The sequence below is a fragment of the Carcharodon carcharias genome, chromosome 16 (genome assembly GCF_017639515.1).
Source record: "Carcharodon carcharias isolate sCarCar2 chromosome 16, sCarCar2.pri, whole genome shotgun sequence".
In the NCBI taxonomy this organism is placed as follows: domain Eukaryota; kingdom Metazoa; phylum Chordata; class Chondrichthyes; order Lamniformes; family Lamnidae; genus Carcharodon; species Carcharodon carcharias.
The window spans coordinates 15,383,350-15,527,528 of NC_054482.1; the positions used below are offsets into that span (position 1 = coordinate 15,383,350).

General features: G+C 42.6%; 2 protein-coding genes across 3 annotated transcripts; one reads left to right on the forward strand and one right to left on the reverse strand.

Annotated features, from left to right (window-relative positions):
• Nucleotides 1–8,518: 8,518 nt before the first annotated feature.
• Nucleotides 8,519–61,909, reverse strand: tada1 (transcriptional adaptor 1). 2 transcript variants are annotated; one of them, XR_005945451.1, is made up of 9 exons: nucleotides 61,715–61,909; nucleotides 54,607–54,698; nucleotides 47,811–47,876; nucleotides 46,138–46,235; nucleotides 43,117–43,326; nucleotides 40,420–40,571; nucleotides 36,435–36,597; nucleotides 33,345–33,508; nucleotides 8,519–9,452 (listed from the first exon to the last, which is right to left on the reverse strand). XR_005945451.1 is itself a non-coding variant. In XM_041207516.1 (8 exons), exons 1-8 carry the CDS (start codon nucleotides 61,786–61,788, stop codon nucleotides 9,303–9,305), a joined length of 1,005 nt encoding a protein of 334 aa, XP_041063450.1. In that variant the 5' UTR covers nucleotides 61,789–61,908; the 3' UTR covers nucleotides 8,519–9,302. The 2 variants fall into 2 exon arrangements, 1 of the variants encoding a protein (XP_041063450.1); XM_041207516.1 differs by lacking the exon at nucleotides 33,345–33,508 and having other exon boundaries at nucleotides 61,715–61,908.
• Nucleotides 61,910–81,215: 19,306 nt separating this feature from the next.
• prdx6 (peroxiredoxin 6) lies at nucleotides 81,216–97,375 on the forward strand. The gene is made up of 5 exons (XM_041208772.1): nucleotides 81,216–81,396; nucleotides 86,756–86,912; nucleotides 95,525–95,671; nucleotides 96,422–96,568; nucleotides 97,066–97,375. The coding sequence occupies exons 1-5, from the start codon at nucleotides 81,308–81,310 to the stop codon at nucleotides 97,192–97,194; spliced, it is 669 nt and encodes a 222-aa protein (XP_041064706.1). The 5' UTR covers nucleotides 81,216–81,307; the 3' UTR covers nucleotides 97,195–97,375.
• Nucleotides 97,376–144,179: the final 46,804 nt, after the last annotated feature.

The following is a 144,179-nucleotide window of genomic DNA, read 5'->3' on the forward strand; positions in this document are numbered from 1 at the left end:
ACCACCACCTGGAAGTTCCCTGCCAAGTCATTCACCATCCTGACTTGAAAATATATCGCCGTTCCTTCACTGTCGCTGAGTCAAAATCCTGGAACTCCCTTCCTAACAGCACTGTGGGTGTACCTACACCACATGGAGTGCAGCAGTTCAAGAAGGCAGCTCACCACCACCTTCTCAAGGGCAATTAGGGATGGGCAATAAATGTTGGCCTAGCCAGCGACGCCCATCCTGTGAATGGATAAAAAAAAATTACAGAAGTCAAAAGCATCTCAGCTCCCTGGACCTTTAAATAACACAAGTACTGGGTTCCCCACGCTGCTTAACACACGTCGAGCTAAGAATGCTTAGCACAGGCTTTCAGTGCAGGGGGACAGACCAAGTTAGTGAAATGTGTTTCAAATTATCAGTCAGAATGGCTGATTAATGTTACTATCAGGCTTCTTCTCACATTGGCAGCATTAGCACCTTGCATTAGCCCAGTATGGTTCCCGTGATGCTATGTAGCCCAAAACTGCAGCCACTAACTGTTGCTGGGCCAATCTTTAGCTCTCCCTCTCTCTCTCACTCCTGTGTATCAACACCTTGCTACAAACTCCATCCCTCTCCCTGGCAACCAATGCAGGCAGAACCAAACTGTTCATAACCTTGGTGATGTATCTGACCTGTGATAGCTTCCGACCACATATCTGTACCATCACTAAGGTCACCTGCTTCCACCTCTGCAACATTGTCCAACTCTGCCCTTGCCTTAGCTCATGGGCTGCTGAAATTGTCATCCATGCCATTTTTTACTTCTAGATTTGACTATACCAAAGTCCTCCTGGCTTAGCCACCCATCTTCAACCTTCCATAAACTTCAGCTCATACAAAACTCTTCTATCCATTTCTTAACTCACACCAATCCCATTCACCTGTCATCCCTGTGCTCACTGACCTAAATTAACTTATGGTCCAGAATGCCTCAATTTCAAAAATCTCATGCATGTTTTCAAATCCTTTCATGGCCACATCTCTCTCTCTCTCTCCATAACCTACTCCAGCCCTACAATCATTCAAGATCCCTTCAACCCTTGTGCATCCCTGATTTTAATCAGTCCATCACTGATAGGCATGCCATCAGCTACCGAGGCCCTGAGCTCTGGAATGCTTTCTCTAACTCTCTCCGATTCACTTTCCTCCTTTTGAGATACTCCTTAAAACCTCTTTCTTTGAGCAAGCTTTTGGTCATCTGACCTAATATTTCCTATGTGGCTCAGTATCAACATTTATTTGAAAATGCTCCTGCAAAGCACATGGGATGTTTTATTATGTTAAAAAAGCTAAATAAATACAAGTTGCTTTTCATACAGCATGTTTTTCACCACACGATAAGGCATGTACAGACTTAAAGAATAGTGATTTTTGTCTGTGTGCTTTTCTCCTGTGAATACAAACAGAAAAGTTAATTATACTTTTTCTTCAAATTATTCCTTTCAAACATGTATACAAGGAAATTAAGAAGTTTCCCTTTTAAACAGCTAACCACAGAGGACTCAGCCCACCCTCTCATCATTCATCCGCGTGATAACTGCATTATAACTCATTCAAAATAGTATTCTCTATATTTAATCATTAGGTTTCTCAAAATAATTTACAAAGCTGTGCAAAGCATTCAATTACCCTACTGTGGAAAAATGTGAACATTCTTTTTGAGTGAGCCATTCTCCCACTTAAGTGGGCAAGACTTTGAAGAACACACTTGACAGAAAATTGGATCAATACCTTGGGGGAAAAAATAAATCAGAATCATTTTGAACATTCATGCATTTCCCAGCTCCTCTCAACTTGCTTCTAAAACAATTTTTTCAATGTAAAGAAGGCAACATTGCTGCATGTGCAAAATTGTCAGAATAGGTTTTTGTCCGTCATTAAAACAATGTCATATTCATGGCATTTCTTTTGTTCAAAACTTTCAATATTAATATCTCTATGATTGCCTTGGGACCAAGGAAAAAGCATTATACAATTTTTTAAAAATGGGCAAGTTTTCCTGGTCTTCTATGGTTTCCTCTAATAGTCATACATTTACTTTCACTAATCCCTTATCTATTTACCAATAAAACAAGTCTACTCTCATATTTTCTTTCCACGTCAATTTTCTTGCTCCTCCTTACCTAAATTCTAAAGTGTTCCCAATCCCCAGGGTTTCTGCCCCTTTTCACAACATCTTCCTTTGCTCTAATACAATCTTTAACTGCTCATGTGAGCCATGGTTGAAACACTTTTTCTGTGGGGTTTTGGCACCATAAAGGAATGTATATTTGTTGTAACTTATGTATTAATTCTTCAAATGCTAGCCATTGTTTACTGTCTTATCTTTTAATGTAGCTTCCCAACCTGCTTAGCCAACTTGTCCCTCATACCTACATCGTTTGCTTTGTTTAGATTGAAGACCCTACTTAACTAAATCATCTTTAAACTCAATGAACTAAATCTGTGTTGCAGGGTGGGGATCAGAAGTCTGGACCATTTTTGGGTCCTGAGCCTTCCCCCGGGGGAAACAGAAATGCACCCAGAATTTCACAGGGGTGACTTAATTTCTATGGATACAGCTTTGGTGGCCAATTAATGGCTGCAGGGGGTGGGAAGAAAGGTGGGCCAACTGAAGTGCAGGCCTGATTTCAACACCAAGGCAGCCATTACTGTGGCTGCAATTTCACTGCTGTGACGGTACAGTAAAGAATCAGAGAAAACCTCATGTTCACACCTCAGGAGAGGCAGAGGCCTGAAACTCTAGATGGGGCAGCTCTTAGATTTTCAGACACAGACCCAGAGGTGATGCTAGAGGCCAAGAGGAAAACAAGGGAGATCCTCTTCCGAAGGTTGGCATGAAGAGACCCACCGAGGCCAACCAGGCCTGAACACTCATTGCTGCCATGGTCTGCAGCAAAAGGGTGGTGAGAAGTACCTGGATTCAGTGCAGGAAAAAGTTCAATGGCCTGGTACACTCTGGAAAGGTCAGTGCAACCCCAATCGTCAGGATCAGCCTCTGGATGTTCACCCTCCAATAAAAATAACAGCTGTGGAAAACTGAACACTCAGTGGGTCATTGGGGGTGTCTTTTTACTGTAACCTTTACTGTTTTTCTTTCTCAGCACAATGTACATAATAATACTTGAAGCAACACGTGTGAAACTTCATTTATTGATGGAAGGACAATAGGTGAAGATGATCAAGGGATCCTCAACGGTAACGGCAAAAGCTCTGGGCAGATGTGCTTCCTTTATTGGCAGTAAGAGTTCACATGTTTCAGGTTGCTTCTTCAATGGAAATGTTAGCACAGGTACTTTAGAATGCATCCTGGACCCCTACCTGAAAAATCTGACATCAATTCATTATTTATAAAAGTTCGTAAGCAATCACTGCTGATCTGACTTCAAATGGTGTAATTTGGAATGAGTATTGAAGCGCTCAAAAATGTGATCCTGCTCTACAGGATTCATTAAAAACACTCAAAAGCTATCACGGCATGGCAAGGTTGTGGAAGCGATTTGGGTTCAGAGGCGATCATTAGTAATTGGAGGCACTTGGCAATTCAATGGAATAATGCCTTCACCAACTTTGGGGAAAAAACAAGGGATGCTTCGCCATGGGTGGAGGAGGTAAAGAAATAGTCAACAATGTAAGTAACAAAGTAAATGTGGCACAGTTGAGAAGTAACAGTGCAATGGAATTAAATTTAAAAGTATATAACAAAATAAAAAAGCTAGCAACTCACCAAGGCTCCATGACAACATCTTCCAAACCCGGTACCTGTACCACCTAGAAGGACAACGGCAGCAGTTGCATGGAAACATCAACACTTGCAAGTTCCTCTCCAAGACACACACTATCCTAACACACCATTCCTTCACCGTCACGGAGTAAAAATCCTGGAACTCCTTTCCTACAGCCCCTGTCTACTTGGCTGCTATTCCTGAGTCCCTGATTGCCAAGATCCAGGAGCTGGCAGGCAAAGTGGCCTGAGACAAGAAGACAACCCACACCAGCCTCCACCACCTGCAACTTGCCATCAGTAATGACAAGGAGGTCAACAAGGTGTCAGGAGTCACCAAGCCCAGAACAGGGTCCCCCCTCCCCAACGTTCAGGCTGTGCCTGCCCAGGAAACCTGCATGCCCTAGCAAGGTTTATATCTGAAGGTGAAAGATCAGAAAAAGGTAAAAAAAATTAATGTGAATAAAAAAATTTTAAAGAAAACAATATACCAGCAACGCATGGCTAAACCAAGCCTGACCAACTCCCTGTTCAGCTGAAGCACCGTGATGTTCTGCATCCTTCCTGTTTAAAATTTTGATAATACTACTAATTTTCAGGCTTCTATGTTGGTCTGAAGTAACATCTATGGATTTTATTGTAACCACTTTTTAAACACTTGTTTCAATGTCTGCTCATGAGGTACTTTACAGTTAAGGGTGGGAACAGGATGGCATCTGTTTGCAAGGAACTGGTGTTAATGGATCTTATGACTTTAAAGATACTAAAGTCTGGGTTCAAGCAGTTGTACGTTGTCTTAATTCTAGCATGGGCAATTAAGAGTCTTATCAGCTTTGAAGAAATTACTTCAAAGGTAGCTTGAACTTAGGATGATACCCTATCTTTGAACAAAAGCATGTATTGGTTTAATTAATTATCCATGTCTGTAGGGCAGAACATCTATATTGGAGGAAAATCTTTCTTTCTTGACATTAAGGTGGGAAGTGTTCTTAACATTTGATTTTAATGGTTCTAATATCCCATGGGACTTGGGTTAAAATATGTTGATGTGAATGTTTAAGATTGATAAGAGATGCAACTTTGTTTGTAACTTCTCTGTATCTACAAGAACATCATTTGTTCACAATGGAAATTTGCCTTCAGTCTACATGACTCTATTACAGAGGATGAAACAGATGACCCACATCCTAAGCCAATGGAAGAGGTGAACTTGGCCTATTTCCAAATATGGGATTCCGGAATAATGAGAAGTAGGGATAAAAGTTGGAAAATCAAGTTCTCCGTTGGTACATTTTTACCATGGCTACTGTGATACGATTCTTCTCAGATACAGTAACCACACATCAGAGACAGAAGGCATTGCCTGTGCTGACAGCATTTGAGGAATCCCAGGACCTTAAATGACAAGAAACTTCCACGTTGTCTTCACTGTATTTTTGTTAAGTACATGTAAAATCTTTCTTAATAAATTCTACTTGATTCATAAATACTAGTTATTCATACCTTGTTAGGTTAGGCATGACTGAGGACCCCTTTGTTAGAAATTAAGAATTCAGAATTACAGATTTTAATTAAAAACGTTTTATACCTCAAAATCACAAAACCTTACACCTGCCACTTCTTTTCCATGTCCTACTCCTACTATTCCTTCTATGCATTATCACCTTCCAGAGCCTCAATTCTCTAAAAGGCAATGTTACGGAGAATGCAGCAGACCACCACAATGTGCGAGACCCGTACAAAAGTGTATTTCAGGCTCCACCTGACCTGACTGATACAGCTACAGGAACTGCATCTTCAGAAGTTCAATGGCCTGCTTGGTGGCGGTCCTGGTAACATGGCTTTGGTTCTATAATTTCTGTGCCTAAATCAGGGACTCTCTTAGAGGTGAATATCCACCTCTTCAAGGAATATCCCTGGTCTCCTAGAATCCATTAATGGAGTGAGGAACTGAAGCAGTCTGGACTGGCGGAGGATGAAGAAGATACCATCGTAGTGCCAGGAAAGAGAGTATACACAAGGAGAAAGCAGACCAGCTGAACATTGAGGGAGTTCAAGCTCTTCCTGTTGACGAATGAATGGATGGCCACATGGGTACAATCAATGTGCCCTGCACCTGGGAAAACCCAGCAAAGGCAGTGAAACTCATTGTCGTAAACTAAATGCACTGTCCAGCATGAAGAAAATAGACCATTAGTAACCTGTAAGATGCAGTGGTGTGCAGCCATTTGCGAGATGCCACCAAAGTTCATAGCTGATTCTTGGAAGGACCCAGAAACGAAGAGCTTCAAGGCCACAGTGGTTGACAGCTATTAATGGGGACCAATGCTGCAAGGTATTAGGTGTTCAGTGATGAGGACAGAGACCTCTGCAATCAGCTGTGTGGAGTGCCACAGTCTCCTGAAGGACTGGATGTCTGTCATCTCCCCCTTTGGCAATAGATCCTGTGCTATGGGTACAGCCCCTATATCCTTTCTGCTCCTTGTCCCTTAATGCTGGCCTACTGCTGCCTGAGACTCCACCATTCCTGCAGAAGGTAATGCCCCTCATTGTAAATGGGCTGAAAATCTGAGAGCTGTGTCCCCATTGTCAGCTGCTGCCTTTCTTCTACTCGGGTGGGGGGGGGGGGGGGGGGGGGGGGGGTGGGGGGAAACCCAATTGTCCTTGGTAGCCGTACCTCTTGCTCTTATACCCTCACACTGACCGAGTGCTTACTGACCACTCTTCCCACCTTCTGTGCTTGGTCAATGGCACGTGTCTACCAATTTTCCTGTGATCTTTCATAGGGCCCAGTTAATTCCCAGGGGCAGCCTTGACTGGCTCCTGCCTGTGTATCCACCTTCCTTCACCCGGCCTGCCCCAGACAGCAAGTCCATGTCCCTCATAAAAATCACAACATCCTCTTACTGAGCTTAACTAGCTTAATTGGCCTTTATCAGGGATCAGGCAGGGTCAATAGGCCACCTTTTCCCCACTCTGGTGAATATGGCCACGTCAGGAACTATGTCAAGAAACCTGGACCTCTGGCTTCCTCTGTTCCTGCCTCAGCAGAACCTGAAAATCCTGTGCAATAAAAAGTTCTCGTATATTATGGTCACTCTTCCCCAGAAGCCTGTTTACTACAAGGTTAATTAGCCCTCTCTTATTGTACAAAAGCTGATCTAAATAACCTGTCTGCCTAGGTAATTCCTCAACATACCAATCTAGGAAACTATCTTGTATACATTCCAGGAATAACTTCAAACTACTGCTGCAAATTTGATTTGCCCAGTCTACATGAAGATTAAAGTCACCCATGGTTACTCCCTGATTACGCAGGCCTCTAATCCATTGATTTATACCCTGCTCTTACCCAACAAGTTGTGTCAGGGAGGCCTATGAACCTCCCGCCAATTCTTTTCTGCCTTTTGCTGTTTCTTAGCTCCAACTAATCTGATTCTACTCAATTTTCTGAGCTAATATCCTTTCTCTTTACCGTTTTTATCTCATCCTTTATTATCAGGGCCACCCATCCTCTAAAAGAGAAGTCTCCATAATGGCCATTAAGTCAAACCTATTAATTTCTATCCGTGCTATTCATTCATCCAAGTTCTTGCGAATGCTTCGTGTAGATTTAGTGCCTTTAGCCCTGACTTATTTTCTATTTTTTCCTGATGTCCACTTCGTTGTTAATGTCCTATTACGTTGTTACTCTCATTGTCCAATCTGCTTATTTTTTTATCCAAAACGTTGCTCTGTTTCAAAGCCCATTTCCATTGGTGCTTTTGAATTTAACCTAGCCTGAATCCTCCCCACTTCACCTTTCTTAAAGCCCTATCAACAGCCCTGGTCTAAATGGAGCTGTCCCACTGCAATTGTTCACTCTTTACCCAGCACGGGTATCAGTAAACTATTAAGCAAAATTCCACTATAAGGTCATGGATAACAAAGGCCTTGCTTGTGAGTGAAAGAGCATTCCAGAGGGAAATGTGTGAGGATCATGGCTGTTGGTCCACTGGAAGAATCCAAGGTAATAGTGGGGGGGGGGGGGGGGGGGGTAAGTTGAAGGGGTCAGGAATGGTGTTAGCCTGGAGTAGGTACTGGACAAGGATCTGTTAGAGGATGGAGAATTTGGCATCGCTCTGCATGAGGCAGTATCAGTACCTCAGTAGGCTCTTTGGAGAAGGCAAAAAGGGTAACTGAAGGATCCAAGAAGGGGGAAAAGAAAAGGAATAGAAGCAATGAGATTGTGATAGATTAAAAATTGTCTTCTCGGTACCTTGACATGACAATAAAATATTACAATAACTAATTAACCAACTGTCAGCCCACAAGTTAATGCCATTCACTAAAGCACTTCCCAAATCATAGCCAACAATCCCAATATTTGTGCATCACCAAGATATACAGAACTCTAAAGGAGAAAGTTTAAGAAGGGCAAGCATATTATTTACGGACCATTAATGCTGTTGACCAATGATTCAAAAGAACAAGCCAACTTGAAGTTCTTACATTAGGAAGTGAATCAGCAGAGTGGAAAGGGGTACATTTTGAGAGGGGGTCTGGAAGCAATTATAAACCACAAGCTAATTTAAGGACTAACATCTTCATACTTAGGAGATTGCATTCAAAAACAAAATACAGTGGAAGGATACAGACTTTGAATACTATGTATCTTGGATTAGATTGTTAGGCAAACCAGTAAGGAATCACATGTTGTGGCTGTGCATTCCAGATTCTGAGATTAACCTTTGGAAGCTTTTCACCACCACCTAAATTTGTTTGTTTTTTGTACATTTACATTTTAATAAATCAATACTGCTGTTTTGCATGTAAACTACAAAATAAAATAAATACACAAAAAATGAAAAAAAGTACTTGTGTATACAAAAAAGACACCTACATTCTACTTGATCAATTGTTACAATTTCTTACTGTACAAAAATAAAATTATTTCATGGTGCTATTACATTGCATTGTTAATCTTGAACCTTTAAACATTTTGCACATTGATAAAGATATCTATATTCAGTTAAAATGTTTATTAAGCAAAGAGGGATCTGAAATGAACCAGCATAGTTTATCATTTGCCTCATCAGTAGATATGTATTAAACAAAATAGACAAACCATCAGGCCTTTAAGTTATGCTGTGGGATACTCAGTGCAAACCCTTGCTCAACCTGTTTTCTCTGAAATTCAGAGGAATTAACCAGTTTATTTTAGATATGTTGCAATAGTAGAACTTCAGGATGTTTGTACATGAATATCACACTAGGTAACTTCAATGTAGACATCTTAGAAATAGGTTTGTATCTTGCTCATTAAGAGATTCATGAGGAATATTTTATCCAAATTGTCAGGCTGAAGTTAAATTCTAATTTCCATTGTTTCAATTTACACCTGACATGACATACTGCCAATGATGCTCATCACTATAACAAACTCTACCCAGTGATGACAGACTGAGAATGAGGTTGAGATGGTGTCTGGTTTAATGCAGTGATCATTGAATTCACATGGAGTGGAGCCAAAGCATGCTCTGAACTCTAACAATTGGTCTAAAGTCAGTCAACAAACAAGTCCCTCCTTGACTGCCAGCCTCTGACGGTGGATCTTATCCTGCTCCAACTCCTCATGGCTAGGATGCCAGAGTCTAGCCAATATCCTTTCTATATTCAAGGCGTAGACTGTGTGGGCTGGTATCACTTCCCTGTGTACCTACAAAGGGAAACAAACAGTGAGTGCAAAAGGAAGTAGGGAAGGTAAATTAGAATACTTCAAACTTAGAACAAATTTGAGATAACTTGGAAATAAGCAGAGGTTGAATGTGTGTTCAAGGGTGGTCTTCAAAAATCTTTAAAATTTACACTGTTAAAAGCTGAAAAACCAAGATGCAACAATATGTTCTACTGTTAAGGAACCAGTAGTCACAGCACTTGTTTGCAATTATCTAGACCCACTCAATGTCATCTCCAGATTAGTTAAATTTACACACACATCTATTCCTCAACACACCATTCTCAAGAGTCAAAGAAAGGGATACCCATCTGCCCCATTTAGGATTTGGAAGAGTCTCCCATCACTGAGCTAGCTTTGTCCCCTGCTAGGTACATATATCCAAATGCTTAAGTCAATTATTTTAAGCAATTATTATGCTAAAAGTGGCAAATAACAGATCACGGTGATGGGAACAGGAGTAGGCATTCAGTCCTTGGGCCTGTTTTGCCATTTAGTTAGATGATGGCTGATCTGTACCTCAATTCTATTTACCTGCCTTTGAACCACATCCCTCAATGCCCATACCTAACAAAAATACATCCATTGAAGCTTTCAAGACTGAGATTGATGACCTCAGAGTAAATGCACCACTAGTTAGCAGCAACCACAATATGACTGAATTTTACATCCAGTTTGAAAGGGAGAAGAGTGGGTCTAAGACTAGTATTTTAAACTTAAATAGGGCAACTATGTGGGCATGAAAGCTGAGCTAGCTAATGTTAACTGGGATACTAGGCTAGGGGATAGGTCAATAGAGAAACAGTGGCAGACGCTTAAGGGTATATTTCAGAATACTCAGAATAAGTATATTCCTACTATGAAGAAATATTCTAAAAAGAGGGCCCACCATCTGTGGTTACCTAAGGAAGTTAGCTTAAAGAAAAAGCATTTAAGTGCACAAAGGTGAGTAGTAGGTCAGATGATTGGTCAGAATATAAAGAACAGAAGAGAATAACTAAAAAGGTTAATCAGGAGAAAGAAGTTAGAGTATAAGAGGAAGTTAGCTAAATAGGTAAAAATGGTAGCAAGAGTTTCTACAACTATTTAAAAAGGGAAAGTGTATGTAAAGTGAGTGTTGGTCCTCTAGAGAGTGACAATGAGGAGTTAATAGCAGATAATAAGGAAATGGCCAATGTCTTCACTATAGAGGATAGAAAAAACTTTTCAGTATTAGCTGTAAATCGGGAAGTGGAGGGGAGAGAGAAACTTGGTGAAATTACAATGACTAGGGAAGCAGTACTGAGCAAACTGATGGAGTTGCAGGCTGACAAGTCTATGAGTCCAGATGGGCTTCATCCTAGAGTCTTGAAAGAGGTGGCTGATGAGGTAATAGATGAGTTGATTTTCCAAAAGTCCCTAGATTCTGGAAAGATTTCATCAGATTGGAAAGTAGTAAAAATAGCCCCTCTATTCAAGAAGGAAGGGAGGCAGAAAAGAGGAAACTATAGGCCAGTTAGCTTGGCGTCTGTTGTGGAGAAGGTTTTAGAGTTGATCCTCAAAGAGGTTATAGCTGGGCACTTAGAAAAGGTAATAGGGAAGAGGGTCAGCATGGTTTAATGAAAGGGAAATCATGTTTAATCAAGTTATTAGAATTCTTTGAAGGAGTAACACGTGCGGTGGACAGAAGGGAGCCTGTAGACGTACTGTACTCGGATTTCCAGAAAGCATTTGATAAGGTGCCACCTCAAAGATTATTGCAGAAAATAAGAACTCAGTGTAGGGACAACATATTAGCCTGGATGAAAGATTGCCTGGCTGGCAGAAAACAGAGAGTATGCATAAATGGGTCTTTGTCTGATTGGCAGGATGTGACGAGTGAAGTCCCACTGGGGCCTCAAGCTTTTTACAATTTACATCAATGACTTAGATGAGGGGAGCGAAGGCACGGTCGCTGAACTTGCAGATGACACAAAGGTAGGTAGGAAAGTATGTTGTGAAGAAGACATAAGGAGTTTGCAGACCGATATAAATAAATAGAGTGATTAGGCAAAAATCTGGTAGAGTATAATGTAGGGAAATGTGAAGTTGTTCACTGTGGCAGGAACAATAAAAAAGCAGAATATTACTTAAATGGAAAGCAGCTGCAGAATTCTGAGGTGCAGAGGGATCTAGGTATTCTTGTACATGAGTCACAAAAAGTTAGTATGCAGGTACAGCGTATAATCAAGAAGGCTAATGGAATGCTATCCTTTACTATGGGAGGAATTGAACATAAAAGTAAGGAGGTTATGCTTCAGTTATACAGGGCATTGGTGAGACTGCATGTCAAATACTATGTGCAATTTTGGTCTCCTTAATTAAGGAAGCATTTAAATGCGTTGGAGGCAGTTCAGAGGAGGTTTACTAGATTGATACCTGGAATGAATGGGTTGCCTTACAAGAATAAGTTGGATAGGCTAGGCTTGTTTCCACTGGACTTTAGAAGAGTGAGGGGTGATATATATATATATATATATAAAAATCCTGAATGGTCTTGACAAGGTGGATGTAGAAAGGATGTTTCCTCTTGTGGGTGAGTCTAGAACTAGGGGGCACTGTTTTAAAATTAGGGGTTGCCCTTATAGGACTGAGATGGGGAGAATTTTTTTTCTCTCAGATGTGCGACTTTGGAATTCTCTGCCTCAGAAGGCAGTGGAGGCAGGGTCACTGAATATTTTTAAGGCAGAGGTAGGTAGATTCCTGTTGGGGAACGGAATCAAAGGCTATTTGGAGTAGATAGGAATGTGGAACTCAAAACACAAACAGATCAGAGTAGGGTTGAGGGGCTGTATGGCCTACTTCTGCTGCTATTTTGTATGTCCGTAATTGTTTCAGATGCACAGCCCTTTGGACAGAGTTCCATCCTTTTTCTGAAAAGATGCTTCTTGATTTTGCTCGTGTATGGCCTAATTTTAAGATCATCTCCTCTTGTTCTTAATTCCTTATAGTTTCTCCATATCTGCCCTATCAAATACTTTTGACATCTTTATGACCTCGATTAGATCTCTCTATTCTACTCAATGGAATACAAACTAAATTTGTGCAACTTCTCTTCATAAGTTAACACTCTAAGTTCCAGTATCATTCTGGTAAATGTTCACCACACCTCCTTCAAGACCAAAATAATAATTTCCTAGTATTCCCATCGAGGATGCCCTGCCTCCCCACTGACCCCGCCATTGGATTCCCCATACCTTCACAGGGCTCCTCACTTCCCCCCACTGCGGGCCCGAATCACACCCCATGACCCGACTGGACCCCCACCGACCCCCTCCCACCCAACAGGCCCAACTTACCCCCTGACACGACCTGAAGCCTCACTCCACACTTGAGCCGACCAACCCCCAACTAGAGGTTTGACCTCTTGCCCCTCCCTGAATGTCCGAAATCCCTCCTTCCCTCCCCCATCGAATGTCTGCCCCTCCACTCTCCTGATGTATGGCCCCACCCCCCCCAAATGTCCGACACCTCCAGCCCCCCAGAAGTCTAAGCGCCAGACCCCCGAAGTCCAACTCCTTCCTCCGATGCTCAACCTTCAGCCACCTCTATCCCCACCCCCAACTCCTGATGTCAGAGCTTCACCCACCTTCCCGCCCTGCCCCTCTCCTCACCCCTGCCACCGGTGTCTGACCAGAAAGCGTGTGTATGATTGAGGGGGGGCAGCGCTGAGGCACATGATGATACAAATCTATGGAACCACTTTTTGGCACTTGTGAAATCTGGCTTGCTATTTAGCCAGACAAACAATTCCTGCAAATGATGTAAATTGTTTCTCCCTCCACCCAAATACATGGGGGAGCGACTCTTCCTTTCCTATGCTTTGGGAAACAGTTCATTGCACTGCGGTTCAGCTCTGTTTAATGTATTGCCTTCAAATTATCTTGTTCTGTTTATCAGTACTCAGACTTGAATAAACCAGCGCTTTGTTATTTCAGATTTCTCAACTTGTCACCACAAAACATCTAACTGAATTTATGTTTACTGTTCCATACGGTCAGCAAAATTTTATGATTTCCAGCAATTTGCCATTTCAGGAAGTATCCAGCATAACAGTATCAGACCATGTACATAGCTCTCACAGTAACACAAACATTACTAACCCATACAGAAAAAAGAATATGGGTCCAATTAAAGAGTTTTGAGAGTTGATGTAATTGCATGACATGCCTGAGATTGACTCCCCCAGTATAGTTGCAATTCTTACAGCAAGTGTGTGGTCGAGGGGGCAGTGTTGGAGCACTGATGATCCAACTCTATGGAACCACTTTTTGGGTCAGAATCTATTTGGATACAGCTAAGGGACAAAAAAAGTGCAATTACATTGCTCGGTGTAGTCTACAGGCCACCAAACTGGTGGAAAGGATGCAGAGCGATAAATTTGCAAAGAAATTACAGAAGTGCAAAAGTTATAGCGTACTTATAATGGGAGACTTTAATTATCCAAACATAGACTGGGATAGTAGCGTAATGGGCAGAGGGGGGCAAGAGGTCCTAGAGTGCTTCTTCAGCAGTATGTTCCAGTCCAACAAGGATGGAGGCACTGTTAGGCCTGGCTCTTGGAAATGAGGTGGGCAAGTACATCAAGTATCAGTAGGAGAACATTTAGGGAACAGTGATCAGTGTGTCAAATGTTTTAGGCTGACTATGGAAAAGGACAAAGAACAGTGCAGAACAGAAAAAGTTAACTGGGGGAAAGCCAACTTCAATGGGGTAAGAATGGATCTGGACTGAATAGATCGGAGTCAAAGGTTGGCCGGGAAAACAGTAACTAAACAATGGGCTATCTTCAAAGAGATGATTATTTTAGGCACAGTCAAGGTATATTCCCTTGAAAGAGAAAAGTGGTACAAACAGATCCAGAGCTCCCTGGATGACAAAGGAGGTAGAAATTAAGATAAAGAAGAAAAGGTGTCCTTATGACCTGTGTCAGGTAGAAACCAAGCTGAATATAGAGGAGAGGTGAAGAAACAAATAAGAAAAGCAAAGAAGCAGTATGAAAAGAGACTGGCAGCTAACATAAAAGGGAATCCCAAAGTCTTTTTATAGGCATACAAATAGTAAGATGGTGGTAAAAGGAGGAGTAGGGCCTTTTAGGGACCAAAAAGGGGATTTACACATCAAAGCAGAGGGCATAGCTGAGGTACTAAATGAATACTTTGCACCTGTTTTTACCAGCTAAAAAGGTGCTACCCAGCCCGTGGTCAAAGATAAGGCAATTCTGAAAGTAGATAGTTCTGCACAAGAGTGCTGCTTTAGGTACACAGAGTACCGAATGGGAGTTTGGTAAGTGAGGGAGTTTTAAGGGCTAATTCCTATCCAAAGTCTATTTTTTCTTTAATTTAGCAATTAACTAAAAATAACTTAATTTAAGAGAAGTTGAGTTTTATTCCAGCCTTAGAATAGGGGTATAGAAGCTCTCTGAGATCAGCCGCAGCTAGTTAATTAGGTAGCCAGCTTAAACTGGTTTTCAGAAGCTTGAATCAGTTGTTTTTTCAGGGAGCATAAAAAGAGGCCTTCTCTCAGGGCTGCTTTGTCAGCATTGGAGTGCCGAGTGGGAGTTTGGCAAGTGGAGGAGTTATTAGGGGAAGGAGGTGCTCCTTTCTTTTTCTACCTTTTTTCAGCCTCCAGTAGCTCTTACTTCGGTACCGGGGAAGAAGCTGACTGATGAGTAATTAGTAATTTATTTCAATTGTAATAGTTTTTAAAGTTACAGTATGGCAAGGCAGCTCAGCTCAGTAGAAATTACATCCTGTGGAATGTGGGAAGTCATGGATGTACAATGTGTCCTGGACAAACACATCTGTAGGAAGTTTCACCGGCTACAGAAGCTTGAGATCTGGGTTTCGGAACTCAAGCAGTGACTGGAGTCACTGTGGTGCGTCCGCAAGGCTGAGAGCTATGTGGATAGCACATTTAGGGAGGTGGTCACACCACAGGTTAGAAGTGTACAGGCAGTGAGGGAATGGGTGACTGTCAGGAAGTCCAAGAGAACCAGGCAGGTCGTGCAGTAGTCCCTGAGTCCATCTTGCTTGTTACTTGGTTTTCCATTTTGTATACTGGTGGCGAGCAGCCAGAGCCAAGTCCATGGCACCATGGGTGGCTCACTTGCACAGGAGGGGAGGAAGAAGAGTGGAAGAACACTAGTGACAGAGGAGTTGATAGTCAGGGGATCAGACAGGTGTTTCTGTGGCAGCTATTGTGATTATAGGATGGTGTGTGGCCTCCTTGGTGCCAGGGTCAAGGATGTCACAGAGTGGCTGCATGATAGCCAGGGGTGAACAGCCAGAGGTGTGGTCCATATTGGTACCAGCAATATAGGTAGAAAAGGGATGAGGTCTTGCAGGTTGAGTTTAGGGAGCTAGCAAAGAGATTAGCGAGCAGGACCTCAAAGGTAGCTATCTCTGGATTACTTCCAAGGCCACGTGCTAATGAGTACAGAAATGAGAATACACCAGATGACTGCATGGGTGGAGAGATGTTGCACGACTGTGGTCTTCAGATCTCTGGGGCATTGAGACTAGTTCTGGGGAAGGTGTGATCTGTACAAAGCGGACGGTGTACATCTGAACAGAACCGGGAAAAATGAGCTTGCAGGGAGATTTGCTAGTGTTGTTGAGGAGGGTTTAAACTAGATTGGCAGAGGGGTTGGAAACCTGAGGGCAGATTCAGATAGGATAAATACAGAACACGGAGAGGGAGACAGAAAATTAGCAAGTGATTCTGAAAGGCAGAAGAAGTAAAGGTTAAAAAATGTACAGCACAGGAATTTGGCAGTGTTAAAAGGTATATATTTAAATGCAAGGAGTACAGCAAACAAAGCTGATGAGTTGAGGGCACAGATAGGCACATGGCAGCATGATATCATTGATATAGCGGAAACCTAGCTTAAAGAGGGGCAAAAATGGCAACTCAACATCCCTGGATATAGGTTTTCAGGATAGAACAGGGGCTAAGAAAGGTAGGGTGTAGCATTATTAGGTTAAGAATCAATTGCAGCTATGAGGAGGGATGATATACTAAATGAACCATCAAATAAGGCCATTTGGGTTTGAGCTCAAGTTAAAAAGAGGCAGCCACGCTACTAGTAGTGTACTATATACCTCCAAATAGTGAGAGGGAGATAGAAGAGCAAATACGTAGGCAAATTTCTGAGTGCAAAAACAATAGGGCAATAATAAATGGGGGCTTTAACTACCCTAAAATATCAACTAGGATACGAACAATATGAGGGGCATAGAAGGCACAAAAATTGTGAACTACATTCATGAGAATTTCTTTTGCCAGGATGTAACAAGTGCAATGAGAGAGTGCACAATCCTAGATAAGTCTTAGGAAATGAAGCTGGGCTTCATTTTGAAAATAGTGACCATTATACCGTTAAGATTTAGCATAATTATGGAAAAGGATAAAGATAGAACAGGAATAAGAGTTTTAAATTGGGGAAAGACAAATTTTACAAAGCTGAACGATGCTCTGGCGAAAGTGGATTAGTTACAACCACTTAAAGGGAAATCAGTGACAGTGAGAGACATTCAAAAGCGAGATTCTACAGGCACGGTGTAGACATGTCCCCACAAAGAAAAAGGGTGGTCCTGCCAAATCTAGGGTCCCCTGGTTATCTAGAAACATTCACAGTAACATAAAGCAGAAAAAGAATGCTTATGACAGTCACAAAAAAATTAATACATTAGAAAGCCTAGGGGAGTATAGAAAATACACGGGTGAAGTTAAGTTAACAAAAAATCAGGAAAGCAGCAAGGATATGAAAAAAATATTTGCAGGCAAAATCAAGGAAAACCCAAAGATATTTTATCAGTACATTAAGAGCAAGAGGATAACTAAGGGTATGGTTTATCAGGGATGTACAAGGTAACACGTACATTGACGCAGAAGGCCTAGGTAGGTTCTTAATGAGTACTTCATCGCTATCTTCACAAAGATGGATGATGCAGACTTTCTAGTTAATGAGGAGGAGTGTGAAATATTAGATACAACGAGCATAATGAGAGAGAAAGTACTTGAGGGACTGACATCCTTGAAAGTGGATAAATCAACAGGGCCAAATGGACTGTACCCCATATATAAAAACAAAAAAACTGCGGATGCTGGAAATCCAAAACAAAAACAAAAACAGAATTACCTGGAAAAACTCAGCAGGTCTGGCAGCATCGGCGGAGAAGAAAAGAGTCGACGTTTCGAGTCCTCATGACCCTTCGACAGAACTTGAGTTCGAGTCCAAGAAAGAGTTGAAATAAAAGCTGGTTTAAGGTGTGTGTGTGGGGGGCGGAGAGAGAGAGAGAGAGAGGTGGAGTGGGGGTGTGGTTGTAGGGACAAACAAGCAGTGATAGAAGCAGATCATCAAAAGATGTCAACAACAATAATACAAAAGAACACATAGGTGTTAAAATTAAAGTTGGTGATATTATCTAAACGAATGTGCTAATTAAGAATGGATGGTAGGGCACTCAAGGTATAGCTCTAGTGGGGGTGGGAAGAGCATAAAAGATGTAAAAAAAAAAATAAATAAATAATTTTTTTTTTCTTTTTCTCTTTTTATAATGGAAATAGGTGGGAAAAGAAAAATCTATATAATTTATTGGAAAGAAAAGGAAAGGGGAAACAGAAAGGGGGTGGGGATGGGGTAGGGAGCTCACGACCTAAAGTTGTTGAATTCAATATTCAGTCTGGATGGCTGTAAAGTGCCTAGTCGGAAGATGAGGTGTTGTTCCTCCAGTTTGCGTTGGGCTTCACTGGAACAATGCAACAAGCCAAGGTCAGACATGTGGGCAAGAGAGCAGGGTGGAGTGTTAAAATGGCAAGCAACAGGGAGGTTTGGGTCATTCTTGCGGACAGACCGCAGGTGTTCTGCAAAGCGGTCACCCAGTTTACGTTTGGTCTCTCCAATGTAGAGGAGACCACATTGGGACCAACGAATACAGTAGACTAAGTGGGGGAAATGCAAGTGAAATGCTGCTTCACTTGAAAGGAGTGCTTGGGTCCTTGGACGGTGAGGAGAGAGGAAGTGAAGGGGCAGGTATTGCATCTTTTGCGTGGGCATGGGGTGGTGCCATAGGAGGGGGTTGAGGAGTAGGGGGTGATGGAGGAGTGGACCAGGGTGTCCCGGAGGGAGCGATCCCTACGGAATGCCGATAGGGAGGGTGAAGGGAAGGTGTGTTTGGTGGTGGCATCATGCTGCAGTTGGCGGAAATGGCGGAGGATGATCCTTTGAATGCGGAGGCTGGTGGGGTGATAAGTGAGGACAAGGGGGACCCTATCATGTTTCTGGGAGGGAGGAGAAGGCGTGAGGGCGGATGCGCCGGAGATGGGCCGGACACGGTTGAGGGCCCTGTCAACGACCGTGGGTGGAAAACCTCGGTTAAGGAAGAAGGAGGACATGTCAGAGGAACTGTTTTTGAAGGTAGCATCATCGGAACAGATGCGACGGAGGCGAAGGAACTGAGAGAATGGGATGGAGTCCTTACAGGAAGCGGGGTGTGAGGAGCTGTAGTCGAGATAGCTGTGGGAGTTGGTGGGTTTGTAATGGATATTGGTGGGCAGTCTATCACCAGAGATTGAGACAGAGAGGTCAAGGAAGGGAAGGGAAATGTCAGAGATGGACCACGTGAAAATGATGGAGGGGTGGAGATTGGAAGCAAGATTAATAAATTTTTCCAAGTCCCGACGAGAGCATGAAGCGGCATCGAAGTAATCATCGATGTACCGGAGAAAGAGTTGTGGAAGGGGGCCGGAGTAGGACTGCAACAAGGAATGTTCCACATACCCCATAAAGAGACAGGCATAGCTGGGGCCCATGCGGGTACCCATAGCCACACCTTTTATTTGGAGGAAGTGAGAGGAGTTGAAGGAGAAATTGTTCAGCGTGAGAACAAGTTCAGTCAGACGGAGGAGAGTAGTGGTGGATGGGGATTGTTTGCGCCTCTGTTCAAGGAAGAAGCTAAGGGCCCTCAGACCATCCTGGTGGGGGATGGAGGTGTAGAGGGATTGGACGTCCATGGTGAAGAGGAAGCGGTTGGGGCCAGGGAACTGGAAATTGTTGATGTGACGTAAGGTGTCAGAGGAATCACGGATGTAGGTGGGAAGGGACTGGACAAGGGGAGAGAGAAGGGAGTCAAGATAACGAGAAATGAGTTCTGTGGGGCAGGAGCAAGCTGAGACGATCAGTCTACCGGGGCAGTTCTGTTTGTGGATTTTGGGTAGGAGATAGAAGCAGGCCGTCCGAGGTTGGGCGACTATCAGGTTGGAAGCTGTGGGAGGGAGATCCCCAGAGGAGATGAGGTCAGTGACAGTCCTGGAAACAATGGCTTGATGTTCAGTGGTGGGGTCATGGTCCAGGGAGAGGTAGGAGGAAGTGTCTGCGAGTTGACGCTCAGCCTCCGCGAGGTAAAGATCAGTGCGCCAGACAACAGCACCACCCTTGTCAGCGGGTTTGATGACAATGTCAGGGTTGGACCTGAGAGAATGGAGTGCAGTAAGTTCAGAGAGAGACAGCTTAGAATGGGTGAGAGGAGCAGAGAAATTGAGACGACTAATGTCGCGCCGACAGCTCTCAATGAAAAGATCAAGAGAAGGTAAGAATCCAGAGGGAGGGGTCCAGGTGGAGGGAGAATATTGGAGATGGGTAAAAGGATCCGTTGAACTGGGAGAGGACTTCTGCCCAAAGAAGTGAGCCCGGAGACGAAGACAGCGGAAGAAGAGTTCAGCATCATGCCGAGCCCGAAATTCATTGAGGTGAGGGCGTAAGGGTATGAAACTAAGTCCTTTGCTGAGCACTGAACGTTCAGCATCGGAGAGGGGAAGGTCAGGGGGTATAGTGAATACACGGCTGGGGTTGGGATTGGAAGATGGGGTGGGGACGGAGGGACAGGCAGGGGTGGAGGGTCCTAGATGAGTGTTGGTGTCGATGAGTTGTTGGAGCTTGCGTTCCTTAGCACTTGACAGAAAGAGAAAAAGTTTCTTGTTGAGGTGTCGGATGAGCCGAAGGATAAAATGAAACTGGGGGCACGCGCAGCTTTGAAAAAGGGTACTGCGGTGCTGCTGGAGGGAGAGGTCGAGTGTGTTCTTTCCCACCTATTTCCATTATAAAAAGGGAAAAAAAAATATTTATTTATTTATTTTTTACATCTTTTATGCTCTCCCCACCCCCACTAGAGCTATACCTTGAGTGCCCTACCATCCATTCTTAATTAGCACATTCGTTTAGATAATATCACCAACTTTAATTTTAACACCTATGTGTTCTTTTGTATTATTGTTGTTGACATCTTTTGATGATCTGCTTCTATCACTGCTTGTTTGTCCCTACAACTACACCCCCACTCCACCTCTCTCTCTCTCTCTCTCTCTCCGCCCTCTACACACACACCTTAAACCAGCTTATATTTCTTGGACTCGAACTCAAGTTCTGTCGAAGGGTCGTGAGGACTCGAAACGTTGACTCTTTTCTTCTCCGCCGATGCTGCCGGATGGACTGTACCCCAGGCTGTTAAAGGAAGCCAGGAAGAAATAGCAGATGCCCCGAGGATCATTTAGCAATCCTCATTAGATACAAACAAAGGATTGTACGTCTGCAAATGTTGTGCCATTGTTTAAAAAGGGCGTGAGGGATAGTCCAAATTATTATAGACCGGTCAGTCTGACTTCTGTGGTGGGCAAATTATTAGAATCAATTCCAAGAGCCAGGATAAACTGCACTTAAAAAGGCATAGATTAATCAGAGATAGTCAGCATGGCTTTGTTAAGGGAAAGGCCTGTCTTACTAGCTTATTTGAATTTTTTGAGGAAGTAACAAGGAGGACTGAGGGTAGTGAATTAGATGTGGTCTACATGGATTTTAGTAAGGCATTTGACAAGTTCCCACATGGCAGACTGGTCAGAAAAGTAAAAGCCCATAGGATATAGGAGCATTTGGTGAATTGGCTTAGTGACAGGAAACAAAGAGTAATGATCAACAGATGTTTTTGCAAATGGAAAATGGTTTCCAGTGGCATTCCAAAAGGCTCAGTGTTTGGTCCCTTGCTGCTTGTAGTATATATTAATGATTTGCATTTAAATGTGGGAGACGAAATTTGCAGATGACACAAATAGCCCCCGTGTGGTTGACAATGAAGAGGTTTAGCTGTGACATCCAGAATGACATCAATGGCTTGGTTGAGTGGATGGAAAAGTGGCAAATGGAATTCAAGCTGGAGAAGTGTGAGGTAATGCATTTTGGGAGGACAAACAAAGCAAGGGAATACAAAACAAACGGGAAGATATTGAGGGGTAGAGAAAGTGAGAGGCCTTGGAGTGCATGCCCACAGGTCTCTGAAGTTGGCAGGATAGGTAGATAAGGTGATAAAGAAGGTATATGGAATGCTTTCCTTTATTGGATGAGGTATAGAATATGAAAGCAGGGATGCAACACTGGGGCTGTATAAAACACTGGTTAAGCCACAGGTGGAGTTTTGCATACAGTGCTGGTCACTACACTACAGGAAGGATGTAATTGCCCTGGAGAGAGTACAGAGAGGATTTACAAGAATGTTGCCTGGGCTTGAAAATTGCAGCTATGAGGAAAGATTGGGTAGGCTGGGGTTGTGCATTAGAACAGAGGAGGCTGAAGAGTGACTTGATTGAGATATAAAATTGAGGGACCTAGATAGAATAGACAGGAAAGACTGCTTTCTCCTAGCGGAGAGGTCAATTAACAGGTGCCACAGATTTAAGGTGATTGGTAGAAGGATTAGAGGAGTTATTAAGAAAATCTTTTTCACTGAGTGTGTGGGGGTTTGGAATTCCCTGCCCGGATTGGTGGGTGAGGCAGAAACCCTCAACTTACTTAAAAGGTACTTGGATCAGCAACTGAAGTGCTGTAATCTGCAAGGCTACGGACCGGGTGCTTGAAGGTGGAATCAGAATGTGCGGCTAGTTTTTTCAACTGACGGAGGCACGATGGGCTGACTGGTCTCTTTCTGCCCCGTAACTTTTCTATGGTTATAAATTTGAAAAGGAGGTAGTATTGGAGAGGTTATCTGTCTTAAAGTTGATAAGGCATCGGGACAGGATGGGATGCATCCAAGGATACTGAGGGAAGTGAGAGTGGAAATTGCAGAGGCACTGCCCATAATTTTTCAGTCTTCCTTAGACTCGGGTGGTCCCGGAGGACTAGAGATCTTCAAACATTACAACCATGTTCAAAAAAGGGTGTGAAGAGAAGCCCAGCAACTGCAGTCCAGTCAGTTTAACTTTGGTGGTGGAAATAATAATTCAGGACAAAATTAATAGCCACACAGACAAATGCGGGTTAATTAAGCATGGCTTTCAGTGTTGGGACCCTTGCTTTTCTTGATATATATTAATGACCTAGGCCTTGATGTACACGGCACAATTTCAAAGTTTGCAGATAATACAAAACTTGGAAGGATTGTGAACAGTGAGGAGGTCAGTGCAGAATTTCAAAACGACAGAGGCAAATTGATGGAATGGATGGGCAGGTGGCAGATGAAATTCGATGTGAAGTGATTCATTTTGGTAGGAAAAACATAGAGAGACAATATAAAATAAAGGATACAACTCTAAAGGGGTGCAGAAGCAGAGGGACCTGGGTATATATGTACATAAATCGTTGAGAGCAGTTAATAAAACATACAGTATCCTAAGGCTTTGTTATAGGGGCATTGAGTTCAAAAGCAAAGAGGTTATGTTGAATTTGTATAAGTCACTAGGTCGGCCTCAGCTAGAGTATTACACCTAATTCTGAGCACCACATTTTAGGAAGAAAGTGAAGGCATTAGAGAGGGTGCAGAAAGTATTCATGAAAATGGTTCTAGGGAGAGGAACTTCAGTTATGAAGATAGATTGAAGATGTTAGGACTGTGTTCCTTAGAGAAAAGAAGGTTGATTGCTGATTTGATCGAGGTATTCAAAATCATGAGGGGTCTCAAAAGATGGGGATAAACTGTTCCCACTCATGAAAGGATCAGAGGCGACATAAAATAAGGGATACAATTATTAAGGGGGTGGAGGAGCAGTGGGACTTGGGTGTATATGTGCATAGATCACTGAAGATGGCAGGACAAGTGGAGAGAAGTTAATAAAGCATACAGTATCCTGGGCTTTATTAATAGGGGCATAGAGTACAAGAACAAGGAGGTTACGCTGAGCTTATATAAGATACCAGTTAGACCTAACTGGAGTACTGTGTACAGTTCTGGGCGCCATACAATAGGAAGGATGTGGATGCATTGGAGAGAGTGCAGAAGAAGTTTACAAGAATGGTTCCAAGGATGATAAACTTCAGTTATGAAGATAGATTGGAGAGGTTGGGACTGTTCTCCTTGAAGAGGAGAAGGCCAAGATGAGATTTGATAGGTGCTCAAGATCATGAGGGGGCTGGATAGAGTGGATATGGAGAAACTGTTCCTGCTCGTAAAAGGATCAAGAACAAGAGGGCAAAGAATTAAGGTGATTTGCAAAAGAAGTAAATGCGATGTGAGAAAAATATTTTTCACATAACGAGTGGCTCCAGTCTGGATGCACTGCCAGGAAGTGTGGTGGAGGCAGGTTCAATCGAGGCATTCAAGAGGGCTTTAGATGATTATTTGAATAGAAACAATGTGTAAGGGTACAAGGAAAAGGCAGGAGAATGGCACTAAGTCAAAATGCTCATTTGGAGAGCCGGTGCAGACATGATGGGCCAAAGGGCCTCCTTCTGTGCCATAGTAATTCTGTGGATCGAGAACAAGAAGAAACAGATTTAAAGTTTGGAATACTTGAGAGGCAGGTTGAATTGAAGCATTCAAATGGGAATTAGATGAATTTCTGAAAAGGAAGAATGCACAGGGTTACAGAAGGCAGGAGAATGGAACTAGGCGAGTAGCTCGTTCGGAGAGTCAGTGCAAACACGATGGATCAAATGGCCTCCTTCTGCGCCGTAACAATTCTGTGCATCTGTGATTTGAAAAAAAATTAGTTCATGGGATAATGGCAGCATTTATTGCCCACTCCTAATTGCCCTTGAAGATGATGGTGAACTACTGCAACCTGAACGGTGTAGCTATATCCACAGGTAAGGAGTTCCAGGATTTTGGCCCAGCAGAAAATACAGTGGTATATTTCTAAATCAGGATGGTATGCGATTTGGCAGAACTTGAAGGTGAAGGTGTTCCCTTGTGCCTTGCTGTTATCCTTCTTGGATGTAGTTCCCTGGATTGGAAGGTGCTATTAAAGGTGGCTTGGTGAGTTGCTGCAGAACATCTTATAAATGGCACACACTGCAGCCATGGTGCAACAGTGGTGGAGATAGTGAATATTTAAGGATGTGCCTATCATGATGTTGAGTTTCTTGAGTGTTGTTGGAACTGCACTCATCTGGGCAAGAAGGGTGTACTCCATTACACTCCAGACTTGTAGATGGTGAACAGGTGTTGGCGAGTCAGGCAGCAGTGCCACACAACACAATGGAAGATGTTCTCGGTGAGAAGAACTAGGCTGTCCACTCCTACCAATCCTGTCATGGATAGATACATCTGTGACAGATTGACGAGGACAAGAATTTTACCTTGTGTTAGTTTTCTCATCACCTGCCGTATGCCCAGTCTACAGCTATGTCCTTTGGAAATTGGCCAGCTCGGTTAATACTACTGAGACATTCTTGGTGATGGACATCAAAATCCCCTACCCAGATGAAATTCTGTGCCCTTGCTACCATCAGTGCTTCTTCCAAGTGGTGTTCAACATGAAGTACTGATTCATCAGCTAAGGGAGGATGTTGAATGGTAATCAGCAGAAAGTTTTGTTGCCCATGTATAACCTGATGCCATGAAACTTCATAGGGCACAGGGTCAATGCTAAAGATTCCCAGGGCCACTCCCTCCCACCTGTATTTATCACCGTAGCATCTGTTGTAGGTCTGTCCTGCCAGTGGGGCAGAACATAGCCAGAGATGATGCTGATGGAAGAACCTGCGATGTTGGCTAAAAAGGTATGATTCTGAGAGTATGATCGTGAGGCTGCTACTTGACTCATCTGTGACAGGTCTCCCAACTTTGGCTCAAGTCCCCAATGTTATTTTATCATGTCCAGTACCTAGGTCAATGCCAGGGGATTGGAAGGTTTTATTCTTATCAGTTCAGTTTCATAGTTTAATTCAACTGCATGTTTTACTAGGCTACTACAGAGGGCAGTTAAGAGTCAACCACTGCTGTGGATCTGGAGTCACAAAGGCCAGAATGGCAGAAGTCCTTCCCTGAAGGACATCAGCAAACAAGACGGGATTTTATAACAATCTGGTAGTTTCATGGACATCATTGCTGATTAGTTAATTAAATAAATCTGGAATATAAAACTAAATTTAAATTCTCCAGGTTTCTCCTGAACTCATGGCTCCTGATCATGAACCTAGGCCTCTGGATTAATAGTCCAGTAACATAATTAATATGCTACGATATCCCTTGACTTAAACAAAAAATGCTGGAAAAACTCAGCAGGTCTGACAGCATCTGTGGAGAGAAAGACAGTTAATGTTTCGAGTCTGTATAACTCTTCAGAGCACTGAAGAAGAGTCATACGGACTCAAACCGTTAACTCTGTCTTTCTCTCCACAGATACTGTCAGGCCTGCTGAGTTTTCCCAGCATTTTTTGTTTTTGTTTCAGATTTCCAGCATCTGCAGTATTTTCCCTCCCCACTTGACTTAAAGTTCATTTCAACACTTCTAGCATGCTCCAAAGTTTTTCACTTCACTCCTTTATCCTTCAGCTGTCATCATCTTGTCTTTCAGATTTCAGGCTGAAGCCACAATCTCTTCAGCTGCCGTTTCAAAACACTTTACAGCCAATAAAGTGTTTTTTAAGTATAACCAATGTTGCAATGTAGTAATGAACTTCAAATGGTTTAAGTCTACCTCTGTACTGCCAATTTCCAAGATCAAATCCACCCAAAAATGAGCCATAATTATCTCTTGGGACAATGAAGACATTTTTTGGCTGAGAGGCTTCCTGTCTGAAGAAATGGAGACACAATGGAATTATCACGGAGACAAAGATCTAATCTAAACCATACAAGCTGCAAAGGAGAAACCTTTCACACATATCTATTCCTTCAGGGGACATCTGTTACTCCCAGTGCTTTTCACTGTGTCTTAGCATCATTCCAGCCTCTGGTTTGCAAGGTCTTAAGAAAATGATAGATAAAGTTTTTCTAGACTGATTCTAAAAGAGCATTAGTCCAGATTCTCTGCCAAGGCAAAGGCTTGAAGAGAAAACACTGCTCCTTGGCAATAGCTGCCAGGGTATCTTTTAATGTCTTGAATTCCCCGATAAGAATTTGTTTATTTTTTGCTACTGGTCTATTAAGCGTGGTTTGGATTAGGTTTTCCTTGTCCGTGCCATAACTCCACTGTCTATTTCTTTGTACAGAAAGCCTCTCTGCCAAGAAATGTCTTTATTTTTCAAATCATTAATGCTAAGTCTCTTGTCCAGGAGTTTCAGCTATTGAGAAATATTAATTGGTTGCAGTGAACAACAGACATTTTGTGAGCCACCCACTCAGTAACACAATAACAACACTGTGCTAAATTAAAGCAACTGCTATGATGTGGAGAAGCACAGCAGCCAGCGTGTGCACAGAAAAATCTCAAACATAGAGTCATAGAGATCTACAGCACAGAAAAAGGTACTTCGGCCCATCGAATCTACGCCGGTCAAACAAGTAGCTAACTATTCTAATCCCATTTTCCAGCACTAGGCCCATATCCTTGTATGCCATGGCATCACAAGTGCACATTCAAATACTACTTAAATGTTATGAGGGTTTCTGCCTCTACCACCTTTCAGACAGTGAGTTCCAGATTCCCACCACCCTCTGGGTGAAAAAGATTTTCCTCACAACCCCTCTAAACCTCCTGCCCCTTACCTTAAATCTATGGCCCCTGTTATTGATCCCTCCATCAAGGGGAAAAGTTGACAACAACATTAAGAAAACTCAACTATCTATTTTAAGGATGTTGATTGAGGCCATGAGTATGCCATGACATACTTCTTTCTCTTCTTTGAAAATCTTAGCTCAATGGTAGCATTCTTGCCCCAAGTCAAGAGGTCACTGTTTCAAGCCCTGTTCTGGAAATGTGAATGCATAATTTAGGTCAATGCAACACCTGGGGTTGAAGAAAGGAGAGTGACAGAAAGCAGGAAACTACAGGCCATCTGTCATTGGGAAAATACTGAAATCCATTAAGGAAGTAGTAGCAAGACATTCAGAAAATAATGCCAAAACCATGTTGGCTGCTAGATTGTATGAAAGGGGAGTCATATTTCAGAGTTAGAGTCCTTGAGGACTTAACAAGCAGGGTGGATAAAAGGGTGCCCATAGATATTTGGATTTTCAAAAGGTATTCGATAAGGTGCTACATCAAAGGTTAGTGCACTAGGCAAGAGCTCATGGTGTTGTGGTTAATATATTAGCATGGATAGAGGATTGGCTAACTAACAGGAAAGTCAGGATAAATGGATCATTTTCAAGTTACCAAACTGATACAGGTGGACTGCCACAGGGATCAGTGCTGGGGCCTTAACTATTCACAATCATGACTTGGTTGAAGGGACTGAAAATAAATGTTGTCACATTTGCTGATGATACAAAGATAGGTAGGGAAGCAAGCTGTGAGTCCACAAAGGGATACAGATAGGTTAAGTGAGTGGGCAAAAATTTGGCTGTGTGAAAATGAGGTTGTCCACTTTGGCAGTAAGTAGAGAAAAGCTGGATATTATTTAAATGGAGAGACACTGCAGAATGCTGTGGTACAGAGGGAGGAAAGAAGAGCAGTAAACCCAGAAGAGAGAGCAAGAAGAGTACTGCTGGAAAAAGACATGTTGAAACTTTTCATCTTGCACTAATCAGGACACTACACAAGAATACCAATATAAAAGGAAAACAACAATTTATACCGTATGAGATGAGAGTGCTGATTGGCTGGCATATGGTGTCTGATTGATAGAAGCATTACCATGGAGAATGCACTAGTGATCATGACTGACAGTTTGAGCAAGAGGTGAAGCTAGCTGTTTCATGCTGCTACTATGTTGTCGATTGGACAACATTTGCTAGATAATCCTCAGTGTGCTAAGAATTACGGTGACAACCAATTTAAGATTGCCAGTCGAGCTTGCAGTGTGGCAAGTTTGCATGTACTGGAAGCTACATATGTTAATACACAGAGTCCTGTTATTTGCAGATAGACAAAACATGTATACACGTTGCACCTGTTTCAGCTAAACAAAATAAAAGTGACAGCCATTTGCTGGTTCATTCCTCAAAGTACTGCCTTGACCAATCAGGATCAAGCTGCCTGGTTTAAATTTTAAACAATGCTCGACAGTTAACTGTTAGTGCTGGGATTGAAGAGAGGGTCAGGAAAGAGGCTGGGAAGTTTAGCTGCTGGCAAGTATGCAAGGTGGGAGGACTGGGAAAGAATAGATTGGGGAAACTGAGGTTGCTGCTTTGGAAGCAGCAATGAGTACCTCGATGAGGTACTCAGAGGATGTCAAGAAAGGCACAGAGGCAAGTTGTAAGGTAATTTGAGAGCACAACCCTGGGAGTATGACAGCAGAGTAAGAAAGATGATGAGTACTGAAGAATAAGGGGGTTGTGAAGGTAGAGAGCCTGAAGTTAAAGAAAATAAATGATGTCAGATGTCAGGAAGAAAAAGAGAAAGGAAGAAGGAGGAAGAGAAAAGGTGAAATACAAGTGATAGGCTCAGGTCCAATGCAGCAACCAAAACGTACAACTGAATGGACACTTGGTAACTAGCCTACATAAGTACTGTTACAGTCAGTGAACAAGTTGATGTGTAGGTGCCTAGAGAGATAATATGGTGGCAGGTCATTGAGGTGTGAATTCCAATACATATTTCCTGAGACAATTTGAAAAAGCTGTTGCTGGTGTCTAAATGGACCTAAGTCAATCACTGGTGCATGTGGATCCTTTCGCCAGGAATCACAGCTGGGAAATATCAAGGTTGCAGAAGCAGTACTCCATTGTTTGCTCGGTCAAAGCAGCACTGGGAAGTTGCCATTAGAAATACCAGCTGTTGCTTTAACTGCTGGTAAAAAAAAGACTGCTGAGGTGGTTAGAGAAAAAACAGAAAGTAGTGTCCCTGACCAGTTTTAAATTGATTGGGATGCTGAAGCTGACCCTATGAGCACAAATTGATATTTTTACTTTTACTGAAATCCATGAAAGAAAGAATCAGGTCTTCTCCATTAACACAGTCAAATTCTGCTGCTGAAAATTATTTCTCCACACAAACAACTTTAAATAAGATATATATTATTCAATAGTCCTCTCTTTGAGCGGGATTAGTAATTAATTAATTTCCTCAGACCAGTGCCACACCAAAACCAGGCATTTAGAGATACTGAGGGAGTGCTACACTATCAGAGGTTCGTCTTATCAGCTGAGGTGTTAAACAGAGATTCTGCCTGAACTCAAATGATAAAAACAAGCAATTTGTTAGCCTCTCAAGGCAATCAGTAAATATCTCACACACATTAGGTTAGAATGCCTCTGGTCCCAATTAGCAGGCCTTTCCCTGCGGTTGTGAAGACAGGAAGTTAAAAACACTGATTGGATGGTGTAATCAAAAATGTCCTCAACGTAGTACTCTGGACATCTGACAGAGAGGAAGAAAGTCAGACATTTCATCTGTTTTCCCACTGAAGAAAATTTAACTTAGATTGACAACATCCTGCAGGTTATCGTGCCAAAAGAATTATTATTAATCAGAAGATATTTAGTTAACCATTAGACTGCAGAGCTTCAAAAGGGAACAGGAACAGCTCCAAAGCTGGCCTGGCCTGTCAGTCTGTTTTTTTGCCCCACTAAAACAAATAAGAGGATCAAGCCATTGAGCCCACACCAAGATCGTGACTGAACCTCGATCTCATCTCCACTTTCTTAGAACTAGGGGTCAATATTTTAAAATAAGGGGTCACATATTTAAGACAGATGAGAAGAATTTTCTCTCAAGAGGCAATGCAAGTAAAGTCTTTGAATGTTTTCAAGGCAGAGGTAGATAGATTCTTGATAAAACAAGGGGGTGAAAGATTATCGGGAATAGGCAGGAGGTTACAGTCAGGTCAGCCATAATTTTATTGAATGGTGGAGCAGACTCGAAGGGCCAAATGGCTTACTCCTACTCCTAATTCGTATGTGCATATGTATATTCCTGACTAATTCCCAAACCCCTCAATTTCTTTAAAGTCAAAATAAGCTATCAATCTCAACCTTGTATAAACTCAATAACTGAACGTCCACAGTCTTCTGGGTGAAGAAATTTCTCATCATCTTAGTCTGTAATGGTTAACTTATCTTGAGAACACTCTCCCCCCTTGTTCTAGACTCCCCAGCCAGGGGGTATACCTATTCTGTCAAGACCTCTCAGGATCTTGTTCTGTTTCATCGAGATTACCTCTCAAGAGTATAGGACCATTCTACAAACATTCAAAACAGAGTAGGCCATTCAGCCTTCAAGCCAGCTCCACCATTCAATAAGATCATGGCTGATCTGTTTGTGTTTCGAATTCCACATTCCCATCTACCCCCAATAACCTTTGATTCCCTTGCCTAATAAGAATCTATCTACATCCGCCTTAAAAATATTCAATGAACCCACCTCCACTGCCATCTGAGGCAGAATCCAAAGTCGCACAACCCTCAGAAAAAATTTCTTCTTGTCTCTGTCCTAAAAGGGTGACCCCTAATATTAAACAGTGGCCCCCTAGTTAACTTATCCTACAAGGACATCCAAATTCCTCTGAACACCAGCATTTAATGGTTTTTCACCCTTCAGCTTTCTTCTTCTTCCTACCAAAGTGAATAACCTCACATTTCCCCACATTATACTCCATCTTCTGTCTTCTTGCCTACTCATTTAACCTATTTATATCCCTTTGTGGACTCACTGCTTACTTTCCCACTTAGCTTTGTATCAACAAACTGGAGTATAATACACTTGGGCCCCCTTATCTAAGTCATCAACATAAATTGTAAATAGCTCAGGCCTCAGCAATGATCCTTGTAGAACCTCACCAGTAACAGCCCAACCACAAGAAAATGACTAGCTCATTCCTACCATTTTCAGTCCCTTGACTAATCCTCTATCCATGTTAATATATTACACCCAACTCCATGAACCCTCACCTTGTGCAACAACTATTTCATGGCACCTACAGTCATAGAGATCTACAGCATAGAAAAAGGTCCTTCGGCCCATCGAGTCTATGCCAGTCAAACAAGTAGCTAACTATTCTAATCCCATTTTCCAGCACTAGGCCCATATCCTTGTATGCCATGGCATCACAAGTGCACATTCAAATACTACTTAAATGTTATGAGGGTTTCTGCCTCTACCACCCTTTCAGGCAGTGAGTTCCAGATTCCCACCACCCTCTGGGTGAAAAAATTCTTCCTCACATCCCCTCTAAACCTCCTGCCCCTTACCTTAAATCTATGGCCCCTGGTTATTGATCCCTCCATCAAGGGGAAAAGTTTACAACAACATTAAGAAAACTCAGCTATCTATTTTAATGATGCTGATTGAGGTCATAAGTATGCCATGACAATGAGGGAATTTCCTTTCTCTTCTTTGAAAATCTTGGCTCAATTAGCACTCTAGCCCCAAGTCAAGAGGTCACTGTTATCAAATGCCTTTTGAAAATCCAAATACTACGTCCTCTGGTTTCTGCGAATTACACTTTTGAAAAATAAACTAAGATCCATAAAACACAATTTCACTTCCATAAAACCACTAGTGACTCTGCCTATTTTTTTTTAAATGTCCTCTTACCACTACCATAATAATGGATTCTAGTATTTTCCCTGCAATTGATGTCAGGCTAACCGACCTATAGTTCCCTGTTTTCTCGCTCTCTTGCTCATTTCTTGAATAGCAATGTTACATTTATTCCCTTCCAATTTACTGAGAACATTGAAATACATGGAACTTTGGAAGATCATAACCAGAGGATGCAGGCCCTCTAGCCAAAGGGATCCTTTTGGCTTTCAGCCTCGCTAATTTCTCTGGTACTTTCTGCTAAAATTCGCTCTCATTACACTGTAAGTTTCCCACTATTTCTGGTATGCTGTTTATATTTTCTACTGCAAAATGGGCACAAAATATTCATTTAATGTCTCTGCCATTTCTTTATTCCCCATTCCAACTTCTCCTGTTTCATCACTAGGGGACCAATGTTTACTTTTGCTACTGTTCCTTTTTACCTACTTACAACTGATTTTTATATTACTCTCATTCTATTTTCTCCCTCTCTCAATATTTTGTTCATCTTTTGCAGATATCTGAAGCTCTTCCAATCCTCATTACTACCATTTTTGGCATAAGACTTTTCTTTTAATACAATCCTTAATTGAGAATTAACTATTAACTGAGGATCCACATTAAGGATCCATTTTCCTGTAGAGCTAAATTATTATTTCAATTGGAGAACTTTATGACTTTAACATTTAACATATCTGCTACATTGTGGATTTTGTTTCCTCAATCTCTCCAAATATAGTTTTAATATTTTGCAGTGAAACGATGGCAAATCATTTAACTGCTAGAAATCAGAGGAAAAAGAGTTTTTTGATATTTAATGAGATTAATAAATCTTAATAAAATGAATTCAGCACATGGGACATCTTGAATAGGTAGAAAGGAATCTGGAAAGGACACGGGAGGAATTGTTACGCTCCATATTTCAGCCTCCAGCTAGTCAAATGTCTCCGACATTAATCATCTGTTTATGGCCACCCATCTTGCTGATGATGTTCCATTGTATACAGTAATTGCGCTGCTTACCTACTGTTTAAATTCACTGCTTAATTTCTCTGACTTTGATTCCTTCCATGCCTTTGATAGAGTTAAACAAAACACAGTTTTATGGCGTGCCTTCAGACCCAGTTGTTAAACCGATAAGTTCCCATCTCGTATGTTTGACGGGTCCATCTTTAGTTCTTCTTCATCTATCAATAGGTGAACAAGAGGTTATCTCCTCTAACTTCAGACTCCATATCTCTGTTGATTTGATGAGTTGAAAGGGGGTGGGGAGGAGAAAGAGGGGAGCAGCTCGTATGGAGGATAAACACTGGAGGCCGAATGACCTGTTCCTGTGTTGTAAAATTCTACATAATAAGTTGTGTTTCCTGCTTTATGCCAGACATCTGTTTTCTTTTCAACTACGCTAAATATTATTAATACCCAATTTCAAATCTTCATGGCTGCTTCAATATTCAGAAAAGCACTTGCTTTGCACTTCCTGACATGATACAAAAATAACACATCTAATTGGTCATATATCAATCATCTCCTGTCTCCAAACTCTGTTTTCTGCTTTTATCTTTCACTGCTATTAACCTCTCTCTCTCCTGCTCTGGAACCTGCCTGGCCTCAATTCTGCCTGCATTCATAATGTTTTTTCATCCCGCCTTTCTTCCCATCTCCTTTTTTATTCTTTCACAAGCTGTGGGTGTCACTGGCTAGGTCAGTATTTACCACCCATCATTATTTGCCCTCAGTAGTGGTGAGCCACCGCAGGCCATATGGAATAGGTACACCCACAGTGCTGTTAGGGAGTTCCAGGATTTTGATCCAGTGTTAGTGAAGGGACTGCGATGTAGCTGCAAGTCAGGATGGTATGTAGCTTGAAGGGGAACTTGCAGATGTGTTCCCATGCATCTGGTGTCCTTGTTTGGAAGGTGCAGTTGAAAAAGCCTTGGCAAGTTGCATCTTGTAGATGGTATACACTGCTGTCACGGTGTTGGTGGAGGGAGTAAGGTGGATGGGGTGCCAATCAAGCAGACTGCTTTGTTTACATTCGCTGCTCAGTTGGGAGGTGTCAAAGTAGTACAATGTTGCTCGGCCTCCATGGCAGGCCCTGCTATTGTGTCAGGGGATGGGAAGGAAGGAGCTTGAGCCAATTGTCAATGCTGCACGGCAGAATGGAGTGTACTAATGTGTCCAGTTCAGTCTGCCTTCCCTAATTTTGAGGAAGCGTCTGGTGTAGATTCTTAACTGCTCTGTATGGGGTCAGCAGGTGCATGTTTAGTATGTTTTAGTGTTCAGTGCAGAATCGCAAACAGGATAGCTCTTGTGGGAATTCAAGGTCTGATCAACAGGAGTAGAGTTTGCATATGGAGTGGATTAGAAGCAGAACTGTTGGTAAGGCATAGCGAAAGGATCTTCTTTTTTCTAAATGAGGACCTAAGGATTAAACCATTAATTATGGGAAATCACTGGCAGTAGAGAAAGGAGGGCAGGGATTTCATTGATAGCTGCAGTTCAGAAGTCCTCATTAGCAACAAAACAGCAATGGAGGCACTCATCACGATCCGACCCGACATTTTGTTCAATGTAGATGAGACACACTAAAGCAAATATTTATCAAAAGCAGGCACAAAGATCGCAATAGTGCAAAGGGAAAGGAGACTGACAGCGAGTTATGGCAGGTGCCTACTTCAGTGTGTGAAGCAGCCTAGTGGCACTTCAAACACTATTGCGAATATCTAGTTCAGGAATTTATGTGTTTTAGTATTTTTTTAGTTTTAGGAATCAAACTTTACCTGTAGAAAATGGGATAAATGCAATTAAAGCAAGATTGTAATCTATTACACTTAAAAGCTTGGAACCATGTTGCCTTAAGAAGTTAACAGCCAGAAAGGTAAGATAAATAAAAAGCTGGGATTTTGAGATTGCCAGAAAACCTAAAGAACTGGCAGCTCAAAAGGTGAACCATGTTTGTTTAATTAAGTCAGAAGCTATAAAACAGCAGGTGAGATTACTTAGCTAAACAGCTGAAGACGTGATGTCTGCAAAACTTGCAGGAATGGCAGTCCAGAGGGGTCCTTTTGTTTTGGGAGTTAGATCTATATTAGCATAAAAGTATTTAGTAAACTCTGAAAGATTATAAACCCATTTACTTCAACAGATCAAAAAAGAAATTGTAAATGAGGGATAATTAATCCAAAGGTCAATTAGAGGACAACCTGGAGCTGGCTACATCATCCAGACATTGGTGCATCCAGACATTGTAAACCTCTTATCATAGAATGACCTAGAGAAATAACTGGTGCTATAGGCAGAATAATGTACTTGCTCATAAGGACACATTTACCATGAAGTTTTAAATAAAACATTTACCCCACATAATAATTAGATGTACAACAGAAAAGGCTGTAAAGAGATCCCTCTATTTCACAAAAATGATTTTAAAATGTTGTAGTTCCTAAATTTTAGCAGCACAGACAGATGGATAAAAGCCAAAATACTACAAATGCTGAAAATTTGAAATAAAAACACAAACTGCTGCAAATAAGTCTGGCAGCATCTCTGGAGAGAGAAACAGAATTAATGTTGAGTTAAATATCACTCTTCTTCAGAACTGGGTGATGGATGGCTAGCTACCAGATTGTCTGCTTGATTGTAGACTGGAAAAGCGGTTCTTTCTGTGCCAATGAACATTTCCTCATATACTTAAATGCTAATGCTTACTGTGCTACCATCCACTATTCCCAATTTATGACCGTGACCCAATATGTGCCTGCAAAATCAAGAAAATGAAATGTTGCAGTGGCACCTTCAAGTTGTTCATGGAATAAACATTTTGTGGAAAACTATGAAACAGAGATTATGGGCCAGTCCTTTTGGAAATGGCAAAATTTTTAAACAGTGGCTGAATATCCAAATGTTGGAGGATGAATGGGTTTAGATTCAATTGTACGAGTGTAAGAGCTCAGGTAACAAACAGATGTAGCCCAAATACAAGGCATCAGAAAACAGTGTACGCACTTGTGCACTCCGTATAGTTTCTCATGGCTAGCTATTTATTTTTTTATGGGAGGGAAAAAAACCACATACATAAGACTAGAGAGAGGATTATTAAGTATAATTTACCTGGAGGGCTCCAAGAAGATCATACATGTTGACAGGTGGTAAGGAAGCTAACATATCTTCACCAGAACAGGCTAGGAGAAGAGCTGCCTGTTGCTCTACATCATCTGGTGAGAGGTGGGAACCTGGATTCGGTCCAACAGTTAATGGCATCCCTGTAGGAGGACTATGTCAAAGGAGACAAAAAATTAAAACCATATTCCTTGGCACAAAAATATTTCCATTACTAAGAGGATACAAGATGAGTTGTTAAACTACTAAACATTAAGAACTGAAATAATGATACTTGACATTGAACTTAAAACATGCACTGTGCCATATAAAAGAATGTTTCTTTGAGTTTCTTTTTTTTGGCAGAATGTTCAAGTGCAAATTATTCCAAATTAGTTTGCATCGTATAAAGTTAGAGCACAGGAGGCCCGGCCTCAGTAGTTCAGACAAAAATGTTTATAGGGAAAAATCACACAGCATAACGTTCGATTACTAGGAACATGGCACAGGATAAATCAAATAACTGAATCAATTTTTCACCAGAGATTAGCTGGGAATGGTTCAACAGTTGAAATTGCATCTTTATAATTAAATACAATCATAAACCTGGAAGTCACTTAGCTACTTCATCATTTGAGCTGTCACTTCAGCTCCCTCATATGGTCAAACTCAATAATGCTCTAGGTCATTTGAAGCAGCCAGCAATCAATAGCAACAAAATGCGTAACTTGCGTTTACATAGAACTTGAATGTAGAAACATGCCCCATAAGGCATAAAGAAAAGAAATGGACATCAAACCAAAGAGGAGGAATGACCAAAAGCTTGGTCAAGGAGGTGAATTTACAGTAGGGTCTTAAAGGACCAGGAGAGGAGGAAGCAAAGGAGTATTCCAGAACATACAGTCTAGGGGGCTGAAAATACAACCACCAATATAGAGCAAAGGGAAGGAGAGGAATGCATGAGACTGGTGAGAGGAATACAGAGTTGGGTGTTGTAGTGCTGCAGGAGGTTATGTTCAAATCCTTCCGCAGCTAAAGAGGGGAATTATAAATTTGAAACATTGGGAGACTGGGAGCCAATGCAGCTCTGAAGAGAGTCATACAGACTTGAAATGTTAACTCTGTTTCTCACTCCACAGATGCTGCTAGACCTGCTGAGTTTTCCAGCATTTTCTGTTTTTGCTTCAGCTCAGCAACTCAATGGATGAGTCGGATCTGATGAGGGGTAGAACGGAGATAGCAGAGTTTAGGATGAGCTGAATTTTATGGCAAGTGGAGGACGGTAGGTAGGCGAGGAGAGCCGTGAAGTAATTGAGTCAGTCAAAAATAAATTGCGAAAGAGCGAAATAGACTAACAAATGAGAACGCAACTGTTATTTTTCTACCTTTGTATTTGTTGAGCAGCTAAATGAGTCAACAAGGGGTAAATCCAGCTGTCAAAATGGAAAACTGATTGTAAGCTGCTTTGCAGAGAACCATCAAAAGACAAAGCCTGAGCACTTCTGCAAGACCTGACCTAGCTCACTTCCCATTACTGACCTACTTTGGCTCTCAGGCCAGATTGCCACTGCTGAAGAAATGTATCAAGTATAGCGGAATGTATAATGATTACAGAATCTAAATGTGCACTGCAGCCTCTAATTCTCTAAGTGCTGCATATTGAATCAAATCTGCGCAGAAACAGCTGAGGTACACCCCACTGTAGCCATCAGCCCTGTTTCAGAAAGCATTTTGGCATGATATGACAATAATACCAGGGGGGTGGTAGCAAGAGTGGTAATGTTACCAGACTAGTAATCCTTAGGATGCTCATGAATTTGATCTTGCAAACTTACTCCTGTAGAATTAATATGCCATTTTCCACTGTGATAACAGAATTTCTTCTTGCAAACAATTTGGATCTTACAGAAGGGAGAATTAGCCTCCTCAATTAGTTTTTTTGGTAATTTTCAAATACAGTTGATTTCTACCATTTAATTCGATACTTTGACCAGATTTACAAAGTTATTCAGGAAAATAAAACGAAACTGAGGCACTGCGAAAAACATGCCATAAAACCCAGGAGAACTGTCTTCACTGTGAAACGGTACTGGAAAAACTTGAAGCTTTAGCTCAAGCAAAAGATAAGATGAGTTTGCTCTGGAAGCAAGGAGACTGAATTCTAGCTGGCTTCTGGCTTGCTTGTAAGACATACCAATGTAAACTATCAAGTTCCAGTCCTACAGTCTAAATAGGATTTTTGTGGGATAAATATTCAACTTGCTGCCCAATTATAAACCTGGTGCTGCAGATCGGCATGTCCAACTTTCATTTCCACAACATCAGTTTTACATTCAGGTAGCAACTTGCAAATCTACTTCTATGCTCTATACGCTGGTATAGGTGTTCTTCACACAAAACTGTTTTAAGAAAAAGTCACTGTTGATTTGAGTACGAGGAGAGGCCTCTCCCTGCTCTGCCTCCAAAATGGCACTGCCTGGGTCGCACAAGTCCATGTAGGCCCCAGCGCAAAACAATGCTAAAGCGCAAGTCCTGATGCAAAGTGCTCCTATATCTGCAACATTAAAACTGGTTGAGGTGATTTCAAACAGGTACTTTACTGTACCCTGTCCAGGAGTTATCATTTAATTTTAACAAACTCTATTCCCACTTTTTGACTTTAAAATAAGGTATATAATTCAGCCCGATTCTGATCATTTTTTTTCTCTTTTGGATGAGATGCTAACCAAGTCCCCATCTGCCCTCTCAGAAAAGATCCAATGCACTTTTCAAAGAAGAGCAGCGGAAACCCTCTGGGATTCTGGCCAATAATTATTCCTCAATGTCACTAAAATAGTGAATTTAGTAGTTTATCTCAGTGCGTTTTGTAGGACCTTGCTGTGCACAAGTTGGCTGCAGCATCTCCTAAACGACAACAGTGACTACATTTCAAAGTACTTCATTGGATGTAAAGCCAAAGCATCAGCTTTGGAACATCCCAAGGTTATGAAAAAAGGTGTATAAATGCAGATCCTTCTGTATAACCCAGAAGAATGAAACTTAGAATCTGGAGGATCAGCAGTAGATTACTGCAATACTACTATGCTGCTGAGCTGAGGAACGAATTATGCTCACATTTTTAAGAAACACGTGGCAGAATTTTTACTTCAGTGTGCGGGTGCGCGCCCGACCCGCTCAAGCATAAAATAGTGCATGAGGACGTTGGGCACGGTCTTGTCATCCCATATATTTCAGTCGGCGGGCGCATACGAAAGTCGGAAGCATGCCTGCCAACAATTAAGAGGGCAATTAAGCCTGTTAAAGTTCCAATTGTCCCTGATTTTTTTGTGGGTCTGTCCAACCTTATGGTTGGCGGACGGGCGAATCTACCAGGTGGACTTTGCGTTTTTAATGAAATCTCAACCAAGGGCGGAATGAGGTTTCCGTTATTAAATTAAAAAAATTGTACGGACAGAATTTTCATCATGTATGTATACGTTCAGGTGACTGATTCTGATGCGTGGACATTTTTTTTCCTGATTTTAAAATCTTTATTTATTGATTTTAAATACTTCGGCTCCAAGGGAGCTCTCTGCCTTCAGGGAGCTTTCATTCCCCGATCCTCCGTGCTTACGTCAGCGCTTGCCCTCCCCCCGCCCCCCACCCCGGCTGCGTGGAGCATTTCAGTGCACATTTCGCACTGGCTGGTTGTTAATTTGCCAGCCAGTGTGAAATTGCAGTCAGGGGCCAATTGCAGGCGGTGTTCCGTTCCCCGGCCACTCCCGAGCCCGCCGATCATCCCCGCACTCTGACCTAAAAATTTTGGCCATGACAAGTTCAAATAATTGCAGAGATTAACGGAAATTATAAAGTCTTCCTATTTGTTATACTTCATGTCACTTTCAGGTTTTCTGGATTCCCCTTTTAACTTTATGCTCAAACCCCCTTGCTCTTCCTTATTTATCCTATTTTCTTAAAAGAATGAAAGTCTACAAACATTGTCTGAGATTGCACTTACCAGTCAATAATGTTGTTGTAGGCAATAATGCTGTTTTTTAAATATGGCTGGGGGTTAATGCTACTCCCAAAAGCATACTTAAAATGGCCATCACGTAAACGGTATGATCTCCTCCTGGATATCACAGCTGTCAGAATGTCCTTTAGATGATTCTATTGAAGAAGCACATGGTCATAATGTGAGAATTACTTTAAGGTGGAACTGTGTTTAACCTATCCAGTTCCTTCACGGACATAAGAGTTGTTTTAGTTTTGGGGTTCTTTCACCTCTTTTCTTCAAATTATTTTCGGCTTCTGTTTTAGTCTACTCCCAGATTTAAGTCAACAATGTTCCTGAGTATGTTTCTCACTTGCCTATATTCGTAGTATGCTTAGAGAACGGATAATCCTTTAGAAATTCAGCTATGGATTCTACTCTTCATCTACATTGGATTATTCTTGTGTTTACAAAGATTTTGTAGGTTTTATCTATCAAACAAACAGATTTTTTTTGTAACAGATATTAGCTTTTTACAGTATCAAACTTAGCTAGCTCCTTGTAGAGTGCAAAGTAACAAATAGTTTGCATCTGCTGTGCTATGCTACGATGCCAGTAATTTCTTTACAAAACTGTTCTTTTTATCTTCTCGGTTCAAGGAAGCTTTCTGACCTAACTCTCCAACAATTCCATAGACTCACTGATCTGAAAAAAATCAGGTGATAAATACAGCTTCAAAACAGCAAATTGAAATAATTACTACATTTAAAAGCAGCTATCAATTAATTATGTATTTGAACAAATCACACAAGATACTTGTCTTTGATCATTTGTGTTTAGCTCCTCTTTTTCGGCATGCCTTGTCTTGTTACACTAAGAAATCATGCAAAATCAGCACGAAACTCTGCCATCAATAAAGTTGGTTTATTGGAGCACGAACAACTAACACCATATTATGTGACTCATTGGTGAATGTACAAATGATGTGATGTCAGTTGCTCACTGGCACTTGCATTTTAACCACACAGTGTAATACACTTTATTGAACCCTAAGCTAGTGTCTAATAAAGTGTACTGCATGTGGCTCAAGCGTAAGTGCCTGAGTCACAAGATCGTGGATTCAAACTCCAGAGCCTTGATTTTGAAATCCAGATTAACACCTCAGTGCAGTACTGAGGGCGTGCTGCTCTATCTGAAGCACTACTTTTCAGATGAGACATTAAACTAAGACCCTGCCTGTCTTCTCAAGTGGACGCAAGAGATCCCATGGTACTATTTCAGTCAAGAGCAAGGTAGTTCTCCCCAGCATGCTGGTCAACGTTTATCACTCAAAGAACATCACAAAAGAAGATGACAGGTCATGATTCACCTTCTCATTCTTTACACAAATTGGCTGCTGGGTTTACTGCATTACAACAGTGGATAAGTTACAAATAAACTTCATTGCCTGAAAATTGTTTTGGAATGTCTCAAGATCATGAAAGACATTACATAAATCAGTCTTTTTTTTAAAAAGTGTATTTAAAATGAATATGCTAATGAGCAATTGATGCAACTAATGGACATATAAGCTGCATTATTTAAATACCAGCATTAACTCCAGTAAAGTCAAACAAATCCACAAATCTAAGCCACAGTCTTCACATTCCTTCAAACAACAGAGCAAGAGGAAAAACAACAGTGACTAGAGTAAACTAATCGAAGATAAACAGACCAGATTATAACAAAATCTATGTATTAGAAATATTACTAATAGTGCAATAGCATATTGGAGGTGTAATTTACCCTTCCACACAATGGACAATATAGGATCACCCCATAACCTCCCCACAGGTCGGTTCCCATTCTCACCTGGGTTGTCTCAGATGGACAACAACTCGCATTCAATAGCACCTTTAACATAGCAAAGCATCACAACTACTTCACAGGAGCATTATCAAACAAAATTTAACACTGACCACATGAGATATTTGGCCTGATGACCAGAAGCTTGGTCAAAGACACAGGTCTTGAGGAATGTCTTAAAAGAAAAGAAGGATAGGGAGGCGGAGAGGTTGAAAAATGGAATTCCAGAGGTTAGTGCCTTGGGAGCTGAAGACAAAACCTCTAATGGTGCACCAATTAAAATCATGTTGTGCAGAGGCTAGAATTGGAAGAATGCAGATATTGCAGAGGGTTATAGAGCTGAAGGAAGTTACAGAGATGGAGGAGTGAAGCCACACAGGATTTGAAAACTAAAGGGTGAAAATTTTAAAATCAAGGCTCAACCAGGAGCCAATATAGGTCAGAGGTCTTGGCTGAAGGGACTTGGTGCAAGTTAACACATAGACAGCAGAGGTTAAGTTTATGGAAGGTCAGGAACGTGTTGCAATAGTCAAGTCTAAAGGTAACATGGATGAGTATTTCACCAGCAGACGAGCTGAGCCAGGGGCATAGCCGGGCGAAATTACGGAGCAGAAGTAGGTAGTTTTCTGATTGTGCAGATCTGTGGTCGGGAAATTCATTTTGAAGTCAAATACCTCAGCGTCATAGAAGATGATGTGGATGCAGTGAGACCCACAACAGAGGGATATTAAAGTTTGGGGTAGAAGAGAAAATATATAAATAAATATAAATATTTGAATTAATCATCATTAAAAACCATTGTAATGATATTATCAACAAATGATGTAAACCTAATTTTATTTGTAACCAAACAAAAAGCCAATTTCATTACAGTACCTCCACTGCATGCACCACTGCTGTCACTGCATCTTCAGATACATTGTCCAGTCCACATTCATAAGCCGTTACTATCATCCGACCTTCTAGCTGGCCTCTCGTGGGAAGCACCATTGTATGAGTGCAAAATTTCACATCATCCTCTTCTTGGGGATCCTTTGCCACAAAGTGTTGTGCTCCCGATAAAGGATTCTGTGCTTGAAATCGATGCTGGGAGAAAATACATAACTTATTAATCTGAAATGCACAACGCCACTTAGAATTTAGAAAGCATACAAATATGCCAATTAAAAAGAATTTTTATACATACACATGCAAAAGATGAAAGGTTGATTTTTCTAACTACGGCAGTTGCAAAGGTCATTTTAAGTTCATTTTATTCATGGCCTTATTCTCGAAAAATGTCAATAACATTTTGAAAGTCTTTGCTACCCCTGCTCAGACAGAACCACTGACAAGAAATGGAGTCTGGATCTTCTACTGTTACGTTAATAATGGAGGGTATTTTAAAGAACGTATCTTCAAACAGTGCATTATCAAGTTCAATACAATTTTAAAACAGTTTTGCTTCTGAACTTTCAAAATCCATCATAAAATCACTTCAATCTGAGAAGGAAAAATGTAATTCAGTATAACAGATTTGTTAAAAGCTTGTGTTTGGGCTCTTGGACGGTGAGGAAGGAGAAGGTAAAGGGGCAGGCGCTGCACCTTCTGCGATTGCATGGAAAGGTGCCTTAGGAAGGGGATGAGGTGTTGGGAGTAATGGAGGAGTGGACCAGGGTGTCCCGGAGGGAATGGTCCCTACAGAATGCTGACGGGGGCAGAGGGGGTAAGGGGAAGATGTGTTTAGTGGCGGCATCATGTTAGAGTTGGCGGAAATGGCGGAGGGTGCTCCTTTGAATGCGGAGGCTGGTGGCGTGAAAAGTGGGACAAGGGGGACCCTATCTTGGTTCTGGGAGAGAGAGGAAGGTGTGGGGGCAGAGGCACGGGAGATGGGTTGGACACGGTTGAGGGTCCTGTCAACCATCGTGGGTGGAAAACATCTGTTAAGGGAGAAGGAAGAGATGTCAGAAGCACTGTTTTGGAACAGATGCAGCAGAGGCAATGGAACTGAGAGAATGGAACAGAGTCCTTACAGGAAGCAGGGTGTGAGGAGCTGTAGCCAAGGTAGCTGTGGGAGTCCGTGGGTTTGTAATGGATATTGGTGGACAGTACACCACCAGAAATGGAGACAGAGGTCAAGGGGGGGGAAGGGAAGTGTTGGAGATGGACCATGTGAAGGTGATAGAGAGACTGAAAGCAAAATTGATCAATTTTTTTCCAGGTCCAGGTGAGAGCATGAAGCGGCACTGAAACAGTTGTCGATGTACCAAAGAAAGAATTGTGGGAGGGGGCCTGAATAAGACTGGAAAAGGAATGTTCCACATACCCCATAAAGAGACAGGCATAACTGGGACCCATTCGGTTATCCGTAGCCACACTTTTTATTTGGAGGAAGTGAGACAAGTGAGTGGTGGTGGATGGGGATTGTTCAGGCCTCTGTTCAAGGAAGAAGTGGCGAGCCCTCAGACCATCCTGGTGGGGGATGGAGGTGTAGTGGGATTGGACGTCCATGGTGAAGAGGAGGCGGTTAGGGCCAGGAAAATGGAAGTTGTTGATATGGCATAAGGCATCAGAGGAATCGCGGGTGTAGGTGGGAAGAGACTGGACAAAGGGAGAGAGAATAGAGTCAAGATAGGGAGAAATGAGTCATGTGGGACAGGATGAGATGAAGAATAAAATGAAAATGGGTACAAGGACAGCTTTGAGATAGGATGAGTCGGTGCTGCTGAAGGAAGAGTTCAAGTGTTCCTGAGATCCACACTCAGTGCCATCCAATGCCTAAACAAGAAACATTTTCTCTTCCTTTCAGGTGTTAAGGAACGCAAGCTCCAACAACTTATTAATACCAACGCCCATCCAGGGCCCTCCACCCCTTCCTGTCCCTCTGACCCCATCCCTTCGGTCTGTCCTCAAGCATGACCCTGACCTTCCTGTCGTTTGCCATTTCAACACACCGCCCTGCTCTCATGCCCACATGTAAATCCTTGGTTTGCTGCAATGTTCTAGTGAAGCAAAACGCAAATTGGAGGGACAGCACCTCATCTTCTGTTTATAGCCTTTCGGACCTAACACTGAGTTCAACAACTTCAGACCATGAACTCTCTCCTCTATCTCCATTCCTTTTTAAATCCACTTTTTAAAAAATGTATTTATCCACTTATTTTCATTTTTATTCATTTATTCATTGTTTTATCCCTTTTTTCATCCTTTTTCCCCAACCACCACCCCCTCCCCACCCCCGAAAGGGCCATCTGTTACTTGTTCCATGTTGTTCTTTCAGAGAGTACTTACCCTTGTTCTGCTATTAACACATTCTGTTTTCTTACCTTTATGCCACTACCAGCACCTCCTTTAGTCCCTAACACTACCATTAACACTCCCTTTGTGTTTTCGTCCATGGCATCTTTGTCAATCTCTCCATAGCCCTCAGCTATCGCTGGCCTTCTTTTCAGCTTCACATGCTCCACCCCCTTAAACAATATACATTTAATCACATTTCTACTTCTCTTTAGCTCAAAAGAAGGGTCAGACAGACTCAAAATGTTAACTTTTTCTCTCTCCACAGATGCTGTCAGGCCTGCTGAGATTTTCCAGCATTTTCTGTTTTTATTTCAGATTTCCAGCATCCGCATTGTTTTGCTTTTATGACACAATGAAATACTGCAGCCAAGGCTTTATGTCCACCTATATCTTGTTGCCGTTTTCTCTTAGGCCCAGCTGTTGTATTCCACCCTGAATAAGCCATTGAATCGCCCACTCTAGCTCTTCTTCCAACAGATGAAGGAATAAGTAAATAAGATAAACTACACAAAATTAAAGTGTCTTCTACGAGGAACTATTCACCACAAGGTTTATGTCAAACGCCCAGCAGGCCAAAAGGAGGGTGAGGGATGGGAATTAAGGTTGAAAACAACTCACTTCAAATTTTGCTCGTAGAGATGGAAACTTTTTTTTGCTTTTAGGTTTACCAGATTTAGCAGCAGATGGACTGGTCCAAAGTAGCGAAGTACCACTTTCTGTAACAGGAACAGTACAAAAAAACTATAAATACATTTGCTTTTCAAGAAAGATAGCTGACAACATTGAATGTAAATGACTCAACTTGTCTTGCTAGTCTCCCAGGAAATTTAATACGAGTTAGTCAATCAGATCAGGGCAATTTAAAGAGGAAGAGTGTATGAAATGTGCATTTTCACAACATGATTTAATACATTGCATGGAAACCTCTGCTGCACCTTTTTTTCCTTCTTTGGAAAAACGTCTTGGGAAGGCAGATAAAGTTGCCCCAGTTGGGGACTTGTTTTGTGTTGCTAAGCATGCTTCCTAGTGGTGCAACAATGAGTGACTTCAAAAAGATTGAAAATTCTCCCCTGTAAATCATAACCCCATGAGCACAAGGACTGATCATGAATCAGAGCCGAAAAGGTTGGGAACGAATTTAGTCTCAGCTGCATAGCTAAAAGGAGAAAGTTTCCAGAGATCAGGGTTTCCTGGCGAAGTCCTGCACCTCTCCAGTTCAATGGTCCTTATGCCTCAAGCTGTCTTCAAGCGTGATAGGCATTCAGCACAATCTGCCAAGAATTCTATTTGGAAACGGAAAGGGGAGCAAAAGCAGAGACTTAAAATAAAACCACTGGCCATAAAGTTTACTTACAACATTCAATACTTTCAACAGCTTTGATTACCAGATTCATTTCTGATTCCACTATTGTATCTTCAATTACCTTCCTCCTAAACATGGGGCCAAACTCTCGAGTGGCAATCAAAGCAAAAGGGTACATCCTGATGCAAAGACTCCTTTTCAGGATGATTAATCTGGAATTAAAACTGTATTTTTCTACAGGCACATCTTTTCAGTGGTATATGCAACTTTCAGTTTCACCTTGATAACACACAGTCCCCTATCTAAACCCAGATATTTCTGACATCCCATGATGAGTAATTTAATTTCTCTTTAATCTGAAAATGTAGTTTGGATTGAGGATCAGCTTTGATTTTTCTGTTTCGAAGCCAGATAAAACATTCAAAGACGTTGAGAGTACACTCCAGCTTTCATAAGATCAAAGATGGAATTTTTATCATATTAATCTGCTATTCATCATCTACACTCCTTTGGTTTACACAAATACTAGAATAAACAATGTGCAGGCAGTATTTTTACTCATCTCAAAGTAAATAAGATAGTTTGGTAAAAAGACCAATTTGAACAAAAATTCTAAACTGTGAGCTATTGCAACTAGCTTCATGAAATTTTTGAAATACCCATAGTTATGCAACATACATAGTATAATTTACAAATCCACCTATAAAGTTTCTAAGCAACCTTGGTTTCTATGAATCAATCTATTTGGCTGGAGTTTAATGTTGAAACTATAGAATTTATGAAGTCCACAATAATTCAAATTGGCAAGGACACTCGAAATTCAAAGATGAAATGGAAAAGCAGAAATTAGCAACACTTCAAATATAATGGAACATAATCCAGTTGTGCACAAAATGAGGAAAAATCTTCAATGTACAAATAAAACAGAAAACAGAAATTAGGTCTCTTTAAATTCATATATCGCTCAAACCTGTCCATTCTCACGTACCTGGAGCAGTAACCATGATCTGACATCTGGTGAGGATGGCGAGCAAGAAGTCATTATGGGAATGCACTGGAAAACAAAACCATTTTTTCCTGTTGTATTACCAAATTAAATTGGCCAAGGCTAAATGCTAGGTTACCGAATAAAACGAAGTGGTTACAGGAGATTCATTATTTTCTAAATTCTATGCCGTTGAGCATGGGCTATCCAAGAGCTTGGAAGCAGTTTTTGATTTCTATTGTAGTTCCACCTCAGCTTAAAAGCAACAGCAGTTTATCTATTAAATGTGAAAGTTTACTGAAACACTGCATCACATGACTGCCTTGAAAAAAAGTATTCATTCATGTCCCACAGGTCTAATATATGTAAAACTATTTGCTTACCCTTTAACAAAACTATCTTTTATCCTCAAAACCTCAGTTCTTTACATTATATTGTACTTCTCACAGCAGTTTTTGATAGTTTCTCTATAAATCCTTCCTCCGCCTTCTCAGTTACTTCAATGATTCTGATCAATAATTTTTACCTCTTGTTAACTTCCCACATTGGATATTTCTGAAGCTGCCATGGCACAGGGCCTGGGAAGTTACTATTTAATGTTGAGTCTCTAATAAATGGCATCTGGTCATGAACCAAGGTCCTGGCCCAACTGTATACTGATTCAAGTCAGCCTCAAAATGCCTCAAATATTCAGCCCTTGTCCTATCATGTGCCAAATGCCGCTCAGTCGAAAAAACTATGGTTTGTTCAGAATTTGACGTTGACTAGAAAATGCTGCAAAAATTGAAATCACGAGTCAAATCCTGCTGGAAAAATAATGACATATCAGTGACGCATGCGCAAAATAAATGCGCAAATCAGCAAGTTCTGAGAATTGAGGGGTACACCTTGAGCTGCAAATCCTCAAAATTTGATGATTTTTCACAAATGGCAAATCACCTGCAGCCTCCCTGCTATTTTTAGGAACTTGTTCACCTGCACATTAATTGCTCCATTAAATTCGCTGCAAATTCTTACAGCTTGTATATAAGAGCCCTTTCAACAACACGATCATGGCTAGTTCAATACCAATTAATCTCTCTGGCCCAGAAAGAGAACAATTTAAACTGTTCAGTTTCGTTCCTGGAGGTAGTAAATTCTCAGATTTTGCAATTTAAAATCTTCAAATTTATTTCCTGCTTTACCCACGTTTTTTCCTCTCTCCTGCTTAACCTAATCTTTTTTTCCCTCTCGATTTCTTTCTCGGCAACTGGTTTGACCCTAATTCACCCTCCTATTCTGCTATCCCTCTTTCTTTCTCAATCTTTAAATCTCATAGGTTAAAGAGATAAACTGCCAGTTCCACCATTCACTGAGGCCCCAGATGTTCAGTTGCTCTCACCATGCCATTATCAGTTCGCACTCCCAGCAAGTTACAGCACAATTTTTTCAAGCTAAAAGGTGTGGGGGGAAAAGTCTAGCCAATGGGGGACAACAATAACATGCCCTATCCCAGCAAGGTTTGCCCCCTAATTTTTGAATGCATTTGTACCAACCAGAACTCTCAACTGTAGTATGTATCCTCTTTGTGTGGCTGCTGCAATACACTATTGAGTAATTGAGTTCCACAGCAGCAGGGTGAAAATTTAATTCTCTCCCCCTCTCAGCTTTTACCACCAGGACTTATAATTCTTCACTGCTTTTCCTACCTGGTTGACATGTTATGTGTGTTGCTGTTGTGTATCAAGGATTGCACATCCAAAGAGCAGGATTTTTAAAAAATTCTCTTACACGCACACAATTTGTTCACAGCAGCAAATAGTTCCCAGCACCCAAAGCCAGGCAAAATTTCCAGGTTAAGCCCCAGGCTCCAGTCAGAAGACCAGGCCAATACGACGACGACGGCGGCGGCGGGTGGGGGGAACGCGAATCTTTTTTTGCAGCATTTTGAAAATTAAAAGACTAATTTTCTGATCAAGCTTATCTTTTGTCATATTTGTGTAATTTACCTATCAGTTCTAGATGTATCAGCTCTATAAACTAACCTGAATATAAGAAAAAAACAGCATTCCAAAACAACGTGAAGAACATATTTGGGCACTGTATGAGCTTGCTGATAGGTTGGGGTTAATTCATTTATTGATGATTATGGACTTCTCTCGATGCTTATGGACTTCTCCAAAGCATTCAATTACATCGATCATAGGATCCCTATCTCAAACTCCTACAAACAGGAGTCGATTCACTTTGTTCCTTGGATAAATTACAATTTCAAATCGCAAACAGAGCATCATGTTCGGCAATGAAGTATCCAGGTGGACGCGTGTACAAGCTGGAGTACCCAGGGAACTAAGTTGGGGTCTGCTAGTTCCTTGCCACGATCAACGCGACCAGCTGCAGAGGTGTTGACACTGGCATTCACCGCTTTAAATATGTCAACGACCGAGCAGTTATCGGAAAGTATAGCATTCACACTGAATCTCACATGCCAGCAGTCCTTGAGCAAGTTTACAATTGATCTATAGAGAACGGAATGCTCCCTTTGACATCTGCTTCGCCTAAAACAAACCAGCTCCTCCCAATCTGTCACTGAATGACATCACAATACGACATCATAACACTGTCAAATTGCATACTTATCCAGGCAGATCTGTACATGCTTCAGAAGCTGAAATGTCATGTCTTTCAAGAGATGGCCTTGTAACCATTTTCACATCTTTTTGTTTACCCCATTTTGGAAAATGAGGCAGCTGTGTGGTTGGATGGAATAACAAAACAGCAATGCAAATTCATTGAAAATGTTCAGAAAAGGGTTTGCAGAGTCTTTCTTAGCCCTGATTAACATTGTTACTCAGATGCCTTACAAGATTGTGGTCTGGAGTCACTCTGCCATTCTTTCATGAGATTATTGTCGAACTGCAAACCAATCTCACATTGGCTACCAGCTATAGAACACAGAACAACAAATGAATTAAGATGTAAAACAGCAAGATTTAGGAATAGTCCAATGCCATAACTCAACCGCAGAATTAATAAATTCTAACACTGGTAAAATTTGAACCCTGATAATATAAATGCCCTAATCTAATGATCAGTAATAATCTGTTCTTTCTATCTGCTACGGACAGGAGGGGGATTAATTTAAAACGACCCTGATTTCTCTGCCTTACTAAGCTTCCATAAACAGAAAGGTGTTTTTGATTTCTGATTTCCCCTTTTGTAAGTGATGGCGTATTTTCCCCAACCCTTGAGTTTTGGAGTGATTCAATCCTCTATTAATAGCCCTAACAGCAAACTCAAGATAGGGCAAAATCAGTGGCTTATTTTATTTTAAAAGCAGGGAGTAGTGTGCCGCTACATATCCCCTTCAGGGTGGTGTCCTAGGCCCAACCATCTTCAACTGCTTCATCAATGACCTTCTGTCCATCATAAGGTCAGAAGTGAGGTTGTTCGCTAATGGTTGCACAATGTTCAGCACCATTCACAACTCCTCAAATACTGAGGCAGTCCATGTCCAAACACAGCAAGATCTATACAATATCCAGGCTTGGGCTGACAAGTGACAAGTAACATTTGCACCACACAAGTATCAGGCAATGACCATCTCCAATAACCATCACTCCATGACATTCAATTGCTGAATCCTCCACTATCAACATCCTAGGGGTTATCATTGGCCAGAAACTGAACTAGGCTAGCCATATAAATGCTGTGGCTACAAGAAAAGGTCAGAGGCTAGGAATCCTACGGCAAATAACTCACCTCCTGAATCCCCAAGGTCTGTCCAACATCTTCATGGCACAAGTCAGGAGTGTGATGGAATACTCTCCAGTTGCCTGGATGAGTGCAACCCCAAGGAGCTTGGCACCATCCAGGATAAAGCAGCCCACTTGACTGGCATCCCATCCACAAACATTCACTCCTTTCACCACTGACAGCAGTGTATACCATCTACAAGATGCACTGCAGGGACTCAACAAACCTCCTTAGACAGCACCTTCCAAACCCACGACCACTATCATCTACAAGGACAAGGGCAAGACACATGGGAACACCACCGCCTGCAAGTTCCCTTCCAAGCCACTCACCATCCTGACTTGGAACTGCATTGCCATTCCTTCACTAATGCTGGGTCAAAATCCTGGAACACCCTCCCAAACAGCATTGAGATACACTTACACCACATGAACTGCACTGGCTAAAGGCGGCAGCTCGCCACCACCTTCTCAAGAGCAATTAGGGATGGGCAATAAATGCTTGCCTAGCCAGTGATGCCCATGTCCCATGAATGAATGAAAAAAAGCATTCTCACAATAAAAGGGGGATAAGGGAATGAAAGAGGTACAGGGCAACGATCATAATTTCACATGAGCCTAGAGTCAAAAGTCCAATGTTGTATTCCTTCAGCCAGACAGGTTAGCGGGCTGAAGCTGAAAGTGGATGATCCATTTTTTCAGCAGTGATGATTTCCACAATGGGAGAAGTATGTAGAGATGAAGTAGTCTCGCAGTAGTACTGGTACAGAAGTTCGGATGCTCTCGTAGAAACAGTGTAAATGAGGGCCAGGCAATTTAAACCTAGACAGAGCTCTGGTTCTGCTGCTGCTTTGTCGATGGAAGATGGCAAACTTCATCTTTTAGCATCACAAGGCAATATTACAGGTTCTAGCAGCTTTGGGTGGGGGTAAGGTGACAAACTCCTACTTCTTCCCCTTGGTCTGGACAAAGGATGTATGTTTCTGGTCTGGATTCTTGAGATGGTTAATGTTTCATTCATTCATAAGTTTACCAGAGGTTTCAGGGTCTTTTGTCCTCGCAGATAGGCTGTCTCCATTGGCCAAAGCCTGCCTCAGAAATGTAAAGTGCCATTGTACAATTGTCACAAAAGTATAATAATTCTCATAATATTGTGATTTATTGTAAGAGTAGGTTAATAGTGCGGTTTGGATAGTTTGTGTGTGTGTGGGATTTAAATGAATTGGAGACAGCTGGTCTGGAGGTTTTGGCTCATCAAAAGAAGCTAGGTTTGAAATGCTAAATATGTAAACATGGTTGAAGTTTTAGAATGTGAGGCGAGGAGAATTTGCATTCAATAAATCAGGATAGTTTGAATTTCAAAGATATGGGAAGATGTTACACCTAGCCAGAGAAGCTAGGGCAAGCAGTGCGTTTATTTTTCCTAAAGGTTACTGATAATATTAGCACCATGCAAAGATTTATATTATGAGTAAGCTCCAAAGACATATGGGAACAATGGAATTTACATTAAAAAGGGAGAAACATGTATAAAACAGAATAAGGCTGTATGTCAGGAAGGCATTGTAAGATCTAACACAAGTGTGAAAAGCCTCCATTAAGCTGCTGTTTACAGAAACCAAAGTTGGAAAAAGCCGCTTTGAATTCTACTATCCAGGGTGTTGTGTTGAGTTGCCTAGATCTGTTTAAATCTATTTGTTTTTTTACCATTGCCTTAACAGGAGTGTAACTGGAAGCCAGATTAATTAGGGGTTTTAGGTGTTATTACAGTAGAAATGGAAAGACCACCACCTTCACTGTGTCAACAACTTTCCTCTTGCTTTCCTATGCATGTGCTTGAAATCTTTTGTTAATAAACATTTAATTTAGTTTTCTAAAAATAATCTCTGAAGTCTGGGTGGATTTATTACTACTGAATTCAAGGCATGCACCTCGAAATAAATACAAATTGCAAAATCATTGTGACCACGTGATCAAGTTTCCCTTGTGATCCACACATCATCTGCCACATCATAACAGCAATCCCTTTGGAATTTGGTTTCTGCAAGCCCAAGTTTGTTAACACCTCTTCAGGGATAACGAGATTGTAACTGTTCTGATATAGCTCCGGACACTATCATTTTTTTACGTTTACATTTTATTTGGAATGATTGATTGTAAAACTTACCTCAATTCAGCTCTTGGCCATGGCAGAAGTTGATTTTTAAACATAAACCTTTGATGAAATGAAATGTAACTTTTACTCCTAGGTTTTGCACTGGATGGATCTGATGTTCTTTTTTGTGTGAATGGTTTAAAAATCCTTCATGTATTTATGGGGAAAACAAGCTTAAACTGAGCAACAGAGGATTCTCAACAGCGCCATTATAATAATCTGCATGCTTTGATTATAAAGTGAAAGGGATTGGGATGGAGGCAAATCCTGAATTAGTTCATCACACTTCGTTGTGTCAACAAATTTCCTCTCCCTTTCCATAATTGGGGAGTTTAGAACAACCCCATTTAAGTCACAATTCCTCACAGCATGGTAGATGCAAAGTAGAGCTTCTTCAACTGTTTTACCAATGTCCCAAAGACTAAGAATAGTAGCCCCTTTTAGGACACATTTCTATTTTGTACATTAATCTTGGAATCTTACAGCATAAAAATAAGCCATTTGGCCCACTGTGCTTTTACCACCCTTTCTGAAAGCACGACTTAATTAGTTCCACTATCCTGCTCCTTCCCCATGGCCCTGCAGGTCTTTCCTTTTCAAATATGCATCCAATTCCCTTTTAAATGTTATTTTTGAATCTGCTTCTGCCACATGATAAAGCATCGGAACCCAATGAGATTGCCAATTCTGTGCCACGATGGAGGTAGTTTTATGCTGTAACAATAAATAACTAGACGTGGGCTGTCGAAATGCATCTCACGAGGGTCACTGCAGCCAGCAGGCAGAGGAATCTTTCATCGACTTTGAAAATGAGTGTGCTGAGTCACCCAATAGTGAACTTTGTGCAGGAGTTTTCATTCGTAAAGTCTATCTGTTAGAGGTAAGGGAAATAAACAGTCATAGATCTTACCATTATCATGAGTAAGGAGCCTCCTCGCTTCCACATCGAACTCCTCTTTGCTTATCTTTTGCTTGAACCAAAGCTTCAAGTTTGCCCAATATCTGAGAAAAAAAACAAAGATTTTTTTCTCTCTCTCAACAAGTGATTAGGATCTGGAGTGCACTGCCTGAAACTGTGGTGGAGGCAGATTCAGATGTAGCTTTCAAAAGGGAACTAGATAAGCACCTGAAAAGAGAAAATTAGAGACAGGGAACTTACAATGAAAACAGCAACCTTATACAGAGAAGGAAGGCAGCATTGATTAGGAAGAATATTATAATGCTACAGGGAGGATGTTCTGGAGAACAGAATCTATTTGGTTAGAGTTAAGAAACAACAGAGGTGCAATTACACTACTGGGTGAACTATATATGCCATTTACAAATGAGAAAGATGTAGAGGAGCAAATTTGCAAAGAAATTACAGAGACGTGCAAGAACTGTATGTGTGGGATTTCAATTATTCTACTATAAGACTGGGATAGTAAGCACTATAAATTGTAAAGGGCAGAAGGAGTTCAGGAGAGTTTTCTTGATCAATATGTTTCCAGCTCAATGGGAAATGGGTCATTGCTGGTTCTGAGAATAAGATGGGACAAATGTCCCTAGGGGAAGATTTAGGGAATGATGATAACTGTATCAGTAGTTTTAGGTTAGCTATGGAAAGGGAGCAATCCAGAGTAAAAATATTTAATTGGAGGAGGTCCAATTTCAGAGGGGGTGAGAACAGATCTGTTCTGGGTAAACTAGAAACAAAGTTTAACCAGTGAAACCGTAATGGAACAATGAGCTGCCTTTAAAGAGGAAATGGTTCGGGCATAGTCAAGGTACATTTCCACAAGGGGGAAAGGTAGGACAAAGCCACAACTCCCTGGATGAGAAAAGAGATGGAGAAAAAGGTGAAGGAGAAAAAGGGATATATGCCAGATTTAGGTCAGGTTGGTAATACAGGTGGGAACCAGACTGAATACAAAAAGTTACAGAAGGTAAGGGAAGATAACAGAAATTAGAGAGGCAAAGACAGGATATGAAAACAGACCAGCAGCTAACATAAGGGGGAATCCAGAATGTGTTTATAGGTATATTAGTAGTAAAAGGGTAGTAAGATGAGGGGGTGAGGCTGAGTCGGGGCCAAAAAAACCTACATATGGCAGTAGAGGACATGACTGAGGTACTAAATAAGTACTTGCATCTGTCTTTACCAAGGAAGGTGATATTGCCAATGGCATAGCGAAAAAAAGGATGTGGCTGAGAGACTGAATGGGCTAGAAATGGATAAAGCGGAGGTATTAGAAAGGCTGGCCATACTTAAGGTTGTGACACCAGGGCTGGATAGGATGCATCCAAGGATGCTGAAGGAACTAAGGATGGAAATTTATTTTTACGCAGCAGTGGATTGCAGGTTGTAAGCAGCAACTGAAAGGATGGCAGGGGTAGATTCAATTGTGGCTTTCAAATGAGAATTGGATAAGCACCTGAAGGGAAAAAAACCATAGGACTACAGGAAGTGGAACGAGCCAGGTTAATCTTGCAGACAGCCAGGATGGACTTGAGGGCCAAATGGCCCTAGTCTGTGCTGCAGCCATTCTAGAATTCTAATGCAGAAAAGTGTTGCGAGGTGCTTCTCAGAGGCACAATCAAAAACCAAACAAGAATACACCGGGAAGGATGACTAAAAGTTTCATGACAGAGGTGGATTTTAAGGAGGGTCTTAAAGGAGACCAAGAACAAAGTAAGGCGGAGGAATTTAGGAAGGGAATTACAGCTTCCAGGACATACGTGTCAATGGCAAAGTGAAGAGGGTGAGGGTGCAAAGGTAGCCAGAGTTAGAGAAACAGAAATTTAAGTGGAGCTTATAAGGCTAAAGGATGTTACAGTGATAGGGAGTGGTGAGGCCATGAAGGGATTCAAATACAAGAATTAGAAGCACAAATTCAATAGATCAGGAACCGACTTAATTCAGCAAGGAGAGCGATAGAGACAAAGTAAAGCTTTGTGCGAGATAGAAACTGGTCAGCAAACTTTGGATGAGCTGACGTTTATGGAGAATATCGGATGGGACAGTATTGGAGTAGTGGAGCACAAGGGTGACAAAGGCATGAAGGTTTCATTGGTGGATGGGATGAGGTGGGTTGGTGGCAGTTGATTTTTGCACTGTAGATATCAGAAGCTCAGTTTGGGATCAGGTAGAAGGTTGAAGTTACAAAGTCTGATACAGGTTGCAACTGGGACCAGGAAGGATGAAGGAGTTATTGACAATGGTACTAAGTTTGCAGCGAGGCTAGCAGATAGTAGATTATGCCTTCACAAATTTTAGCTGGAGGAAATTGCAGTCCATCCAAGATCAGATATCAGACAACCAGCCTGACAACATAATGGCAGTAAAGGGAGTGAGAGAGATGATGGGAGAGTTGGAGCTGGGTATCATCAGCATAGATTATGTCTGCAGATTATGTCACTGAGCAACAGCACATTGAGGAGGAAAGGGAGGCGGAGAAGGATAAATCCTTGAGGGAATCTGGAGGTAATGGGCAAGAAGAGAAGCCATTGTTGGAACCACTCCAGCTATGGTCAGAAGAGTAAGCAAGGAGATATTCTCCATATACATCAGCTCATCCAAGCTTTGCTGACCAGTTTTTATCTCGCTTCACTTGTCTCTGCCCCTCTCCTTGCTGACTTACATTGGTTCCTGATCTGTTGAATTTACACTTCTAATTCTTGTATTTGAATCCCTTCATGGCCTCACCACTCCCTACAAACTTGGCTGTGCCACCAAGCTAGACAATGTAGCAAAAGAGGAGGATGGTGTGGTCAGTTATGCCAAAGGCTTCAGAGGAATTGAGGAGGGTGTGGAAGGATAGTGAATCACCATCAAAGAATGTCCTGTGACTTTGGTCAAATCATAAGTACTTATGGCAGACAATCATAGTTTGACAATATCTTGGAAGTCAAACAATTTTATCTCTCTATCTAAAGGTAAGATTATACCTTTGACTACAGTCAACTTTTCTTAATTTAAAGTTGCTTTATTTAGCACAAAATTTCCACAGCTCAATTCAAATTATTGGATAACTCTCATTTGTTAGTGCAAAAAAAAACTTTCAAAACAATCAGGAGTAGACTATTACAATAAAAAAGGGACATGATTTGGAACTTAATACAAAACGGGCTGGAATGTATGCTCTCATTTTTGGGACCTTGGTCTGAAATCAGCATAGAAATTTGATAAAGGTTCTCCTACTGGAAGCTGCATGATCACTATTGAAGTGAAATCTACCTATATGTTAAAAACAAAAAAACTGCGGATGCTGGAAATCCAAAACGAAAACAGAATTACCTGGAAAAACTCAGCAGGTCTGGCAGCATCGGCGGAGAAGAAAAGAGTTGACGTTTCGTGTCCTCATGACCCTTCGACAGAACTTGAGTTCTTGGACTCGAACTCAAGTTCTGTCGAAGGGTCATGAGGACTCGAAACGTCAACTCTTTTCTTCTCCGCCGATGTTGCCAGACCTGCTGAGTTTTTCCAGGTAATTCTGTTTTTGTCTACCTATATGTTGTTCTATAAGGACAGGGTATTTTTCCTTAGATTTTTTTTGTACATTCTGAATGACTATGTTCCTGTATAATTTTTATGAAGCGTTAAACAGAAATTAGTAATGAACACTAGAATGGTGACAAGTAAGAAAGAGAAATGCAACAGAAAACCACTGAATTTAAGTTTCTGCCTTTGACTCTACAGTCTCAAGTGGAGCTGATGAATAAACCACAAGCAACATACGTACATCAGGAGCAGGGGTTTGGATTTCCTTTGACTGGTTAACACACCCAGATTAAATTCCTGTTTAACACAGACAAAGCTTTGCTTATATTTGAGCAGCTTAACAACAGCATTAAACACAAAATTTACACAGTAACATTAATATAACACAAAGATTCAAAGTGCTTTATGGGGTTGAGGGGAAATTGGACTTTGAATCAGAATGGGGAGAAGACTTGACAAGGTAAAAAAAAGTGATAGATGAGTGATGTTTACTATACAATATGGGGGTGGTGGGGGAGAACAGTTTGAATGAGTTGGAGTTTGTAAGCGTAGAAACATAGGTCCATGAAAAGGGCATTACGTACATTGGGCTGAAAGATGACAGCAATGTGAGAGGGTGAGCCAGGAACAAAAATGGGAGATAAAATAATTTGCAGAACAATTTTACACAAACATGTGATTACAAAAGTTAAATTCCAACTTGTGTACCTTACTCCAGGCAGGGATTTGAATTTTTACAGTCGGACGTCACATTGTAAATTAATGCATAGGGTCTGTAAAAAAAATGCTTCTTTAAACTAACTTCTCCATTATATGCGCGATAATTTCAGTGGTGAATCAATGAATATCAATTTCTTCCTGAATATGATTTAAAAAAACACATTTCCTGTTTTTCTTTTACTGAAAATCAGGTGTCAAGGTGCAAAGGAATTTCATCCAAGATGTTAGCACGCATGTTGAATATTCTAACATCTATATTTTAACATCTCATTCTAACATCACAGACATGACACACATACATCTTCAGCCCAATGTTCAGAAGCAAACAACACAATAACCATATCATCTTCTAGGTAGGGATACAGGTAGGGATGGTGTATTTTATTTTACGGCACAGTTTATTTTCATTCCTAGTTGGGAGTGGAATAAGGATAGTAAAGCAGAGCAGACTGCAAGATGTATATTTTAACACTCAACTCTTGCAGGTAATCAGAGGCAAGATCAACCAAGCTAACAGCTAGCCATCAAAGACTGACTCAGGTCACACACCAAGGCATTTTGTTAAAAAGACAACTGTTTCCCATAATAATCTCCAATGGTTTTTAATATCTCACCATCATAGTGCCAGGAGACCTAATACTAACACCATCGAGCCAGCTTCACTATTCAATACGATCAAATCCGATCTCCACTTTTCCACCCACTCCACATAAGCCCTTGATTTCCTGAGATACCAAAAATCTGTCTATGTACTCAACGATGGAGCATCCACAACCCTCTGGGATTGAGAATTCCAAAAATTCACAAGCCTTTGAGTGAAGTAATTTTTCCTCACATCTGTACTAAACGATCGGCCCCTTATCCTGAGCCTGTGCTTTAGATTCCCCGACCAGCGAAACAATCTCTGTGTCTACCCAATCAAGCCCCTTCAGAATTTTGTATGTTTTGATTAGATCACCTCGCATTCTTCTAAACTTCAGAGAATATAAGGCCAATTTACTCAGCCTCTTATTACAGGACAACCCTCTCATCCCAAGGATTAATTTAGTGAAAAAAAAACAAAAAACTGCGAATGCTGGAAATCCAAAATTAATTTAGTGAACTTTTGTTGTAATGCCTCCTATGCAAGTATATCCTTCCCTTAATATGGAGACTAAAACTGTACACATTACTCCAGATGAGGTCACAGTTATACAGCCTTCGGCCCATCGCATCTTTGCCGGCCATCAAGCACCTATTGATTCTAATCCTATTTTCCAGCACTTGGCCCGTGATCGTGTATGCTGTGGTGTTTCAAGAGCTTGTATAAACACTTCTTAAAGGTTGTGAGGGGGGTGGTCCCACCAAAGCCCCCATACAACTGTAGCAGGATTTCTTTATTCCTGTACTCCAATTTCTATAAAGGCCAATATGCCATTTCCCTTCAGAATTGTTTGCTGTACCTGCATACTAGCTTTCTGTACCTGCATGCTAACTTTGTGTTCCTTGTACAAGCACACCCAACTCTCTTTGAACATCAACACTTACAAGTTTCACAATTTTTAAAAAATATTCTGCTTTTCTATTCTTACCACCAAAGTGAATAAATTCACACTTCCCCATATGATACTCCATCTGCCATCTGGTTGCCCATTCACTTAACCTGAATATATCTCTTTGCAGCCTCTGTGTCCTCCACACAGTTTACCTTTCCACCTAGCTTTGTACCATCAGCAAATATAGATAAATTACTCTGTCACTTCATCTGAGTCATGAATATAGATTGTAAATAGCTGAGGTCCCAGCACTGCTCCTTGCGGCACTCCATGAGTCACTGCCTGCCAGCTTGAAAAAGTGCAGTTTATGGCCACTCTCTACTTTCTATCTGTTAACCAATCCGCTATCCATGCTAATATATTACCCCGATGTCCATGAGCAATACCTTGCCTAGCAACCTTTTTTGTGGCACCTTATCGAATGCCATTGGGATATATTACATCTACTGGTTCCCTTTTATCTATCCTCCTGGTTACATCTTCAAAAAAACTAATAAATCTGTCAAACGGGGTTTTGTTAACTAGCTCTCATATTTAGAACATTCTGTTCTAATAAACAGGTTCTTCAGTGTTCTTTCAATTTAAAGATAATTGAAAGGGCTACAGAGCTAAGTGAGAGCTTAATGGCAAACCCTCTGAGAGAGGTGTCAGTAAACAGTCATTTAGTTTGATTTTAACATTTTTGGGGGGGGGGGGAAGAAATCCTTTCGAGTTTTAAGTGATGTTGAAAAGATGTTTTCCAATTGATATTCACCAAATTTACTCAAGATTTGTTTAATAAGGTCTAATGTTTCCTAATCATTTCAGGACTAAAAAATATGCTTTTTTTGAAAGAAAAATGGGAAATAATAACTGCCCTTCCTGGTGCACATTCGACCCATTCCTGCCATTCACTGTCCACACAAAACTCTGGTCTCTTTCTGTCAAACCTTCAAATCAAAACATAAATCAGCATGGAAGCAAAAAATAAACCTATTGTGGGCGGTGGAAGGGCCAAATCTTTATCTTTTCAACTGCAGATAGAGAGAACAACAGCTACAGGCAGAGATATCAAATGGACACAACTTTCAGACCTGGGCTCTCACTGCCACTGGATTTAAATGTTAATTAAAGGTCCCCCACCCCCCGCCCCCGACTGGATAACCCGCAGGGCCAGGCAGCGTCACTGAACCCAGCAGGAGATACCCAGAGAAGGGTTCATGTTATTGGCGGCGCTGGGCGGCGCCAGGCCCCAGGCCTCAGCTCCAGCAACAACAATACCCGCACCCCCAGGCCGCACTCACTGCTTCACATTCTCCCCCAACGCCTCCGTCAAGGTCTTTTTGGCGACCTCCAGCTCGCTGACATGAGTCGCCATGGCCGGGAAGGACTTTCACTGAACAAGGGGCGGATTCTCCTCACCGCTTGAACGGGTTTTTTCCAAACCGCTCAACCGACCGGCCTGGAGGCCCGGCTCCCCCTGGCGGCCTGGAGGACCTGCTCCCCTGCCGGCCTGGAGGACACGCTCAGCCCCGCCCCCTGCCGGCCTGGAGGGTGCGTTCAGCCCCGCCCCCTGCCGGCCTGGAGGACCCGCTCAGCCCGTCCCACCTCCGGCCTGGATGTCACGCTCAGCCCCGCCCCCTGACGGCCTGGAGGACCTGCCTTGCCGCGCCCACTGCCGGCCTGGAGGACCCGCTCAGCCCCGCCCCTGCCCGGAGGACCCGCCCAGCCCTGACCCCTGCCGCCTGGAGGACCTGCTCAGCCCCGCCCCATGCCGGCCTGGGGACCCGATCAGCCCCGCCCCTGCCGGCCTGGAGGACCTGCTCAGCCCTGCCCCCTTCCGGCCTGGAGGACCCGCTCTGCCCCGCCCCCTGCCCGGCCTGGAGGACCCGCTCAGGGAGGGCTTCGTGGAGCCAGGCACCAACAACTGGAGCAGAGTCTGACATTGGAACACTGTCACCAACCTCCCCACAAAGGCAGAATGGAACTTCGATGGGATTATTGACTATTCTAAAACTATCCAGCCAGTGTGAAGCACTTAGAAAGAAAAACTTGCGCCTTTCATGTCTTTAAGACGCTCCCAACATCATTTCCAACCAAAAAAAGTACTTTTTGAAGTGAGTCATTGCTCTAACTTTAAGCAAATGCAGCAACAATTTGTACACAAGCTCCCTCAAAGAGCAATGGGACTGGTGACCAGATAATCCCTTTCAGTAAGGTTGCTCTGCGAAGCTAACACTTTACAAAATCTATTAAATATTAGAGTGTACAGATTTTTTTTGTTATTCATACGGGATATGGGCATCGCTGGCTGGGCCAGCATTTATTGCCCATCCCCAATTGCCCTTGAGAAGGTGATGGTGAGCTGCCTTCTTGAACCGCTGCAGTCCACGTGGTGGAGATACACCCACAGGGCTGTTAGGGAGGGAGTTCCAGGATTTTGACCCAGCGACAGTGAAGGAACGGCGATATATTTCCAAGTCAGGATGGTGAGTGGCTTGGAGGGGAACTGGGAACTTCTAGGTGGCGATGTTCCCATCTATCAGCTGCCCTTGTCCTTCTAGATAATAGTGGTCGTGGGTTTGGAAGGTGCTGTTGAGGGAGTCTTGGTTAATTCCTGCATCTTATAGATGGTACACACTGCTCTACTATGCGTCAGTGGTGGAGGGAGTGAATGTTTGTGGATGGGGTGCCAATCAAGCGGGCTGCTTTGTCCTGTTCTTGAGCTTCTTGAGTGTTGTGGGAGCTGCACTCATCGAGGCAAGTGGCGCGTATCCCATCACACTCATGACTTGTGCCTTGTAGGTGGTGGACAGGCTTTGGGGAGACAGGAGGTGAGATACTCTCTGCAAAATTCCCAACCTCTGACCTGCTCTTGTAACCACAAAATTTATGTGGCTGCTCCAGTTCAGTTTCTGGTCAATGGTAACTCCCAGAATGTTGACAGTGGAAGATTCAGCAATGGTAATGCCATTGAATGTCAAGGGGAGATGGTTAGATTCTCTCTTATTGGAGGTGGTCTTTGCCTGGCACTCATGTGCGAGAATGTTACTTGCCACTTATCAGCCCAAGCCTGAATATTCTCCAAGTCTTGCTGCATATGTACATGGACTGCTTCAGTATCTGAGGAGTCACGAATGGTGCTGAAGATTGTGCAATGATCAGCGAACATTCCCAGTTCTGATCTTATAATAGAGGGAAGGTAATTGATGAAGCAGCTGAAGATGGTTGAGCCTGGGACATACCCTGAAGAACTCCTGCAGCGATAGGACTGATATGATTGACCTCCAACAACTACATCTTCCTTGTGCTACATTCGACTCCAACCAGTGGAGAATTTTCCCCCTGATTCCTATTAACCAGTGTTGCTCAGGCTCTCTGATGCCACACTTAGTCAAATGCTACCTTGATGTCAAGAGCAGTCACTTTCATAAAAATAAAAACAAAAAACTGCAGATGCTGGAAATCCAAAACAAAAACAGAATTACCTGGAAAAACTCAGCAGGTCGGGCAGCATCGGCGGAGAAGAAAAGCGTTGACGTTTCGGGTCCTCATGACCCTTCGACAGAACTAGGTGAATCCCAGGAAGGGTTGAAATATAAGCTGGTTTAAGCCAGCTTATATTTCAACCCTTCCTGGGATTCACCTAGTTCTGTCGAAGGGTCATGAGGACCCGAAACGTCAACGCTTTTCTTCTCCGCCGATGCTGCCCGACCTGTTGAGTTTTTCCAGGTAATTCTGTTTTTTGTTTTGCAGTCATTTTCACCTCACCTCGCGAGTTCAGTTCTTTTGACTATGTTTCAATGAAGTCTGTAATGAGGTCATGAGTTGCGTGATCTTGGTGTAACCCAAACTGAGTGTCAGTGAGCAGGTTCACAGAATCACAGTGTTATGATGTGGCAGTTGATGTGTGACCAAATCCACAAGGGAAACCTGACCACGCTATCACAACAGTTTTGCAATTTGCATTTATTACGAGAAGATTTGGGCACTGAATTCAGAATAAGTCTGCTAACACCTTTAAAGATTTTAAAAAGTAAATTAAAACATTTATTAACAAAATAAGCAATCTCAAGCACATACATAAGATAACAGTTACTAAATATTATAACAAATTCCAAAATTCCTAATTAAACTGACACCCAACTACACACCCCCTTTAAGGCAAGAGTCCAAAACAGATTTTTAATTTAAATAGCAAGTCAGCACATTTACCACAGCACCAATTTGACAGTGGAATTCTAAAGGCCTTTCTCCAACTTTAGTTATTGTATACAGCAGACATTTGCAAACATGAATGGAGGCTTCCCCAATGTTGTTTACACACTGCTTTTAATTCTTATATGGCCCCCCCAACATAGCCTTTCATTCATCATTATAGGTGTTTCTCTCTCTTTAGAAACCTAGAAAATAGGAGCAGGAGTAGTTAATTTGGCCATTTGAGTCTTATTCTGCTATTCAGTACGATGATGGCTGATCCTCAGTCACAACGCAGGACTCCTGCACTCTCCCCATGCCTCTTGATATCTTTAGAATCCAGAAATCTATTTATTTCCTTCTTAAATATATTCTATGACTTGGCCTTCACAGCCTTCTGTGATAGAGAATTCCATAGGTTCGCCACCATATGAGTGAAGGAGTTTCTCCTCATCTCAGTTCTAGATGGTCTACCTCATATCCTGAGACTGTAACCCCTTGTTCTAGACCCCCCAGCCAGGGGAAATATCATCCCTGCATTGAGTCTGTCCATCCCTGTCAGAATTTTATATGTTTGAATGAGATCTCCTGTCATTCTTCTAAATTCCAGTAAATACAGGCCTAGTCAGCACAATGTCTACTCATACAACAATCCTGCCATCCCAGGAATCAGTCTGGTGAACATTCGCTGCATTCCCTCAATGGCAAGTTTATTCTTTCTTAGGTAAGGAGACCAAAACTGCACACAATACTCCAGGTGTGGTCTCACCAAGGCCCTGTACAGCTGTAGTAAGACATCCTTGCTCCTGTACTCAAGTCCTCTCGCAATGAAGGCCAACATACCATTTGCCTACTTTCAGTGATTGGCGTACAAGGATACCCAGGTTCCTTTGTACATCAACATTTCCCAATCTATCACCATTTAAATAATACTCTGTGTTAGAGAAAAACATAATCAATCCACAGAACAGCAGGTTACTAGAGGAAAAGCCCACACTTTAATGTAGTGCTTTATGTATATAATGATCATTGGGAGCAGGTCCAGAAAGATCTGCTGGCCGATCTGCAGTTAGAATCTTCCTTTATATAGTGAAGCAACCAAGTGTACGAGATGATGTCCGTGTAGCAACAATCATGTGACAATCGGTCAGTTATATATTATTGAAGGTAATCACGTTTCACAATGGGTTAAGTACTTGACAAGTTTAAGCAGTTACATCAAGAACAAGACAGACAGTTTTACAAAGATATGTTACCTCCAATTAGGCTACAATCAACAGTACACAAGACATAGATTCGGGAATTTACAAAAAACAGAACGGCAATTTAAAAAAACAAACTGGCCGCCATACTTACACAACTAATCATGCACAAAGTTCATTTGATTTTGGCTACAAACCAAGAATACTTTCTTGGTTTTCACACAAATCTTACAATTTATTACTTAGTGACAGAGAGAAACACTTCATTAGGATAAAAGCAAAAAACTGCGGATGCTGGAAATCCAAAACAAAAATAAAAATACCTGGAAAAACTCAGCAGGTCTGATAGCATCTGCGGAGAGGAACACAGTTAATGTTTTGAGTCCGTATGACTCTTCAACAGAACAGTTGAAGAGTCATACGGACTCGAAATGTTAACTGTGTTCCTCTCCGCAGATGCTGCCAGACCTGCTGAGAAACACTTCATTGTTCAATTCAACCTTTACCTGCCCGTACATAAGGTACAAGTTAAACACTTTCAGGATGTTAATATTTATGACTTGCTCCTGTTTGTCTGCTGTTGGGTAGAGGCAGGCTGTGAGACAATCTGGCTATTTTCTTAGCTTATTTCCTTATTTCTTATCCATCAATATTTTCTTTCTCATCTGCCATTCTGTTTTCTCTACCAAAGTGGATAATCTCACGCTTATCCACGTTATACTGCATCTGCCATGTAATTGCCCCCTCACTCAACCTGTCTAAATCGCCTTGAAGCCTCTTGACCTTCCTCATCACTCACATTCCCACCAAGTTTTGTGTTGTCAGCAAACTTGGAAATATTACATTTGCTTCCCTCATCCAAATCATTGATAATTATTGTGAATAGATGGGGCCCAAGCACTGATCTCTGCAGTATTCCACTAGTCACCACCTGCCATTCCAAAAAATGACCCATTTATTCCTACTCTCTGTTTCCTATCTGCTAACCAATTCTCAACCCATGCCAATATATTACCTCCCAATCCCATGTGCTTTAATTTTACACACTAACCTCTTACGTGGAACTTTATAAAAAGCTCTCTGAAAATTCAAATACACCACATCCACTGATTCTCCCTTATCTGTTCTGCTAGTTACTTCCTCAAAAAACTCCAGTAAGTTTGTCAAATATGATCTCCCTTTCATAAATTCATGCTGACTTTGTCTAATCCAGTTGATTTTTTCTAAGTGTCCTGTTATCACATCCTTTATAATAGACTCTTAACATTTTACCATATTGAGGTTAGGCTAACCAGTCTGTAATTTGCTGTTTTCTCTCTCCCTCCTTTTTTAAATAGTGGGGTTACATTTGCTACCCTGCAATCTGCCAGGACAGTTCCAGGGTCTACAGAATTTTGGAAGATGACAACCAATGCATCCACTATTCCCATGGCCACCTCCTTTAGTACCCTGGGATGTAGATTTCATTTTTCCATACGTCTTTGGAACTTTATTTTTCCCATAATATAAAAGTCTTTCATGTTCTCAATATGGTCAGTACCTTTTGGGAAATAACCTTGCCCTATTTATCTTGTTAGTTGTAAACATCTTACCATCCCTTTGAATCCCGAACAACTCTTCTGCGTATCACAAAATGCAAATTTCCTTCACACCCTACATGCTAAGACCTCATCCATGTTTACTCATTAGCGTTTCAAATGCCTTTTACCCCTAACTTATTTTGATAATTTCAAGCTTGCAACCTATCTGACTCTAATTTAATTAAATCACACAGACAGAACCATCACACCCAAAGACCTACTTTCCAATTAACCACAATAATATTATGAAAAATATTATAGTTTGGTGACACCTCCATCCTTATGGAAAAAATGAACGGTCGTAATTTTAAAAGAAAGCTCCATTTTCTCAACCTATTTTACATTGCTCACTACACTTATTACATTATCAGATGCATGCATTAACATAGCAATATATACAAATCCTTTGTATCAACAGAGAAAACTTCAGTCCAGTATCCTGGTTTTACGTGTCCAGTTTCCCTTCGAGCTTTAAGCTCTTGACAATGCATTTGCAATTAGATTTTCTTCCTCCAGCCACATGTATAATCTGTAAATTAAATTATTGCAGTAATAAACTCCATCTGAACAGTCTTGCAGTTCAGCCTTAACATTTGTCCAGAAATTTTAAAGGATTGTGGTCTGGATAAACAATTGTTGCTAAAAAACGGCTTGCAATATAAACCTCGAAATGCTGCAATGCTAATACCAGACCCAGAGTCTCTTTTTCAATGGTTGAATATCTTCTCTGATGTACATTCAGCTTTTGTGAAAAATATCCTATTGGTTTTTCAATTCCAGTTTCATCTTCCTGCAACAGTACAGCACCAATGCGTACATCACTTGCCCGTCAGCTGCCAACTTAAATTGCTTGGCGTAATTAGGTACTGCCAAAACTGGTGTTGCAGTCAATACAGTTTTTAAGCTGTCAAATGCATTCTGATCTCCTGTGTCCATTGAAACTTCTTGTTCATTTTTAATAGTTCAATTCAATGGAGCTGCTAAAATTTGGTACAAATTTCCAGTAAAATCCACTGATGCCCAAAAATCTCAAAACTTCTCATTTTGTTGCAGGCACGGAGAAATTCATGATGGTTTTTACTTTCACATCTCTTGGAGCGACCTCACTATATCCAAAGGTATGGCCTAGATGTGTAACTTGCGCTTTTGCAAACTCACTCTTAGCTAAGTTCACCATCAAACTAGCTTCTTGTGGTCGATCAAACAGTTCTTTCAGATGTTGTAAGTGTTCCTCCCATGTTTGACTAAGAACTATCGAGCCGTCAATATAAACAGCACAATTGCTCAGCCTGCAATTACTTTGTCAGTCTTTGAAATGTTGCTGGTGCATTTTTCATACCAATTGGCATAACTTTAAATTGATATAGTCCATCTGGCATCACAAAAGCTGATATCTCCTTTGCTCTCCCCGTTAACGGTACTTGCCAATATCCTCTCAGCAAGTCAATCTTAGTGATAAACTTTGATTGTCCCACTTTCTCAATGCAATCTTCCAACATTGGAATAGGATATGAATCCATTTTTGTCGCTGTGTGTGGATTATCGGAAAGTAAGTACAGTGTTTGTGTCCCATTCGGCTTTGATACCATCACAATGGCAAACTCCAGTTACTGCAACTAGACTCAATTATGTCATTTTGAATTCAATTTCTTTCTGTACATGTGATAATTTTGATGGATTTAATCTATAAGGATGATGCCTTATTGAAACTGAATCATTCACATTTACATCATGTGTAGCTAAATTTGTCCTCCCCGGCTTATTCCCACAAATAGCTTTGTGTGACTGCAATAGCTTCTCCAAATCACTTTGATACTTGTCTGGAAGGTAACCCAATATTACATTTAAATTTTTAAATCCGCTTTGATTAGAGGAAAATCAATTTCAGAATCCTCCATTTCTACCTCTTACTCCTTTTCTACCACCACTAATACCTCCTTTGGCTCATCTTCCCTGTCAAAGTACTTTTTAAGCATGACACACCCTCTGCTTCTTTCTTCTATCTAGAATATTTATTAAATAAGTTACTTCACTCAATTTCTTTTCAATCCTGTAAGGCCCACTAAACCTTGTCTTTAATGATTCACCCAATACCAGTCATAAAACTAATCCCTTTTCCCCAGCAACAAAACTACAAGCTGTGGCTCTCTTATCTGCCTTCACTTTCATCACCTGCTGTAGTATCTTTAAATGTTCCCTGGCTAACTCACATGCTCTGTTCAATCTTTTTCTGAAGTTTGTCACATAAGCTAGGAGACTAGTTTCTGAATTTTTACCCACTAATTTCTCCTGAATTCAGTGTTCACCTTACCTCATGACCATAGACTAATTCAAAAGGACTAAATCCTGTCAATTCATTAAGAGCATCCCTAATAGCAAATAACAAGAATGCAATTCCGCTATACAAAACCTGTGGATAGTTTTGAGTATAAGCCCTCATCATGACTTTTAAAGTTAGATGCCATCTTTCCAAAGCACCTTGCGATTCAGGATGATAAGCTGTTGACTTAAACTGTTTTATCCCCAAACTGTCCATTACTTCCTTAAACAGCTGTGACATGAAATTTAACCTTGATCCGATTGTATTTCTTTAGGTAAACCATATCTGGTAAAGAATTTAGCCAACTCTTCAACAATTCTCTTTGCTGTAACAAAGGTTATCGCATCAGAAACCTTGTAGACACATCCATTATTGTCAGCAAGTACTCATTTCCACTTTTAGTCTTAGAGAGGAGCACTACACAATCATTCAGGACCCTAGTAAAAGGTTCCTCAAATGCTTGAATTGGAATTAAAGATGTCAGATTAATCACTGCTTGAGTTTTCCCTGTCACCTGGTATGTGTGACATGTCCTACAGAAATTGACTACATCTCTATGCAATCCAGACTAATAGAAATGTTTTTGTGTTTTTGACCAAGTCTTCCTAATTCCTAAATGCCCTCTACTGGAATTTCATGAGTTACTCTCAATATCTAATTGATATAACTATCCGATGCACTACCATCCATTTTTCATCTGCTGAAACATGAGATGGCCTCCACTTCCCCATTAATGCATTACCTTTAAGGTAATGACATTCTGCAATACATTCTGCCTTTGTTTCTGAGTAAGCTGTCTGATATAATTGCTTTATTCATGGATCTTTCCACTGTAACTCTGCCAATTTAACTGAACTAAATACTTCAGCTTCATTGTCCTCCATTCTCTTTACCTAAACAATCTTATCAAAGATAGTATCAGCTAATTGAATATCGGCATCTTTTCCCTGTAACTGCCAACACATTGACTTCAAGTGACCAACCTTATTACAATGAAAACACCTCAGTTTTAAAGTGTCACTTCTACCCTTAGCACCTTCCTTTCTGGTCTGAGGAAAAAAAAAACTTTCTGAGAATTTCCAACTATTCCTTCTCTTCCTTGAATAACCTTCCTTTCAGCCTCCCACTTTCTATCCTTCTTGGATCTAAAAGCATGACAAAAAAAAGGTTTAGATCTATGAACTAACTCATAATCATAAGCTGTCTCTGCTGCTTGTTTTACCATTTTAACCCTCTGTTCCTCCACATGAGTTTTCACTACTGAAGGAATTGAATCTTTAAATTCTTCCAAAGGAATTACTTCTCTAAGAGCAGCATATGTTGTCTTTACCTTTAGTGCCTGTATCCACTGGTCAAAAGTATTTTGTTTTACTCTCTCAAACTCAATATAAGTTTGACCAGGCTGTTTCCTTATATTCCTAAATTTCTGCCTGTACACTTCAGGAATCACTCATATGCACCCAAAATAGCCTTTTTACTGCACAATAATCTGCCAATACTTCTTCTGACAGTGAAGCATAAACCTCATAAGCTTTACCTACCAAACTAGACTGTAAAAGCAATGTCCAGATTTCTTGTGGCCATTTCATCTGCTTAGCAATTTTCTCAAATGAAATAAAGAACACCTTTCCCTCCCTTTCCTCAAACATCAGAAGATCTTGCACAAATTTAAACATCTCCCCACTGGGCTTTGGGCTCAAAGCAGTTGTTTCTACATCACAGCCCCCCTCAGCATCTGAGATCTCTTTTTTAGCTTGCAACTTTTTAAATTGATATTCTCTCTCCCTCTCCTTCTCTCTTTCCTCCATTGCTAGTTTCTCCAATTCCCTTTCCTGCTTTCTTTTTCTCTCCTGCCTTTTGTTTGCTCCCTTTGAAATGCCCTTTCTCTTTTCTTTTCCTCTGCCTCTAGCCTATTCATTTCCAATATTTTCATTTCCATTGCTGTTCATGTTCAAACTTCTTCATTTGTAACTGAAGTCGCACCACCTCCAGCCATGACTCACTAGTTTCATGTATCCCATCCAATTTCAAATGCTGTGCTATCACTTCAATTATGTCTGCTTTCCTTGCCCCTACAGTTAATCTCAACTGCAACTTATCTGCCAATTCTGCTAACTTTACCCTTAGATACATTTTGTAAACCAATCAGACTTATGTCTTCCACTCCCAGAAACATCTTAGCCATGGATAAAGCCATTTTTGCAGTCTCACCACTTTAAAATCCCTCAACACCAACTCCTGAGTTTGTTCTTCTCGTACTCATAGCCTTAAGATTCACCAACTACAAACCAATAAATGAATTTCAAAAGTCTCACAGACAGCCCCCAGTTTTTTTTATGACATGGCAGGTGATGTGTGCCAGGTGAACCAAATCCACAAGGGAAACTTGGCCATGCTATCAGAACGGTTTTGCAATTTGTATTTATTACGAGATAATTTAGGCACTGAATTCAGAAGTAATGAGCCCGTTAACACATTTAGAGATTTAAAAAACTAAATTAAAACATTTATTAACAAAAGAAAATACTTCAAGCACATATATAAGATTACAGTTACTTAATATTATAACAATTCCCAAAATTCCTAATTAAACTGACTCCCAACTACACACCCCATTTAAGGCAACAGTCCAAAATAGATTTTTAATTTAAATAACAAGCCAGCATATTTACCACAGCATCCACTCGACGCTGGCATTCCAAAGGCTTTTCTCCAACCTTAGTTCATGGACACAGCGGACATTTGCACACATGGGCTGGAGGCTTTCCCACGGCTGTTTTACACACTCCTTTTAGTTCTTATATGGCCCCCCCCAACATAGCCCTTCATTCCACTTTATACATATTTCTCTCTTTAATCTGTAAATTCCATTTTTCCATATATCTTTGAAACTTTACTTTCCCCATAATATAAAAATCTTTCATATTCTCAATATGGTCTGTACCTTGTAGGAAAAATAAACATAAAAACCTTGCCCCATTTATCTTGTTAGTTGCAAACATCTTACCAAACATTACAGACATCCCTTTGAAACCCAAACAACTCCTTTACTTATCCAAAGATGCAAATTACCTTGACACCCTACATGCTAAGACCTCATCCATATTTACTATTAGCAATTCAAATGCCTTTCATACTTAACTTCTTTTGATAATTTTAAGTTTGCAGCCTATCTGACTCTTACAGATGGAACCATCTATACTCACACACATAAAACTACTCTACAAGAAAGCACAATAATATTATGAAAGTTATTATAGTTTCGTGACAATAGGAGGAGGCCATTTGGCCCATTGTGTCAGCACCAGGTCTCTGAGTGAGCACCTCACCTACTTCCATTCTCCTACCTCTTTTCCGTAGCCCTGCACATCCTCTCTTTTCAAACAAAAGTCTAATTTTCTTTTCAATGAATATGCCTTCACCACATTCTCAGGCAGAGCATTCCAGACCCTAACCACTTGCTGCATGAAAAAGCTTTTCCTCATACCACTATTGCTTCTTATACTAATTACTTTAAATCTGTGCTCTCTCATTCTCGATCCTTTCATGAGAGGGAAGACTTTCTAACTATCTACTCTTTCCAGACCGCTCAGTAATTTGAATGCCTCCATTAACTCTCTTTCAAGCTGTCTTATCTCTCAGAAAACAGTCCTAGCCTCTCCAATCTATCTTCCTAACTGAAGTTCCTCATCCCAGGAACCATTCTCGTGAATCTTTTCTGCATGGGTTATTGCTAGTGCTGCCTGATAGCACCGTCAGCAACACCTTCCATCACTTTGCTGCTAATTAAGCTTGGACGGATGGGGAGGTAATTGGCTGGGTGGGATTTATCCTGCTTTTTGTGTACAGGACATACTTGAGCAATTTTTAATATTGCCAGGTAAATGCCATGTTGTAGCTGTACTGGAACAGCTTGGCAAGGGCCATGGCAGCTTGTGGTGGAGTCCACTAGGGAACAGGCAATTCTAGATTTAGTGATGTGTAATGAGGCAGATTTGATAAGGGAGCTTAAGGTGAAGGAATCCTTAGGAAGAAGTGACCATAATATGATAGAATTTACCCTGCAATTTGAGAGGAAAAAGCTGGAATCAGATGTAACGGTATTACAGTTGAATAAAGGCAACTACAGAGGCATGAGGGAGGAGCTGGCCAGAATTGACTGGGAGATGAGCCTAGCAGGAACGACAGTGGAACAGCAATGGCAGGAGTTTCTGGGAGTAATTTGGGAAACATAGCAAAAATTCATCCCTAGGAAGAAGAATCATGCTAAAGGGAGGACGAGGCAACCATGGCTGACAAGGGAAGTCAGGGACAGCATAAAAGCTAAAGAGAAAGCATACAATGCAGCGAAGAGCAGTGGGAAACCAGGGGATTGGGAAGCCTACAAAGACCAACAGAGGACAACTAAAAAAGAAATAAGGAGGGAGAAGATTAAATATGAGGGTAAACTAGCCAGTAATATAAAAGAAGATTGCAAGAGTATTTTTTATATCTTTATAAAGGGTAAGAGAGAGGCAAAAGTGGACATTGGGCTGCTGGAAAATGATGCTGAAGAAGTAGTAGTGGGGAACAAAGAAATGGCGGAGGAACTGAATAGGTACTTTGTGTCAGTCTTCACGGTGGAAGACACGACTAACATCCCCAAAGTTCAAGAGAGTCAGGGGGCAGAGGTGAGAATGGTGGCCATTACCAAGGAGAAGGTGCTAGAAAACTGAAAGGTCTGAAGGTGGATAAATCACCTGGACCAGATGGATTACACCCCAGAGTTCTGAAGGAGATAGCTGAAGAGATAGTGGAGGCGTTAGTAGTGATCTTTCAGGAATCACTGGAGTCAGGGAGGGTCCCAGAGGACTGGAAAACCGTTAATGTAACCCTCCTGTTTAAGAAGGGAGTGAGGCAAAAGACGGGAAATTATAGGCTGATTAGCCTGACCTTGGTCATTGGTAAGATTTTAAAGTCCATTATTAAGGATGAGATTTCAGAATATTTGGAAGTGCATGGTAAAATCGAGCAAAGTCAGCATGGTTTCATCAAGGGGAGGTAATGCCTGACAAATCTGTTAGAATTCTTTGAGGAGGTAACGAGTAGGTTAGACAAAGGAGAGCTAATGGATGTTATCTACTTGGACTTCCAGAAGGCCTTTGGCAAGGTGCTGCACAGGAGGCTGCTCAGTAAGATAAGAGCCCATGGTGTTAGAGGCAAGGTACTAGCATGGATAGAAGATTGGCTGTCTGGCAGGAGGCAGAGAATGGGAATGAGGGGGTCCTTCTCAGGATGGCAGCCGGTGACTAATGGAGTTCCGCAGGGGTCTGTGTTGGGACCACAACTTTTCACTTTATACATTAATGATCTAGATGAAGGAACTGAGGGCATCCTGGCTAAGTTTGCAGATGATACAAAGATAGGTGGAGGGACAGGTAGTATTGAGGAGGTGGGGAGGCTGCAGAAGGATTTGGATAGGTTAGGAGAATGGGTAAAGAAGTGGCAGATGGAATACAATGTGGGGAAGTGTGAGGTCATGCACTTTGGTAGGAAGAATAGAGGCATAGACTATTTTCTAAATGGGGAGAGAATTCAGAAATCTGGAGTGCAAAGGGACTTGAGAGTCCTAGTCCAGGATTCTCTTAAGGTTAACTTGCAGGTTGAGTCAGTAGTTAGGAAGGCAAATGCAATGTTGGCATTTGTTTCGAGAGGACTAGAATATAAAAGCAGGAATGTGCTGCTGAGGCTTTATAAGGCTCTGGTTAGACCACATTTAAAATATTGTGAGCAATTTTGGGCCCCGTATCTCAGGAAGGATGTTCTGGCCCTGGAAAGAGTCCAGAGGAGGTTCACAAGAATGATCCCAGGGATGAAAGGCTTAAAATATGAGGAACGTTTGAGGACTCTGGGTCTATACCCGGTGGAGTTTAGAAGGATGAGGGGGGATCTGATTGAAACTTACAGAATACTGAAAGGCCTGGATAGAGTGGAAGTGTTTCCATTAGTAGGAGAGACTAAGACCCGTGGGCACAGCCTCAGAGTAAAGGGTAGATCTTTTGGAACAGAAATGAGGAGAAACATCTTTAGCCAGAGGGTGGTGAATCTATAGAATTCATTGCCACAGAAGGCCAGGTTATTGAGTGTATTTAAGACCGAGATAGATAGGTTCTTGATTGGTAAGGGGATCAAAGGTTACCGGGAGAAGGCGGGAGAATGGGGATGAGAAACTTATCAGCAATGAATGAATGGCAGAGCAGACTCGATAGGCCGAATGGCCTAATTTCTGCTCCTATGTCTTATGGTCTGATGGTCTTATGGCAACTGCTGGAGCACAAGTCTTCAGTACTATTGCCAGAATACTGCCAGGGCTCATAGCCTTTGCATTATCCAATGCCTTCAGCCTTTTCTTGGTATCACGTGGAATGGATCAAATTGAATGAAGACTGGCATCTATGATGCTGGGGACCTCAGGAGCAGGTCAAAATGGATCATCACTTGGCACTTCTGGCTGAAGATGGTTGCAAATACTTCAGTACTGACTTTTGCACTGATGTGCTGGGCTCTGCCATCATCGAGGATGGGGATATTTGTGAAACCTCCTCCTCCAGTGAGTCATTTAATTGTTCACCGCCATTCACGACTGGATTGGGCAGGACTGCAGAGCTTATAACTGATCCTTTGGTTGTGGGATTGCTTAGCTCTGTCTATTGCATGCTGCTTCTGCTGTTTGGCACATAATCAGTCCTGTGTTGTAGCTTCACCAGGTTGACACCTCACTTTTAGGAATGCCTGGTGCTGCTCCTGACATGCCCTCCTGCATTCTTCATTGAATCAGGGTTGATCCCCTGGCTTGATGGTAATGGTAGAGTGGGCGATATGCCAGGCCATGAGGTTAGAGATTGTGATTGTATACAATTCTGCTGCTGCTGGTGGCCCACAGTGCCTCATGGTTGCCCAGGTTTGAGTTGCTAGATCTGGTTGAAATCTAAAACAAAAACAGAATTACCTGGAAAAACTCAGCAGGTCTGGCAGCATCGGCAGAGAAGAAAAGAGTTGACGTTTCGAGTCCTCATGACCGGTCGACAGAACTGAAATCTATCCCATTTAGCATGGTGATAGTGCCACACAACACAATGGAGGTTATCCTCAATGTGAAGATGGGACTTTATCTCCACACGGACTGTGTGGTGACCAGTCTTACCAATACTGTCATGAACAGATGCATCTGTGACAGTTAGATTGGTGAGGACCAGATCAAGTAGGTTTTGTCTTCTTGTTGGTTCCCTCATCACCTGTTGCAGATCCAGATCTAGCAGTTATGTCTTTCAGGACTTGGCCAGCTTGGTCAGTAATGGTGCTACTGAGCCACTCTTGGTGATGGACATTGAAGTTCTCCAAAATCAGAGTACATTCTGTGCCCTTTCCACCCTCAGTGCTTCTTCCAAGTGGTGTTCAACATGGAGGAGCACTGATTCATCAGCTGAGGGGAGACGGTAAGTGGTAACCAGCAGAGGTTTCCTTGCTCATGTTTGACCTGATGTCATGAGACTTCATGGGGTCCAGAGTCAATGTTGAGGACTCCCAGGGTAACACTCTCCAGACCACATACCTCTGGTTGGTCTGTGTCGGTGGAACAGAGCATACCCACGGATGGTGATGGTGGTATCTGGGACACTGTCTGTAAGGTGTGAAATAAGCATGTAAAAAAAACTTAGAAACCATATTTGAGTATATTATTCTCTGCACTTCGATTTCAAAAGGGTGATGCCATCTTTTCAACTTGGGGAGATGGTGGCATAGTAATAATGTAATCCAGACAAGTAATCCAGAGCCCAGTCTCATGTTCTGGGGTCATAGGTTCCAATCCCACCACAGCAGCTGGTGAAATTCAAATGCAATTGATAAATCTGGAATTGAATGTTAGTCTCAATAACGTTGAATATGACAACTATCATTGTTGTTAAAAATCTGTCTGGTTCACTAAGGGAAGGAAATCTGCCAGCCTTACCCAGTCTGGCCTAAATGTGACCACAACAATGTGGGTAACTTTTAAATGCCATCTGAAATGTGCTAGTTCAACACAATTATAGATGGACAACAAATGTTGGCCTTGCCAGTGATGCCCACATCCACTGAAGAAAACAAATAAAATCTCAACAACAACTTGCATTCATACAGCATCTCTAACATTGTAAAAATTCCTAAGGCATGCCACAGCAATACAATTTGACAAAAAATGATACCAAGCAAGGCAACCTGGTAACAGTTGATTAAGAGTTTGGTCAAAGAGGTGGAAATTAAGGGGCATCTTAAAAGGAGAGATTAAGGCCTAGTCAGCTGAAGACTCCAATGTTGGGTTGCAGAATAAGAGGCTGTTATTGGAGGAATGCAGAATTATTTGAAGTTTGTAGAGCCGGAGGAGAATACAGAGATAGGGAGGACTGAGACCAAGGAGGAAATTTAAATACAAATTTAAATACATTTTAAAATCGAGGCATTTGTGACCTGGGAGCCAATGTAGTTCAGTGAGCACAAGGGTGATGGGGGAACAGGATGGAGTGCAGGTTCAAATATGGATAGGGAAGCTTTGGATGAGTTGGAAGATGAGAGGCTAGCCAGGAGAACATTGGAATAATGGAGTCTGCAGCTGACAAAAGCATAGATGAGGGTTTCAGCAATGGTGGGGCTGAGGAAGAGATAGAGATGGATAACGTTACAGAGGCATAAGTATATGGTCTCTGTGATCGGGGGGATTATGGATCCTTGCAAAACATGTTACCGAGAAGGTAACAGCTCTGAATCCAAATAAAATCCAATGGTAAAAAGTAATTTGCAATGTAGCTTGTACTTTATATTGTACAAGGATGCAGACATTTTTGTATAACTCAAAAAGAGGAACACAGTGCTAGGAAAGGGACAAAGTAAGGTCTACACATTGTGGTGTTGGGGTTGGGCTATTTGAGGTGACAATGTTAGCAATGGGAATTAGTGTAGGAATGCAGGAAAGGCAACGAGGCATCCCAAAAAAAGGGAAATAATACAAAATAATTTGTCCTTGGGATGTAAAGTAAAGCATCAAGTCCAAATGGATTCAAAAAAATAGTGATAGAAAAAGCTGTGTTAGGGCTCAGGCTTTTTAAATATTGTGCAAAAAAGGAAGCTGGCCGGAGTGTATCTCAAGCAATACAGCTGCGTCTTGTGAAGTTTGACACAATTCTCTGATTGCATTAGATAAAATTAATTTTCCTAATGGCTTCAATTTCTTTTGCATTGAATACACAGAATCAAGACCTGTTATTTTTATATAATATATACTATAGAAACAGAAAGTGCTGGAAAAATGCAGCACATCTGGCAGCATCTGTGGAGAGAGAAACAGAGTTAACTCTTCAAGAGTCATATTGGACTTGGAAGTTAACTCTGCTTCTCTCTCCAGAGATGCTGCCAGACCTGCTGCATTTTTCCAGCACTTCCTGTTTTTAATTTTGGATCTCTAGCATCCGCAATATTTTGCTTTTATCTTACTGTTATTTTTATACTCTGTTTAACAGATTTTGTGTTTAATGAGTTCATATTGTCTTAGCTTTGGAATCACATTCTTTCATATGACAGAGCACTGGTCACCAGCAAAGGAGAGGACAAATCTGTAAACAGCAGCATGACAATTGTATTAATTATAATTATTTTTCTGAGTAGCAGCCACGATCTGCTGTTAATCAATCATGTTATCTTTACCTACACTTGTTCCCTTCTTCTTACCTCTCCAGAGGTAAGGCTTCACATTTACTGGCATTTCACTTCCAATCACCGGCCAACAAAGGCAAGGCCACTGATTTGCAGTTTTAATGATGTTACCATCTTCATAACTTTTAAAAAGGGATATGAATTTCCCAGCAACTGACGGAAAATAAACAAGGACAAGATTTCACATTTTAAAACTTTTACTGTAACTAACAAAATTCAACATAGATGAAACATTACTTAATAGGCATCTAATATACCAAACTACAAAACAAGTACTTCCCCATTTGCTAACAACACAACCAAAAAGTTTACAACCCATTTGTATGTTATGCTACACTCCCAACAGATATGTAGCCTTGAAGATTAAGTCCCTTACTCATGCCAGCTTTTCACCAGGCTCCCTTCTCCCTGCCACACTAGGATGGGTCTTCCAAGGTCCCTTTCAAAGTCACTGCGCGCAGTCTTCTGAGTATCTCCGAACTGACTTCCAGCAGCAAGGCCCACTCCAGTGACTCCTTAGTCCTTAGATCTCCACCAGTCTCATCTCTTAGACCAGAAAATTAGTCCTCCTTGGCATCCTGCTTGGCGACTATCACAAAACAGTCTTCTCCTCTGCTTATCACACCAGCACTGTTTATGTCTCCCTCTCCAGATCTCTGAGTCTGAGTGTTTCTGTCCAGAAAACCAGCAAGGCCACAGATTTGCATCTTTGTAGAGACCGACAACTTTCATAAAGAGATATGAATTTCCCACCTCTTTTGTGTCAAAGTGTGAAACCTGTCATTTGATTTTCAATAGGTTTTGACCTGGGCCTCTTACCCCATGACAACCAGATCACATGGGCCTGTCTCCCAGCAGATTTTAGTATAATCACACTATCTTCCGATACAGGATATTATATTGCATTCTATTTCTACTGAGTTAAACATTTTAAAATATTACCATCTTATAAAATCACACATTCATAACAATGAACACAGTTGGACAGAATTGAGCAGTGACCCCTCCCCATGCTCACACAACCCAAATCCACTCTAGAAATACCTGAAAACCCAGTGTAACTAAAATTGTATTTAAATTAATCAGTCAGTGAAAAGGATTGAACCTGCAAAAATAAATGAAGGCATAATAAAAACAGAAAATGCTGGAAATACTCAGCAGATCAGGCAGCATCTGTGGAGGGAAAAAACAGGAGTTGTGACCTGTCATCAGGAAGGCAGACTGTTCCCACCTTAGACCAGAGAAGATGAAGGAGAGATTTAATAGAGGTGTTCAAAAATTTTCAAAGATTTTGATTGAAAAGAGAAAATATTTCCACAAGCAAGAGGTTCGGTAATCAGAGGACACTGATAATCGGCAAAATAACCTGAAGGGAGATTAGAAGAAATTTCCTTTAGATTATGATCTGGATGCACGGCCTGAAAGACTGGTGGAAGCAGATTCAACAGTTACTTTCAACAGGAAACAGATAATTCCGGTAAAGGTAAAGTTCGCACGGCGGCAGTTGGGTAAGAGCAGGGTCTGTGGAGATGGACGGTCTTTTCCAGTACGCTCTCTTCCCAGTCTACTTGACATTAATAATATTACCAAGCTCTGGATAACTGTTATTCGTGCTTTTCGTCCGCCTCGCTGCAAGTGAGCCTAGTGCCAGTTTTTACATAACCTCTTTACCATTTTGCCTGGATCAGTAATTGATAGGTCTTGCCAGGCAAGGCAGCTGGCCAAGCTGCGATTGAGTAAAGCTCGTGTTCTGTCTTCTAGCCTATTGGTGCACACACTTCCTCATTCCCGCCCCCCTCCCCATTTTCCCTGTGTAGCCTCTGGTCCATTCTTGGTTGTCGTGTTCAAAAAAATAAATCCAAATTAACAGCAATGGGAATCAATCTCGGCGACACCTTCCCAAATTTTGAAGCTGACACAACTGCGGGAAGGATAAAATTCCACGATTGGCTGGGAGACTCGTAAGTTTTATGAAATTAAACACTTGAAACAGCTCGTAAGTTTCAGGCGTGTCGAAACGCAACGACTTGCGGCGCCCGCGCAGAACTCGCCACTGTTGTAATGTGCATGTTTCTTGTATCAAAACTGTTTTATGTTCCTGTTTTATTTTCACGTTTTAAACTGCGGGGGGGGGGGGGGGGGGGGGGCGTTGGTGCAAGAGCGGCTGGCCAATCTCCTTTCCAGAAGCTTAGAAATTTTGCTTGCACGATCTAGGATCTTTATAAGCAAACACAAAAATACATTATGGACGGTCATGCCAGTCTACGTGTTTTTTTTTTTGGTGACATTGTTTCATGGCACAGGTGAATAAACATGTAACGTCAAAAATGCACTGTCATGCTATTGGAACGGAAGCTGTGCTTCTGTGCGGGGACGGCGTACCAGAAAAATCGGCGAGGAATACTCCGGGGCCGTGCGCAGTTGCAGTGACCTTATCGTGAAATGCATGTGTGATTATGGAGAAATGTGGGTTGAAAAAAAAAATAAACGGCGGGATTCAAGCTGTCCGTCTGTTTCTGGAGACATAGCAATAACCCAGTACTCCCCCACAGTATTGCCCGTGGATCCTTTGCTGTCGAGATTCGGTGTGCAACCTAGTCCCAGAGCGCTTTAAGCACTGTGTCAAAGTTTGATAGTATTCCGGGCAATCATATCACTCCACAAGAGAGCAAAGATCAAGGCGTTGGGAATCAATCTCGGCTACACCTTCCCAAATTTTGAAGCTGACACAACTGCGGGAAGGATAAAATTCCACGATTGGCTGGGAGACTCGTAAGTTTTATGAAATTAAACACTTCAAACAGCTTGTCTCTGATGAAATAAAAACAAAAAAACTGCGGATGCTGGAAATCCAAAACAAAAACAAAAACAGAATTACCTGGAAAAACTCAGCAGGTCTGGCAGCATCGGCGGAGAAGAAAAGAGTTGACGTTTCGAGTCCTCATGACCCTTCGACAGAACTTGAGTTCGAGTCCAAGAAAGAGTTGAAATATAAGCTGGTTTAAAGTGTGTGTGTGGGGGGCGGAGAGAGAGTGGGAGGTGGAGTGGGGGTGTGGTTGTAGGGACAAACAAGCAGTGATAGAAGCAGATCATCAAAAGATGTCAACAACAATAATACAAATGAACACATAGGTGTTAAAGTTGGTGATATTATCTAAACGAATGTGCTAATTAAGAATGGATGGTAGGGCACTCAAGGTATAGCTCTAGTGGGGGTGGGGAGAGCATAAAAGATGTAAAAAAAATAAAATAAATAAATATTTTTTTTTTTCTTTTTATAATGGAAATAGGTGGGAAAAGGAAAATCTATATAATTTATTGGAAAAAAAAGAGAAAAGGAAGGGGGAAACAGAAAGGGGGTGGGGATGGGGGAGGGAGCTCACGACCTAAAGTTGTTGAATTCAATATTCAGTCTGGATGGCTGTAAAGTGCCTAGTCGGAAGATGAGGTGTTGTTCCTCCAGTTTGCGTTGGGCTTCACTGGAACAATGCAGCAAGCCAAGGACAGACATGTGGGCAAGAGAGCAGGGTGGAGTCCTCCATCACCCCCTACTCCTCAACCCCCTCCTGTGGCACCACCCCATGCCCACGCAAAAGATGCAATACCTGCCCCTTCACTTCCTCTCTCCTCACCGTCCAAGGACCCAAACACTCCTTTCAAGTGAAGCAGCATTTCACTTGCATTTCCCCCAACTTAGTCTACTGCATTCGTTGCTCCCAATGTGGTCTCCTCTACATTGGAGAGACCAAACGTAAACTGGGCGACCGCTTTGCAGAACACCTGCGGTCTGTCTGCAAGAATGACCCAAACCTCCCTGTCGCTTGCCATTTTAACACTCCACCCTGCTCTCTTGCCCCCATGTCTGTCCTTGGCTTGCTGCATTGTTCCAGTGAAGCCCAATGCAAACTGGAGGGACAACACCTCATCTTCCGACTAGGCACTTTACAGCCATCCGGACTGAATATTGAATTGAACAACTTTAGGTCGTGAGCTCCCTCCCCCATCCCCACCCCCTTTCTGTTTCCCCCTTCCTTTTCTCTTTTTTTTCCAATAAATTATATAGATTTTCCTTTTCCCACCTATTTCCATTATAAAAAGAGAAAAAAAAAAATATTTATTTATTTATTTTATTTTTTTACATCTTTTATGCTCTCCCCACCCCTACTAGAGCTATACCTTGAGTGCCCTACCATCCATTCTTAATTAGCACATTCGTTTAGATAATATCACCAACTTTAACTTTAACACCTATGTGTTCTTTTGTATCGTTGTTGTTGACATCTTTTGACGATCTGCTTCTATCACTGCTTGTTTTTCCCTACAACCACACCCCCACTCCACCTCCCACTCTCTCTCTCTCTCTCCGCCCCCCACACACACACCTTAAACCAGCTTATATTTCAACTCTTTCTTGGACTCGAACTCAAGTTCTGTTGAAGGGTCATGAGGACTCGAAACGTCAACTCTTTTCTTCTCCGCCGATGCTGCCAGACCTGCTGAGTTTTTCCAGGTAATTCTGTTTTTGTTTTTGTCTCTGATGAAAGGTCATCCACCTGAAATGTTAACTCTTTCTCTCTCCACAGAGGCTGCCACACCTGTTGACTATTTCGAGAACTTTATGTTTCTGTTTTTATCAGAGCTCCAACATGTGCAGTATTGTGCTTTTGTCCCTTCCTCTGTAAGCGACTGTACCCTGAATGAGTTGGTACATTTTAATAAAAGAAAAACGAGAGCATATGCCAGGTTGGCTGCAATTGCTAAGGTTGTACATAACTTCAAGCAACTTATTGAAGCAAACCAAATTCCCCGCTTCTCCTCTCCCTCAAACACTCCCGCAAGCATGAATGTTTCATTCTGAAAATGCATGATGGACGCGCTAACTCATGCAGTATTCTGCAACGATTAGCCTTATCCTATCTGAAATTTCTGGGAGGAACCAGCTCCCAGTATTCACAGCACCAAACCCAACTCTTGCTTCTATCCTAGGGACAGGGTAGATCCCTAAAAAAAATGGGTTGGCTGCTGTAGATGTTGTATAAATGGGGAGAGATGGCTCATGGCTGCTGGTCTCCCAAAACCTAAATGTATAACATGAATAAAATATAAAAGCAGCTTAAATAATTAAAATGATGCACCTTGCTCTTCCTTCTATCATCAGAAAGTGGTTTTTCAACATTCATTCTGATCATGGTATTTGGTTTGCAAGTATTAAATTGGGATACTTGAGATCTTTGCAAGTATTACCACTTTTAGTTTAATCTTTCGAGTTAGATATGCAAATAATGAGAGCTTGAATGAACGGTTGCAAAATGTGTTGCATATTGTACAACAAGATAATGTACACCATGAGAAGCTGTTTCACCTTGTCCTGAACACAGCTTGGGCTTTTAACAGGAGGACATTCGAAATGAATCTACAGAAACAATGGGTAGGATCCTCCGGTCCCACCAGCAGCTTTAGCCATGCAGGTGGGGTAATTTAATTTGGCACAAAGCCAAAAACCAGCTTCCCCAATGTTGAGATGAACTGTAGGAATTCTGTACTTGGGACTTGGGACTTTTAAAGCTGGGTTCAGCTTCCTGGCGAAGTCCTTTTGCATGCATTAGCATGGCAATAATGCTCAATAAAAGGCCACCTCATTGGAATTAAGTTCTCCTGCTGAATTAAGATTCCCGCCAGCATGAAATTAGAACGTTCACTTTTATGACTGTACATAAGTGGCATGCGCGTGGCGAGCTTGACTTCTTCCATGACTTTGAGGTCAGTAGATGCTGCTTTCACCTTCTTGGGGACCGCTCACAACTTTATTCATATCAGGCGCCGCTAACACAAGCTGCTGGAAGGTGATGGCAGTGGTGGGAGCTGGACCAGGGAGGAAGGCTAAGGAGAGAAGAGTGCGAGGCTGTCCAGGTGTCCTTTAAATATGGCCCGAGCCCATGAGGGGCAACTTTCTGCCTGCCCTGCCACGAGATTCGCCGTGCACCTCACGCATGCATGAACTGAACAGCGCAAGATCACGCGTGTTCCGCCTCCCCCCCCCCCCCCCCCCCCCCACCCCCCAGCAGGAATCACTCGCACTTCCGTGCCCACCACCAAGCTTAGACTTCAGGGCAGAAGATTCTGCCCAGTATTCTAGTCATCAATCTATGGAACAGTGCTGATTTATTGAAATATGAATTAGATAGATTTCTTTCAGTTTGAAAAATAGCATTGTGGAATGCAGTGAATGAGTAATTTGAGATATGACATGTAAGTGTATGAGGTTTAGGAGGAACAGATGACTTTGGACTTACAGCTCCCAAAGCTTTTACCTCTGGGGGTTTTCCTCACCTCCAGCCTTGGCCTGATGTAGAACAACTGATGGATAATGATTGCTGAGCTTAGTCAACAATGCCATTATCATTGTATCACATGACCACCAGGAACTAAAGAGTTTTCAGCTGCATTTGAAAAAGAATTGTGAAGTTTGTCTTCCTTTCATTTAGTTTTACTGTGCTTTGGACATAATTCTGCACTGGAGTTTAGATTCACACATACAAAGGATGGAAAATATTGTTGTGGTTTGTCCAGGGAGTGGTTAGGGAGAAACACAACCCGGACTCCGAAAGCTGGTCAATATTCCTGATTTGCCCTCCAGCATTAGCCCCCTCTTTCCACGCACCCCCCCCACCACCCTCCCAAAGCCAATTTATGCTGGAAGTGGATGTACATGGATGTCAGATGGGGCTTTGATGGCCAGTTGAATACCCTCTGAGCACTCACTGTCAAATTTTGCCCCTGAATGACCATTTGAGTGAGATGCTAAATGATGCCTAACACAACTGGGACCATACCCCAGTAAGGAGTAAATGCCTTCAAAAGGGGGGAAATAGAGCACAGATGAAGTACGCTGGTAGGAGGCTCATGTGGAATATAAACACCATACAGACCAGTTGAACTAAATGGTTCTGTGTTGTAAATTCTGTGCAAGATCTAAAAGGGAAAGCTGTGTGTTTTCGGACAGGGAACACAGCTCGGAAGTACCATAATTAAATATTCTTCTGCATGAATATTGATCAAAGTAGCTTTTCAACACTTACTTTTAGTTTTGGAAAAGCAACACCCTGACTAATGGTTAACAGTTGGAATGCCAAGGCAGTCACTATTGGTAGTCTTATTGTGGGTTAAATCAAGTTACAAACTAGATACAAGTTTGATCTTTCTTTCCAAGGAGCCATTGGATATGAGCTTGTCACTACACCTATGCTTTAGCCTTTTTCAGACGGTTTCATGTTTTGTAAAAATGTGATGGTGTACTGATGGGTTTTGTTTGTTGTACAGATGGGGCCTCCTGTGCTCCCACCCAGCAGACTACACCCCTGTCTGCACCACAGAGCTAGGACGCATGGCAAAGATGGCTCCGGAATTTCAGAAACGCAACGTGAAAATTATAGCTCTCTCAATTGACAGTGTTCAGGATCACCATGGATGGACTAAGGTACAACTTACTGTTTTGAACTTAACAGCTGGGCCCTTAATGCATTGGAATGGATACTAATTTCTTGGTAATAAAAACAGAAAATGCTGGAAAAACTCAGCAGGTCTGACAGCATCTGTGGAGAGAGAAACAGAGTTAACGTTTAGAATCCAATATGACTCTTCTTCGGATCATTGGGATCATTTCATTGGGATCACTTCGACTTTTAAACAACAAAACAAAACAGAGGAGTGTCAGTGAAGTAGAAGATTCTCAATGTCCTTCGCTTAGAAGAACAGGGTTATGAAATAGATTTATAAGGGAGTCACTTAGAGAGAATTTTGAAATGTTAAAGACATAATTGCAGTGATGTGCATAAACTATTTATAATTTGGGGCATTCTGGAATGCTGTTATTGGCCTCTTACATGGGGCTAGTTATGTAAACTGTAGATTATTAAAGGGAGGTAAATTTTGCCTCAAGTTTGTGTGTGTCTGTGTGTCTGCGCATGTGTCTGTGTGTCTGCGCATATGTCTGTGTGTCTGCGTGCATATGCGTATCTGTGTCTGTGTGTTAGCTTGTTCTTCTGCAACTGCTTAACAGTTGAAGTGCCATTCAAAGGATGATTTCTTTCCTGAATGTCTGAAAGGAAATAAACATACTCTTGACAATGCAATTTGTCACAAGTAAGTCCACTGCAATTTATCTAAAAGGGTAAAGTGATGCCAACAAATTCAAGTTCCAGTGCAGTGGCACAATCACTTTTTTGGGAACAAGAGCAAGATGCGTCTTTCTTTTTCATATTGACTTTTACTGACATCAGTGTTGGCCATAAAGAGCAACAAGGGGCTGGATTTTACAGCACCCTCACATCCTTCCACAGGGCGTGTTTTCAGCAGTCAGGGGTGGGGGCATGTAAAATATGACGTGTGGCTAGATCACCCTCTTCCTGCCTAGCCCTGAGCTGGTCCCTGTAATACGGTAGGCAGGCTGGGGCTAAAATCGGTAGCTGGCCTGCCATTTAAAAAAAATAATGAATGGACAATTAAGCCTGTTAACAAGCCGACCAAATTATATGCTGCCACACCACGGGGAGTCCACTTTTTCATCATCTGAGGTGAAAAAGTGGAAAGGAGGAGTCATGCATCTTTTGGGGGGGTGCCCTGTGCACCCCCATCAAGATGGTAACTCCCGCCTTCCCCTGTCCAAGATGCCTGATCATTTCCTGCCCTAAGAGCCTAGGAAAAAACCTTAGTCTAGGATCCATTGCTCTTCATACCGGGCAGCACCCACTACAGTGTTCTGACATTAATGGGACTGCAAGGTCTGCCAGCCAGTCTGATTAGCCAGCAGCTCTCAAGAGTGGGACTTCCTCCCACTGAGGGGCAGTAGTCCCACTCTCTGCTCATTAAGGCCACCAGCAGTGTGTTATTGCTGCCGGGTGACCTTTTCTTAAGTTCAGGGGAGGGTGGGTTTGAGCAGTGAGTACCCACAGGCCAATGTCAAAGAATAAATACAGCAAATGCAGGTTACTTCAGGAAAGAGTACAATTTATTAAGCGCTGAACTGTACAATGGCCATTGGGAGCAGATCACAACTGATCTGCTTGTCGATACAGTGTTCAACATCAACAAGCAGTATTTATACAGTACAATTACGTGGCTCCAGCATATTCACACAGTGATCCAATTAACTTGAGTGATCTTATCAAATTGCCCTTCTTTATTCTTTTATAATTATATATGTTAGCTAATTGATTTTGCTTACCCATGCAGTTTCTTGATCATCCCTTATCTCTTCTAACAATGTACTATTCATTCCATGAGACAACATCTGTTTGTGTTTATTGTGTCGTGCATCCTTTTTATCTACTCTTTGCCTAACCTTCGATTTCTGGTCATTTCATGTATCCAGGCTTGTTCTTCTTATTTTTCTGCTCTTGCTTTCCTTTATAATTTAACCCTTTTAGTTGATTTTTCTTTCTTACCAACACCCCCACCCAATTAAAAATCAGCCCCAAATCACAAGTGTGGCTTCTGAGCACTGGCAACTACAGAATTCCTTCATGATGTAGTGCTTGGAATCTACCCACATATGACTGAAGGGATGGGGAAGGGCAGAAGGATTCCACATTGTGGAATCACTTGGAGAATAAAAACGTAGCCAGCAAGCAGCCCTTGTAGCATCGAGCCCTGTAAACTTAGCAACAAAAACAAAAATAGCTGGAAAAACTCAGCAGGTCTGACAGCATCTGTGGAGAGGAAGACAGTTAACCTTTCAAGTCCGTATAACTCTTCATCAGAACTCAAACTTAGCATTGCGTTTTCTTTTTCCTCAGGCATTTTTCACTGGGACATGTCTTTGTCCCCCTCCCGCCTTTTCCATTTACACGCAGCACAGGCTCTCCATGGTGGAAGGAGGTTGTTAAAGAAGCTGCTGACCCTATGTCAGTGTACACAATCCAACGATGAGCTGTATATTTGACTGACGTGCTTGGGAGAAAGATTGTCATTTTAACTTGCCAGCAGCAGACATGTATTTGAAGATGAAGATCAAATAGCTTTTAAAGCAACAGCTTGTCAACTTATAAAACTCAAATGACGTGATGTGATCGGGGCTAAGATGGAGAAATGTTTGAACTTCTGTTTCCCATGTCCTAACTCCTGCCAAGTTCCATTCACCCATCATCGCTTTCTGTGCTCGCTGATCTACATTGGCTACCGGTTTAGCAACACCTGAATTTTAAAATGATCATCCTTGTTTTCAGATCCCTCCAGGGCCTCACCTTTCCCTACCTCTGTAATCTTGTCCAGCCTGATAACCTTCCAAGAACTCTGCATTCCCCAGTTTTATTTTTTATTCATTCACGGGATGTGGGCTTCGCTGGCTGGGCCAGTATTTGTTGCCCATCCCTAGTTGCCCTTGAGAAGGTGGTGGTGAGCTGCCTTCTTGAACCGCTGCAGTCCATGTGGTGTAGGTACATCCACAGTGCTGTTAGGGAGGGAGTTCCACTTTGACCCAGTGGCAATGAAGGAAGTCAGGATGGTGAGTGGCTTGGAGGAGAACTTGCAGGCGGTGATGTTCCCATGTGTCTGCTGCTCTTCCTTCTAGATGGTAGTGGTCCTGGGTTTGGATGGTTCTGTCGAAGGAGCCTTGATGAATTCCTGAAGTGCACTTTGTAGATGGTACACACTGCTGCCACTGTGCATAGGTGGTGGAGGGAGTGAATGTTTGTGGATGTGGAGCCTTGTTGAATTCCTGAAGTGCACTTTGTAGATGGTACACACTGCTGCCACTGTGCGTCGGTGGTGGAGGAAGTGAATGTTTGTGTATGTGGAGCCAATCAGGTGGGCTGCTTTGTCCTGGACAGTGTCAAGCTTCTTGAGTGTTGTTGGAGCTGCAATCATCCAGGCAAGTGGGGAGTATTGTATCACACTCTTGACTTGTGCCTTGTAGATGGTGGACAGGCTTTAGGGAGTCAGGAGGTGAGTTACTTGTGGCATGATTCCTAGCCTCTGACCTGTTCTTGTAGCCACAGTATTGATATGGCTAGTCTAGTTAAGTTTCTGGTCAATGGTAACCCCCAAGATTTTGATAGTGGGGGACTCAATGACGATAATCGCATTGAACATCAAGGGGTGATGGCTAGATTCTCTCTTGTTGGAGATGGTCATTGCCTGACACTTGTGTGGCGTGAATGTTACTTGCCACTTGTCAACCTAAGCCTGGACATTGTCCAGGTCATGCTGCATTTGGACATGGACTGCTTCAGTATATAAGGAGTCGTGAATGCTGCTTCATCAGTGAACATCCCCACTTCTGACCTTATGATGGAAGGAAGGTCATTGATGAAGCAGCTGAAGATGGTTGGGCTGAGGACACTAACCTAAGGACCTCCTGCAGTGATGTCCTGGAGCTGAGATGATGACCTGTTGTACATTCCTGACTTCCTTTGCTCCATGCATTGGTGGCTGTGCCTTCAAATGCTGAGGCTCTAAACTCTAAAATTACCTCCATAAACCTCTCTCTGCTTCCTTTAAAACCTGTCTCTTTGACCATGATTTTGCTCACCTGTCCTAATTTCCTAAAGATAATGTTCCTATGAAACACCTTAGAATGTTTTACTACATTAGAGGTGCTGTACAAATCCAAACTGTTGTTGTCCAATTCTCCCAAGATTTGGCTTCAATGGACAGAGTAGAAAAGAGTCCAGAACAATAGAAAGTTATGTTTTAATTAACTTACTGCCTTAAAACATTCGTATACTAACTTTAACTTTGTTCTGTTTTACCATTTGCTGACATTTGGAAAAATATCAATTTATGGTTTTAATAACAAGGATGTCCAGGAGTTTGTTTTTAAGCATAAAGGACAGTACATCTCCAGCCATCTTGTATCACAGTTAAATTATGGTTGCTACAGTGCCTGTTGTGTAATTTAACACTGGATTATTGTCGTTCATATACGCACCTTTTGAGCTCTACTCGTGTAATCCCTGCCCTTCTATTTCTGGTCTAAAGTTTCCAACATGGATAAAACTTGCTAAAGTAATAAATCAACAGGAAAATTGTAAATAGCTTTCAACAACCTAGCAACTTAAACCTTCTTATTCTTGTGCTGACATTATGACCAGCTATTATACCCATTAATACTTCATTTACAATGGGGCAGTCTGTAAAGCTGCCAGCACAGTTGATGTTTTTGTTTGCTTCACTATCTTTTTTTAAAAAAAACCTTGCAGCAACATTCCGACACCCTGAACTGAATACGATGATCAGTAAGATCCTCCATAAAGCTGCATGCGGTGTAATTGAGCTGATGGGAATTTGCCTCTTTGAGTTTTAAAAACAAAGCAGTTACTGAATGTGTGTCTGTACTCTGCAAAATGCTGGTGTCCAGGCAACTGCAACTGGCCAGGTTCTGCTGAATTTCTGTACTTAATGCTGGACTGATAATTTAACAGTTACGTACCCAGGTACACTTGTCTGGCAGTGGCACTACCTTACCTTATTGCAACTGTCCACAAAGCAATAATAAATTTATAGAACCCCCGAAAAAGGCACAAAAGGCACCCGGTTGTGCCATTGTTCCTGTGCTGGCACTCCAACTGGAGCTCATCGTTTTTCCAGAACTGCTTCATCCATTTCAGGATCACAGGGAGTTGGACCCTATCCCAACAGGCAATGGACGCTAGGCGGGGTACACCCAGATGGGACGCCAGTCCATCCCAGGGCACACACACACCAACGCATACACTGGGGGACAATTTACCATAGCTAATCCGTCTTGGACAAAGCAGCCCACTTGATTGTCACCACATCCACAAACATTCACTCCCTTAACCACCGACGCACAGTAGCAGCAGTGTGCACCACCTACAAGATGCACTGCAGGAATTCACCAAGGCTCCTTAGGCAGCACCTTCCAAACTCACGACCACTACCACCTAGAAGGACAAGGGCAGCAGATAGATAGGAACACCACCACCTGGAAATTCCCTTCCAAGTCACTCACCATCCTGGCTTTGAAATATATCGCCGTTCTTTCACTGTTGCTGGGTCAAAATCCTGGAACTCCCTCCCTAACAGCACTGTGGGTGTACCTACACCACGTAGACTGCAGTGGTTCAAGAAGACAGCTCACCAGCACCTTTTCAAGGGCAATAAATGCTGGCCCAGCCAGCAACACCCACATCATGTGAATGAATAAAAAAAAGAGAATCCCACCTAACCAGCTCATCTTTGGACAGGGAGAACATGCAAACTCCACACAGACAGACAACCAAGATCAAGATCGAACCCAGGTCCCTTGAGCTGTGAGGCAGCAGCGCCAACCACTGCACCACTATGCTGTCCCAACAGGAGCTATCTAATCTAAACCCATTTCACTACCACCTTGCTGCATTATTTTTCAAGTACTTATCCAATTCATTTTTTGAGCTACAGTGTCTGCTATGATTATCATTTAAAGTAAGACATTGCTGTAGCATTAGCGCACAATAGTAAACAGAAGACTTATTCCTCTCCTATTCCTTCCCTGGTCACTAGAATATCTATCGACCAATGATTTACAATTATTGAAGTTTCTATGCAAAGCTAAACCTTTTTTAATAAAACTTTTCTTATCAGAATAAAACTTGTCTTTTTTCAATGTCACAAATCCCTGTATCTCAACTTAGAATCCCTGTTTTGGATGTTGCTGGATCTTTTCTCTTATTGCAATATCTCGCTCACTCTTTCTCTTTGCCTTGCTAATTATCTCTTATTTTAGAACTGGCCTTTCAACCCTCCCTAGAAGTCATGGGGTTTAATTTCTGTAGGGATTCCTGTAAGAACAGTGAGATTAATTAGCTGACAAGAGAGCACAAAAGAAATCCTTAAGCCTGTTATCTTAATTTAAGGGACCCATCTGTGGTCCACTATCCTCTTTATGCCAAGAAGGTAATGATGCCTAAATTTGACTGGCTGAACTGTCTTCCATCAATAGTTTCAGAATATATTAGCAATTGCACTTGCAACCTCTTCTCAGCTAGCCGGGCTTTTCCCATTTCTCCTTGCCTCTTCCAATTCCTCTCCCCCTCTCCAATGCTCAATGCATCATGCTGAATTATTATATGTAGTGACATGGAGTGGAAAGATTGTGATGCCCCTAACATGAATGAATGTAGGGAGCTCGCTAGCTAAATTTCAAGACTGCCTTAGTTAATCGAGAATACCATGATCCAATTGAAAATAACTAGGTCAGCTGTTCTCACTTAATCTTTGGGTTCCATTGGAATAGAGCAATAGCATTTTGGTTGATTATTCATCCACAGCAGGGAGAGGCTCGATGGGTCAAATGGCCTACTGCTCCTATTTCATATGATCTTAGGAGGGGGTAATTTGATCGATCATGGTTCTGCTGGCTCTTTAGTCTCACTCTCCAGCTCTTCACCGCAGCCCTGCACATTCCATGTTTTCCAGTTTTTCTCCAATTCCCTTTTGAAAGTTACTGTTGAATCTGCTTCCGCCGCCCGTTCAGGTTGTGCATTTTAGATCATAATAATTTTTGTGAATAAAAACCCTTATTTCCTCAAGTTTTTTGGGGAATTATTAAATCCTCTGCTAACCAACACTCCTGTCAGTAGAACAGTTTCTCCCTATCTATGCTATCAAAATCCCTTTGAATTTTGAATACCTCCATTAACCTTAACCTCCCTTAACCATCTCTGCTTTATGGAGAACAACTCCTGCTTCTAAAGTTTCTCCACATAACTGATTTCCCTCATCCTGGGTATCATTCTGGTCCTTCCCTGAGTCCATGACATCCTTCCTAAAGTGTAATGGCCAGAATTTGATACACTACTCTATAAATCAGGGGCTTAGGCCTTAGCTGAAGGTTGAACATAACTTCTTTGCTGTGCTACTCTATGGCTCTAATAATAAACCCAAGGATCCTGTATGCTTTATAAACAGCCTTATGAAGTTGTCCTGTTACCTTCAAAGATTTGAATTTGTGGACCCCAGGTTTTTCTGGCCCTGCACCCCCTTTAAAATTGTATTGTTTAATTTACATTGCTGCTCCTCATTTTTCCTTCCAAAAATGCATCACTTCACACTTGGCACTGTAAAACTTTATATATGCCATTCTCTTCCAGGTTCTAATTTAAGCATTAGGCATACAAGCCAAAGCGCAGAACGTTAATGATGGGAGTTCCCTGAAAACCCAAGGCAAATTGCAAGTCATGCCCTGACATGTCTTGTGTTAAAGAACAAAGCTCAGCATCTGAAGATTGCACCCGGTGACATCGCAATCCTGCCTCTGTTTTCCCATTTGCATTTCACCAGCCTTTTCCATGTATTAACGTTGTTCTAAGGAGATGTGAATTAAAAGTGAACATCTGGCTACTCAAAAGTTTGGAAAACAACCTTTGCTGCATTACTGCTTAGTGGACCAGAGGTTGCATCAAATAACTAGTTCCGCTTGTTGCGAGAGTAAAACCGTTTTTAAAGAGCAGGAAAGATGTCTTTTATTCTGAGGATTGAAGAGGTTCTGTGTAATGGCCCAAGGTCTTAAATCCTCGCTGAGATTTCTGTGCATAATCTAGTCTGACACCTCAAGCGCGGTATTGAAGGAGGACTGCACATTTAGAGCTATTCTTTGGATTGAATGTTACAACTGAGGCCTGTGTACCTTAAAGATCCCACAACAAGATTTCAAAAGAAGAGTAGTGAATTTTGCGTGCTAATATTCCTCCCTTTACCAAAAAGCCCCAGGTTAACACTTACACTTTTTTTTGTAGATGTTTGAGGTGTCCTACTGGGTGCTGCATATGGCCACATAAAGCCATCGCATTTCATAGTAACGAATGTAAAACACGTTCATTCTCACTAAAGGAAGGCTCTGAGAATGAGATGGATTAAATCACTGGTGAAGCTCTTGTTGGGGTAAAAATAAGGTGTGTGACTGATTGTGTACTATGAGGTCCTTAGCTGAGTCAGTGAGCCAGGAATAGATTGGTCACCCAACTCTCAGTCAATCTGTTGTGTGCAGTGCTAAGCTTGGTGACAGATTTCCATGGAATTCAAGTAGGAGCAGTTATTATAGGAAAGTACCTGTAGATGCACATGCTGACTTCTGTTTGCAACATGTAGGATATCAATGCATATATTGGAGAATCGACTGTTCAAAACCTGCCATTCCCCATCATTGCTGATGAAAAGAGAGAACTGGCCGTGCAACTGGGAATGCTCGATCCTGCGGAACGGAACAAGGAGGGCCTACCACTGACTGCTCGTGCTGTAAGTTCACCTATGCAAAGGCTAATGTGATGTTGCTCAACCCATTACTTGAGTGGCAAACACCTCTTAAGGGCTTCAGTGCTTGCCAGGCAAGTTAGTTGCCTTGTGATCTACTTATTTTTTTGAATTGGCAAATTCCACAGGGGATTCCTGTTATTCTACTCGGGCTCTGGGAGAACAGAATTAAAGCAAACGCGCTCGATGTTTGAACACCCCTTTTTTACTTGCCTCAGCAAGTTTTTGAGAGCTGTGCCAGGAAGCAAGGAAGGCTGGGAAGTTTGTCACCTTGTCCTTCAACTTGTGACCTGGAAGAAATTAGGTCCAGGGTTCTGTTAGTGGTGCCTTCAGTGATGGTGTCCATTGTTGTTATATCACAGTGTGGGCTGGTCCTGTTGGTAGCTCATCAAATATTAGAAGTTAGCTCTTCCATCCCATCCATGAAGTTAACTTGTCTACTGGCCCTCTTGCTGTAATAACCATCAAGCTTGAGGGGATAGCTGGTCTCTTATTAAAGTTACTAAGTCGGGCTCTCCTACAGCTGCTTGCTATATTCCATCTCTCCTTGATGAATCACACATTGCATTAGCTTCTCTCCAGTTGCTCACTACACGTTCATGGATGGATTTTAACTACTGGGGCCAGATCACTGACTAAGCCAAGGTTTGAAAAAAAACTTTATTTTTCATGGACTGAGCTAACTGCTCGACATCATTCCCCATCTTTTAAATGTGTTCTATCCTTTTTCTTCAGGTGTTTGTTATTGGCCCTGACAAGACACTGAAGCTGTCCATCCTGTACCCAGCCACCACTGGGAGGAACTTTGATGAAATCCTAAGAGTTGTTGATTCCCTGCAGTTGACAGCTCGCAAGAAGGTGGCCACACCAGTGGACTGGAAGGTGAGGGCCTGCCCATTGCAGCTATATCCACACACTACTGTAACCCCAGTTACTGGGCTTTATGTAGCCAACAACTAGTAAGAGCACCAATTCATAGAGAAGGTGCTTAAGCGACTTGGTCAGGGGGAGGGGAGGGGGCAGGTGTTTAATCTTTATTGGAAGACAGAAAAACAGGTGATGGTGAATCAGTAGCTGGTTGTATATCTTCCCCGACATTTCTTTTCCATTGACTCCATTGATAAAGAAATGGGAAGAGGTGCAAAAGTGGCTGCGACATCACTATTGCATGTGTTTTTACACCGATGATAAAAGGAGCAATTAAAATTACTTTCTCCCCAAAGTTAAATGGGAAATAACAACATTTCGGCACAAATTCGAAATATTCACTGAAACGGGTGAGACTCAGTCTAATATTAGCAGAGGCTATTGTGATATCTTTTAAACTACATTGATAGCAAGTTTTACTTTTGTTAAAAAAAAACTTTCTTTCTCCGCAGGCTGGTGGGGATTGCATGGTCCTTCCCAATATTCCTGAAGAGGAGGCAAACAAGCTCTTCCCAAAGGGAGTTCGCACTGAGAAGCTCCCATCCTCCAGAAATTACCTACGCTTCACCCCTCAACCCTGAATCATGTCAGCAGACTCTTCACGTCTACACAAATTGCAACACTACTTCTACTTCACGTCTGTCCTTGATCCAAGGGTTACCAAGCAGGGACAAATGGGGGAACTGCATTCTAAAGCAATTGCCTTTCTTTACGATGAGTTTTCTCAATGTAACCTTTCTATAATAAAATAGTTTAATTTGATGGAATGTGACATTTGTGAAGTGTGTTTGCAAATCTGCTCAGGTTAGGCAAAGACTGTAGTGAACCTGATTATATATTGTAAACCACCTATAAGGAGGCAATCTAATCAGTTTTATAATATGTTGAGCAGACCCGAGCATTTTGACTCTCGACAGCTTACAACAGGCTGTTCACCTACAGCGGTCTCTACTCATTCCAAAGCATTGGGAGAGCTTTGAGATATTTTGACAATTGCGATCTGCATGCTGCTGGTGATCATTAGATACAACTGCACAAATCCCTTCGCTAAGATGGCATCCCATGCAATTCCGCTGGAAGTGAGCATTCACATCTCACCCCATTTCCCATCATTAGGAGGCTGAGTTGCACCTAAAAAGCAGGCCCTACGGAACCCAATTTCTCCCCTGACAGCTTTCATACCAGCTTAGCTGTTTTTTCCCAAAAGTACAGGGGCAGTCACTGCCCCCCCCCCCCTCCCCCCACCCCCCACAAAGGTCTTCTCCGTTGTCCTTAAATGATGGAGATACAGAAAATGGCAGACAATGTACAGAGTTTTACTAAGTAAAGGCAGCCCAGGGAAATATAAACAAAATAGTTGTTCAATCACTGTCAGTGTTCAGTAACAGAAAAGCAAATTGAATGTTGAGGAGTGTATTTGCATTCATAGAATAGTTGTTCGAGCCCAATGAAGTATTGATGAAATCACATATAGAAAACTGAGGGAAATTATCTTGAATGGTGTTGTAAAGTGAGTGGTATCACTTCTGCAGTCCATTTTCACTCCACCCAATTCTCATTTCCATTGATCTCAATTCACCACTTCCCGCAAAATGGTTAGCGTACTTATGACAATCTAAAGAGGCAGTGGAAAGGGTTGAAACTTGGCAACAATTATCATTTCAAGTTTTGAACTTTGGGGCTTTGAGGAGGGATTAAGGAATTCATTTTCGTTAGGGAGAAAAAAATTTTAAGGGGCATGTGACCAAGTTTGAATTATTTGTATCTCTGAATGTTGTGTTCAAATGTTGTTTGTGATCTAAATATTGATTTTAGTTAGCAAGGCTTCTTGCAACATAAGTAGCTCACAAAGTCAATGACACAGACAATGAACTGTGCACACAAACAGTCTGTCTCCCACAAAACAGATTTCCATATTTTTTACAATATACAGCGTGATGTCCAATCTCTCCAATTGCATTTATGCATGGAGTATTGTTTGCTTTATGGGGAAGTCCCATATTAAAAGTTACTTAATTTGATCTGGGAAGGGAAACAGTTGGAATTTCTGAAAGGTGTTGATTTTTGCACGTTCAGAGCTAAATGTAGGTCTTGTGGAAAAGTTGAGAAGTTATTTCTAAAGCTGTCAATTTGAAGAGACATAATCGACAAGCAAGCAAAAAGAAAATACTGTGGATGCTGGAAATCTTAAATCCAAACAGAAAATGCTGCAAAAGCAACTCAGACAGTATCTATGGACCCAGAAAACAGAGCTTCGGGTTAATGGCTTTTCATCAGAATTTATAAGGAACGTTCTGCTTAGATTGGAGTAGAGGCTCAATTTCTAGCAGTGCAACAGGAATTTGGCCCATCATTTGAGCTAAATCAAAAGCTGTGTTCATTTAGCATAACTAATCATCAGTACAAGGACAAATTTTCCTAATTCTCCCTGTGCTAGGGCTAAAGAGAAGCACCACACCCAAACTGCTGTTCCTATCCAGCGCTAGAATTGTTAAGACCTAACCTAAGCAATTTACACAAGTACAAGGCTTCCCTCTGGCGGGGCCTCGCAGCTGCAGGCCCCTCAGCACCTCAACTGTGAGCTTTCTGGATGGTAGGCAGAGAACCCTGATTGGGTGCCAGGCTCCAGTAGAGGGGAGGGGAAGGGATGGGGACAGCTTGTGTAATCCTCCAGTTGGCTAGGATTTGGAGGGCAAGGCACACCACCAGCTTTCGTAAGTCTCAGCACTCGGGCGGCCAACCATTGTGGGAGCTGCAAAATGAGGCATGTAACTGGGAACTTCCGTTGCCACCTGACGTGATTAGTTGTTTGGACCTGCTTCCATTACAGACGAAGACCAAGCTCCAATTGACAGGAACCCTGGGCCTGTGTCTCTTTATCCAGTCCATTTTGTCTAGGAACCGTGCATTCCTCAGGGGCAAGGCCTTAAGTTTTTTTTCAATTCATTCACGGGACATGGGTGTCGCCAGCTAGGCCAGCATTTATTACCCAATCCGAATCGCCCTTGAGAAGGTGGGGGTGAGCTGCCTTCTTGAACCGCTGCAGTCCCTGTGGTGTAGGCACACCCTTCAGTGCTGTTAGGGAGGGAGATCCAGGATTTTGACCCAGGAACAGCGATATATTTCCAAGTCAGGATGGTGAGTGACTTGGAGGCGAACTTCCCAGATAGTGGTGTTCCTATGTTTCTGCTGCCCTTGTCCTTCTAAATGCTAGCTGTTGTGGATTTGGAAGGCGCTGTCCAAAGAGGCTTGGTGAATTCCTGCAGTGCACCTTGTAGATGGTATGCACTGCTGCTACTGTGTGTTGGTGATGGAGGGAGTGAACATTTGTGGATGGGGTGCCAGTCAAGCGGACTGCATTGTCATGGATGGTGTTCAGTTTCTTGAGTATTGCTGAAACTGCACTTATCCAGGTGAGTGGGGAGTATTCCATCACACTCTTGACTTGTCCCTTGTAGATAGTGGACAGGTTTTGGGGAGTCAGGAGGTGAGTTACTTGTCCCATGATTCCTGGCCTCTGACCTGCTCTTGTAGCCACAGTGTTTATATGGTTAGTCCAGTTCAGCTTCTGGTCAATGGTGACCCCCAGGATGTTGATAGTGGGGGATTCAGCAATTGTATGCTATTGAGTGTTAAGGGGCGATGGTTAGATTCTTTCTTGTTGGAGGATGTCATTGCCTGGCACTTATGTGACACGAATGTTACTTGTCACTTGTCAGTCCAAAGCTGGATATGTTCCAGGTCTTGCTACATTTGGACATGGACTGCTTCAATATCTGAGCAGTCACAAATGGTGCTGAACATTGTGCAATCATCAGCAAACATCCCCACCTTTGACCATATGATGGAAGGAAGACCATTGATGAGGCAGTGGAAGATGGTTGGGCCTAGGACACTACCTTGAGGAGCTCCTGCAGTGATGTCCTGGAACTGAGATGATTGACCTCCAACAACCAGGTATGACTCCAACAGTGGCGAGTTGTCCCCCTGATTCCCATTGACTCCAGTTTTACTAGGGCTCCTTGATGCCGCACTCGGTCAAATGCTGCCTTGATGTCAAGGGCAGTCACTCTCACCTCACGTCTGGAGTTCAGCTCTTTTGTCCATGTTTGGACCAAGGCTGTAATAAGGTCAGGAGCTGAGTGACCCTGGTGGAACCCAAACTGAGCGTCAGTGAGCAGGTTATTGCTATGGAAGTGCTGCTTTGAAAGCACTGTTGATGACCCCTTCCATCACTTTACTGATGATCGAGAGTAGACCAATAGGACAGTAATTGCCCGAGTCAGATTTGCCCCTTTTATGTACAGGACATACCTGGGCCATTTCCACATAGCCAGGTAGATGCCGGTGTTTTAGCTGTAGCGGAACAGCTTGGCTAGGGGCGTGGCAAATTCTGGAGCAGTACTATTGCTGGAATATTATCAGGATCCGTAGCCTTTGCAGTATCCAGTGCCTTCAGCCATTTCTTGATATCGCTTGGAGTGAATCGAATTGACTGAAGACTGGTATCAGTGATGCTGGGGACCTCTGGTGGAGGCTGAGATGCATCATCACTCGGCACTTCTGGCTGAAGATTGTTGCAGCTGCTTCAGCCTTATCTTTTGCACTGATGTGCTGGGCTCCCCCATCATTGAGAGTGGGGATATTTGTGGAGCCTCCAGCTCCAGTGAGTTGTTTAATTGTCCACCATCGTTCATGGCAGGACGTAGCAGAACTACAGAGCTTAAATCTGATCTATTGCTTGCTGCTTATGCTGTTTGGCACGCAAGTAGTTCTGTGTTGTGCCTTCACTAGGTTGACACCTCATTTTTAGGCATGCCTGGTGCTGCTCCTGGCATGTCCTCCTGCACTCTTCATTGAACCAGGGACAATCCCCTGGCTTGGTGGTCATGGTAGAGTGGGGTATATGCCAATGCCATGAGGTTGAGTACAATTCTACTGCTGATGGCCTGCAGCACCTCATGTTTGTCCAGTTTTGAATTGCTAGATCTGCTTGAAATCTATCCCACTTAGCACACTGGTAGTGCCACACAGCATGATGGAGGGTATCCTCAAAGTGAGGATGGGCCTTCATCTCCACAAGGACCACACAGTGGTCACTCCTACGAATACTGTTAGGGACAGATGCATCTGCAGCAGGCAGGTTAGTGAGTTTGAGGCCAAGTATGTTTTTCCCTCTTGCTGGCTCCCTCACCACCTGCCACAGTCTCAGTCTTAGCAGTTATGTCCTTTAGGATTCGGCCAGTAATGGTGCTACTGAGCCACTGTTGGTGATTGACTTTGAAGTCCCCCGCCCAGAGTAAATTCTGCACCCTTGCCACCCTCCAAATTGTATTCAACATGGAGGAGCACTGATCCATCGGCTCAGGGGGTGGGGGAAGCAGTGGTAATCAGGAGGTTTGCTCACCCATGTTTGGCACAAGCCCCCAGATGTTAGTAAGGAGGACTTTGAAGGGTCGACAGGGCTGAGTTTGTTGTTGTTTCCAGTCCCTAGGTCAATGCCGGATGGTCTATCCAATTTTATTCCTTTTAGGCTTTTTAAGCAGTTTGATGCAACTGAGTAGCTTGCTAGGCCATTTCAGAGGGCAGTTAAGAGTGAACCACATTGCTGTGGGTCTGGAGTCACATGCAGGCCAGACCAGGTAAGGTCAGGAGATTTCCTTCCCTGAAGGGCATTACTGAACCAGATAGGTTTTTGCAACAACTGTTTCAAGGTCATCATTCCAGATTTTTATTGGATTCAAATTCCACAGATTTACCATGGTGGGATTCGAACCCAGGTCCCCATTGTATTACCCTGGGTAATATTGTCCAATGACAATACCACTATACCACCGCCTCCTCTAAAGTTGCCCTTGTTCTCTCTGTCTTTATGTTATATTGTCCTTCTAGTATCTGCTCATTTTGCTGCTTCACCCAGCTATTTATTTGTAAAACAAGTCATCAGTTACTTCTGGCTGTTGTCCTGTGGGATATAATTCCACCCTGCAGAGAGTGTGGTATTGTCATTAAAAACAAGCAAGTTATTGTTATTAGTCCATCAGATACACACCTAAGCAAGGCAGAGTATAGTAAACAGGCAAGATAGGTCTGATTGTGGAAACAGCTGCCATTCTGTTGAATGAGAAAATAGGGCTAAATCTCAATCCGAGCACATGGATAATTTTAAAATTAAGATAACAAATGGGGTGAATGTAGAAATATTTTGCACCAAACTAGAACAAGGAGTGGGAGGAGGATTTGGCCACGAACTGAAGATGTGACAGACCAAGTGTAACACAAGGATTGAGAACCAGAGGACACCAATTTAAGGTGATTGACAAAAGCCACAACAGCAACATGAGGCAAAACACCTTCACACGGTGATTTATTAGGATCTGGAATGTATTGCCTGAGGGTGTGGTGGAGGCAGATTCAATCTTGGCTTTCAAAAGAAAGTTGAATCATCATCTGAAGTGGAGAAATTTGCAGGGCCACAGGGGGAGTGCCACTAGGTACATGACTCCTGCAAAGAGCTGGCAAAGACATGCTGGCCTCTTCTGCGGTAACCATTCTATGATTCTATTCTATGACTGTAAGGCACACTTCTCAGCTGTCATACTGTGGAATAGACTGCCACCTAGTGGATATAATGACACTCCACTCAAACTTCTAATGGCAAAATCAATTGGAAGTGTCAAATAGGTCCTGGAACAGAAGGTAACTTAGAGAGTGAACATGATGTACTGAAGGGCATTTGCTCACTCTTATTTTTTTGTTCATTTCAAAATATCAGGCAGACAATGCATCTGAAACAAAATGTAGTGACTTCATCTGAGGTGCAGAAAACTATTGGGGTCCATTCTTATCTTTAGTCTATACATTCATATGTCTGGGCAATTTTCCACATTGCCAGGTAGATGCCAGTGTAGTAGCTGTACTGGAACAGCTTGACTACGGGTACAGCAAGTTCTGGAGCACAAGTCTTCAGTACTATTGCCAGAATATTGTCAGGGCCAATAGCCTTTGCAATATCCAGTGCCTTCAGCCATTTCTTGAATATCACATGGAGAGAATTGAATTGACTGAAGACTGGCATTTGTTATGCTGGGTACCTCTGGAGGAGGCTGAGATGGATCATCCACTCGACACTTCTGGCTGAAGATTTTTGCCAATGCTTCAGTCTTATTTTTGCACTAATGTGCTGGGCTCCCCAATCATTGAGGATGGGGATATTTGCGGAGCTCCAGTGAGTTGTTTAATTCCCCACCACCATTCACGACTGGACATAGCAGGACTGCAGAGCTTAAATCTGATCTATTGGTCGTGGAATTGCTTAGCTCTGTCAATTGCTTGCTGCTTATGCTCTTCGGCACACAAGTAGTTCTGTGTTGTACCTTCACTAGGTTGACACCTCATTTTTGGGTATTCCTGGAGCTGTTCCTGGCATGTCCTCCTGCACTCTTCATTGAACCAGGGACATTCCCCTGGCTTGATGGTCATGCCATGAGGTTGAGTACAATTCTGCTGTTGACGGCCTGCAGCACCTCATGTTTGTCCAGTTTTGAATTGCTAGATCTGCTTGAAATCTATCCCACTTAGCACACTGGTAGTGGCACACAGCATGATGGAGGGTACCCTCAAAGTGAAGATGGGCCTTCATCTCCACAAGGACCATGCAGTGGTCACTCTTATGAATACTGTTAGGGACAGATGCATCTGCAGCAGGCAGGTTAGTGAGTTTGAGGCCAAGTATGTTTTTCCCTCTAACTGGCTCCCTCACCACCTGCCACAGTCTCAGTCTTAGCAGTTATGTCCTTTAGGATTCGGCCAGTAATGGTGCTAATGAGCCACTCTTGGTGATTGACATTGAAGTCCCCCGCCCAGAGTAAATTCTGCACCCTTGCCACCCTCAGTGCTTCCTCCAAATTGTGTTCAACAAGGAGGAGCACTGATTCATCAGCTCAGGGGGTGGGAGAGCAGTGGTATGTGGTAATCAGGAGGTTTGCTCACCCATGTTTGACTTGATGCCATGAGACTTCATGGGGTTCGGAATCGATGGTGAGGACTCCCAGGGCAACTTGCTCCCGACTGTATACCATTGTCGGACAGGACATAGCCAGGGATGGTGATGGTGGTGTCTGGGACATTATGTGTAAGATATGATTCCGTGAGGGTGACTATATCAGCCTGCTGCTTGACTAGTCTGTGGGCCAGCTCTCCCAATTTTGGCACAAGCCCCAAAATGTTAGTAAGGAGGACTTTGCAGGGTCAACAGGGCTGAGTTTGTTGTTGTTGTTTCTGGTGCCTAGGTCGATGCTGGGTGGTCTGTCCAATTTTATTCCTTTTAGAGTTTTTAGCAGTGTGATACAACTGAGTGGCTTGCTAGGCCATTTCAGGGGGCAATTAATAGTCAACCACATTGCTGTGGGTCTGGAGTCATATATAGGCCATGTGATGCTGGGTACCTCTGGAGGAGGCTGAGATGGATCATCCACTCGGCACTTCTGGCTGAAGATTTTTGCCAATGCTTCAGCCTTATCTTTGCACTGATATGCTGGGCTCCCCCATCATTGAGGATGGGGATATTTGTGGAGCCTCCAGCTCTGGTGAATTGTTTAATTGTCCAACACCATTCACGACTAGATGTGGCAGGACTGCAGAGCTTAGATCTGTACTGTTGGTTGTGGAATCGCTTAGCTCTGCCTATTGCCTGCTGCTTATGCTGTTTGGCATGACTCCTGCAAAGAGCTGGCAAAGACATGCTGGCTTCCTCTGCAGTAACCATTCTATGATTCTATTCTATGACTGCAAGGCACACTCTCAGCTGTCATACTGTGGAATAGACTGCCACCTAGTGGATTTAATGACACTCCACTCAAACTTTCAGGACCAAAATCAATTGGAAATGTCAAAATAGGTCCTGGAACAGAAGATAACTTAGAGAGTGAACATGATCTACTGAAGGGCATTTGCTCACTGTTATTTTTTTATTCATTTCAAAATATCAGGCAGACAATGCATCTAAAACAAAATGTAGTGACTTCATCTGAGGTGCAGAAAACTACTGGGGTCCAGTCTTATCTTTATTCTATACATTCATATCTCATGGATCTCTGACAAATCGTCTCAAGGCCACTTCCTTGGTTATCTATTTATTTCCTTTAAAATAATTGAGAAATATACTTAAATGCATAAACATTAAGCAGTCATAGTTAGATAATTTATGTGTCTCAGTACCAATGGTCTACCCCTGTATGATAGGGTGTCACAACACTCAATATTCTTTTGTCCTTATAATAAAGTGTGCATATTCAGAAAGAGCTTTGTAATGCCTATTTTTCAGTTTGGGAGAGGTGACAAAGCTTTTACGTTCTATGTTATTTCCATATATTAATACATATCTCTAAAGTTGCAGTGAATTTAGATTCCAAGTACTTCATCATTGTGAAATAATTTAGCAGTGGATATTCTGAATAACGCAGGTCAGACTTACTGGGAAATCTGACCATGATGAGAACCAAGCAAAAAAAAACTGAGAACGTCAATATTTTTGTGGAAATAAAACATTGCAGGCCTGATTTCAACTCTGTGCAATGGGTGGATTTTGAACGTGTTAAAATCTCGCCCTTCGTATCAAGAACTGAACTTCTTCACTAACAGCAGCAAAGCTTGGCGTTGGTTTCAACCTGTGATTCAAGCTGCTGGAATAGCCCACCTAAAGAATTAAAACAATCATTGAGTCCACAGCTCAGAAGAAGGCCTTTGGGCCCAGTGTATCTGTGCTGCTCTCTGCCGCTGTCCACACGCAGCCTTGCGCTCTCTCCCCATAGCCTTCTGCGCTTCAAATATCTTTCCGATTTTAAAAATTATATTTAATCCAGTTGACACTGACTTTGGGAAGCCTTGGTTCTAGGAACTGCAAATAACATTAAATGGTTGTGACATCTACCACAATTTTAAATGTAAAAATAAATTTCAAATTAAGATTTTTTTTCTCATCTGGCAGACTTTGTAATTTTCCATAGGTTTTATTAAAAAAAAAGGCTGGTTTCAAACTTTCAAATATTAGTTACAAGGCATTTGAATAAATGAGTAATTGTAAGCAAAAACAAGGGAGTTTTCTTTCAGAAAGATGCTGCTAATATTTCCAGCACCATGCAGTGCTTTTCCCTGAGCCCAGCCCAAGATGAGCAGCAGTGTCGTTGAGTAATTGAGGCAGTACAGTTGTTCCCAGAGGTGCCAAGACCAACTGAAGGAAGCAGTAACCTTACCAGCTGCAAAGATAGACAGCGCTAGAGGAGGGAGACGATACTGAGGATTTGTTTTACTCTGGTCACCCACCGAGGGCAATGGTGATGTTTCCTAGCTCACATTGTCATTGAGGCGCCAGCAGATTAAAATTTTATCCAAACGCCTTTTTGACTCACAATGGAATGATTGCTCAGATACAGTTGCAAAATATTAGGATTTTGTGTACTGCTGGGGTCTGTCAGCAGGGAATAATGATATGTCCGATTGTGGAATGGATTCACAAGTAAAACAAGGAATGCTGCACTCCAATACTGTTAACACCTGAATTAACCATGGTATTGACTTAGAAACACATTCCACTGAACAGGATATCTGTGTAACCTGAAAACATGTACCTGGATCTTGGGATCAGTGTCAAATGAATGACACCAGCCATTCAAAATCCATCTCAGTGCAGTGCCCGAAACAGGGAATCTGTGACCTGTACCTTGTCAGCCAATTGGATCTTAGGATTCTTACTGAAATGTGCCGGGCTGAATTTTCCCATGATGTGCTACCGTCCCTTAATTCGAGGAGCATTCGCAATAAAGTGGATGAATTAACCACGCAAATAAATGTAAACAGGTATGATATAGTCGGGATTACAGAGACATGGCTGCAGGGTGAGCAGGTATGGAAATTGAACATCCAGGGGTATTCAGTATTTAGGAAGGACAGACAAAAGGCAAAAGGCGGTGGAGTTGCTTTGCTGGTTAAAGAGGAAATTAACGCAATAGTGAGGAAAGATATTAGCTCTGACAATGTGGAATCTGTATGGGTAGAGCTGAGAAACACCAAGGGGCAAAATACGTTAGTGGGGGTTGTATATAGACCCCTAACTGTAGTGGTGATGTTGGGAATGACATTAAACAGGAAATTACAGACGCATGCAAAGAAAGGAACATCTGTAATTATGGGTGAGTTTAATCTGCATATTGATTGGAAAAATCAAATTAGTAACAATACCGTAGAGGAGGAATTCCCGGAGTGTATATGGGATGCTTTTCTAGACCAATACGTTGAGGAACCAACTAGAGAACAGGTCATCCTAGACTGGGTATTGTGTAATGAGATAGGAATAATTGGCAATCTAGTTGTGCGAGGCCCCTAAGGGATCAGCGACCATAATATGACAGAATTTTTTATCAAGATGGAGAGTGACATAGTTGATTCTGAGACTAGGGTCCTGAATCTTAATAAAGGAAACTACGATAGTATGAGATGTGAGTTGGCTATGATGGATTAGGAAACGTTACTTAAAGGGATGATGGTGGATAGGCAATGACAAACATTCAAAGAGCACACGGGTGAACTGCAACAATTGTTTATTCCTGTCTGGCGCAAAAGTAAAATAGGAAAAGTGGCCAAACCATGGCTTACAAGGGAAATTAGAGATAGTATTAGATCCAAGGAAGAGGCATACAAATTGGCCAGAAAAAACAACAGACCTGAGGATTGGGAACACTTCAGAGTTCAGCAAAAGAGGACCAAGGGATTGATTAAGAAGGGGAAATTAGAATACGAGAGTAAGCTTGCGGGGAACGTAAAAACTGACTGTAAAAGTTTCTATAGGTATGGGAAGAGAAAAAGATTGGTGAAGACAAATGTAGGTTCCTTACAGGTAGAAACAGGGGAATTTATAATGGGACCAACTAAGTACATACTTTGGTTCTGTCTTCACAAAGGAGGACACAAATAACGTACCAGAAATGTTGGGGAACACAGGGTTTGGTGAGATGGAGGAACTGAAAGAAATCAGTATTAGTAGGGAAATGGTGTTGGGGAAATTGATGGGACTGAAGGCCGATAAATCTCCAGAGCCTGATAATCTACATCCCAGAGTACTTAAGGAAGTGGCCCTAGAAATAGTGCATGCATTGGTGGTCATCTTCCGAGATTCTGTAGACTCTGGAACAGTTCCTACAGATTTTAGGGTAGCTAATGTAACCCCACTATTTAAAAAGGGAGGTAGAGAGAAAACAGAGAATTATAGACCAGTCAGCCTGATGTCAGTAGTGGGGAAAATTCTAGAGTCCATTATAAAAGATTTAATAGCTGAGCACTTGGACAACAGTGGCAGAATCGGACAGAGTCAGCATGGATTCATGGAAGGAGAATCATGCTTGACAAATCTACTGGAATTTTTTGACAATGTAACTAGTAGAGTTGATGAGGGGGAGCCAGTGGATGTGGTTTATTTGGACTTTCAGAAGGCTTTCAACAAAGTCCCACATAAGAGATTAGCGTGTAAAATTAAAGTGCATGGGATTGGGGGTAGTGTATTGAGATGGATAGAAAACTGGTTGCCAGACAAGAAACAAAAAGTAGGAATAAACGGGTCTTTTTCTGAGTGACAGGCAGTGACTAGTGGGGTACCGCAGGGATCGGTGCTGGGACCCCAGCTATTCACAATATATATTAATGATTTAGATGAGGGAACTAAATGTAATATCTCCAAATTTGCAGATGACATAAAGCTGGGTGGGAGGGTGAGCTGTGAGGAGGATGCCGAGATGCTTCAGTGTGATTTGGACAAGCTGAGTGAGTGGGTAAATGCATGGCAGGTGCAGTACAATGTGGATAAATGTCAGGTTATCCACTTTGGTAGCAAAAACAGGAAGGCAGATTATTATCTGAATGGCTATAAATTGAGAGAGGGGAACGCGCAACGAGACCTGGGTGTCCTCGTACAGCAGTCGCTGAAGGTAAGCATGCAGATGCAGCAGGCGGTAAAGAAGGCAAATGGTATGTTGGCCTTCATAGCCGGAAGATTCAAATACAGGAGCAGGGCTGTCTTGCTGCAATTATACAGGGCCTTGGTGAGACCACACCTGGAATATTGTGTGCAGTTTTGGTCTCCTTATCTGAAGAAGGATGTTCTTGCTATAGAGGGAGTGCAGCGAAGGTTTACCAGACTGATTCCTGGCGGGACTGACATATGAGGAGAGATTGAGTCGGTTAGGATTATATTCGCTGGAGTTCAGAAGAATGAGGGGGATCTCATAGAAACCTATAAAATTCTAACAGGACTAGACAGGGTAGATGCAGGAAGGATGTTCCCGATGGTGGGGGAGTCCAGAACCAGGGGTCACAGTCTGAGGATATGGGGTAGATCATTTAGGACTGAGATGAGGAGAAATTTCTTCACCCAGAGAGTGGTGAGCCTGTGGAATTCACTACCACAGAAAGTGGTTGAGGCCAAAACATTGTACGTTTTCAAGAAGGAGTTAGATATAGCTCTTGGGGTGAAGGGGATCAAGGGATATGGGGAGAAAGTGGGAGCAGGCTATTGAATTGGATGATCAGCCATGATCTTAATGAATGGTGGAGCAGGCTCGAAGGGCCGAATGGCCTACTCCTGCTCCTAGTTTCTATGTTTCTCCACTGCTGGCAGAATGGTAGCTAAATTTCTGGCTTTAGAATGTGAACCAGGAAATATGAGTTATAATATTTAATTCAATGCCAAATCATGTACAGAAAGCAAAATAAAAAAAGTATATGAAAGATGGAATTATGAAAGAGAGAAACTCGACAGAAAGAAAAAGTCAAAAAATGAAATTGCTAAAAATGCCCAACAATAATTAAAACCTAAATGAATGAGACTCCACGCTTATAAAGCTTTCCTTGCCAGAGAGGCTGTTTGTCAGTAATTAAGACTTATCATGCTGTTAAATATTACCTTATGCTTGAATAGACAAGCCTTACTTTTTCTGGTGTGTTTCATGGGTATTGAGTGGATACGTACTGCAAATTCCCACCCTTCATGTATAAGATTGCCATGTCTCTCAAAAAGGTGCTGTTAAAGCATAGCTGTAGGAGCAGCAAGGCAACTCAAACAGCAACTTCCAGATTTCTGTGATTATATTATCATTGCAGTCTATAGCCCTGCCAGCTCCTCCCCCATTCCCCAAACAGGAATCCCAACATTTGTAACTCTGGATCAAATTGTTTCAAAGTATTGTACTGAGGTCAAAGAGAACAGTTAGCCCCAAGAATACAAAAACTTTTGTGAGTTGGTATAATTTTCTTTCTGTTTGTTCAATCAACTCTTTTATAAGTGAGCTAATATCAGTAGGTGGTTGACATTGTGTTTGGTGGTTCAGGCGGGCCTGAGGCCTGGGCCTCTGGGTGGACCTTACATATGTCTCTTAACATGCCTTTATAAGACAGGCTCATCCTGGCATCTCGGGCTGCTCAATGTTAGAGATTTAGGGCCCAATGAGATTCCAGACATTGGAATTCCCTCTCTCCCTCCCTCCCCCACCCCCGGCCCATTTTGTGACATCAGAGGCCACGTTTGGGGCAAATGGAACTTCCACCAGGGCCTTTGGACGAATTGTTAGTCCAGGACCGGTCCTGACATATCTGGCTCCTGACTAATTTCCCACCCCTTACACCAGGTGTGTACCACTGAATGTGTGCCAATTCCAAAACATGGTTACTCATCCATTTATTATTACTGGATGGCTTCTGTACGAAGACTGATTGCTGCATTTGTGTTTGTAACAACAGCCACTCAAAATTTAACATTTTATATGAAGTGTTTTGGAATGTGATGAGGTGCTGGAGAAAGTATTTGTCCCTCCAGTGTCGGAGTTTATAACTGCAGCCAAAGGAGAGTCTTGACATGTCGTCAGATGGCAGTGCTACCCTCATTTGCTCAATAGCATTACTGCTGAGGTTAGGGATGATATAATCAATGATTTCAAAAGGAAATTGGATAGATCAACACTTGACGGAACTAAACTTGCAGGGCTACAGGGACAAAGCGGGCATTAGGACTGACTGGATTGCTCTACAGAAAGCAATGGACTTGATGGGCCAAAGGGCACCTCCTGTGCCGTTACAAATCGATGACGACCAAGCGGGTACACTGTAATATAAAAAGAGGTATTTGTAGAAACTTGGTCAGCAATCTCCCAAGAATGTCCTAGACTCGCCAGGATTTAAAGATTCATCTTCTGAACCTTGCTGCAACCAGGGAGACAAATCATAGGAATTTGAAAGAAAATGTGATTTAAAAATTTTTTACTGTGAACACTTCTGTTTATCAATTTTTAAAAATATTGGAGAAAGGAAATAAGGCCGTTTGGCCGTCTGGGGCTGTTGGAGGTCGGAGGTCATGTGGTCAAATCTCCAGGAATACGTTCAACCAGAGTTGGCAATGCTATCTGTCATTGGTGAATCTCATCTCTCCATTGTTACTTTTCAGTGCAATAAGACAATGACAGGAATTTAACCTCAGATGGTAATTTCCCTCAGAGATTTTGCCATAATGTCACTTTAATGGCTCATGTTCAGACAACGCATGGTAAACATTTAAGCTTACAAGGGCAAAGGAAATCAGTAGTGATGAGGGAAAAAGACCATGGTCTGGATTTTCACCGAGTCGGGTCGACTCGAGAGCCCTTCAAAAATAGCGGGCGGGTCCTGATTCCAGGATTCCCGACTCCATTCCCAGGCTGTCTAATTTTTGGGAGCGCCATTAAAGGGTATGAGTTGCTTTGTGTCAAAAGTCCACATCAACAAACCCGACCTGGCCAGCTCCATTGCAAAGATCAGCATGTCCTACACCTCTGCAGTTTTCATGGAGCTGGGCCAGGGTTTAAAAGAGTTGTGGTTCATGGCCTCTTAGAGGAGTTGTGAACCCTAGTCTGCATGAGGGGACCTTTAAAACGATAAGTTCAAAAGGTCCCCCTCATGCCCCTTTGCAAGTTTTGTCCCCCCATCCCTATGTCCCCTCATACCCCCATGCCAAGCTCTGCCCTTCCACCCATCCCCCATGTCCCTCATGCCCGTTGAGCCAATCTTTGCCCTTCCACCCACCTCCAATGTCCCTTCATGCCCCTTGTGCCAAGCTCTGCCCGTCCACCCACACCCCCAGGCTCCTTAGCCCCCATGTGCCTCTACTCACCTCCTATGGCCCCTCATGACCCCTATGCCAAGCTATGGTACTTCCATGCCCATTGACCCACTGTACATTTTCTTTTTGGTACTGCACCTGTGAAGCATCTTGGGATGCACTATGTTAAAGGCACTACATAAATGCAAGCTGTTGCTGTTGTTGAATACCTCAGTAGGGGAGAATTTGATAAGGAAACTGCCTCTAAGAAATGAGGAGAAGAGTTGGAGAGGAGCGTTTCTGTGAGTATGAGGTGATCAGGTGGTGCAGTAGAGGCTATTAGATGGGGAGAAGGCCTCCATGAAGGGGAGAGTAACTGTTGAGAGAGGTTTTAGGGAAGTTAGTTCAAATCTCACCTTGACACTGAATTCAGTGTATTAGATATAATTTGTGGGCTTGTGCCAGAATAAATCTGTGAACATTGATTGTAAAAACTCAACATGTTGCCAAATTGCCTTCAGGGAAGGGAACTTTCACCCCTCACTTAGCTGGTCTATTTGGGACCTCTGTCCCACACGACATGTTTGATTCTCAATTACCTCTGATACATCTTGGCAAGTTATGCAACTATAAACGATCGCTCAAAAGTCCAAACGCAGGGAATATCCCTGATGGACCGTTCCGCCAGAATTCTGGCATTTTATCAAGTCAGACCAAGTCACGCACCATCTTGGTTAATCCCAAAATTAAATGAATTGACTCCTATTTTAGAGAATTATCCCTCCCAGTTAAGTTTATGGCTGTCGGTGCATTATGACAGTGTAGTTGCTTCAATGTGGCTTTCCTTCACGACAATGCTAAGGATTGTAAATGTAGAGTCAGTTGGATTCTGAAGTAAGACTTCTTTTTGTAGAGAGTTTTGCTTTGCTTTTCTCTGGAGCCAGGCCAAATCCCAAGTGCAGCAGCACTGCAGAAACTTAGCATTGCTGTGAAGTAAAACTATTTCACTGTAAAACTATAAGGAAGGAAAAGGAAGTGGTGTAGCTTTGTTAGTAAAGGAAGGGATCAGTGCTGTAGTGAGGAATGATATAGGCACTGGAGAGCAAGACGTAGAGTCAGTCTGGGTAGAAATAAGAAATAGCAAGGGAAAGAAGTCCCTGGTGGGAGTAATCTATAGGTCCCCAGTAGTACTTCAGCAGTAGGACACAGTATAAGCTTCTACAAGTACATAAAAGGACAGAGAGTAGCTAAAGTGAATGTTGGTCCCTTGGAGGATGAGACTGGGGAGTTGATAGTGGGGAACACAGAAATGGCAGAGACGCTTAATCAATATTTTGCCTCAGTTTTCACGGTGGAAGACACTAGTACCACCCCAATAGTAACAGGTAGTGCAGAGGGTATAGAGAAGGAGGAACTTAGAACAATCACCATCACTAGAGAAAAACTACTGAGCAAACTATTGGGATTAAAGGGTGACAAGTCCCCAGGACCTGATGGCCTACATCCCAGGGTCTTAAAGGAAGTGACAGTGGAGATAGTGGCTGCATTGGTAATAATATTCCAAAATTCCCTGGATTCTGGAAAAGTTCCAGTGGATTGGAAAAATGTTAATATAAAGCCCTTATTCAAAAAAGGGCGGGAGGAGGCAGAAAGTGGGAAACTATAGACCAGTTAGTTTAACGCCTGTCATTGGGAAATTGTTGGAATCCATTATTAAGGAAGTAGTAATGGGGCATTTGGATAGACAAAATGCAATCCATCAGAGTCAGCATGGTTTTATAAAGAGTAAATCGTGTTTGACTAATTTGCTAGAGTTCTTTGAAGATGTGACAAGCAAAGTGGATAATGGGGATCCTGTAGATGTAGTATATCTGGACTTCCAGAAGGCCTTTGATAAGGTGCTGCACAAAAGATTAATACACAAGGTAAGATCACACAGAGTTAGGGGTAATATATTAGCTTGGAAAGAAGATTGGCTAACCAACAGAAAGCAGAGAGTCGGGATAAATGGGTCTCTTTCTGGATGGCAAGCTGTAACTAGTGGGGTGCCACAGGGTTTGGTCCTTAGGCCCCAACTATTTACAATCTATATTAATGACTTGGATTCAAGTATAGAAGGTACTATAGCTAAATTTGCAGATGACACCAAAATAAGTGGGGAAGTAAGTTGCAATGAAGAAATAAGAAATTTACAAATGGATATGGACAGGTTAGGTGAATGGGCCAAAATTTGGCAGATAGAGTTTAACGTGGATAAATGTGAGGTTATCCATTTTGGTTGGAAGAATAAAAAGGCGACTTATTGTTTAAATGGAAAGAAACTTCAGAATGCTTCAGTGCAGAGGGATCTGGGTTTCCTCGTGCATGAATCGCTGATAGCTAGTATGCAGGTACAGCAGGTAATAAGGAAGGGAAATGGAATTTTGGCATTTATTGCTAAAGGAATGGAGTATAAAAATAGGGAAGTGTTGTTGCAAAAGTACAAGGCATTGGTGAGACCGCACCTGGAGTACTGTGCACAGTTTTGACCCCCTTACTTGGGGAAGGATGTAGTTGCACTGGAGGTGGTTCAGAGTAGGTTCACTAGATTGATTCCAGAGATGTGGGGCTTGTCTTATGAGGAGAGATTGAGCAGTTTAGGCCTATACTCGCTAGAGTTTAGAAGGATGAGAGGAAATCTAATTGAGGTATATAAGATGCTAAAGGGGATAGACAAAGTAGACGTGGAGCGGATGTTTCCCCTTGTGGGGCATTCTAGAATGAGAGGCCATAGTTTTATGCTAAGGGGTGGTAGATTTAAATCAGAGATGAGGAGGAATTATTTTTCTCAAAGGGTTGTGAATCAGTGGAATTCACTACCTCAGAGTGCAGTGGATGCTGGGAAGCTGAATAAATTTAAGGAGGAGATAGACAGATTTTTAGTTAGTAATGGGTTGAAAGGTTATGGGGAGAGGGCGGGAAATTGGAGTTGAGGCTGAAATGAGATCAGCCATGATGGTAATGAATGGCGGGGCAGGCTCGAGGGGCTGAATTGCCTGCTCCTAGTTCTTATATTCTTATGTTCAAACACTCCAGTTAGCATCGATACAGCCTTGAGTACCAAAGATAGCTGTTAACATGTGCATCTGACTGCTGCAACAAGAAAGGGTAGTGCACATTGGGTATGCAAAGTGCATTTAAATAAAGAACTGCTCCCTGCAAGGAAATTACAAGGCTCTTAAATTATTCAAGGGTTTCAATTAACATCATAAATTAAAGGTTCCAAGACTTGTTTAAAGGCTTGAACCCAATTCCTTTTATCTCTATATAATTACATAATAAGAAATATTGTGAAAGAGGTGTGAGAGGGGTGGAGGAAAGGTTTTTTGATTTAATCTTTAAATTTGCGGTTATACTGGCAGCTCCTGATACATTACACTTTCAAAGGAAAAGATCTATGGATTGTGTTTCAGGATCTTGGGACATCCAAAATGCTTTAGAACGAATTAGCTACAAGTTTTTGAAGTGTAGTCTTTCCTTTAATGGAGGAAATATGGCAGCCAATTTGTGCACAGCAAGCTCCCAACAACAGCAATGTGAGAATGATCAGATTACTCTGTTTCTTTTTAGCACAGTTGATTGAGGAATAAATATTGGCCAGGACTCCTGAGAGAATTCTCTTCCTCTTCTACAAATTAATACCACAAGATCTTTAACATACATTCAAAAGTGCAGATGGGACATCAGTTTAAAGTCTCATCTGACAGACGGCATCCCCAACATTGTAGCACTCCCACAGGACTGCACTGGAATGTCAGTCTAACTAATGGGCTGGAGTTTACACATAATTCCTGCCCAGGTCCGCATAATCTTGGTAGAAGTGAATGAAAGATCTCTCAGAATGTTCAGTGTAAATGAATTGCACCCATAACTACTTTACAGTGGAGTATCTGCAATCTCTTACACTGGTTCAAATGTCCATTCACCTGAAGCAGTCCCTATCCCTAAATCTGGCTATGCCCCTAGGCTGACATGGTGAGGGGGACTGTGCCCATTTGATGGTGTTCGTCACATTGTGTCCTGAGCCTCAGATGCACAGGCACACAAGGGTCCAGCATTAATCACTCGTACTGCAAGAAAAGAGATCTCAACTGCTTTTCTCCTTTTCCTTGGGCCTGCTATATTTTCCTTGGCTGGGACTCATGCCAATAAAAATGTTTTTAGTTCACTGGAAATTGAATTCAGCAAGTTTCCAGTAAATCAGTGGGCTGAGCATTAAAATGTTAGCCCATAATCCTCGACTTCTGAACTAGTAAGCCAGGGCTACAGCCAATAAATCTGCAGATTGCATCATTACCTTAACTGTCTCCTCAGCCCTACTTTGTATATTATTATGCAGCATCTCTCAAACACGTTGCGCCTCCAAGAGATTTGAATCTGGTATTGACTGCCTCAACTGCATTTATTCTGCACTTCTGGTGTCAAAATAATGTCTTCTTGGGCACAGAAAGTATCACCTAAATACTGGCAAAAGTTGGGCAAATGAACATTAGCTCACTGTTACTAAGGTCAGCTGGCAGACATAGCTTGGCACTGGGGTGACAGTCAATATCAGCTCGAGATAAAAAGCAGCTGGCTCAAAGCTCTGCCAAGAAAAGGCAAACTTTTCAACTTAAAGTCAAGTATCCTCAACACAATATACAAACAACTTTACTTAAGCAAGCTAATTTACTTCAATTCAGTGTCCATCTCTTTCCGCTTGTAAGTGCTCTGCAATGTTATTTTATAGGAGGATATTATAGTAATGTGAGTATAATTGTTTTGACCATGCAGCGTGCAACCCTCACACAATAGGCCTATGCTTTGCTCTTGCCATGTTCTACAATTTCAACCTCTGAAGGAATAATTCCTTGCCATTTTATTGCATATTTTGATCAAGTGTACTAACATTAGTTTAAATCTTATTAGTAGATAAGTGTAAAGAAAGGCTTGTGGGGACTGTGTGTATGTTTGTGTGTGGGTGTCACTAATTTAATTAAACTGAAGACAGTCAGACTGCAAGGTTTAAATCATCAAAGGACTAGGTCAAAAGCAGGCATTTTGAAATGGAGATGAACAAGCTAAGATGGGATACAAGTAAATACAGCATGAATAGGAATTTGCATTTGGAGATAAATGTGGAGTTGAATTTTTAGCTGTTGAATGTCAAAGAGAAATAACAGGGAGTTTTACAACTGGCAGAGATCATGAATGAATAAAGCAAAGTTATTAAGTTTATTTTCCCCAAACGTAGTGGCCATGGAAACAACGTGAAAGATTTTTACATTCTGGCAAACGTAACTTCCAAAGAAAGTTAAGAACAATGGGTTTAAAGATGAAAGGGACAAAACATATTTAAGGAAAGATTGAAAGCTGTATGGGTGGTGTGGCCATGTGATATCTTGAAAAGTGTGCTGTGCAAGTACAGAGCTGGGAAGTTAGCAGCCTCTAGCCACCCCAGAGAAGAATTTGCTTGTTCCAGAAAGCAAAGTTTTGCTGCAAGCTTTGGATTTCCATTTTCGAGTGAGATGGAAAGAGAAGCCCTGTGAAATACCTCCCCTATAGCAACTGTGGGTGCCTTGCAGTAATATTACTGGATTTTTTTTTATAGCTTAAGAATATATAGAGGCTGTTGCCTGGAAAAGGGTGCTTAGTTGTGAGTCTAGCTAAGAAGGTATCTTTTGGGAAATGGTGTAAGACTAAATTTAACTGTGTAACTGTAATCTTGTGCACTTAAGTTTCCTTTTCTTTTATTAATAAATGTTTTAATTTAACATCTAAAATCTCCAAAAGTGGTAGTGCAATCTTTACTTCTAACTTCAGTACACTTACCTTCTCATAATAAAAAGATAAATTGCAAATCGCTGTGATAGCTTGACCAAGTTTCCCTTTGGGATTTGGTCAGCCCCGCAATTACCATCTGCCATATCATAGCAATAGGGAAGATTAAAAAAATATAATGGAATACTCAATTGGCTGTCTGCAGTTATAGGCCCCGATCTTATTCAAAAAGATAGTCATGATGTTTTATTTTTGGATCACTACCAATAACACTACCTCATCATTGCTGGTACTGACAGTCAGTTGATGGACAGTCAATGGTCATTTAATACCATCATCCTTTTGACTTGACAAAGGTAGAAGAAAATGACTGTAGTCCCATTTGTACACCCAAGGCTGTGGTAGGATTGTCAACCCCTCCAGAGTTGATCTGAAGTCTCCAGGAATTAAGTACCAATATCCAGGACACTGCCGTGAACAACCCTGGAGATAAACCAAAGCACAATAAAAATAATAGTGTTACAAAAAAAATGAGCAATTTTGTTTACAAACGATTTTTTGAAATATTGGATGTTGGAACACATGCTCATTAGCTTTTTTTAAAAAATATGTTCATGGGATGTGAGCATTGCTGACAAAGCCAGCATTTGTTACCGATCTCTAAGCGATCTTGAGAAGGTGGTGGTGAACCACCTTCTTGAACCGCTGCAGCTCATGTGGCATAGGTACACCCATATTGCTGTTAGGGAGGGAGTTCCAGGATTTTGACCCAGCAACAGTGAAGGAATGGCAATATATTTCCAAGTCAGGACGATGAGTAGCTTTGAGGGGAACTTCCAGGTGGCTGTGTTCCCATCTATCTGCTGCCTTTGTCCTTCTAGATGGTAGTGGTCATGGGTTTAGGAGCTGCTGTCTAAGGAGCCTTGGTGAACTTCTGCAATGCATCTTGTGGATGGTACACACTGCTGCTACTGTGTGTTGGTGGTGGAGGGAGTGAATGTTTGTGGATGGGGTGTCACTGTCTAGGCCAGAATTTTTTTTTTGCCCATCCCTAATTGCACTTGATAAGGTGGTGGTGAGCCATCTTCTTGAACCACTGCAGTCCATGTGGTGTAAGTACACACAGTGTTGTCCAGGATTTGATCCAGCAACAGGGAAGGAACGGCAACATAGTTTCAAATCAGGATGGTGTGTGACTTGGTTGGGAACTTGAAGGTGGTGGTGTTCCCATCCATCTGCTGCCCTTGTATTTCCCAGAGGTGGAGGTTGCAGGTTTGGAAGGTGCTGTCAAAGGAGCCTTGGTGACTTGCCACAGTGCATCTTGTAGATGGTATTCACTGTTGCCACTGTACATCAATGGTGGAGTGAATGTTGAATCTGGTGGATGTGCTGCCAATCAAGCGGGCTGCTTTGTCCTGAATGGTGTCGAACTTCCTGAGTGTTGTTGGAGCTGCACTCATCCAGGCAAGTGGAGAGTATTCAATCTCACTCCTGACTTGTGCCTTGTAATAGGTGGACAGACTTTGGGGAGTCAGGAGGTTAGTTAGTTGCCACAGAATTCCCATCCTCTGACCTGCTCTTGTAGCCACAGTATTCACAAGTTCAGTCCAATTCAGGGAGAAAACTTTCCATTGGTTGGAGTCATTCCCAGCACAAAGGAAGATGGTTTTGATTATAGGAGACCAATCATCTTAGTCCCAGAGCATCGCTACAGGAGTTCCTCAGGGTAATGTAGGAATAACGGGGATCAATTTAATCCCCTCCTCCCTCCATTAAAACTGGAAGTGGGCAAGTTGAATTTTTATCATTTTAACTTTCTACCCGATTCAACCCCATTCGCTTTGAGGGTTAAAATGATCTCCATTATCTCCAAACAAAATTTCCCCATCACTGATGTTAGGCTGACTGGCCTACAGTTGCTGAGTTTATCTCTCTCTCTCCTTTTATGAACAAGGGTGTATCATTTGCAATACTCCAGTCTTCTGGTACCACTCCCATATTTAAGGGGAATTGGAAGATCATGGCCAGAGCCCCTGCAATTTCTGCCTTTACTGCTCTCATTAACCTAGGATGCATCCCATCTGGATAGGGTGACCTTTCTACTTTGAGACCTGCCAATTACCTTTTAAGTACAACTTTTGTATCTATTTTTATCCTATTCAGTATCGCTACAATCTCATCCTTTACTGTTACATTGACAACATCCTCTTGTCTAGTGAAAACAGATGCAAAATATTCATTTAACACCTAAGCCATGCCATCTGTGCCAACAATACTATCTCCCCTTTGTTGCCCAGTCCACCTTTCTTTTGATGACTCTTTGATGATTTATATGTTTACACAATACATTTATGTTTCCTTTTATGTTGGCTGCTAATCTATTCTCATTGTCTCCCCTTGCCCAACTTCTTCAGTTGTTTGATTTTCTCCTCACTCTTTGCATTCGGCTTGATAGCCTTGGTTGTGGCTCAGTTAGTAGCACTATCACCTTCTCTGTTATAGGGTTGCAGGTTTAAGCCCCAATCTTGGATTAAGTGCCAAAATTAAGGCTGACACTCAGGTGCAGTGCTGAGGGAGCACTGTACTGTCGGAGGTGCTGTCTTTTGGATGAAATGTTAAACCAAGGTCCTATCTGTCCTGTCAGGTGGATGCAAAAGGAAGCCATGGTATTATTCTGAGGAAGAGGAGGGAAATTAGCCCCTCAACCAGCGTAACAAAAACAGACTATCTGCTCATTATCACATTGCTGTTTGTGGGAGCTTGCTGTGCACAAATTAGCTGCTGTGTTTCTTACATCAGTGGCTACGTTTAAAAAAAAAAAGTACTTCATTGGCTATAAGGTGTTTTGGGATGTCCCATGGTCATGAAAGACAAATTACAAATGCAAGTCTTTCCTTTTCTATATTATGAATCTAACATTTGTCAAGCCTCCTTTTCCGGTCTCATTTTAATCTCTATCTCTTAAAACATCCAGGGAGTTCTTGTTAAGGATGCACAACCTTCCCTGATCATGGTGTACCTATTTTGTTCCCAATCCATCTCCTCTTTAAAGGACTCTCATTGCTTAATTACCATTTTGGTGAGCAATTTTTGACTTCTTTTCAACTCACTGATGTTAGCCCTTCTCCAGTTAAATGTTCTTACACTTGATTTTTCCTTATCCTTTTCCCTAACTTTTCCTAAAGCTGATGATATGATGAGCACAGTTCCCAAATGTTTCTCACTGAAACATGCTCCATTTACCTCAATTCATTCCCTTGAACTAGATCCAGCACTGCTTCCTTCTCTGCCAGGCTGGAAAAACATGAGTTCGAATTAAATTGGAATTTTATGGTCCCACGTCAGGGGGTTTGAAGATGGGGGGGCTTGTAAAATACAGCACAGGGCCTGTCCGCCACCTTCCCACCTGCCCCGACCTGTCTCCCATTTTTTGGGGGTGTGTTCGAGGTGTTGAGTGGCCTGCCTGCCCTTGGGCCTATTGTGGCCCTTAGGTGATCAATTAATGGCCACTTAAGTGCCTCATCTGACCCAAGCCAGTAAGGTAGCCTGGCAGCTTTTACAGGGTGAGTTGGTGTCGGGTAAGAGGGGCAGACTTCCCTTGGGGGTACTTTGTGCCCATCAGAGGCACCCCCCTCCCCCCCACCTCCCCCTCAACAAGGTCATACACCCCCTTTAACCATCCCGCCTGGCCTCTCATACCCAGCCCCCCACCTCACAACACCTCACCTAGATCGCTAGAGCCAGCCAGGCCCCCGCCACTACCCTGGACTTAGATTCCGTTCAGCCTCCATTAGTTCCTCTTCTTCAGGGAATGGTTGCAATCAGCAGTGACCACCGCTAGAACCTGGCACTGCTGGGATTACAGAGCTGCCGGCCAATCAGATTAGCTGGCAGCTCTGTTTAAGGCAGGACTTCTTCCCCAGATGGAGTGGAAGTCTTGCCTTTAGCCAATGAATGCCCAGCCGAGTGTTAAATGGCTGCGGGGAAGCCAGAATCAGCTCTTCAGGTGGCAGGGGTGGAAAACCATGCCACTCGATAAATCCTGCTCTAAGAGAAGGCCGTCTCATTCTGAATTCTCCCAACAAAGAAAATAATTTTTCTGTGTGCACCCAATCAAATTTTTAATTATCTTGTTAAGGTCACCCCTCAACCTGCTAAGGAAACACAATCCAAGTCTGTGTAATTTAACTCTTTACTCCCTGTTAGTATTCTGGTAAATCTGTGCAGTATCCCTTCCAAAGCTAATATACCTTTCCTGAGTTTGTGTCCAAAGCTGAATGCACTATTCCAGATGGGGTCTGCACAAAATAAACATCGCTGCTACACCTTCATATTCCAGTTCCTTTGAGTTGAAGGCCAACATTCCCCAGCACTTTTTAATCTGTTTTGCATCTTTGTACCAGTTTTTAGTCATGAACATATAAATTCCATTGCTCCTTCATTGCTCTCACCATTGAAAAATACTATTTTTTGCCTTTCTCAGATCCAAGATGGATGTTTTCTTACTTCCTCACATTGAACTCTATCTGCCACTGAATAGGTAGCACTGAATGGCCCTGTAAGCTACCAATGCTGGTAACCCATAACTAAGCACAGGGAGTAAAGTCCAAAGCCTTACTGCCATAGTTTCCTAATGTCAGCATTTTCCCTGTGTAGGGGGTTGTCAAACATGGCAGTGTAACTTAATCATTACTGTAACTCATGATTAATCCACCAGTGTGTGTGTTGGAGTGGACCTGTATTAAGATAAAACATATGCAACAAACATTGTCCTGATAATTGCATGTCGTTTTACTGAGAGAGGGACAAATTCATAAGTCAATAAAGTGGAAAACAGAGTCTCCTCTTCATAACAAGTTTTGACTTGATGCATGACCTATTAACCATGAACCAGAACAAAGAGAAATCAAGGTCTGCTCCGCTCCTGCAGAAACAGAAACATATCTTAAGCATTTCAGATGTAAAACATCCTTCCTGGCAATATTAATTCATAAGAATGACTGGCAAGGCTTTCACACAGAAGTCTGCTACACCATCAGTATAAACTTCACTCGGTAACTCAACTGACTGCATCGGCATGCTTTAGTCTTTGACTTTCAAAGCAGTTTTGCTTTACTTGTTTTTATTCTGTCTGGGTGCTAAGATCTGTTTTGAGTGCAGATGCAAGGATACAAACCAGCACCTCTCTTTAAAGTGTATATTTCACTAACAAGTCACGGTCCCTCTTTTCTTCCCCCTTTTTGATTTTTCACCCTTGGCACCCTTTCTCCTTCTCCTGTGGTTTGATGTGCCTCCTATGACCAAGACAGGGGATGGCCACACTGTTCACAGATTCCCACTAGCAACCACTTGTCTGTGCATAAATGGTGTTTCTGCCAAAGTTCAACTAAAGTTACCCCAGAAAGCATGGAAGAAATTCTCAGCATATCACTCTAAATTAGCTATTATAGTAAAATCTCCTAACAGCAAACTAAACTCAGGAAGTCCCTCCAACGTCACTATCTTGAACAATCATTGAAGGTTTTTTTTTACTAAGGCAGCATACATTTTCTTTCCTGGATTGATGTGCATATTGAGGATAATGGCAATGGGAAATGTTTATCCAATTCTGTTATCATTAGGCATGTCAGGTTAGCACAACAGGATGTAGAGTGAAGCTCCTAAACTGACCCAATTTTGTGCATAAAATGGAATATCAAGAGCAGCCTCTCCATCCACCCCCCCATCCCCCAGTATCAGATCACCCTCTCTTCCCCCTCCCCCCAGTATCAGATCACCCTCTCTTCCCCCTCCCCCCAGTATCAGATCACCCTCTCTTCCCTCCCAGCCAGTATCAGATCACCCTCTCTTCCCCCTCCCCCCAGTATCAGATCACCCTCTTTCCCACCCCCCCCCCCAAGTATCAGATCACCCTCTCTTCCCCCTCCCCCCAGTATCAGATCACCCTCTCTTCCCTCCCAGCCAGTATCAGATCACCCTCTCTTCCCTCCCAGCCAGTATCAGATCACCCTCTCTTCCCTCCCAGCCAGTATCAGATCACCCTCTCTTCCCCTCCCCCCAGTATCAGATCACCCTCTCTTCCCTCCCAGCCAGTATCAGATCACCCTCTCTTCCCCCTCCCCCCAGTATCAGATCACCCTCTCTTCCCCCTCCCCCCAGTATCAGATCACCCTCTCTTCCCCCTCCCCCCAGTATCAGATCACCCTCTCTTCCCTCCCAGCCAGTATCAGATCACCCTCTCTTCCCTCCCAGCCAGTATCAGATCACCCTCTCTTCCCTCCCAGCCAGTATCAGATCACCCTCTCTTCCCTCCCAGCCAGTATCAGATCACCCTCTCTTCCCTCCCAGCCAGTATCAGATCACCCTCTCTTCCCTCCCAGCCAGTATCAGATCACCCTCTCTTCCCTCCCAGCCAGTATCAGATCACCCTCTCTTCCCCCTCCCCCCAGTATCAGATCACCCTCTCTTCCCTCCCAGCCAGTATCAGATCACCCTCTCTTCCCTCCCAGCCAGTATCAGATCACCCTCTCTTCCCCCTCCCCCCAGTATCAGATCACCCTCTCTTCCCCCTCCCCCCAGTATCAGATCACCCTCTCTTCCCTCCCAGCCAGTATCAGATCACCCTCTCTTCCCCCTCCCCCCAGTATCAGATCACCCTCTCTTCCCCCTCCCCCCAGTATCAGATCACCCTCTCTTCCCTCCCAGCCAGTATCAGATCACCCTCTCTTCCCTCCCAGCCAGTATCAGATCACCCTCTCTTCCCTCCCAGCCAGTATCAGATCACCCTCTCTTCCCTCCCAGCCAGTATCAGATCACCCTCTCTTCCCCCTCCCCCCAGTATCAGATCACCCTCTCTTCCCTCCCAGCCAGTATCAGATCACCCTCTCTTCCCTCCCAGCCAGTATCAGATCACCCTCTCTTCCCTCCCAGCCAGTATCAGATCACCCTCTCTTCCCTCCCAGCCAGTATCAGATCACCCTCTCTTCCCTCCCAGCCAGTATCAGATCACCCTCTCTTCCCCCTCCCCCCAGTATCAGATCACCCTCTCTTCCCTCCCAGCCAGTATCAGATCACCCTCTCTTCCCTCCCAGCCAGTATCAGATCACCCTCTCTTCCCCCTCCCCCCAGTATCAGATCACCCTCTCTTCCCTCCCAGCCAGTATCAGATCACCCTCTCTTCCCTCCCAGCCAGTATCAGATCACCCTCTCTTCCCTCCCAGCCAGTATCAGATCACCCTCTCTTCCCCCTCCCCCCAGTATCAGATCACCCTCTTTCCCCACCCGCCCCCCCCCCAAGTATCAGATCACCCTCTCTTCCCCCTCCCCCCAGTATCAGATCACCCTCTCTTCCCTCCCAGCCAGTATCAGATCACCCTCTCTTCCCCCTCCCCCCAGTATCAGATCACCCTCTCTTCCCCCTCCCCCCAGTATCAGATCACCCTCTTTCCCCACCCCCCCCCCAAGTATCAGATCACCCTCTCTTCCCCCTCCCCCCAGTATCAGATCACCCTCTCTTCCCTCCCAGCCAGTATCAGATCACCCTCTCTTCCCTCCCAGCCAGTATCAGATCACCCTCTTTCCCCACCCCCCCCCAAGTATCAGATCACCCTCTCTTCCCCCTCCCCCCAGTATCAGATCACCCTCTCTTCCCTCCCAGCCAGTATCAGATCACCCTCTCTTCCCTCCCAGCCAGTATCAGATCACCCTCTCTTCCCTCCCAGCCAGTATCAGATCACCCTCTCTTCCCTCCCAGCCAGTATCAGATCACCTTCTCTTCCCTCCCAGCCAGTATCAGATCACCCTCTCTTCCCTCCCAGCCAGTATCAGATCACCCTCTCTTCCCCCTCCCCCCAGTATCAGATCACCCTCTCTTCCCTCCCAGCCAGTATCAGATCACCCTCTCTTCCCTCCCAGCCAGTATCAGATCACCCTCTCTTCCCTCCCAGCCAGTATCAGATCACCCTCTCTTCCCTCCCAGCCAGTATCAGATCACCCTCTCTTCCCTCCCAGCCAGTATCAGATCACCCTCTCTTCCCTCCCAGCCAGTATCAGATCACCCTCTTTCCCCACCCCCCCCCAAGTATCAGATCACCCTCTCTTCCCCCTCCCCCCAGTATCAGATCACCCTCTCTTCCCTCCCAGCCAGTATCAGATCACCCTCTCTTCCCCCTCCCCCCAGTATCAGATCACCCTCTCTTCCCTCCCAGCCAGTATCAGATCACCCTCTCTTCCCTCCCAGCCAGTATCAGATCACCCTCTCTTCCCTCCCAGCCAGTATCAGATCACCCTCTTTCCCCACCCCCCCCCCCAAGTATCAGATCACCCTCTCTTCCCCCTCCCCCCAGTATCAGATCACCCTCTCTTCCCTCCCAGCCAGTATCAGATCACCCTCTCTTCCCCCTCCCCCCAGTATCAGATCACCCTCTCTTCCCTCCCAGCCAGTATCAGATCACCCTCTCTTCCCTCCCAGCCAGTATCAGATCACCCTCTCTTCCCTCCCAGCCAGTATCAGATCACCCTCTCTTCCCTCCCAGCCAGTATCAGATCACCCTCTCTTCCCTCCCAGCCAGTATCAGATCACCCTCTCTTCCCTCCCAGCCAGTATCAGATCACCCTCTCTTCCCTCCCAGCCAGTATCAGATCACCCTCTTTCCCCAACCCCCCCCAAGTATCAGATCACCCTCTCTTCCCCCTCCCCCCAGTATCAGATCACCCTCTCTTCCCTCCCAGCCAGTATCAGATCACCCTCTCTTCCCTCCCAGCCAGTATCAGATCACCCTCTCTTCCCTCCCAGCCAGTATCAGATCACCCTCTCTTCCCTCCCAGCCAGTATCAGATCACCTTCTCTTCCCTCCCAGCCAGTATCAGATCACCCTCTCTTCCCTCCCAGCCAGTATCAGATCACCCTCTCTTCCCTCCCAGCCAGTATCAGATCACCCTCTCTTCCCTCCCAGCCAGTATCAGATCACCCTCTCTTCCCCCTCCCCCCAGTATCAGATCACCCTCTCTTCCCTCCCAGCCAGTATCAGATCACCCTCTCTTCCCTCCCAGCCAGTATCAGATCACCCTCTTTCCCCACCCCCCCCCAAGTATCAGATCACCCTCTCTTCCCCCTCCCCCCAGTATCAGATCACCCTCTCTTCCCTCCCAGCCAGTATCAGATCACCCTCTTTCCCCACCCCCCCCCAAGTATCAGATCACCCTCTCTTCCCCCTCCCCCCAGTATCAGATCACCCTCTCTTCCCTCCCAGCCAGTATCAGATCACCCTCTCTTCCCTCCCAGCCAGTATCAGATCACCCTCTCTTCCCCCTCCCCCGAGTATCAGATCACCCTCTCTTCCCTCCCAGCCAGTATCAGATCACCCTCTCTTCCCTCCCAGCCAGTATCAGATCACCCTCTCTTCCCTCCCAGCCAGTATCAGATCACCCTCTCTTCCCTCCCAGCCAGTATCAGATCACCCTCTCTTCCCTCCCAGCCAGTATCAGATCACCCTCTCTTCCCTCCCAGCCAGTATCAGATCACCCTCTCTTCCCTCCCAGCCAGTATCAGATCACCCTCTCTTCCCTCCCAGCCAGTATCAGATCACCCTTCCTTCCCTCCCAGCCATTATCAGATCACCCTCTCTTCCCTCCCAGCCAGTATCAGATCACCCTCTTTCCCCACCCCCCCCAAGTATCAGATCACCCTCTCTTCCCCCTCCCCCCAGTATCAGATCACCCTCTCTTCCCTCCCAGCCAGTATCAGATCACCCTCTCTTCCCTCCCAGCCAGTATCAGATCACCCTCTCTTCCCTCCCAGCCAGTATCAGATCACCCTCTCTTCCCTCCCAGCCAGTATCAGATCACCCTCTCTTCCCTCCCAGCCAGTATCAGATCACCCTCTTTCCCCACCCCCCCCCAAGTATCAGATCACCCTCTCTTCCCCCTCCCCCCAGTATCAGATCACCCTCTCTTCCCTCCCAGCCAGTATCAGATCACCCTCTCTTCCCTCCCAGCCAGTATCAGATCACCCTCTCTTCCCTCCCAGCCAGTATCAGATCACCCTCTCTTCCCTCCCAGCCAGTATCAGATCACCTCTCTTCCCTCCCAGCCAGTATCAGATCACCCTCTCTTCCCTCCCAGCCAGTATCAGATCACCCTCTCTTCCCTCCCAGCCAGTATCAGATCACCCTCTCTTCCCTCCCAGCCAGTATCAGATCACCCTCTTTCCCCACCCCCCCCAAGTATCAGATCACCCTCTCTTCCCCCTCCCCCCAGAATCAGATCACCCTCTACCCCACCACTCCACCATTTCAGATCACCATCTCCCGCCCACAGTTTCAGATCACTCCCTCCAATTTTCTTTTTGACCTTTCCTACACCAGCCAATCTCACAGCATTTCACCAACTTTGCTGTCAGATTCCATTGCTCCATTTGGATGTGTGTGTGCAGTTGTGTGCTTTTGATCCAGTTTTAGTAGGAACTGATCTGAGATTTCGCTGATTTCTTTCGCATCAGACCCTTATAAATCAACAGTGAGGCAAGATATTTTCATTCTATTGTTTTGGCTGGTTAAAAACCTCAAGCTCCAGGGAGATAAAGGAACACTGTGCTGACCCACTGACAGAGGGTGCCATTGTTGACTGACATGGTGAATTAGCATAAAGTTATTTTGTCATCTAACTTCTAGCACCTAACTTTGCTACAGTGCAAAAGAGTGACAGGCATATACCTATCCTTCCTTCCATCCCTATTATTATTTGAGTCTGACCATTTTTTATGCTGCATCAAGCACTTTTTAAAATGGTATGATTTTCATTCATATTGAGAGCCAATTATAAAAAGTCAAAGCCCACTTCTTAATCACTTTCGTTTCTTTTTAAATATCAAACTTCTGTAAATAATTAGATGCAACTAAAGCACTTATAAGTTCAATCTAATCTCACCAAATACAAATTGAAAACTATACAATGATATAGCACATTGAATTAAGTCTGTTATGCATTGTAAACTATTGCCTTTACATTCAATAAGACTGCCAATTTTATTTTGACTTTGGTTTAAACTGTAATCAAACTGGTAAAAATGTGACCTTATTAGGCTCCAAGTCCTAAACTTTCTTAACCTCATTACAATAATATAAAAATGTCACGGATGAAATTCAGTGAACTGTTGCCTCGTAACAGAGTGTGTTCACATCAAACATTGTGGTGTGGCACTGCCAACTCCTGTTATTACAGATGGCCAGTAGGTGTAGGTGTTAGCTTCCTGTTGTGGATGAAATGGGCATTCACTACCCTTGAACTCACTTAAACTGGGCATGTTGCCACACTCAGAGAGGTACATGTGGGAGACCCCACAATCGCCCCACAGTTTCTGCAATTGGATCCTAGATGATTAAGTCCCGGAAAAGTCAGAGGTTTTGAAATAAGTTTGAGAATATGCAGAGTATTTGGCTGGTGCTCAGGTCTTTAAGTGGCAAGTGTTTTGATGTGGTTCCTTTAAACTTCGCTTTAGTTTTATTCTCCCTCAGTAGAGATTTGGGGCCATGTTATTTTCTGCTGAAATTGTGCTTCTTCATGGTGCAATATTGTTTCATTTTAGTCACGCTAAACTTTTCCTCTTATAAGCTTCGTGGAGTTGCTTCTCTAGGGCCTTAGCTTATTTCTTTGGGGTGACTGAACAAATTCACATGAAGGAAATGTGAATTTGAAGTTCTCGAAATCTAGATTTTAGATTAGGTTAGACTGCATGAACCCTTTCTCCTGTTCTCTACGGATTCAATATTGACCTCATACTCCATTACGATACTGAGAAGCCATGGGCCAGAATTTTACATCCCACAGGTGGGCGCGCACCTGACCCAACCGGCTGCAAAATATCGGGAGATGACGTGGGGTGAGCGTCCCGATGTCATTGTCTACTCGCACGATATTTCGCTCGGCTGGTGCACGCAGCAGTCGTAAGCGCGCGCCAACAATTAAGCCGATTAAGGAGGCAATTGAAAGCGATTCTTCATGGCCTGTCCACTTTTATGGTTGGCGGGCGGGCCAGTCGGCCAGGCGGCCTTTACATTTTTGCTCAGCCTCGATCCAGGACGGGATGAATTCTCCGTGCGGAAATAAAATAAAGAGAGGTATCTGGGGACTGTCTTTTTATGATGTATGCTTTCAGGTGCTTGATTGCGCTGCGTGGACGTATTTTGCAGCATTTTTGTTGCTTTGTTTATTCTGTGGATCTCTGCCTCCAGGGAGCTCTTTCGAAGCGTTCACCGGCGCCCGCCCTCTTCCTGCACACCCCCACCCCCCCCCCAGCCCCCAACCCCCAACCCCCCGCCGGCAGTGCTGAGCCTTTCTCAGCGTATGTTTCACGCTGGCTGGCTGTTAATTGGCCAGCCAGCGTGAAATCGCGGTCGGGGGTCAGGGGTCCTTTTCCCTATTGCTCTCGGTCCGCCCAATCGCGCACACCTGATGAACGAAAAGTTCAGGCCCATTTTTTTAATGATGTTCCTTATCCCCACTGAGGTTGTCAAAGGTCGTATGTTCCCTGTTAGGTTTCAGAAATCTTGGGCAACTTTTCCACTGGAAGCAACAATCTATTACATAGAAGTTGCAACTCAAGAATAGGCCATTTGGCCTAACAGGTCTATGCCAGTACTTGGATTCAACATCAGCCTCCTCCCCCTCCTCCTTTACTTTATCTTACCCTTTCAACATATCCTTCTATATATTTCTCTTATGTTCTGTATTGATTCATTTGCAGATGTGGGCATCGCTGGCCAGGCCAGCATTTATTGCCCGTCGCTAATTGCTCGAGAAAGTGGTGGTGAACTGCCTTCTTCAACCGCTGCAGCCCATGTGGTGTAGGTACACCCACAGTGTTGTTAGCAAGGGTGCTCCAAGATGTTGACCCAGCAACAGTGAAGGAATGTTTCCAAGTCAGGATGGTGTGTGGCTTGAGGGGAACATCCAGGCAGTGGTGTTCCCATCTATCTGCTGCCTTTGTCCTTCTGGATGGTAGTGGTCATGGGTTTGGAAGGTGCTATCTAAGGAGCCTTGGTGAGTTTCTGCAGTGCATTTTGTAGATGGTACACACTGCCACTGTGTGTCGGTGGTGGAGGGAATGAATGTTTGTGGATGTGGTACCAATCAAGCGGGCTGCTTTGTCTTGGATGGTAACAAGCTTCTTCAGCATTGTGGGAGCTGCATTCATGCAGGGCAAGTGGGGAATATTCCATCACACTCCTGACATGGGCCTTGCAGATGGTGGACAGGCTTTGGGGAGTCAGGAGATGAGTTACTCACCACAGGATTCTTTAACCCTGACTTGCTCTTGTAGCCAAAGTATTTATATGGCTAGTGCAGTTCAGTTTCTGGTCAATGGTAACCGCCAAGTTGTTGATAGTGGGGGATTCAGTGACGGTAATGCCATTGAACATCAAGGGGCGGTGGTTAGAATCTCTTTTGTTGGAGATGGTCATTGCCTGGCATTTGTGTGGTGCAAATGTTATTTGCCAGTGGCAAGTAATACTCGCGCCATACAAGTGCTAACTCCCCCTTGAATACTATTCAACAATTCCATGTGGCAACTGACTCCACATCCTCAACACAGTGAAAAAGTTGCTCCTGAATTTATTATTGGACTTATTAGTGACCATGAGATTTTAAAAATGTGTTTTGAGTTAAGGCTTGCTTGAATGAGATTGAGTTTCTCAGGAAAAAACCTTATTCTGTTGGGTGGGTTTTGATTTCTTCCTGGCTATTGCCAATCGTAATAATATGGACACCAAGGAAGCCTGTCTGAAATTTTACTGCACAATGGAAGGCTGTGGAGAGAGTGAAGCTGCTTACGGATTGTAGGTCACAATGCAGAAAAGTTAAGTAGGACGACCCATCAAGTCAGAGTGAGAAATTTCTATGCATGTTCTTTACTTTGTATCATTATGTAAAATTATGTAAAAACAAATTGCATGAATTGAACTAATTGACTCTATCCATATCTGTTAGCCTATCCATGAAATAAAGCAGTGTGAGAATCAAATCAAACTTCGCTTCATCGAATATTAACTCACTCTGCTACCAGAAGGTATTCGTCTAAAAGACATATGGACTCCTGCCCAGATCATAATGGACTTTTGATGTTACATTCACAGATAGAAAGAGGGCAGCAAAGGTAATCTCCCATAAAAGTAAAATACAGAGATGTTTAATGGAAACAAACGGCACCAGTGACCCAGAGAATGTAGACCTGAATTAATTTTTCAATTTGGACTCTATATTCAGGTTTTCATTGGGCAAGAGGAAATCACCTGATCCTTGAAAGTGTCCATGCTCATTAGCACTGCTGCACTATAATTGGCGGGCAGACATTTTGGTTCTAATGAATAAGCCTTGTGATACTTTATAGGTGAGATTATTGGCTTTCCCATGGCTACTGTCTATGTTACACCATGAACAGCTAAGAAGAAACATTCTTTAGTAGAGAGACTGCTCCTTTCTTAGTTTTCCCTTTCAAACCCCTCCCTGAAAATTATGCTATTTAAAAGTTAAATAAAAGCCAAGAAAAACTGAACAACAATGCAATTTGAAACTTGAAACTCAGACCTCTGAATGGAAGTGGCCAGGTGTAAGGGATCAATGGTACTGTCGCAGTGACCCATAGTGAAACATCACTACCCAGTGGGAGAAACACAACATTACAGCATGTTTTTGCAATGGTAACACATAAAGGGCTATCCCTTGAAGGGAGAGAAAACATAACTTGAATTCAGTTCTTCTGTAACACAATGAAAGGTGATATTACTTACGCTAGTGGCTCCCATAGTTCTAATAACAAACACTTGAAAAAATTTTCATAATCCTTTGTTATATTCCCTGTCCCTACTATAAAGTGGCACTGTCTTATAGAGACTGATAGAATGCACATATTTGCAAGTGGGAACTTGTCACATGACCACAACAATAGGCCTTATATAACGCCTTTAACATTGTAAAATATCCCAAGGTGCTTCACAGAAGCATTACCAAACAAAGTTTGACACCAAACCAAAGGCGGCGATATTGGGACAGATGCCTAAAAGCTTGATCAAAGAGGTTAGCTTTAAGGAGCATCTTAAAGGATGGGAGAGAGCTGGAGAGCTGGAGAGATGTGAGAGAGAATTCTAAAGATTAGGGTCTAGACACCTGAAGGCACAGGTGTCATTGAACGGCCGAAGGAAATTAGGGACGCATAAGAGGACAGAACTGGAGGAACACAATTCTCAGAACAAAAACAAAAACACCTGGAAAAACTCAGCAGGTCTGACAGCATCTGTGGAGAGGGATACAGTTAACGTTTCGAGTCCATATGACCCTTCATCAGAACTAAAAAAATATAGATATGAGATGAAATATAAGCAGATAGAGGGGGGTGGGACAGGAGGAGCTCGATAGGGGGCTAGTGATAGGCGGAGGCCAAGAAGAGATTGCCAAAGATGTCATAGACAAAAGGACAAAGGGGTGTTGATGATGGTGATATTATCTAAAGGATGTGCTAATGGGGACATTAAGGGTAGCAAGCAGGTCAAGCTAGTGGCAGATGGCCCTGGTGGGTGTGGGATGGGGGGGAAGGGATCGAAGTGGGCTAAAAGGTGGAGATGAAACAATAGACCAAAATAAATTTAAAAATAGGCGGGAAAAGAAAACTATATTTGTAAAAAAATTATAAATTAATGGAAAAAGTTGGGGGGGAATGGAAAGAGGGTGAGGATGGAGGGGAGAGTTCATGATAGGGCCCCCCTTGTCCTCACTTATCACCCCAACAGCCTCTGCATTCAAAGGATCATCCTCCACCATTTCCGCCAACTCCAGCATGATGCCACCACCAAGCACATCTTCCCTTCACCCCCTCTGGCGGTTTTCCACATGGATCGTTCCCTCTGGGACACCCTGGTCCACTCCTCCATCGCCCCTACACCTCAACCCCCTCCCACGGCACCTTCCCATTGCAACCGCAGAAGATGCAACACCTACCCCTTTACTCCCCCCTCCTCACTGTCCAAGGGCCCAAACACTCCTTTCAAGTGAAGCAGCATTTCACTTGCATTTCCCCCAACTTAGTCTACTGTATTCGCTGCTCCCAATGCGGTCTCCTCTATATTGGAGAGACCAAACGCAGACTGGGTGACCGTTTTGCGGAACACCTTCGGTCTGTCCGTAAGCATGACCCAGACCTCCTTGTCGCTTACCATTTCAACACACCACCCTGCTCTTATGCCCACATGTCCGTCCTTGACCTGCTGCAATGTTCCAGTGAAGCTCAGTGCAAACTGGAGGAACAGCACCTCATCTTCTGACTAGGCACTTTACAGCCTTCTGGACTTAATATTGAGTTCAACAATTTCAGATCATGAACTCTCTCCTCCATCCCCACCTTCTTTCCAATCCCTCTTTTTCCAATAATTTATAATTTTTTTTACAAATATATTTTTCTTTTCTCACCTATTTTTAAATTTATTATTTTGGACTATTGTTTCATCTCCACCTTTTAGCCCATTTCGATCCTTTCCCCCCACCCCACCCACTAGGGCCATCTGCCACTAGCTTGTCCTGCTTGTTACCCTTAATTTCCCCATTAGCACATCCTTTAGATAATATCACCACTGTCAACACCCATTTGTCCTTTTGTCTATGACATCTTTGACAATCTCTTCTTGGCCTCCACCTATCACTGGCCCCCTATTGAGCTCCTTCTGTCCCACCCCACTCTACCAGCTTATATTTCATCTCATTTCTATATTTTTTAGTTCTAATGAAGGGTCATACGGACTCGAAATGTCAACTGTATCCCTCTCCACTGATGCTGTCAGACCTGCTGAGTTTTTCCAGGTGTTTTTGTTTTTGTTCTAGATTTCCAGCATCCACAGTATTTTGCTTTTATCACAGAATCCTCAGAATTGTGGGGCTCGAGGAGATTACAGAGTTAGCATTAGAAAAAAATGCCAACTGAAGTGCTGAATCATGTTAATAAGAGTGTGTGCCCCAGTAACATTACAGTTTAATGATATGCCCAACACATTAATACAACTGTAGTAATTATGGTTTTGTTAAATGTTGGACTGTACCTTTAAGAATAGTCCTGTGATGTAAGATCACATGATTTGTATAAACCAATGTGTTAGCAGCGCGGGCTACCTCCTCAGTCAGTGTAGAGATAGTGATGGAGTTGAAAGCACATGTGTAGTTGCTGGTGGCTGTAATGTAAATAAACCTAATGTTTCCATTTAGAAAGTTGCCTGCAGATCAACTCTATTACAAATAGGCAGCAAGGCCAAACTACAACAAACTAGCGGTGAGGATAAGTCAAGGTGAATCGGAATCAGTACTTGCCCAACGATTGAGAGTATCAACGTCTGTTTAAAATAACAGAAGATATACTCACCCAAAATACCACAATTTGGTAGAACCGATCCCTTTGAGCCAGCCACAGATGATTGGTCTCAGTATATAGAACGCCTTGCATTCTTCTTTCAAGCAAGTGAAATCACCAGGGGTGGGGGGTGGGAGAAAAGAGGCGAGCGATCCTCTTGAGTGCTTACGGGAACAAAACCTACAATTTGATTCGAAGTTTGATGGCATCCAGTGCCCCAGGTTCGAAGAATTTCGGAGAATTGGTGGACCTCGTGAAGAGACATTTTCAACCCAAGCCTTCAGTCACGATGCAGAGGATCCAGTTCAATTCACAAAATAGACCCCCGGGTGAAATAATTGCTAGCTATGAAGCGAATTTGAAGCAACTAACAGAACATTGCGAGTTCGGTGAGACTCTGAATGACATGCTCAGAGACCATTTAGTGTGTGGTTTGAAAGTAGACATTATTCAGACAAGACTGTTGACTAAAGTGAGTCTAGATTTTAAGAAGGTGTTAGAAATAGTACTGGCCATGGAAAGGGCTGTAAGAGATTCACAAGCAATACACGGAGTGCAAAACATCACTGTACTCCAAATCAGGCAGGAATAGACAACAAGAAAGTGACACGAGAAAGCAAGACTCCGCCGCAATGCTAACCAGAAAATAAGAAATAACTTAGCAGCTAAATCGAAGAACAGCTGTAATTGATGTGGAAAAAATCAGTCTTTTAAAGTAGAATGTTACTTTTGTCACAGAAGTGGACATATGATGAGACAGTGCAAAGCGATATTTAAACAGGCTTGCAAACCTCAGAAGTCTAATGAAATCTACAGTGTAGAAGAGTCTGAAACAACAAATTCTGACATTTATTTATTGTTTACCATGAAAGTTGGGAAGACAGAGCCAATATTTGTTACAGTACAAGTGAATGGTAAACCAGTAAAAATGGACATGGGCTCTTCCACTACTGTAATTGGATGATGCACTTTCAGATATTTAAATAACCGTGAACAGCAGTTAAATTTGGAACAAACATCTGCCAAGTTGAATAAGTACGTAGGTGAAGGTATCTAATTAAAAGATATCCGCAGAGTAACTGTCCATTATAGAAACCAATCGGCACAGCTATCAGTGATGGTATTGAAAGGCAGTGGACCAAGCCTTCAAGGGAGAAACTGGTTAAAGGAAATTAATCTTGACTGGCCAGTGAGATTTCAAAAGAAAGCTGTAAGAGTTCCTGTCTTAAAAAAGGAACAAGGCAAAGTATGGCAGAAAGAGCCTGGAGAGTTCAAGGACTACAACAGGATGAAAAAGGAATGTGTAAGGATTCAACAACCTGACGAAATGCAGTCGAACTCGAACAAAGAAACAGAAAGAAGTCAGCGCCTCTGAACAAGCTGAAGAACCAATTGACAGAGAAAACACAACAATGTTTAAGTTTCTAGGAGGCAGCCAACAAATACAAAAAAAGAGACAGAAGAGCTGAAGAATCAGCTAAATTAAGTCAAAGAGGCTTTGAAAACAAAAAATCGGAGAGCTTTCCAAGAGGCGAGCAGATAATGAAGTCTTGGGAGACTCAGCCACTGAACTAAGACAAGTTGAGATTTCACTTGAGTGAAGTCTTGGCTGACAGTGAAGTCAAAATGAAGGATGAGACTAAACTCTGTAGTAGAAAGAAGATGACAAAAAGGAGGAAGTTTCCAAAAAGCCAATAGAATGGTGGCTGGTAGCACCTATAAACACTTGAAAGTGGCAATAAATAAATTACAGGACTGTGTCTACTTTGATATTATTTCAGTCTCTCACAATGGTTTGCTGGATGATGATGCTGAAGATAAAATCAAAGAGGCACAAATTACTTCCAAGGCCTTATCTGGAAAGAATTCTAGATACTGTCGACAAATAAGAAGAAGTTCACAGGTGATTCGTTGGAGACGAAGCTTGCACGCTTTCTTTCTCACTACAGAACGATCTCCCACATGACAACAGGAGCAACACCTGCAGAATTGTTGATGAGACACCATCTTAGGACAAGACTGAGCCTAATGTTTCAAAATTTGGATGGGAAGGTGATGAAGAGTCAAGGAAACCAAAAAGCTGCACATGACATGCATAGTCATGAGAGACAATTTACTGTTGGAGAAGCAGTATACATGAAAAATTTTGATGGAGGACTGAAGTAGTTACCAGGTAAAGTAAGTTCAGTGACCGGACTGTTATCATACCATGTGCAAGTGGAAGGCTGGACCACCTGTAAGCATGTGGACCATTTAAGAAAGAGAGAGATACCACAACAATGTATGGTTTCACTGTAACCATTACTGAACCCGTGTTTCCTGTTGAAGATGCTTAACCAAGGACTGACATATCTGACGTCTCTATCAGAGTGGAAGACACTGAACTGCAAGTACCCACTGAGGTACCTGATGTTCATGCTGTTCCAGAGAATGTGGTTCCTGAAAAAGAATCTGAAGTCGTGGAGCAACGATGTTCCACATCAATCAGGAAACCACCTGAAAGACTGGACTTGTAAATTTCATGACTTGTGTAAATATTATAATGTCATGAGACAAATTTACTTATAAATACAATATGTACAAAATTAAAGGGGGAGGAATGCAGTAATAATGGATTTGTTAAATATTGGCCTTTAAGAATAGTCCTGTGATGTAAGATCACATGATCTGTGTGAACCAATGTGTTAGCAGTGCAGGCTACCTCCTCAGTCAGTGTAGAGATAGAGATAGAGTTGAAAGCACACGTGTAGTTGCTGCCAGCTGTATTATAAATAAACCTTATGTTTCCACTTAGAAAGTTCTCTGCAGATCAACTCTATTACAAAAAGGCAACAAGGCCACACTGCAACAACAACATACAGGTGTGTCCTGACATTTCCAGTGGTAATCTCCAAAGGATACGCAGAAACCGCGGAAACTCTGGACATGAATCGAAAATGTGCTTTAAGTTACAATATGTAAAGTAATGCCTGAACTATGCTGGGCTGTAGCTTTGGAGCTCTGCGGATGGCACATAAATCACTCCCATGGTTTACAAAACGTCAGTGGAGCTTCTTAACGTTTTACAACTTTGTCAGACTGTCCAAACCTAACCTTTGTTTCACAGATAAATCCTGCTATTCAGAGAGCACAAACCCTTCCCTCTTAGCAAGATGTGGTGAATTACTCCAGCTTCCGTTTTATGTTTGCGTTGATTCTAGGCCACCTCACTGTTACCTAGTTTAGCATCGTTGGCTAAGCAGCTTGGAGGGAGGAGGAAAGGTTTTCTTACTGCGTGCAGGGCTGTTGGACAGGTGTAATAATTCTCTACAGTTGTTAGTAGTAGGCAGTTTATATTATAAAGATGTCTGTCTATTACACTGGAAAGAGCACTTAAAACTATGCAAAGCATCTCTCAATTGTTTCCTTTCATATTATGTATATAAGATACTTCGCAGTTAAGTGAACCTTTCAATAATTGGGGGGTCATAGGGATCATTTTGATTTAGTGCCTTAGCGTAAAAATGGCTGCAGTGAGGACCAGCCTGTTTAACATCTCTGCCAAAATGTTAATTCCATTGAGTGAATGGATGGTGAGGAGCCTTGTTCTGGAGTTGGGCAGAGTTTGGAATCCGTTTGGTCAATCTAAACACATGATACCTGGTCATGTAGTCAGCAGGATCCAATCAGAAATCCAGGAGAAAAGCTTCCTCCATTCATAAAAAACTTTTATTAGTATAATGAAGAGGGCAAATCACCCCTTTCCTGAATGGGTGAATAGTAAATTGCATTCAGTGTGGACAAGACAAGTTAATGAGTCAAGAGAAGGGAAATACAGTGGACAAAAATCAAATGGCTCTAGGCTACAAAATGCAACAAAGTAAGGGATTGTGGTTCATTGGTGGACATACCAGTGGTTAGGAATTCTAACCAGATCATTGGATGTATAACCAAAGAGTGTAACACAAATCCCAGGAGGTGCTAGTTAGTCTGTTCAAGGCACTAGTGCATGGAAACCTGAAGAACAGAGTACAGTTCTGGATACTGTACTGTAGCAAGGATATCGACCCTAGGAGCAGTGTGGAAAAGGACAACCAAACTGATACCTAATTTCTTAAAGTGTCAGAGTTGTGACAAAAGATTGAAAGGTGAGAGAATGTTTTCTCTGGCAAAGAGAAAGCTCAAGGGAGACATTCATTCATGGGATGTGGGCATGGCTGGCTAGGCCAGCATTTATTTCCCATCCTTAACTGCCCTTGAGAAGGTGATGATGAAGGTGCCTTCTTACAACTGCAGTGCTACTAGGGAGGGAGTTCCAGATTTTGACCCAACAACAGTGAAAGAATGACGATATATTTCCAAGTCAGGATGCTGAGTGGCTGGGAGGGGAACTTCCAGGTGATGGTGTTCCCATGTGTCTGCTGCCTTTGTCCTTCCAGACGGTAGCAGTCGTGGGTTTGGAATGTGCTTAATAAGGAGCCTTGGTGAGTTTCTGCAGTGCATCTTGTAAATGGTACACACTGTGCGTCAGTGGTGGAGGGAGTGAATGTTTGTGGAAGGGGTGCCAATCAATTGGGCTGCTTTGTCCTGGATGGTGTCAAGCTTGTGAATGTTGTTGGAGCTGCACTCATCCAGGTGAGTGGGGAGTATTCCATCACACTCCTGACTTGTGCCTTGTAGATTGTGGACAGGCTTTGGGGAGTCAGGAGGTGAGTTACTCGTCGCAGGATTCCCAACTTCTGACTTGCTCTTGTAGCCACAGTATTTATATGGCTAGTCCAGTTCAGTTTCTGGTAACCCTCAGAATGTTGATAGTGGGGGGTGGGGGCGGGGGGGATTCAGCAATGGTAATGAAGGGCTGATGGTTGGATTCTCTTATTTCAGATGGACATTGCCTGACACTTGTGTGGCGTGAATGTTACTTGCCACTTGTCAGCCCAAGTCTGGACATTGTCCAGGTCTTGCTGCATTTGGACATGGTTTGCTTCAGCATCTGAGGAGTTGTGAATGGTGCTGAATATTGTGCAATCACCAGTGAATATCCCTACTTCTGACCTTATGATGGAAGGAAGGTCACTGATGAAGCAGCTGAAGATGGTTAGGCCGAGGACACTACTCTGAGGGACTGATCTCATCCCGTTTGCACAACAGAAACTTTGACAGAAACTGTATAATGGAACTTATGATTTCAAAACTAGGATAGATTTCCAAGACCAGACATCAATAGATTTTTGGTAGGTGAGGGATATAGATCAAAGCTTGGTAAAGGCAGTTGCGTTATAGTTCAGTAACTGAATGGCACAACAGGCTCAAAGGACCAAGGTTAGCTGCTGTTCCTATATTCGACATTCTTAAGGCAAAAGATAAATTGAATCCCACTAGCATGTTTGGGATTGTTACAAACTCTAGAAGCAAAGGCATGCACTAATAAAACAAAGTGTACAAAGGGTTCAGTGTTAACTACTTGACATGAATGAATAAGTGGAATGGGAGGGACTGGAGAGAAATAGTATGACAAGAATTAAGGGCTGATTGGAGATAGAGTGAAAATTTTAAGGGAAAATTCGGATAAATATTTGAGGGAATGGATGATTGAAAAGTTTATAGAACAGTCAATTGGACAGCAGAGCCTTTCCCTGCAATATTCTGTTCAGCAATTCCAAAATACAACAGGATATGAGTAGAAAAAGAGCTGAAGATCTAAACAATTACTTTTGAAGGCTGATTACTGTTGTTATGTAGGCATATGCTGCAGTCAATTTACCCACAGCAAGGCCCCAAAAAACAGCAACTTGGATGAGTGAACAATTAATCTCCTTTTGGTAGTGCTGGTTGTGGAGGAATATTAGTCATAGTGTTTGAAAACTCCTTGCTCCTCTTCATATAGTGCCATGGGAACTTTTATATCTACATCAATACGGCTCTGGTTTCATCTCATCTGAAAAATCCATATCACCAGCATTGTAGCTTTTACTCATTGTCGATCTAAATTATGTGCTCAAACTAGAGTGTTAAGTCCACCACCTTCTGACTCAGAGGAGCACCACCAACTGAACCAACATGATAGTGTAAGACCATAGGCCATAAAATGTAGGAGCAGAAGTAGGCCATTTGGCCCAATTGATCTGCTCCACCATTCAATGAGATCGTGGCTGATCTGATAATCCTCAACTCCACTTTCCTTCCTTGACTCCATAATCCTTGATTCTCTTATTGATTAAAAATGTCTATCTCAGCCTTGAATATACTAAATGACCCAGCCTTTACAGCCCTCTGTGGCAAAGAATTCCACAGATTGACTACCCTTTGAGAGAAGAAATTCCACCTCATCTCTGTTTTAAGTGGGTGCCTCCTTACTCCGAGATTATGCCCTCTAGTCCTACACACTCCCACAAAGGGAAACCACCTCTCAGCATCTACCCTTTCAAGTCCCCTAAGAATCTTACATATTTCAATAAGGTCAGCTCTCATTATTCTAAATTCCAATGAGTACAGGCCCAACCTACTCAACTTCTCCTCATAAGAAAATCCCTCCATACCCAGGATCAATCTAGTGAACCTTCTCTGGACTCCAATGCCAGTATATCTTTCCTTAGATAAGAGGACCAAAACTGTTCACAGTATTCTAGGTGTGGTCTAACTGGTGCCTTGGAAAGTTTTAGCAAGACTTCCCCATTTTTATACTCCATTCCCTTTGAAATAAAGGCAACATGCCATTTCCCTTCCCTATTACCTGTTGAACTTATATGTTAGCTTTTTGGGATTCATGCATGAGGACCCTCAAATCCCTCTGTGCTCCAGCCTTTCTCCATTTAAATGATACTCAGCTCCTCTATTCTTCCTCCCAAAGTGCATAACTTCACATTTTCCCCACATTATATTCCATCTGCCAAGTTTTTGCTCATTCACTTAACCTGTCTATATCCCTCTGTAGACTCCTTGTGTCATCCTCACCACTTGCCTTCCTACTATTTTTATTATATGGCACTCCACTAGTTACAGGTGGCCATCCAACTCTGTCTTCTGTTAGTTAGCTAATCCTCTATTCCTACTAATACACTACCCCCAACACAATGGGCTATCTTATTAAGTAGCCTTATGTGCAGTACCTTATCAAACAACTTTTGGAAATCTAAATATTACATCTACTGGTTCCCTTTTAAATATCCTGCTTGTTACCTCCTAAAAGAATTCTAATAAATTTGTCAGGCATGATTTCCCCTTCATGAAGCCATGCCGACTCTGCTTGATTATATTATGTATTTCTAAATGCTCTGCTATTACATCCTTTATAATAGACTCCAACATTTTCCCAATGGCAGATGTTAAGCTAACTGGCTTATAGTTACCTGTTTTTTTTTTGTCTCCCTCCCTTTTTGAATAAGGGTGTTACATTGTCCATTCTCCAATCCTCTGGGACTTTTCCAGAATCTAAGGATTCTTGGAAGATTACTACCAGTGCATCCACTATTTGTGTGGCTACTTCCTTTAATATTCTAGGATGCAACCCATCAGGTCCAGGGGACTTATTGGCCTTTAACCCCATTAGTTTCCCTAGTACTTTTTCTCTAATGATAGTGAATGTATTTATTTCCTCCCTCTTGCCCCTTGATTATTTAGTATTTTGGGAATGCTATTAGTATCTTCTACCATGAAGACTGAAGCAAAGTACTTATTTAACTCCTCTGCCATTTCCTGGTTCTACATTATTTCCCCAGCCTCTTTTCCTAAGGGGAGCGAGTCGCCTTCAAAATATCGAAAATCACATTTGTTTTTTGGAAACTACGCACAAAAATAGATAGAAATTTCATGCTTACCTGTTGACAGTAAGAAAGCACAGAACAAAGAAAAGGCAAATTGGGATATGAAGTTTGATTCTTCGAGCACAGTTTGCACTATTTGTAAAACAAAGGGCTTACACCCAATGAATGAATCTCCTCAGGGAGGCAAGAAACCACAAACGTTTCCAAGGAATGAAATAAAACTGTAGCAAGACAAACTAGTGCTCTCCCTACTTTACATATTGCTAATATTGCGACCAGGCTTGACTTGAACAGTTATGCTAAAGGTCCTACCAATCTCGGAGGTGTCAAGATCCTCCATTTAATATGATTGGGTCAGCACCTCAAGAGACAGCATCAAGCAATGTAATGCTGTTGGTAGGGAGACAACAAGGTCTTTTCTGACTGCTGGCACTTCAGTTCACTCAAGGGCAAAAATGCATTTTATTCAGCTCGCTGGCTTTTACCGTCCTTGTCAATCATTGGCAGAACACAGATTTTTTTTTC

Excerpts from the sequence above, each read along its gene's own strand:
- tada1 (XM_041207516.1), bottom strand. The coding sequence starts at position 61,788 with ATGGCGACTCATGTCAGCGAGCTGGAGGTCGCCAAAAAGACCTTGACG. Across the intron at positions 54,699-61,714 it reads TTGGGGGAGAATGTGAAGCA|ATATTGGGCAAACTTGAAGC; the intron begins GTGAGTGCGGCC and ends TTTTTTTCTCAG. Across the intron at positions 36,598-40,419 it reads TACAACAACATTATTGACTG|TCCTCCTACAGGGATGCCAT; the intron begins GTAAGTGCAATC and ends CCTTTGACATAG.
- prdx6 (XM_041208772.1), top strand. The coding sequence starts at position 81,308 with ATGGGAATCAATCTCGGCGACACCTTCCCAAATTTTGAAGCTGACACA. Across the intron at positions 81,397-86,755 it reads CACGATTGGCTGGGAGACTC|ATGGGGCCTCCTGTGCTCCC; the intron begins GTAAGTTTTATG and ends TTTGTTGTACAG. Across the intron at positions 86,913-95,524 it reads ATCACCATGGATGGACTAAG|GATATCAATGCATATATTGG; the intron begins GTACAACTTACT and ends TGCAACATGTAG.